The sequence below is a fragment of the Ovis aries genome, chromosome 13 (genome assembly GCF_016772045.2).
Source record: "Ovis aries strain OAR_USU_Benz2616 breed Rambouillet chromosome 13, ARS-UI_Ramb_v3.0, whole genome shotgun sequence".
In the NCBI taxonomy this organism is placed as follows: Eukaryota; Metazoa; Chordata; class Mammalia; order Artiodactyla; family Bovidae; genus Ovis; species Ovis aries.
Window position 1 is genome coordinate 78022875 of NC_056066.1, and position 140072 is coordinate 78162946.

General features: G+C 52.5%; 3 protein-coding genes, 2 long non-coding RNA genes and 2 other non-coding genes across 15 annotated transcripts; 5 read left to right on the forward strand and 2 right to left on the reverse strand.

Annotated features, from left to right (window-relative positions):
* The first annotated feature begins 2605 nt into the window (after nucleotides 1-2605).
* On the forward strand, nucleotides 2606-15564 carry RNF114 (ring finger protein 114). The gene is made up of 6 exons (XM_004014631.5): nucleotides 2606-2762; nucleotides 6385-6535; nucleotides 8266-8372; nucleotides 8689-8803; nucleotides 12302-12409; nucleotides 13773-15564. Exons 1-6 carry the CDS (start codon nucleotides 2617-2619, stop codon nucleotides 13836-13838), a joined length of 693 nt encoding a protein of 230 aa, XP_004014680.1. The 5' UTR covers nucleotides 2606-2616; the 3' UTR covers nucleotides 13839-15564.
* Nucleotides 10754-10885, forward strand: LOC114117645 (small nucleolar RNA SNORA70). The gene has a single exon (XR_003591311.1). It is a non-coding gene; the product is annotated as a small nucleolar RNA SNORA70 (small nucleolar RNA).
* Nucleotides 15565-25539: 9975 nt separating the features above from the next.
* Nucleotides 25540-25621, reverse strand: TRNAS-GCU (transfer RNA serine (anticodon GCU)). Its single transcript has one exon. It is a non-coding gene; the product is annotated as a tRNA-Ser (tRNA).
* A 3914-nt stretch (nucleotides 25622-29535) lies between these two features.
* SNAI1 (snail family transcriptional repressor 1) lies at nucleotides 29536-35647 on the forward strand. The gene is made up of 3 exons (XM_004014881.4): nucleotides 29536-29712; nucleotides 30409-30936; nucleotides 34659-35647. Exons 1-3 carry the CDS (start codon nucleotides 29631-29633, stop codon nucleotides 34841-34843), a joined length of 795 nt encoding a protein of 264 aa, XP_004014930.2. The 5' UTR covers nucleotides 29536-29630; the 3' UTR covers nucleotides 34844-35647.
* Nucleotides 35648-60694: 25047 nt separating this feature from the next.
* Nucleotides 60695-70583, forward strand: LOC114117524 (uncharacterized). The gene is made up of 4 exons (XR_009595983.1): nucleotides 60695-61014; nucleotides 62502-62678; nucleotides 63294-67361; nucleotides 70051-70583. It is a non-coding gene; the product is annotated as an uncharacterized LOC114117524 (long non-coding RNA).
* Nucleotides 70584-83409: 12826 nt separating this feature from the next.
* LOC121816248 (uncharacterized) lies at nucleotides 83410-102519 on the forward strand. 2 transcript variants are annotated; one of them, XR_009595982.1, is made up of 6 exons: nucleotides 83410-83671; nucleotides 83781-95115; nucleotides 95945-96065; nucleotides 98900-99871; nucleotides 100407-100460; nucleotides 102233-102519. It is a non-coding gene; the product is annotated as an uncharacterized LOC121816248 (long non-coding RNA). The 2 variants fall into 2 exon arrangements; XR_006055747.2 differs by lacking the exons at nucleotides 98900-99871; nucleotides 100407-100460; nucleotides 102233-102519 and adding an exon at nucleotides 96530-97420.
* A 5931-nt stretch (nucleotides 102520-108450) lies between these two features.
* On the reverse strand, nucleotides 108451-137465 carry UBE2V1 (ubiquitin conjugating enzyme E2 V1). Of its 8 annotated transcripts, XM_042230265.2 has the most exons (6): nucleotides 137426-137465; nucleotides 132771-132987; nucleotides 130636-130736; nucleotides 119669-119817; nucleotides 111403-111528; nucleotides 108451-110202 (listed from the first exon to the last, which is right to left on the reverse strand). In XM_042230265.2, the coding sequence occupies exons 4-6, from the start codon at nucleotides 119711-119713 to the stop codon at nucleotides 110056-110058; spliced, it is 318 nt and encodes a 105-aa protein (XP_042086199.1). In that variant the 5' UTR covers nucleotides 119714-119817; nucleotides 130636-130736; nucleotides 132771-132987; nucleotides 137426-137465; the 3' UTR covers nucleotides 108451-110055. The 8 variants fall into 8 exon arrangements, with proteins under 8 accessions (XP_042086199.1, XP_042086200.1, XP_004014682.1 ...); XM_042230266.2 differs by lacking the exon at nucleotides 132771-132987; XM_004014633.6 differs by lacking the exon at nucleotides 130636-130736.
* Between the last annotated feature and the right edge of the window lie 2607 nt (nucleotides 137466-140072).

Here is a 140072-nt window from a genome sequence, read left to right on the forward strand (position 1 = left end):
AGGAGACACAGGAGACGCTGGTTCTATGCCTGGGTCAGGAAGATTCCCTGAAGGAGGAAATGGCAACCCACTCCAGTGTTCTTGCCTGGGAAATCCCATGCACAGAGGAGCCTGGTGGGTTACAGTCCATGGGGTCTCAGAGTTGGACGAGACTAAGCACACACACAAAATGCAAATAGTAGAACCTGTCACAGCTTGCTGTGAGGATTCATGTAAAGTGCTTAGAATAATAAGCACCCCTAAGTTCACTATTAATATACTATTATTTCAACCCTGTCCTCTTCTCTTTCACTGTTGTAGCTCAGTCACTCAGTCGTGTCCAGCTCTCTGTGACCCCATGGACTGCAGACACACCAGGCTTCCCTGTCCTTCACTACCTCCCAGAGCTTACTCAAATTCATGTCCATTGAGTCAGTGATGCCATCCAACCATCTCATCCTCGGTCACCCCCTTCTCCTGCCTTCAACCTTTCCCAGAATCAGAGGCTTTTCCAATGAGTCAGCTCTTCACATCAGGTGGCCAAAGTATTGGAGCTTCACCTTCAGCATCAGTCCTTCCACTGAATATTCAGGGTCGATTTCCTTTAGGATTGACTGGTTTGATCTCCTTGCTGTCCAAGGGACTCTCAAGAGTCTTCTCCAGCACCACAGTTCAAAAGCATCAGTTCTCTGGTGCTCAGCCTTCTTTATAGTCCAACTCTCACATCCATACATGACTACTGGAAAAACCATAGCTTTTACTATACAGACCTTTGTCAGCAAAATATGTCTCTGCTTTTTAATACTCTGTCTAGGTTTGTAATAGCTTTTCTTCCAAGGAGTAAGCATCTTTTAAGTTCATGGGCTGCAGTCACTGTCCTCAGTGATCTTGGGGCCCAGCAAAATAAGGTCTGTCACCGTTTCCATATTTCCCCTTTTTGCCATGAAGTGATGGGACCAGATGCCATCATCTTCATTTTTTGAATATGGAGTTTTAAGCCAGCTTTTTCACTCTCCTCTTTCACCTGCATCAGGAGATTCTTTAGTTCCTCTTTGCTTTCTGCCATTAGGGTAGTATCATTTGCACACCTGAGGTTATTGATATTTCTCCCGGCAATATTGATTCCAGCTTGTGCTTCATCCAGCCCAGCATTTCACATGATGTACTCTGCATATGTTAAATAAGCAGAGTAACACTATACAGCCTTGATGTACTCCTTTCCCAATTTTGAACCAGTCCGTTGTCCCATACCCAGCTCTAATTGTACAGGTTTCTCAAGAGGCAGGTAAGGTATGTATGAATTTATGGAAAGTTCATTTCAAGAGCTCAAACTGGAGGTGCTCAGTGGATTTGAAGCCTGAGTCTGGGACTCCCCTTCCCTCACCACCCTCCCTGCTCACAGCACAGTCTGGCGGCAGTTACAAGGCCAAAACAAAAGCTTATAAACACCTACAACACATCTCTGCCACCACAGAAGCACCCCCATTCCTGAAGGGGAGACAGGGCACTTTTGGGCCGGAGAGATGTCAGATGCACAGTGCCTGTCATAGGAACAAGAAAAAGAAATGGTAAAATGGAAGCATTGGCTCTCTTGGGCTGCTGCCTACACACCAAGTTACTGGTTAGTGAAAAGATGGCCCACATGGCTAGTTAAAAATAATCCTCCTGCTGCCAGCAGGTCAAGCAGAATCAATCCAGAGGACTGGGAATGGCCCAAATGAGGCGCAAATTTCCATTCAGTTAACCTGGTTTAGCAAACTGATTTATTTGTCTTGTGCAGACTCCTTACTGTGAGGCCTCTGTGGCCTTACAGGATAGAGTTTAATTGATCATTGACTTTCCTGGGTAAGACAACCGCATAGACCCGTTAGCAAAGCCGGCCTTAAAAAAAAAAAAAAAAAAGTAGCTTCCGTTATAACAGGCTGCATATGAGAGCCAGCTGGGTACAGTGGGAAGTAAAGGAAGATGAGATTCAGAACGTCTGGGTTCTAGGCCTGCTGCTTTCAAGATTGAGGTTTAGTCTCTCTCTCCAAACCCCAGGCTCCCCATCTTCTACAGAGCTAGATGGACCCCGTGGCCAGGAGGCACGTGAAGACAATACTAAGTAATTTTATCACTTCTGCTTTCACTAGGACGTCTCAATGTGGTGATAGCCTGTCTTCAACACCTCTCTAATCACGCTTAATCTCCCTTTTCTACGTCAACAGTATCCGGCACGAATTCATAAGACTCTACAGTATTTGTTCCCCGTGCCTTGTGGAAATAAGTGGTGTTGATTTTCTATTTGTAGCTTGGGAGTGATATCAAATCTCCCTGTAAAATTTGTTTGCTGAAACTCGACTGAAGAGAAAGATTAAAGAATAGTGCATACGTAAATATTAAGCAATGGTACCAACCATTTAAATTTTGGGCAAAAGTGTCTAAAGCACAATCCCTCCTCCCCTCATACCAGTCTCTGGATCCGGGTCTGCCCTTTTCCCTAGCGTCTGAGGGGCCGGGAGGCGTGGCCAGCCCGCTGGCCCCGCCCCAATCCCGGCATACGTTCCATAAGCCCCGCCCCGAGCGGTCCTCCCCGCTCTCGCTCCGCCCCTTCGCCTCTTCCGCGGCCGCTGAGGCGCGGCGCTCCGCGGCGGCAAGATGGCGGCGCAGGCGCAGCCCCAGGCCCGTGATGGTGGTGCGCAGCTGGCAGGACCCGCGGCGGAGGCCGACCCCCTGGGCCGCTTCACGTGTCCCGTGTGCCTGGAGGTGTACGAGAAGCCGGTGCAGGTGCCCTGCGGACACGTGTAAGTGGCGGGCTGGGGCCCGATAGGGGTGGTGGTGGGCAGGGGGGAGGAAAATGGAGCTGAGGAGAGAGGCCCCAGCAGGAAGGGTCTCCGGCGGGAGCGGGAGGCCTGGCCTCGAGGCGCGTCTCCGCGGGGCTCCCGGGGGCCCGTGGACGTCGGCGGGGCGCTCTTCTCTTCCGCCCCGCTTCCTCCCCAGCGTCCGGCTCTTCGGTTGAGCGTCCGCTGTGTCCCGGGCCCCCTCCGACGCGTGATGGCGGAGTGGCGCCCTGCTGGGGGCTTGGTGGAGCCCGAGCCCCGCCGGGTCCCCGCGAACAGGCTGCCCGTGGCCCCTCAGGTATGCCGTGTCCAGTGTCCGGCTCTGCGCGGCAGTTCAGTGTGCTCGGAAGTTGGAGACACGCTCGACTGGACCAAAAGGACAAAGGGGGAGTCCTGAAGGAGACCTGACCCGTCTGCCCTTGACGGGGAGGAGGTCGGGGGCTGGCAGGTAGCGGTGGTCCGCATTCCCGCAGGCGTGCGGGGCGTGTTGCGCTGTGTTTCAAATTCAGAGCCTCCATGCTGTTAGTAGAATGCTTGTGAGGACGAAGGAGCTTGTGTGAGAATGTGCAGTAACAGGCTCTGGGGTGGGCTTTGAGGTTGGCCAGATTTGAATGGAAGCCTTGCTCCATCAGACCCGCAAAACGGCTGAGTGGAAAGAATTGTCGCCTTTTGCCGCTGGGGGTTGGATTTTGCTCTGTGGCCTCCCGCAGCGCTTATCCCGGCGGGCATCGCTTGGGGTTGGTGTTAGGGCCCCTCCGCTGGTCAGGAGGCACAGAAGGCGCCTGCTGGGCGTTCTTGCTCCTGAAGCAGTCCTGTGGGGACAGAGACGTGGCAGCCATTTTGCAGGTGAGGGCACCGAGGCTCCCTCGGGGCTGGCTCACCATTGCCTGTCCTTCCCCGATGGACCGGGTGTCTGTTTGCCTGGCAAGGGCTCCTCAGCCACCCCGACGCTCTTTCCAGCTTCAGGCTGTTCTGCTTGCAGTTCAGTTAGCCTGGAAGTCTTCTTGCCCTTTCAGCCCCTCTCCTGTCACCGCTCCAAATCCTTTCCAGACTTCAAGGCCCAGTTCTAGTAACCTCCCTTGTCAGTCTCCCCATTTCAGTTATCTCCCTGCTTCTCTCCGGGGCACTCCTCCTCCTGCCTTTCAGAGAGCAAAACTTAGGGTTCATGAGGGCAGTGTTTTGCACCTCTTTCTGTCCCAAGTACCCAGTGTAGTGTTTGAGCAACCATCTTCCAATCTTATATTCAACTATCTAAAAATACTTGTATACACACTATGTGCCAGGTTGGCGAACATCCTAAGAAGCAAGGTGATTCTGCCCTCAAAGTTCACAGTCCACTGAATTGATCATTAAATAAGTACTAGCAGTGTTCAGACTCTTGTCAGTCAAACTCATTGTCCACTGGGAAAGTATCACAGAGATAAAGCCCATGTGAGTGGGGGATGGGGGAGTGATCGGGTAAAGGCCGCACAAACTTAAGAAACTGGTGAAGGCACACTTTGTGAGAGTTGAAGTTGCCCCTAGGTAGCTTTCCAGTTGAATTCTCTTCTCTGTGAATCAGCCCTCATTAGGGTTACCTAATTTTGGATTACTTCACTGGATTTAATTTACATTTATAAATAGGCTTATAAATAGGCTTGACCCAGCCCAGGTTACCAACTAAAGAGCAGCAAAATTTGAGGTTTCCTTGAGCCAGGTGGACCTTTCCAAGGTCAGAGGTCAAGGGGCAGTACTGATATGCAAACCTTGGCTCTTGTCTATACTCGCCATACTAGCTCCATGTGTTCATCAGTTCGATGCTGATTCAAAACAGATGGCAGGATCTCTGTGAGGGCCCCCACATCTCCCTTAACTCCCACCCAGTGCATTTTGCTCTGCCTGGTTGCTTTTTGCTAGCTCTTGTGCTTGAAAACAGCATCACTGCAGCTCTAGCCGCACGGGGCATTGGGTTCTTATAAAACTTGTTTCAAGCCCTGACTTTTACATCCCTCTCCACATTAGTGGAACAGCTAGAGGCTGGCAGGTGGCTGGGTGCCCAGGACGACTTGTCTGCGGAGAATTATAAGAGGAAGGGTGGGGCATCTAGAAGACTGAAAAAGGCCCATCAGTAGGAAATGGAAACTGAAAGCCAGACCAACACTGTTCACTGTCTAAGTCCTTTGCGACTCTGCGACCGTATAGACTGTAGCCTGCCAGGCGCCTCATCCATGGGTTTTCCCAGGCAAGAATACTGGAGTGAGTTGCCATTTCCTTCTCTAGGTGATCTTTCCAGCCCAGGGATCTAACTTGTGTCTCCTGGATTGGCAGGCAGATTCTTTACCACTGAGCCACCAGGGAAGCCCGTCCAAGATACAGGGGCCATTTAAAAGCAGGCTTGTTTGTTAGGTGTGACAGGCACAGAGTGGCTTGTGAACATTGATCTCTGAGTCACAGCTATAAAAAGCAGCATTGACATCCAGCGAAAGGACAAAAAGGAGAAAAATGTTAGAGACAGTAAAAAACAAATGTGCAGATTACCTTGGATTACATATCCAGAGCTCTTCCTGGCAGATCTTGCTATCTTGCCTTAGATCTCTGAGGTTGCAAATGCAGCTGGGGTGCTTTCCTGCCTCATTATTCCTTCTTTCTCTGTACCTTATCTCAGCATCACCACCAGTCTAGGCTTCAGATATACAGAAAGTTGGTCATCTTTAACTTCTTTTGTTTTCCAAATTTAGCAAATTGCCAAGTCCTCCTGAATCCATCCCCAAATCATTTCCTGAATTCTTTATTGCCTCAGTCAGGCCCTCATGATCTCTTGCCTTTGGCCATCTATTTGGTTTCTTTTCTCATCTGAAAAAAAAAAAAATTTAAAACTGACAACTCTATTGTCCATGCTAATCCCAGAATTATTTTTCTAAAACTCGATTTTGGTTTGGTTGGTACCTTGCTTTAAGTACCTGGGGCTTATGAGGCAGAGTGGTAAACATGCACAATGCATGTAAAGAAATAGAAGTCTAGGGGCCTGGAATATTCTTCCCCTCCTCTGCCACTGAACTCTTCTAAGCTCTTTCGTGTATGCTGTCTGCAGTCTAACCACTGCTGTCTTTCTCGGGTTACAGCTGGCTGCTCTTAACTGTGTTTCCATAGCGCTTTGCATTCACCTCTGTTGATGGCTGCTCCTGCTTATGGTGCATTTCATACGTGCTAGACACTGTCCTCAGAGTCCACTGTACGTGACCCATCCTCCCTAGATTCTCGAGGCAGGCACTGTGGTCTCCACTTCACAGAAGAGAAGCTGAAGCTCGGGAAAGCCCAGCAGGATCCCTCGGTGGCCAGGGCTAAGGACTGAAGACTGTGCCGTGGCACCTTCTGCCATGTGTCGTGGTAGTTTGCGTTCATTTCTGTCGTTGGACCTGTGTGTCCTTTGCAAGGAACACTGCCTACCTACCGCCACCATTCTTCTTGCCCAGAAGGACTGAATCGAGAGCAGAGATCGAGTAGTTTTTAGTTCATTATCCATTGATGTCATTTTGAAAAGTTGATCCATTTTTGTCGTCTTGTCTCCACGATGCATGACGCCGGTTCTCTGTGTGTCTTGTTCTAGCTTTTGCTCTGCATGCCTGCAGGAGTGTCTGAAGCCGAAGAAGCCTGTCTGTGGCGTGTGTCGCAGCGCTCTGGCGCCTGGCGTCCGAGCCCTGGAGCTCGAGCGGCAGATTGAGAGCACAGAGACTTCCTGCCACGGCTGCCGTAAAAATGTATGTGGGAGTGGGGCGGAGCAGTCGGCCTCTGTAAGATGGGTAACACAGGCTTGCCGCCTTGTTTCGGAACTTAGAGCGTGGCTGAGTGACGAGCAGCACGTGTGCATGCTGGCTGGCCGTGGCCCTGCTGTTGCATTTTGGTAACCTGATTGGTTGTGTGGTTTGTTTTTTTCTTTTAAAGAATTGGTTTAGCATATTACATAGCTTAGCTTTGAAAACCATAGAAATCAGTTATCCCAGTTTTTTTTCTGTAAAAGACCCATTTTTCCCAAAGCAGCATACACAAATTTAGTTAGAATATGACAAAGTGATATTTCTCCATTTTTTAAAGTATAAAATGAAGTCAGTGCCTCAAAGTTACCTGCTGCAGTGAGTTTGAGGGGAAATTTTGTGATGTATTTTACTACAGATGTAAAACTTGTTCAGCTTTTGGCATTTGGCAAGGAGGAATTGTAGTACAAAGGTCAGTATGAGGACATTTGATAATAGCGGTGTCCAGTATTTGAAATGCATCTATGTTCTTTTTTTGTATGACCGTATTAGAGTCAAGAATATTTATTTTAAAATAATTATAACTGCACAGGAGAAATACTATTATTTTCAAAAGTGATATATACAGAATTACTGGGTTTTAAATAATTGTGATTTCATTAATTCCCGACAGCACAAAAATATAAATTAATGTAGGTTTGTTCCCCACTCCAGAGATTACCTTTTTAAAAATACTTCAGTTTAGAAGGCTGCAAAACATTTTCCTGCTCTCTGACACAGGTGTGGGTTTTATATAAACAGATGTAGGATTTTTACAAAATAGGATCCTACTATAATATGTATTTCTACAACTTCTTTGCACTTTTGAAAACTTCTTTCACTCCATGACTTACCGGACACCCTTGCATGTCAGTCTCTTCAGTTTAAACCTTAGTGAGAGCAGGCATGGACTAGGTGTCCCTTTACCCTGCCTCCTTTCAGAGGATTTGGCGCTACAGGTACACAGTGGCTATAGTTCTGAGTAGAGCTAGTTCCCATCCCCTTTAACCTGGAGCTCTTTGACTGGCAGCTTGAAGTCAAGTTCTTTAGCTAGCGATAAGACAGAAGCATCATGATAAGCCAGAGCGCAAGTACTGAAACATATTTTTCCTTCCAGTTTCTTTTGATTTAGAAATTCAAGATATTGAAGTAAAATTTTGTCTTTCTGTCTTGCAAAGACTAGATTTTATTAGGTAGAATTCAGAATCTGATTTTTCTTTTTTTTGGTAATTTCATTGATCACAATCTGGTGACAGAATAGTATTTAACTAGGATTACTGGCCTTTATCCCTTTTATGTAAATCATCACTTGTCTCTGCTGCACTTAGAACATGGTTCTTGGCATGCTGAAAGGAGGCTAATTTTAAGTGCTGGGGTAGAAAACTTTAGACACTTAACTGGGTTTGGAGTGTCTCTGTGAGCAGAGAGCATATCATGAAACAAACCTCTCCAAGAGTGATTTTAAAGTGGAAGCAGATATCCTGGTTTGCTCAAGTAAAACATCCGCCTTGGTACTAATAGAAACCCTGCAGAAAATCAGAGTTTCAGTCCCTTCCGTGGAGCCAGGAGTCTTGTGAGGTTCTTTGCCTCCCCAGGGCAGTATAGGTCTAGTTTACATCTTGCCTTTGCTTTGGCACTGTGTTGGATTGGGTACAAGATCCCAGCTAACTTGTGGGCTTTGATCCTTCCTGCCTAAGTTCTTCCTGTCCAAGATCCGGGCACATGTGGCTACCTGTTCCAAATACCAGAATTACATCATGGAAGGTGTGAAGGCCACCACCAAGGACGCGTCTCGTCAGCCAAGGTAAATGGTTCTGTCACTCTCTCTGGTCGATGTCTGTCTTCATGAGTTTTGGAGAACAGAGGTGTAGTTGTTAGGCTGGCTAAAGCTGGTGTAAGTTTTTGTTTTCGGGTGGTTATGGAGGACTCGCATGTTCGCTTCAAATGCGGGCTAGACTGTTACTTTCAAAACATTTGACCTGACTGAGAAGTGATCACCAGAATCCCTGTCCTAACGCATTTAGTGAACTTTGCTACTTTGGGGAGGGGCCAGTGGTTGAAATTGTGTGGAAAGGTGCCCACAGAGAAGTTTCTTCTTTTTTCCTGCCTTCATCTTCCAGAAGTGTCCCAAACCGGTACACTTTCCCTTGTCCTTACTGTCCTGAGAAGAATTTTGATCAAGAAGGACTTGTGGAACACTGCAAGTTATCCCATAGCACAGACACCAAATCTGTGGTAAGAGAAACTTGAGTTTTTTTGTTTTGTGGGTTTTGTTGTTTAAATTCTTATGGGGGGAAAAGTCAGACTTTACAAAAAGTTACAGGATTAGTTAATGAACTCTAATGTACCCTTCACCTGGACTCACAGATTAAGATTTTACCGTATTCGCTTAACCATGCTCTGTATACATATTTTGTGCTAGCCATTCGAAAGTAGATTACAGATACCGTGATCCTTTGCCCCTAAATACTGCAACACGTATCTCCTAGGAAGAAGTGTACCTTCTTAGAAAACCACATTTTGTGTGTGTTTTAATTTTCACACTCAGGAATTGTCACATCGATACAAGCCAATACCCCATCTGCAGCTCACATTTAAATTTTAACAGTTGAAATGTCCTTCAAGTCAGTTTTCCCCAGCCCACAGATCCTGGATCTGTGTTATATTTGAAGTATATATAAGTCCCTTTAGTCCTCAGTTTTTCTTTCTTTCATGACCTTGACATTTTTTAAAGAGGGTGGGCCGCTTGTTTTGTAGCTTGTCCTTCAATTTGGGTTTGTCTGTTTCTTCATGATTACACACGTGGGTGCTCTGTCCTCTGCGTACACATCAGGGGAGTCAAGTGACCTCTGTTGGCTCCCACTGTTGGTAATGTTAATTTGGATCTCCTGGTGTCTGCCAAGTTTCTGCATGAAGTTACTGTTTTCTGTTTGAATAGCTTCTTCATAGTTGTGGAGAAAGAGAATTTAGATGGAAGTATTAGGAAAGTGCTTATCAGTCTTTGACATTTAATTTAAATATCAAGGCTGACGTGGTTTTCTTTAAAAAAAAAGTTCGAATTTGGTCCATCTCAGCAGTGTTACCCTACCCTCTTAACATGATTGACAGACGGGGTCTTAATACAACTTTCTCTCTAGTTTCATTTCTATTTTCCCGTTTATCTTACACCCCAAAGCCAAGTTTTCAGCTGCTGCTTCAAGATGTTTTAGTTACAGTTCTTAATAACTAATTACTGATTGAAAGAGCAAGTGAGCTTAGACACAGAGACAGACAGCCACCACCACCTGCCCCCACTACCCATTTCCATTTTAGAGTTAGCCAGGTAAACTTACCTATGTTGCTAATTATGAAAACTAAAATGGATGTTAAATCAAATGACAGAGATACTTTCATTCATTTCCTGCCACCATCTTCCCTGCACTCATTTCTGGAAGCCTACAAATGGTACCCACGCTAAGCAGATGAAGCTGGTTCATGCAAAATCAGTACTGGAACCCGGCAGTATCCTGGCACTTAAACCAGTTCTGCCTTCAAGGCATCAGAGGCACCTCTGTGGGCTGCCCATTGGCCTCTGAGTAGTGCTCACTCTGTGTGTGGAAAGTACAAAATGTGTCACCCAGGGACATTTCTAGCTTTTGATCGGAAATATGATTCATGCATGTCCTCCTTTTCTTGTCCCCCTTTTGATGCCAGTGACAGCGCATTCTGCACACTGTAACCGGTGTCGCTGACATTGGTTTCATGTCAGTACCTGTGGATCGGATTCTTGTTTTAATGAGCTGCCAGTTTTCCATTACTGGTCTGTACCATGATTTTAACTGGTCCCTTATTGACAAATGTCAGTGTTACTTCTGACAGTATCTAAAAATCTAAGGACTGGATATTAATTGCTACTAAAACATGGTTGATTGATTGGTGAGATAATAAGTAATATTGTAAAGGAAACGTATTTTTAGGACTGTTCTGAAAGAGTTAAGGGTGAATTGTTTTATCTGATTTTTAAATGCTTCATCTATTGCTGAAGAAAGTGTGCCACACTTAAATCTAGGCATTGGGGATAATGAATAGTTTATTAAATTATTTCCTATAGTTGTGAAGTTTTTCATGGTGCATTTGAAAAGCCTGCCATGGATTTTGAGATACCTTCACCTGTATTTTTTTATGTCTGTGAAGCAAAGTCTTGAACTGACGCCAGTTAAGCAGACTGTGCTCCTTTCTCTGGGGCCTGGCGTGCAGTGACCACAGACAGCATCCTCCCTGATAGTGTGTGCAACCTGTTGCCTGGATGGGTTGCCCTAAGGGACCTTGGAGACAGGCTTTTTCCACGGACATTCCTGTCTGGCCTCATGCTGTTCCCAGTCTAGGCTCCAGACCGGGATGTAGGGTGCCTTTGGAAAGCCCCAGGGCATGGTGGCCTGGGCCCACATTGGCCAAGTCATAATGTCCATCTGCACCAAGCTGCTGAACAAGGAACGTGTGAGTGAAGCCCTCTTCAAGGCCAAGCTCAAGTTCCCCTGGCCACCAGAAGATCCATATCTTCAAGAAGTAGGGATTTGCTAAGTTTAATGCAGATGAATTTGAAAACCTGGGGGCTGAAAAGTAGGCCCATCCCAAATGGCTCTAGGGTCAGCTTCATCCCTAATCAAGGCCCCTGGACAAGGCCTTGTCCCTTCCTTAGTCAAGGCCATCAGTAAATTCTACTTCTGACCAAAAGAAAAAAATTATTCTTACTAAAGTTTTAGATATGGATTAATTTGGTCAAAGGTTAACTATATTCATAATCTTGATAGGTATTGCTAAACTCCTCTGTGGTATCTGATACTACAGCTTAGTTTTCTCCTTTTCCCCCTTCCTTTGTCTTCCTGAAATCCCTCTGATTACTTTGTTTCTTTAAAGCCCCTGCCCCTCCCCATTCTGCCCTCCTGCAGAACTCCATAACGGTCAGTGTTTGAGCCCTGCCCTTCGAAAGTCTCCTCCTCAGACTCTGGTCCTGACTGTGCTCTGCTCCATAGCACCAGCTCTTCCACTCAAGGAGCTGCCCATCATGTCACATTCTTCTCATGTCAACCCCCTCTGTCACCATACCTTCCTTGTAAAGTAAATGGTGACATGCCATCGCCAATCCAGCCCACTTAGGCCTTGGTCTCCCTGTTCCCACTCCTCTCGGCCTCTCTCCAGGAATTTTCCACTCTAGCCACACTGACTGGCTGTTTGCCATGTACTCTTTGTCTTTCCAATACCTCTGACTCTTCAAAGCCGGAATCAGCCTCTTGTGTGAAGGCTTTTCCCCCTGAACCCCTTCATCTGAACGTTTACTTTATAAAAATAGCATGTAAGACTGTGTTTCTTCCTTGGGACATTGCTCACCTGTCATTTCCTTGGTTTTCTTTGTGCTTTTATTATCATTTTGCCCACTGGGTTGGAAGGCTCCGTCTGGGCCCCTCCTGGTCTGACACACTGACACCCTGTTCTCTCCTCAGTAGGGGATTAGAAATGGGTGGTGTCGTGCCTTAAGCCTTTACCCGCCACCCACACCCTGCCCTGCCTGTCCGTCAGGAGATTGATGTCTTCTGGGATGTGGATGTGCCCTTGAGGGTGTGACCAGGTGCTGCGCCGGGAGTCAGGAAAGCTGTCCTGGAGGAAAGGTGGCCAGACACAGTCCCCAGAGGGCTGCGGTCTGCTCAGGCACCAAGTACCTAAGCCATCCCTGACACCATGCTTCTGTGTCGGAAGGTGTGTCCCATATGCGCCTCGATGCCCTGGGGAGACCCCAACTACCGCAGCGCCAACTTCATCGAGCACCTCCAGCGCCGGCACCAGTTCTCCTACGACACCTTTGTGGTGAGTCTGCAGCCTGGGCGCTGATTCCTGGCTGCCCCCTCGCACCCGGCAGGCCACACGGCTCCCTCCCTCCCCTCACCCGAGAACTGCAGGCCCCCGGGGGGTTTGTCACTGATGTGATGTGCTCCCTGAAATGACAGCTCTGTGGCGTTTAAGGAAGGGAACTGGCCAGCCATCGAGACTGAGACAGAGTGAGCTTCCTTTTATGTTTTCCAAGATTTTTATCCACTTTCTTTCATATATGGCTTCTAGCTGTTACAGAACCTGGTTTGGGATCCTTAAGCCCAGAAGCCCATGGGTCCGGCAAGTCATGGAAGTGATTGTCCTGGGGAATTGCAAGCTGGACAGTGTATATGGCTCATCATGCTGCCAGCGGCTCCAGCTAATGGGGGCGGAGCCGGGCACTATGTTGCCAGGTTCCTTCCTGCCCTGATACCAAGGAACTGGAAATGCAGAATTTCATGTGAAGTTCATGGGGTAACAAAGAGTCAGACGCAACTGAACTGAACTGTCCCATATTTATTTCTTAAAGTACTTCAGGTCAAATCAAACACTCTGGGACTTCCCTGGGAGTGCAGTGGCTGAGACTCCATGCTCCCAGTGCAGGGTGTCTGGGTCTGATCCCTGATCAGGAACTAGATTTCTCACGCCACAACTGAATACTCTGTGTGCCGTAATGAAGACCTGGTGCAGCCAAATTTTTTTTCAATTTAAAAATTAAAGAAAAGAGCCAGACGTGGTCATCAAGTTTGCACCCTTCCCCTGGAGCTGAGTGGTTTGAAGGGCACACTGTTGTCTTGGCATTATGGTGGCAGATCCAGCTAGTTGTCTCAGGTAAACCTTTTATTTACATATGTAGGTGTCAGGTTAGGATTTGAGAATAGCATTCCGTCTCAATGCTGTGTTTCAGGACCTAAGATGGAAAGCATGACTCTTACCTGAGTTGTCCTAAAGAGTAATTTACTCTTGTCCTAATGAGAGTATCTGAAATTCAGACTTCAAGATTAGCATCTTTTTGTTAAAGATGAATACAGTTGCCAAGACAGGCCAAAGTAGATAGCTTTGCCTCAGTGAACCAGAGAGGCTGTTTTCACCCCGGGCACTCCAGCTCTGAGTGCCTGGTCTGTGCCAGGCTTCACGCAGGTGCCCACCCGTCTGAGGGTGCCGTGGGCATGTTCACGGCCAGGGTGAGGCAGCTGCAGCCTGGAAATCAAGCAGCTGCCCAGGGTCAGGCAGCTGGCTTTGCAGACTGTGCAGCTGGGCCCTGGCCCTCCTCCCGAGCTCTGCTCAGACGCCCTCCTTCTCCGCCCCACAGTGAGCCCCTCAGCTGCACACGGTTGCTGAGCGTCTGTGTTGTCCGCAGGATTACGACGTGGATGAAGAGGACATGATGAACCAGGTGCTGCAGCGCTCCATCATCGACCAGTGAGCAGGCGCCCGGTGCGCCCGGCCTCAGCTCCGTGTGGAGGATGGAACTCGCCCCCCCGAGTGTGCAGCGGGCCTGGTGTTCGGGCAGGGTCACTCGCACAGGGAGCGGGCCCGCCCTCCCTGGGGGCTCCGCTCACCTGCGTGTCTCCCGTCTGCTCTCGTCTTGCTCCTCAGCCGCCCCGAGGAGCCTCTGTCCCGTCTCCGGAAGGGAGCCCAGCTGCCCCCGTGTCCGTGCATCACGCTCGCACCTCCTGTCCTGTCCCGTGTTGATCTCTCAGGTCCTCCGAGCCAGCCAGGACCTTTTCTGGGTCATGAATAGCGCAGGTGAGACCAGTGTCTCCTCTCCTTGCCCCCGGGCGGTGTGGGCTCTGGCGGTCAGGCGTCTCATGGGTGATGGAGCTGCTCCTGTGCTGTGCGAGTTCCTGTTTGTTGGCTGTTGGCAGCAGCCGCCGGAAGCTGGAGTCGCCTCATGGGAAACGGTTCATGAGTCCCGTGGGAGTAGGTGTCCTGAGCTTGCCGTGGTCTGATCCTGGAAGTTCTGATGAGCGTTGTTTCCCTCCCATTCCTGCACACCCTTAGGATTAACTGGTTCAACTTTAAATGCCTGCATGGTGCCTTCTTAGGGTAAGGTGTAACCACATATTTTTAGTGAAAAGAAGTGTTTCTGACTTAGGAAACTTAAACTCCATTTATTCCTAAGCAAGGAGAAGGGTCAACTTAAGTGAGGTGGGAGGGCCACAGCTTTGGGTTCTGATTTTTTTCAAACCAGTGAGTTATTTTCCAATGATTTATTCATGTTTGCCTCTCTCTTTGGGAACCTGCTTACATTCTTGTCCTCGAAGCACAAAGAGGGGTCCGGGGCCCCAGTGGGTACTAGTTCTTTCATCTCTTATTTGGCAACTTAGATTAACCTGAGGGTTGCTTTCCTATCACAAATTTTTTCCTTATAAAACTGGTTTCAACACATTAATCAGTGTGTGAAGACCTGCCTTCAAGGCGGAGGAGTTAGGGGAAGTCAGCCTCCCCGCCTGCTGTCTCTCTGACGAGACCCGCAGGTCAGGAGGTACAGCACACCTCTGGGAGCAGTTGGTCGTGGAAGCTGTCCGCCGGAAACTTGCTTTGCTAACAGCTCAAGAAGCTTCACGTTCACCCTGTTTCACCAATGTTAACAAATAAGGCCATGGGCTGTCTCATCTGGAGGAGCAGAACCTCTGGTAGACCAGAAGGCTCCCTATTTAGGTTCATTTTTCCCTATTAGACCTCCTGTCTGAATAGGGATATTTTTGTTGGTTAGTGGCTGAAGTTGCAGGTGACCCAGGGCTCTGGGCCTGGACACCGCTGCTTGGGGCCTCACCCTCCCTGCCACTGAGATCGCACGTGCTCAGGAACCGGCAGGGACCGGGCCCTGTGGGGCAAAGTAACTTTCTCTAATGTGCTATCGCTTGGGAGGGCCCGGGTGTTGTTAACAGCTTCTTCACTGTAATTTCTGGAAAAAGTTCGCTCTGATCCCCCTGAATTGAGATCATCTCAGCCTAGGTTTAGAGGGAAATTTAACAAAACCTTCATTTGAGGGAACCTGATGGTGGTCTCACAATGGTACCAAGAAACGAATTTCATTGTATTAAGTGCACTTCATGTATTTCTAATAAGATGACTTTCCAGAAAGTGACGTTTGTTATGTTCTGGCTTTTAAAGTGAAATATAAATAAATCTCATGATTTATCCAACTGGTACCCTGTAATGCCGGTTTTTATTAACCTCAGTTTGCTTGGGGAGCCTCCAGAAGACTGTTGTGCTTTTTAAGGGGAAGTTCTTGTCTGTCATGAGGGAGTCCCATCTGGCTCTGATATCAGCTCTGACCCTTCAACAGCTGGCCTTACTGAGCCTGTCTTCTCTGGAGAACAGACCCACCTCCCTGCCACCCCTGTCCCCACCGTCCTCCACCACAGACACACACGTTTGGGAGCTCCAGTGAGGCAAGAAGTGACCCTGTTCCATGAAACAAGACCTCAGGTGCCTTAGCAACAGCCCTGAAACATCGCAGTAGTGGGTTCCACACGTGGAGGTCTGAGGTCATGGGCCTGTCTCGGTTCTGCACTTGGCCTCCGGCTGTGGGACGTCTGGAAAGTGCTTCCCCTTCTGAGCTAAAGAGGCTTATGTGGGATCCTTCTGCCTGTTCGGCTTCACTGGCGGCTCAGTTAAAGAAGGCACCTGCGGTGCAGGGGACCCGCGTTCCATCCCTGGATCGGGAAGATCCCCTGGAGGAGGGCATGGCAACCCACTCCAGTATTCTTGCCTGGAGAATCCTGTGGATGAGGAGCCTGGTGAGTTATGGTTCACGGGGTTGCAAAGAGATTGCAGGCAGATTCTTCACCACCTGAGCCACCAGGGAAGCCGTCCTTAGGCTAGTGTAGGAAATTCTGTCTTATAAGACGGGCTAGTCTTAGAACACATCTGTTGGCTGCTGGGGTAGGGCAGCCACTCCGTTGTTGGTTAGAATTGGGTGGGCAAGCTCAGTTCTTAAAGGTTGCAAGACTTTAATGATACCTTTTCTGCTTATAAAAATCATCTAAACTGTTTGGTCTCAAGTGATCACCCCTCAAATTATTTACAAAGGAAAAGTCACTAACTTTGGGACTTCCCTGGTGCCCCAGTGGTTAAGACTCCATGCTCCCAAGGCAGGGGGCGCAGGTTCGACCCGTGTTCAGGGAACCAGATCCCACACACCACAACTAAGAGTTTGAATACCGCGACTAAGCGCAGCAAAATAAGTAAAAGTAAATACTGAAAATGAGTAACTTCGCAGTGGAGAAACCTAGCAGACTCTTCCTTTACCAAGGGATCAGAATTAATATCACTGATAATGGGACAAGTCACGGGTGACTTGATGGGACACAGTGGAGAATGCAGCACTTCTGAGAGTCCCGACAGAAAAACATTTAACTAGAGTCTAATTGTAAGGAACAGCTTTCCAAGTGGCACTAGTAAAGAATCCGCCTGCCAATGCAGGAGACCCGGGTTTGATCCCTGGATCAGGAAGATCCCCTGGAGAAGGAAATGGCAACCCACTCCAGTGTTCTTGCTTGGAGAATCCCATGGACAGCAGCCGGGCAGATTACGATCCTTGGGGTCGCAGAGTCAGACACGACTGAGCGCGCACACTCAGACCGTTGTAAGGAAACGTCAGGCAACTCATCCAAACTGGGAGGCAGGCTACGAAACAGCTCCACCTCTTCCAAAATGTCAAGGTCGAAGAACAGAGAGGCTGCAACCAGCTGCAAAGCTGCGTGATCCTGGCTTGGATCCTTGACGTTACGGGGGTTCCTCTAAAGGGTGTTCATGGACCAATTGCTAACAATTGAATAAGGATTGTGGAACAAGGAACAGTATTTTATCAGTGTGAGATTTCCTAATTTTGAGTTACACCACAGTCGCATAAGAGAATGTCCTTGCTCTTAGGAGATAGACGTGGAAGAGTTTAAAGGACGTGATGGGACTTCCCTGGTGGTCCAGGGGTCAAGACTCCTTGCTTCCACTGCATGGGACACAGGTTCAGTCCCTGGTCAGGGAACTAGGATCCTGCATGCCACGAGGAGCAGCCACGCCAAAATGATAAAAGTAAAGGACATGATGTCTCCAAGTTACTCTCAGATGGCTCAGGAAAAAATGGTGTGCCCCTGTGTATAAATACATAAAATGATAAAGAGCAAATATGTACGATGTTAAAAACTGTAATGCGTGCTCAGTTGCTTCAATTGTGTCTGACAGTTTGTGACCTGAGGGACGGTAGCCCGCCAGGCTCCTCTCTCCATGGGATTCTCCAGGCAGGAATACTGGAGAGGGTTGCCATGCCCTCCTCCAGGGGATCTTCCTGACCCAGGGATTGAACCTGCATCTCCAGGATCTCCTGCGTTGCAGGCAGATTCTTAACCACTGAGTCACCAGGGTCCCCTTAAACAAACAACTCTAATGCTTATTGTTTAGAAAATAGCAGAAGACAGGTAAAGCAGAAAAACAGAAAAGTGGAAACCACTCCTCATCCCACCCTGCAGACAATCAGTGATCATTTAGTAATGAAATACATGTCCTTGGGTCATAGTTTTGGTTGAAACTTAAAATGTGAATGCTTTACTTCTTGTCTATATTATAACCTGCATTTTTCACTCCATGATTTATCTCTCAACATCTTTCCTGTCATTGTGGTGGTATTTTTAACGCTTGCCTGACCCTCCTGGTGAGGATGGACCTTACTTTTATTTATCAATGAGTATTTAGGTTTCCAGTTTGACTGTTAACCTAAAACAATAACACAATCGGTTGTTGTTGATTTTAACTAGTAAAATGAGTTTATTCAGGAACAGCAAAGAATTTCAACTCGAGACATGCACAGGTGGCAAACTCAATGCGAGTCCAGTAAAATAAAGGAGAGGAAACTCTTACAGAGGAGAAGGGGAAGTTGGGAGAGGCTGTTGTAAACACAAAGGCCCTTGGAGGGAACTGGGATTTTGAAGGACAGTGCCTTCTCATTGGCTGCATGGTGACAGTCTCTCAGTGGCCAAGCTGTTGACGAGTAAGGAGGAAATCTTTCTTATTACTGTTGGCGGTAGTAAAATAGTGTCCCTTCCTACCGCAGATGCGAGGGACATCTGTCAGGGTCTGTGTTGACTTCTAGTGGTCTATGTGTGAAAGCTCCCCTTTCTGGCCTCCCAACTCCATTTTAGTGAGGTTTGGCCAACTCATGTGAAGAGCCAACTCATTGGGGAAAACCTCAATGCTGGGAAAGATTGAAGGCAAAAGGAGAAGAGGGCGGCAGAGGAGAAGATGGTTAGACGGCATCACTGACTCAATGGACATAAACTTGAGCAAACCCCAGGAGATAGCGCAGGATAGAGAAGCCTGGTGTGCTGCAGTCCATGAAGCTGCAAAGAGACTAATCATTCAGATTTAGCAACTGAACAACAATAACCCTTTATTAATTTTCACAACTATGTTATGGGCCGTGCTACAGTGAACATCCTTCCAAATACATCTTTGCCCACCCATCTAAGTGCTTTATATACAGGACTTCCCCGGCCGGCCAGTGGCTAAGAATCCACCTGTTGATGCAGGGGGACACGGGTTGGATGCCTCGTCAGGGAACTCAGATCCCGCATGCCGTGGAGCAGCTAAACCTTCACACCGAAACGAGAGAGTTCAGGGGCCACAACGAAAAGATCTTGTGTGCAGCAAAGATTCCTCGAGCTGCAACTAAGACCCGATGCAGCCAAGTTAATTTCTTTTTAATTCAAAGCTTTGCATGAAGCAGGACACCAAAGCCAGTGCTCTGGGACACCCTATCCTGAGGGATAGGGTGAGGAGGGAAGTTGGGGTGGTTTCAGGATGAGAGGACACGTGTGTACCAGTGACCAATTCATGTTGATGTATGGCAAAAATCATCACAATATTGTCAAGTAATCCTTCAATTAAAACATTAATTTTAAAATAATGGTTTTAATTCCCTTATAAAAAATTCAAAACATCTTAAGTATTTTATAGAGAGAGGTGCTGTGTCAAATGAGAAGTTGAGAGAGGCAGAAATACAGAGAAAGACTAGGAGAGACTGAGACAGAGTCCAGGGAGACAGACAGAAGCGTACACGAGGTGAGACAGAAAAATAGAGAGAGACACCCAGAGAGAGAGTGAAAGAGAGATGGAGAGAGACAAGGAGAAAGCGCAAGGTCGAGGGATAGCCTGAGAGAGAGAAGGTGGCTGCTGTCGGGGGAGATGGAGCAGACGCCCTGACGTTCTGGCCACAGGAATCCAGGCAGAGAGTGACTAAGCGACTTTGAGGAACACACCCTAGAGATACAATTGTAGACGAGGTCAGTGCCCTTTGTGCAAGGATTTTCCTGGGACTATTGTTCCCGGTAAGCAGAAGATGAGAAGTCAGTCACCAGTGGGGGACTGGTTAGGGACTGTGCTCTGAGTGCTGCAGCGCCAGCCGCTAAGCAGGGCTGCCAGATTTAGCAAATAGAAATGCGAGCCCTTTGTGCTTGTGTATGCTCATGCTCAGCTGCGTCTGACTCTTGGCAGCCCCATGGACTCTAGCCCACCAGGCTCCTCTGTCCATGAGATTTCCCAGGCAAGAATACTCAAGTGGGTAGTCATTCCCTTCTCCAGGGGATCGTCCCAACCCGGGGATCAAACCCAGCTCTTCTGCGTCTCCTCCGTTGCAGGTACATATTACCACTGAGCTATGGGGGAAGCCCTAAAATACTAGAGGGCCAGTTAATTTTGTATTTCAGATAAAGAAGTCTGTCCCGTGCAGTCTGATACTAAAAGTTTATTGTGGTTTTGTGAGATTCTTTTTTTTCGCACTTAGGACTTTTTATTTTGATTGGGGTAAAGCTGATTACCAGTGTTGTGGTAGTTGCAGATGAACATTGAAGGGACTCGGACTCGGCCATACATGTACGTGTATCCATTCTCCCCGAGACCCTCCTCCCATCCAGCCTGCCATTTAACGTTGAGCAGAGTTCCGTCTGGTATACAGTAGGTCCTTGTAATTTATCCATTTTGATTATAGCAGTGTGTGCATAACCATCCTAGGCCCCCTAAATTCTGGTTTCAGTGGATATCTGCATTTTGTTTGGCAACCCTATGTCTAGAATCAATGAGAACAGCAAGGTGAAGTCGAAACAGAGGGTGTGTGTGTCTGTGTACACGTGCCTTCAGGGAGGGCTTCTGAGACGGCTTGTTCAGGTTTTAGCTCCCGGTCTACGTGGTGGTTGTAGTTCTAAAGGGATCTATTCAGGATTATACAATCACAGGTGGTAGGGCTAGGCAGGACCCTAGCTTTGTGCTCTGCAGAGATGTGTGTACATGTCTTTAAAGTGTTAACATATTAAATACATTAAAAACACAACAGTTTTGTTTTTTTTTTTTAAGTATTTATTTGCACTGGGTCTTAGTTGCAACACGCAGGATTGTCAATCTTCACGGCAGCACAAAACTTAGTTGCAGTGTGAGGGATCTGGTTCCCTGACCAGGGGTGGAACCTGGGCATTGAAGCTACTGGACCACTGGGGAAGTCCCCAGACCATAGTTTTCTAAACTCTCATTTGGACATTTGTAATTTTAAAAAAAGACTGGCAATCTCAAGAACTGCCAGGGCCACCTGTGGGGAAGTTATTTACAGAATGGGAATACCACATGCAAAGCTGCTGAGGCTGGAGCGTGCCTGCTCTGGCCCACGGTGGCTGGAGCCACCTGGGGGAGTGGGCCCAAGGGGCCTGGGCTCTCGCATCCTGGAGCACTCAGCTGCCCCCGGGCTTCTTAGTCACGGTGGTCAGCAGTCTCTGCTGCTGGGAATGTCTCCTCACTTCCCTCTCTCACCTGCCCATCCCTGTGATCTCAGTGTGGTGTCCCTTGGGGTCTCACTCCTCTGACGCAGCCGGGTCCCTCAAACTGCCAGATTCCTCCCTCACCTGTGGGCTCCATGGGCACAGGAGCTTGTTTGTGTCTGGCTGGTTTATTATAAAATCCTAACCCACTAAGCCAGGGACATTTCATTGCTTGCTCACTGTAACTTGAGCATGTTGGCATGTCACCTCTCTGAGCCTCGGTTTCTTTATCTGTAAAATGGGGTTGATAATCTTGACTGTTTTACAGAAAAGGATGAGATGGTTAGATAGCCTCACAGACTCAGTGGACATGAATTCTAGCAAACTCCAGGAGATAGTGGAGGACAGAGGAGCCTGGTGGGCTACAGTCTATGGGGTCACAAAGAATCAGACATGACTTAGTGACCTGAACAACAACAACCTCGCCTAGCACTCAGGGCTTGCTGGGGCGTCCAGATGGGCCAGTGTGGCAGCAGTGGCAAAGGGCGATGACAGGAGCATTTCTGAGGTGACGGATGAGCTGGGAACGGCTCTAGGAAGAGCCAACAAAGGGCATTCCGGGCAGAGGGAACAGCAAAGGCCAAGGCCTGCAGTGGGACAGAACCTGCGTGAAGAGGGAGCAGGAAGAGGCTGGAGCAGGTGAGCAGTGGAGAGAGAGGGGGAGATGAGCCCCAGGCAAGGTAGCATCTTGTGACAGCCTTTGACCTAAGGACATGGTTGTTCTCACTTTCCCCTCCTTGGCAGTATCTCCCAGCATCTCCAGAGATGCACAAAGTTCTTCAGGTGGGCGCAGGTGGGGAGAGAGGAGGCCCTGGGGCTTTTCCTGGAAACAGGTTCAGCCTTCTGCCCAGAAGTGGAGATAATGGCACTATCAGCAGTCTGAGGGGCGAGGCTGCCAAAGCAAATTAGGGCTCCAGATACTCTGTGAGATAATGCCTGGCCACCCCTGTGGCAAATGCACGGAGATTAGCCAGGCAAGAAGCGCACTGCACTTTCGCGAGATCCCAGGGACCCGTGTCGGGTCTGGAGCATCAGTGGACCTCCAGGTATGATGCTGGCCCAGCAGGTGTAGAGACGTCTACCTTCAGGGCCCCACCCAGTCCCCACACATCCGCCTGCCACCCTCAAGGCTTTGGACGACTGCCTTCTAACCACGGAAATCACCTCTTTCTGGTTGCCCAGGAACATCCCAGAGCTTCCGCAGTCCTGGGCAAGCAGGGCCGGCTGGTCACCCGACTTACTATCCTCATTCACTAGATGAAGAAACCAGGTCTCAGCGGCAGACAGTTAAATTTTGCCTGGGTTGTGTGGTTGGATTTTTTTCATGAAAAAGTATTTTGTTTGAAATGGTGACATGCATCTGAAATAGACGTTGAATCTACAGCCACACCACCCTGAATCTGCCTGATCTTGTCTGAAATAAAACATTCATACCGCTCAGAAATGGTTTGGAGGGATTGGTCCAGTGGTTAAGACTCCATGCTTCCAACACAGGGGGTCGAAGGTTCAATCCCTAATCAGGAAACTAAGAGTCCACATGTCTCATAGCATGGCCAAAAAATAAATAACAATAAGAATGATAAAATAATTTTTAAAAAACCAAAACAGTTTGGAGAAAAAGAAGTCTCCTTCCTACCCCTGTCTGCTTTCCACCTCAGAAGTAACCAGATTCTTGGGTCTAATTGTACAGTCTGGGCCTACATGTAGGCTGCACAACAGGCAGCCTATGAGATATTCTGATCACCTGAATGTTTTGTTTTCACTTAAAAGGTTATATCGGTTCATTCATTCATTCAGCTAATATTAATTGAGCACCTACTGTAAACCAGGCTTAGGTCACAGCAGTGAACCAAACAGATACTTCCTGCCTGGGTAGAGCTTCCTTTCTTCAAATTGATAAAATGTTTGTCTATACAAGCTGTTCGTGGACCTCCCTGGGTGTCCAGTGGTTTCTTTTCTTTTCTTTTTTTTTTTTTTAAAGCTATTTGTAGCACAAGGGCCATAGAGAAATAAACCACAGGTTGAATCTGGCCTGGGGGCTCTTGTTTGCCAACCTCTGATCTGAAGGATAATCAGCAAAACAAATAAAATAACACGGTGTCAGATATGTGTGGAGTACTGGGGTGGGTGGGTGGGTAAGGAGTGTGAGACTGGTGGAGGGTAGAGGGGGTGGCACGGTGCCAGAGGAGACGGCCATGAGGTGAGGTGAGCCGGGTGGCCGTCTCCGGGGGAGATACTCCACAGAAAGGGAGCATCTCGTGCCAAGTGGCTGAGGCTGGCGGGGTCTGCTGTGGCTGCAGCCTCATCCTGGAAGTGAGCTCAGAGGGGCCACAAGGGGCCACAAGGGGCCCAGTTCCACACAGCCTCATGGTATCATGAGCATTTTGGCTTTTTCTATGAGAGAGATGGGAGCCTGGGAGGCTCTATATACTCTTAGACAGGATTTGAGATTTTGCCAGCTGCAAAGTATTCCATTGATTGGACTGATGTATTTAACAGATCATCTGTGATGGACAACTTTTGCTACCCTATTAAAAATTAATGAGGTTAATACTTGCAAGTGATTTAAACATTTTTTAAGACACAGGAAAGGGCATGTAACAGACCATCTTCTCCTGCTCCTGCCTGGTTGCCACCCAGATCCCCTCCTCAGAGATAATCCCGGAGACCAGTTTCCAGTCCTCCTGCCAAAGGCTGTTTCTGTGTTTCTAAGAAATACTCACATATTTCTCCCTCTTTTATGCAAATGCCATCACATTGTTCATGCTGTTCTGCACCTGGCTTTTTATCACTTCATGTCTTGATACGATTCCACTCCATTACATCTAGAGTTTTCTCCTTTCTGACAGATGGCTAATCTGTCTGCATTGTAATGTATTAACTGTTCCCCAAGAGTGTCAAATACCACTTGGGGATGCTAACGGGACACCTACGCGGGTGAAGCACAGAACTTGGCACACAGCAGATGCTCAGCAAATGGGAACAAAAAATGCTCATCCATCTTGGAGTCCCCAGCTCTGGGCCACACCCAACAGACTTGGACCCAGAAACTTCCCTTGAAACCCTTTCGCATTCTGAGATGGTGACTTTTGATTCTCAGAGGGACTTCTGAGTCAGGCCCAGGGCTGAATCACTGTGTCCAGGCAGGTGGGAGACACTCAAGAGGTTTTGTTTCTTGAAATCAAGGGTAAGGGTGGAGGTTGAGCCTTGATTCATTCGTTGAACTTTTCGTGGGTAATATCTTCTTCCCGGCAGAGATGAACTCTCTGATTGATCCACTCAGTGGTTAATGATCTAATCAACAGGGTCAGCTAGCCTAATATACAACGAGTTTTTATTGATTAAGAAGTTCATCACATCAGTGACAGAGATGCAGTTCAGGACAGTGAGAAAAGGAAAAGAATACAGGCTGTTAAAACTGCTCCACCCCAATCACGTAAATGCAAATTGTAACTAGGAGATCTCACTTTCCCTTATCAGATGGGGAAAGATTGAAAAAAAAAGCTGACAACACCCTGCCTCTACCAGGTTTTGAAAAGGGCCCCTAGCTCCCTGCTGGTGGAAGTACAATTTAGTTTAACCTTGTTAGAGGACATTTGGACAAATGTATCAACAACTTTTTTTTTGCCATGTCAAATGACTTGCAGGATCTCAGTTTCCTGACCAGGAATTGAACCCAGACCCTCAGGGCAATGAGAGCAAAGAGTCCTAACCACTGCCAAGGAATTCCCTCAATATTTTTTATGAGATATCTTTGCACTTCAGGTCAAAGATGTGTGTACAAGACATTCACTGAAATTGCCCCCTTGTTTGTAGTAGCAAAAAATTATATTCTAATCTAAATGCCTATCACAAGTCCCCTTGTAAGATAAATTGTGTGATTATGATATAATCCATACAATGAAAGAGTCTGCAGCCCTACAAGGGGTTACCGGAGCTACGTGTAAAGATATGGAACAACTTTCAAGACACGCAGTATAGTTAGTTACTTGAGAGGTAAAAGCAAGTAGGCTAAAGTATAGGCTCCCCTTGGTGTTATATAAAATGAGGCGTACATATTAACATCCACAAATATATATACCTCCTTGTCTCTATACAGACTATCTCTGGAAGGTCATACAAGACGCTGGTAAAAATAATTGCCTTTGCTGAGGGAAATGGATTCTTCAGGCAAGAATACTCGTGTGGGTTGCCAGAGGATCTTCCTGATGGAATCCGTGTCTCCTGCATTGGCAGAAGAGGTTCCCCCCTCCCCCCCTTAAAAACCACAAGCACCACTTGGAAAGCCCCAGCTAAAGGCAGGGCATGGAAGCCACAAGCCGACGAGGATGGGATTCGAACCCACGCGTGCAGAGCACAATGGATTAGCAGTCCATCGCCTTAACCACTCGGCCACCTCGTCCTGGCTCTAAGAAGTGTTCCCAAACTGCTCTTCAAAGCAGCTGGACCAGTTTTCATCCCCATCCACGGCACGCGCGTCCAGCCCCACATGACAGCCAGCAGAGGGCGCCACAGGGCCGCGGCCCCGGGCGCAGGGCGCGGGGTGGGGCGAGGGGGCAGAGCCGGTCCGTTTCCGGGAGGACCTGACGCCGCAGCATCTTAAGTATAGTCCTGGACCGCATCCCCGGGAGCTGACCTGGAGCCCCTGGGCCTCGCCTCGCCCAAAGCTCCCTCGCACGTCGCCGTCTCTGGGAGGGAGGGGTGTGTGGGCGAACCGGCAGGATAAAGCGCCCGGACAGTTCCGTCGGAAGGGAAGGGACTGCCAGACGGAGAAAGGCCCCGCCACCGGCGCCTTACACCTCCTCCAGGGCGCGGGTGTCCGTCCGCAGCGAAAGGGAGAGCAGGAGGCCCAGGCAACTGCATTCGAGGACCAGCCGCCTCCGGCCACTACCCATCCGGCATCGCAGGGAGACAGGACGCTGACCTTGTACAGATGAGGAAACTGAGGCTCAGAGAGGCTGAGTGACTTGCACAGGGTGACTAGGAGAAGGTCCAGCCAGTAATCATTCACCAAACACTTGTTTGAGCCCCTACTAAGTGCTTTGAAGAAAATTGAATGGGGTAAATGGAATAAAAGGGCTTCGCCGGTGACTCTGTGGTCAAGAATCCGCCTGCCAGTGCAGGAGACACAGGCTCCATCCCTGGGTGGGGAAGATCCCCTGGAGGAGGAAACGGCAACCCACTCTACCTGGGAAATCCCATGGACAGAGGAGCCTGGCGGACTACTCCATGGGGTCGCAGAGAATCCGACATGACTGAGCATGCAGGCAATGGAATAAAAAAGATGTGTTGTAAGGCAGGATCCTACTTTGGCTAGGATCTTCAGAGATGCTTCCCTTCAGGTGACTTAAAATATGTGTTAAATATATCATTCTTAGCAAGAGTGTCTAAATTGCCCATTGTACAGTTTCAAGACTAATAACATCTTTCTGTGCTTAAAATAGGACATTATCTGGGATGGATTTGGAAATTGGTGTTGACATCCATATGTATAAAATAGATAACCAATAATGAGAACCAAGGAACTCTATTCAATGCTCTGTGGTGACCTGAGTGGGAAGGAAATCCAAGAAAGAGGGATATCTGTGTTTCTGGCTGATTACTTTGCTCTTACATGGTAAAGCAACTCCAATTAAAAAATGTCTTAACCCCGTCAAAAAAAAAAAAAAATCCCAAAACATTATCAAAACCTCTCTCGAAGCACCTCCGCCCCCAACTAACCACCCTCCAGAATTTTGCAGTAAATATTTCCTTGCTTTTCTTTATAGTTTTACCACCTCCATATACATTCCTGGACAATAAAGGGTTTCATTTACCTGCTTTTGAACCTGTGTAAATCCAACTAACTGTATTTGAGTTGGTTCTTTTTGCTTAACACAATGTTTTTAGATTTATCCCAGTTGTTGCATGGAGTTTTTGTTTTCCTCACTGTATAGTATCCCATTATAGGACTGTAATTTACTAATTACAGTTTATTAATCCTTTCTACTGTTGATAAACATTTGGGTTGTTTCCAGTTTGTTTGTTTGTTTCCTATTATGAACGAGGGTGCAAGAAATATTCTCATTTCTTCTGGGTTTAGAGCTGGGCAGCAGTTCTCAACCTTGGCTGCTCACTAGAATCACCTGAGGAGTTTTCAAAAATGCTACTACCAAAGGGTCTCACCCAGAGTAATTGAATCAGAAGGGCTGCAAGGGTGGGGCCCAGGCTTTGGTGTTCCCTGAGGGGATCTGCCGCCAGGGCTAAGAACCGCTGGGATGCAGCAGGCCCGGGAGTAGAATGCTAGGAGAGTCACCTGTTCTTCGCTGATGCTAAACTTTCCCAAAGTGGCTCATACCCAGGACACTCTCCCTGCATGGAACCAAAGTCCTCCTGCTCTCCCATCCTCAACACTTGCTATGACCAAATTTTAACTTTTTATCTTTCTGATGGGCGTGAAATAGTATCTCATTGTGGTTTTAATTTGCATTTCTCTCCTTACTCATGAGGCTGAACAGTTGCGAAGTTCCTGCTGAAACAAAGACAGAAAGAGACTCTCTGGTAAAGATCCTGCGGAAGAGAGATCTCAGGGGGTCAGGGAAGTTGAGCGGCAGGTGCCAAGGGCTGGGATGTGGAGGAACAGAAAGAGGGCGGTGGATCTTTGTGCAGGGGGAGGGGCAGAGCGGCTCAAGATAAGTGCAGCAGAGGTCAGGTCAGCAGGTGGAGGGCAGTGGTGAAGAATTCGGCTTCTGCTCTGCGTGAGATAGGGACACAGGAGGTTTGAAGCAGAGGGACACGGCGTTACTCCTTCCTCTGGATGTAGGTGGAAAATCACGATGGGAAGTAAACAGACGTACAGGAGGCCGTATTCTTTGTAGTGACTGTGTGTGGCCTGTCTCCCCCGCCTCCCCCTCTCCCCAGCTAGAACAGGGAAAGGTTGATTGTTTTGTTCACAGCATCTAAGGATCCAGACAATTGTCCCTGCTCTCATGCAGGGTGGTGAGTGGAGGGACTTAACAGGTTTCCACAGGTGGAAACAAGTTGAAGAGACCTTCGGATTTAGGCCTGTGCCCCATCCCCAGTCCAGGACAGGAGTGGCTCTCACAGTCAGTGGGCTCAGAGGAGAGCTGGGGGTGAAGTCAGTCCCTCCCCTGGGCCCAGCCCACAGCTGAATCAGTCAGTGAACCCCTGGTGGAGCCTAGCCTTAGGTCCTTTAGACACAGTTTCAATGACCCCAGACGAGTGAGGCAACTACCTGAGCTCCGCCCTTCCCCACTTCTTTCTCCCACCTGCCCAGAGTAATCTTTCTCAACCAAACTCCAAACAGGTCCCTCCTCGGCTCTCCAGGGCCCCTGGAGCAAAGTCCAGACTCCTCCAGGCCCTGACCCTGCCGCCCTGCCCACCCCACCCCCATCCTGAGAGAGGCTCTCAATGACTCTGAGATGGTTACTGCCTCTAACCTCAGGCCTTTCCCCTCGGCATTTTCTTCACTTCCTCTGGGAAGTTGCCCCGACCCTTGGTCAAGTGACCCGCCTCTTGACTGTCACAGTGCCCTGTGGTCCCCACCCCACCCCCCCCCAACCCATCGAAATGCACTTCCCTCTGCATTGGAATTGCCTGTTGACTTCGCCTGTCTCCCCCACGTGACTGGGAGAGCGGCCCTTCAGCAGAGACCCCGAGTGTTTTGTTCAGGGTTGTATCCCCCCCAGCGCCGGGAGTGGTGCCTGGTTCGTTAGTGGGCACACAGTCAGTATGTGCGTTTTTCTAGCTGATGCCCGTTTGCTTTGCAAAAAAAAAAAAAAAAAGGGCCGTGGCATGGCACACTGTCAGCAGCCACGTGGAGGGATCCATTGCTTCTCTCCGCCCCCGAACTGTGTGCTGCCCCTGGTCAATCCCACGCTCTCTGCGGGGCACTCTACGGGCGAAGGCACCCCCCGCCCCGTGAGGTGGCGGTCTCCGAAAGTCAGGTGCCCAGAGCCGTGGCGCGTGGCGCCAGGGGGCGCCAGAGGCGGGAGAGCCTGCCGCGCCGAGCCGGCCCGGGCGCCCGAGTCCTGAAGAGGGGTCCCGCCTCGTCCAGGGGTTCCCAGCGCCCCGCCCCCGGCAGCCCGCCGCCAGGCGCCCATGCACGCGCCCGAGGCCCGGCGTCCGCGCGGCCCCGCCCGGCTTCCAGCGCCACGCGGCGCGAGCCCCGCCAGCCCCCAGCGCACCTGCTCGGGGCGGGGCCGCTGGCGAAGGCGCGTCTCGATTGGCGCGGAGGTGACAAAGGGGCGTGACTGGGACGGGCCACGCCCACCCGCGACTGGCGTACTTAAGGGAATCGGCGGCCCGTCTCCACTCACAGCGCAGCTGCACGGCGTCGTGGGTGGAGAGCTTTGCGATCCCGGCGCGACCGGGGAGACCCCCCCCCCCCACCACCCGCTGCTTCGGCCACCATGCCGCGCTCTTTCCTCGTCAGGAAGTCTGCGGGCTCCCGCCGGAGACCCAATTACAGTGAGCTGCACGACTCTTCTCCAGGTGAGGGGACCGGACCCCTGGGGAGTTCGGGGGAGGCAAGCGAAGGCTGCATGGGGAGAGCATTGGAGGAGCAGGGGGCTTGGGGACGAAGTCGAGGGGCGAGAGTCGAGTCAAAGAATAGAGCCTGGGTGCGGATAAGCTCGGGTCAGGTGGGTCCGGGAGATGTGGAGAGGGTTTTTGGAGGGCGGTGGTCTTGGGCTGAGGAAACGGAAACTTAGCAGCCGCAGAGAAGAGGGGCGCCCCTCCCAAAAGTGAGAAGAGGAGCCTTCTATCTGGACAGACGCCGGGCCGAGGGCTCCGAAAGAGTCCAGGGGATTTGGGGGAGGGTGTGGGAGAAGAAATGTGTATGGAAGGGGGCCTGGGACAGGGGTGTGGTGCCTTGGCAGCTGAGGAGACGAGGGGCCAGGATGCTGGGGTCTGGCCTCAAGCTGGGTACTTGGGTACCTCAGGAGGATGGAGATGTGGAAATGACCCCCTTGAGTCGGAGCTAGGGAAGGGGGATTCTTCCCGGAAGAGGGAGAACCAGGTGACCTGGGTGAAGAGGGGCTCAGACTGCCGGTCCTAGTAGTGAATCTGGTATTCATCTGATAAGCCCTGAGTGCTAGCCCCGTTCAGCTCCTGGCCCACATCAGGCTGATGTCTGCTGGCTGACTGAGCTCACGCCTGACCTTGCCCTCTTCTCTGTCCCCTGCTCAGAGCTCACTTTCCAGCAGCCCTACGACCAGGCCCACCTGCTGGCAGCCATCCCGCCGCCCGAGGTCCTCAATCCCACCGCCTCCTTGCCGACACTCATCTGGGACTCTCTCTTGGCGCCCCAAGCCCAGCCCATCAGCTGGGCTTCTCTCCTGCCCCAGGAGATCCCCAAGGCTGGCGAGCTGACCTCCCTGTCCGACGAGGACAGCGGGAAAGGCTCCCAGCCCCCCAGCCCACCCTCGCCGGCTCCTTCGTCCTTCTCGTCCACTTCAGCCTCCTCCTTGGAGGCTGAGGGCTATGCTGCCTTCCCAGGCTTGGGCCAGCTGCCCAAGCAGCTGACCGGGCTCTCCGTGGCCAAGGACCCCCAGTCTCGCAAAGCCTTCAACTGCAAATACTGCAACAAGGAGTACGTCAGCCTGGGTGCCCTCAAGATGCACATCCGGAGCCACACGCTGCCCTGCGTCTGTAGCACCTGCGGGAAGGCCTTCTCCAGGCCCTGGCTGCTGCAGGGCCACGTCCGGACCCACACCGGTGAGTCCCACCTCACCCCCAGCCCCCATTCTCTCTGCCTTCGCTGCCAGCGCTTGTAAGATGGGCTTTGCTGTTACTTTCAGATTGTGGGAACCGAGGCCCCCGCCGTCTCCTGACACCTAGCTCGAGAGTTCCGGGAGGCCTGGCTCTGAAGTTTGGCAGAAACATGCCATCATTCATCAGCTAAGCACTCGGGCTGAGTAGATAACTTTTACATGTCCCTCAGCAGGCTCAGTTCCTCTCAGCCAAATGGGTTGGAGCTGGATATGGGAAAGGTATAAACAACACCTTGCTGTTGGGGCCAGGTGTGAAGGGGCCCACCCTGCTCCACCCTCCCCTAGCCCACCCCTACTCCCACCCTAGTCAGACAGGATGTTGTCAGCCTGCCCACCTGCCTCCGCTCTGGATCCTGCTTTGGGATCCTCCCCAGACTTTGGGCTGGCATTTCACCTCCCTTAGCCTCTGTATCCTCATCTGTGAAATAAGCGTAAAAACACCTTGTGAGGTTTTTGTGCCGGTTAAATGAGACACCTGGGACAGACAGAACCTGGGAAAATGCTTTGAGACACGACCAGCAGGCACAAAAATCGTCCTTGGTATTTGTTCTGCTCTCAAGCCGTGTGTCTTTGAGTATGGGATTTAACTCTCTGAGCCTCTCTGATTATAACTTAATCATACCGAGTGGGTTATGGTAGTATTGTAGAGGGTGCAGTCTAGATTCAGTGGCTGCTTCGTCACTTGATAATGACTTGTTATAGTATCATGATGGTTCTCAGACCTGCTTTCCCCACCCCCACTCACTGCTGAACAGATAAACTTAATCCCATCATGCAGGCCCAGGAACTCCTTTGCTGGCAGAAAACGCAATTAGGTCTTGGCATTTCAAAAACTGTAATGCTAAATGTGTAGAAACTTGTGAGATGGAACCCGTCCTAGCCTTTAGCTTTCCGGAAGTGCAGAAAAGGTAACCACTCCACCTTTTCAGAGGGTGAATGGGGGAGGCCTCTCTGCTTGGGGCTGCTCTTCAGAGAGAGGATTCAAGGGTCATGACTGTTGGTTTTGGGGGTCAGCCTGGCCAGCTTGGAGACTCAGTTCTGGCATTTCCTGGCCCAGGGGCTGACCTCTAAGCTGTGAGGGTCAGTGAGGTGGTGTGTGAAGCCTGGCATTTTGCAGGCATTATTGATGTCATTCCTCCTGGAGGGGGCGGGAGGGAGGGGGCACGGGTGGAGGCAGGCAACCTCCAGAGCTTGCAGCCCGTGTCTGCAATTTCTTCCTTGGTACACAAAAGCCCTGATTTTAACATGTAAAGGTCCAATTGCCTGGCCTATGTGGCTGCCCAGCGACGGGGGTCTCTATTTGGGGGCAGCGGAAGCCCTGCAATGCTCCCCTCAGCCCCCCAGCTTCTCTCCCCACCCGTTCGGGCATTATTTTCATGTAAAGGCACGGCCCAGACACACAAAGCCTGTTGAAATGCACCAGCGCCATCCTCCTCGCCTCCCATTGTGCGTCTTAATGGTGCGCCGGGAGGCGGGGGCTGGGGGCTGGAGCAGGTGCGCGGGGCAGCGGTGCCCAGCACCTGTTCCGGGCCGCAGCTGCCGGCCTGCAGCGTGTCAGGCCCCTTTAATCCAGGGAGTATCGCATGTACACTGCCCCCCTCGGCGGCCTTTGTCCCCGCCGGCCTGGTGCCCATTTCACACTCCAGGAGCACCAGAGAGACGTGGCCGGGCCAGGGTGGGGGAGTGGGTCTGTGCAGGGTGGAGGCCTGCCGGGCCTCCTGCTTCTGCACACAGACCTCCACCCATCCCATCCCATCCCATCCCATCCAGCCGGCCCCTTTGTCCAGGTTTGTGTCTAATCACACGTAACATAAAGATAACGTTCGCTGAGCGCCGTAGGCTGGAAGGCACGCGCTCCAGACCTCTCTCGTCACCTGTGTCGCAGCAGTCAGTCCAGCAGCCGCCCTGAGAGCGGGACTGTCCTCACCCCGTCTCAGCGGTGAGCAAACGGACGCGCAGAGAAGGCCGCCACTTGCCCAAGTCCCAGCTTTACAGGCCGGAGTCAGGGCTCCTGCACCTCACCTGAGGGGGGCAAGGGGAAGCAGGGAACCCAGGCACCGCATCCGCTTTTCCCGGTCTGCAGAGCCCAGGGCCTGAGTTTTCAGAGTATGGTGTGAATGAGGAAGAACTTGCAGGACGCAGTCATCAGAGCCTTCGGGCCTTCTATGCAGAGGCACTCCAGTCATGGCAGAGCAGGTCACACAGGCGTCCCTTCCCCAGTCCTCTGGCCCCGGCCCCGTCCTGCTGGTGCCTCGGCTCCTGGCCCCAGGAGACTGAGCCCGTGACCGAGGCTCCCCTGTGGGCTGCAGGCACCTGGCTCCTGGACCCCACCCACCCAGCACTGCGCAGTGCCCCCAGGCACCCAGGAGGGCTGCTGGCATTCATTTATTTCCAGCACCAGGATTTAACTAGGCGGCCTTGGCCTAGGGACACGGGGGAATGGGAGGAGAAGAGAATGTCTTTTCTGGGAAAAGAATATTCAGTATTATAGAACAGTGCCTGGGTGGAGTTAGAGGCTTGATTAGTATTTATTTAATGAGTTACTCTTCTGGCTTTATTTGGGAAACGCAGCCCCAAGGAAAAGCGAAGCAGCATTTGCTGGAAGGTTTCTGGAATGTGAGTTACAGTCTCTTGATTGGAGCAGGAATTATGAAAAGCTGGTGAATGGTGTTGTCTGGTGGTGACTGAGCAGTCAGGCTCTTCTGAGACCTTTTCTTTTTTATTATTTAAAAAAGATTTGTTGTCCAAGTACTTAAAGCTCCTACTGTGTATCCAGCCCTGAGTGCAAGGCTCTTCCCAATACAGCCTGGGCGCCCAGGTGGCATGAGGGCCTCAGGTGGGATTCTTTTTTAAAAAGTCACAAGGTGAAAAGATTTCTGTAGCCTCTTGGGGGTTCTAGGCCTTGGGTTGGAAGCTTGGAATGGATTCGGGGTGGGGAGGTTCCTGCCTTTGTGGGACTCTCTGACGGGGGGGGGGACAGACAGACACTTTCTTGAGTGTGATCCCAGTGATGGGGAAGCAGTGAAAAGGAGTGACCTGGGGAGGAGGGGAGGGGGCGCTTTTAGGGTGACTCTTAAGCTAAGCTTTGTCCCCGCAGGAAAGCAATACAGGGATAATAAGAAACACCCAGTTCAGCCTCCTTAACTAAGAGGCAGTCTCTGTAGTGGTTAAAACCAAGGGTGCTGGAGTCGGGCTGCTTGGTTCTTGCTGAGACCCTGCATATTCCCTGTGCCTCAGTTTCTCCATCCCTAAACTCAGGACGAAGGTGGGGTTCAATGAGATAGTGGGAAGTGCTTCCACCGTCCCTGGCACAAAGCGTTCGGCAAACACGGCGGCCGTCACTGCCGCGTCATTGTTGAGCACTTCTGCCGGCAGGGCAGGAAAAGTATTTGATTCAGCCTTCTCTCAATTACCAACCCCTGTGCGTGGGGGCTGAACGGCTCCATTGTACGGATGAGCAAATGGAGGCTCAGAGAAGCCACACGGTGGGAAGCGGTAGTGCTCCCTGCCGAATCCAGGCCCCTGGTTTCTCTGGGTCACGGGAGCCCTTCAAGGTTGGGGTGAGCCGGGTGGCAGAGGCTGGGGGTGGCTGGGGATGTCAGCAGACGTCAGCTGTTCTCCTGAGTGACTGCACCTCCACCAACCCCTCCTGTCATCTCTCCCCAGGTGAGAAGCCCTTCTCGTGCCCCCACTGCAGCCGCGCCTTTGCCGACCGCTCCAACCTTCGGGCCCACCTCCAGACCCACTCGGATGTCAAGAAATACCAGTGCAAGACATGCTCCAGAACCTTCTCCCGAATGTCCCTGCTCCACAAGCACCAAGAGTCGGGCTGCTCAGGGGGGCCGCGCTGACTCTCAAGGCTCCTTCCGCCCCTCTGGGCCCTCCCTGCAGCCCGGGGTGGCCTCCCCCAGCTCCAGAAGGAAGTACCTGCCTCCTGGTCACTGCCACAGCATCCCCTCCTGAGCTCCACCGTCCAGGTGGACCCTGGGGACCATTTCCTGGTCTTCTGGATGCCCTGCCAGGCTTGGGGGGGTGGGGTGGGGGGCTTGCCGCAGGGACCCTCCTGGCAGCCGCTGCTCCCAGCATCCGTGGAGCTGGCCTTTCTGCGCGGCTCTGTGACTCCAGAGCTGTTCCGGTGCAGCTGCTTGAAGCTCGGGGACAAGAGCCGGCAGACTGAGAAGTTCCTGCCCTGCTCAGGGGCCCCCGGCCTGCCCCCAAGGGAACCCCAGGCCGCCCCTCCAGGAGGTGCGCCTCACTATGCAAGCGGCCACCCCCAGGTGCCCCGCGGCAGTGCCCCCTGATGCCAGGACTGCGTCTGGACCCCAGGATGCCCCCGGGCCCAGGCAGCTATTTCAGCCTCCTGTGTGCCATGGTGGCACCTGTTTCACGGGCAATTTAACGATGTCTCCAAAGGGACTGTGAATAATTGCCTTCTCTTGTCGGGGGCCTGAGTGGGGCACTCCGGCCCCACCACTGTGTCTCCCAGAACTATTTTCGGGGCCCAACAGGTGGGCCCGGGAGGAAGATGTTTACAATTTTTTTAAGGTACACTGGTATTTATATCGCAAGCGACATTTTGTACTAAGGAAACATTTTGTATAGTTATATGTACGGTTTATTGATATTCAATAAAGTGGTTAATTTATATATAAAAAGTCCACCTGGTTTTATCGCCAGAGGGGTATTTTCAGTGGCCTTCAGGGAGGAAGGATGGGGCAGGGAGCTCAAGTGCTCCCAATGGCCCGCAGTCTTCGCTTTGGCCCTCTGGGTTTGCCGGGAGACCTTGTTTGTGCAGGTGGGTTTTCCTCGGAGCGTGGATGTCCTGTCCGATGCGGAGGTCGGGAAACACCTGTGGGCCGGTGGGCGGGAGAGCTGTGCACGCAGGTTCCTTATCCTCTCTGTGGCCCTCCTGTTCTCAAGCCGACCAGGCTCACGGGGAAGGAAGCTGGCTCCCAGGTCTTATCAAGCAGGCCTGCTGTGGGGCCTTCCCCAGCCCGGCAGGTCTTCTGGAGAGGGCGCGGCTGCTGCTCCAGATGAGAGTGGAATGCGGTGAGCCAGGAGGGACAGAGGATGTCCTTCCTGTTTCCAAGGGCTCCGGGCCCCGCTCCGGCCTCCCTGGCAGGCCCACACCTCCGTCTGACTGCTGGGTACCAAATGGCCTTTGATGCGAGGAAATTGACTGGCTGGAGCCGGGAGGGTGAGAAGCCGGGCCAAAGGGTAGGGGTCATTCTACTTCCTGCTCGAGGACAGGACGGGAAGGCAGTCAGCACTGCGTCCCGGGACTGAGATAATTCACTCCCCACTGGCTGGCATGGTGACCTCACCTCTGGGGCCCTCCTGGGGCCGGGAGAAAATGAGTGTCCTTTTTGAGCACAAAAGGTGCTGAAGGTGCCAGTTTCCTGCGGGGAGCTGAGCGGGGCGGGCGTCACAGGCGCCCCGGAGCCCCAGAGCCAGGCCGGGGGTGGGGGAGCTTCGTGTTCCAAAGGAGAGATGATTCTTTCTTCTAAACAGGAAATGGTGACCCGCAGGCCGGGAGCAGCCCTTAATGACTTGCAGCTTTCCTCCCCAAAGAAAAAAAAGTTCTCTAACAATCGCCAAATTGTAGCTGGCCTCCCTGAAGGGAAGTCAGGGAGTTGGGGGTGGGTGAGGGGTGGGCATCAGTGTGCTGAGGGCCTACTGTGTCCCAGGTCCCTGGGGGGCATCCACCTACCCACAGTAGGTGCTGACATGTGGGGGATGAAGAATCGTTCTCACACACTCCCCGAGGGGTGGGCCTCATGGGAACCCCCAGCCAGCATTCAACCAGGGTGTACCAGACTCCCTTTATCCCAGGAGTCAAGAACCAGGCTCGCACCCCCTTGGCTCGCAGGCCCTGGAGCAAAGCTCTCCCCATCTCAGACCCCTGGACACTCTAGTTTCTGCCTCTGAAATAGGGTGATGATAGTGCCTTCCTCCCCCGAGAGAAAAGGACGTCCATGCAGTCGGTTTGGGTGAGACCCGCGTGTTCGAGGCCCCGGGGTTACAGCCCTGAACAGATAGACAGTCCTTGGGCTCAGGGAACTCATGTTTTAGTGGGGGAGACAGAAAACAAACAAGTGACTAAATAAACAAGCTGCTTGCCTACAGTGACAGGCCAAGATGGAATTAAAGAGAGCATGTGCTTCGGAGCGATGGGGTGGGGCGCCCTCTGATAAGGCCCGGAGAGCCGGAGCCCAGAGCCCGTTCCAGTGGAGCTGTAGGAGGCGAGGGCTCCAGCCTCGGGAGCCAGCAGCAAGTGCAGAGGCTCTGAGGCTGGAATGAGCTTGTCCTCCTGCCGAGAGGGGCTGGGGGGATCCTGTGGGGTTGATGAGACCATCCATGTCCTGCAGCGCTTGTGTGGGTGGCAAGGAGGAATCAGACTCTGGTTGAGCCCCAGGGCAGGCACAGAGCCTTTTAAGCAGACGAGCCATGAGGCCTGCTTTTCTTTGACTCTGATCCCTCCCATCCTGGTGGAGAATGGAGTTAGCCAAGTCAGAAGAGGAAAAGAAACAAGAGCTGGGAGCCAGGGAAAGGCCCAAGGCAAGAGGGATGATGCTGAGCCGGCCCAGAGGGGTGGAGGCCTCGGGGAAGGTTGGGTTGAAGAATGAGCCTCTAGGCCTGTGCCAGGCATACCTGAGTGCTGGTGGGTGCGAGTTCCTAGGGGTTTTTTAAAAAGATGTTGGACTGGGTGGCGGGAGTGGGGATCAAACGGTTGACAGTTCTTCTGTCCTGATGTGGACCCGCCCCACTCAACCACATTTAGCTAAGGGAAAAAAATGACATGCAGAGCATGCTCCTTTTTGTGGGAAGAAGGGTGGAATTGAGCATGGTCTTCATTCTTGTTTGCATTTGCCTACAGAAAGTCTGGGAGGATTTATAATAAAGCAATCAAAGCCTAGGTCTCTAGCGGGGTGTAGGGGCGAAATGGGGCGGATAGAGACTATTAGGAGAGAGAAGGGAGACAGGTGTTTTAGATTTCTTTGAAACTCTTTATTTTGAAATAATTTCAACCTGACAGAAAAGTTGCAAGGAAAGTACAATACACTGGAATCTTTCCATCAGATTCTTCAGAATAACATCTTATCAAGTTTGCATTTTCTCTCTCTGTCTACACAGGTACACATTCCCACTTTTATTTTTTTTTAACCATTTGAGAGGAAGCAGTAGAAACGATGCCGTTTTGCCACTATGTAAGTGGGTATTTCTTAAGGACAGGAACATTCTTTCCTATGACCACAGTTTAATGATTAAAATTGGGAAACTCAGCATTGGTGCAATGCTCTTATTCAATCCACAGTCACAATCAAGCTTCCCCAACTGTGCTAGCGATGTTCTCCGCAGCATTTTCCTGGGTGGGGGTGGGGAGCGACCCAGATCACGCGTTAAGTTTCCTTGTCTTGTCTCTTCAGTCTCTTTCTTCCGGAACAGCTCCTTCCTTGGTCTTTTGTGACTGACATTTTTGAAGAGTTCAAGCCAGGTCTTTTCATGAAATGTCCCCCAGTTTGGACTTTTCTGATGCTTCCCCGTGGTTAAAATCTGGGCTGTGCGCTGTGGGCAGAACCACAGTGGTAGGGCCATGCCCTTCCCAGGGCAAGTTATCACGCGGCACATGACGTCAGCCTGTCCCATTCCTGGTGACGTCACCTTAGACCACTTGGTTAAGGTGGATAAAGTTCCTCTTTCTCCCTTTTTATATTTAATCTGTATCTTGCGGGAAGACATTCCAGGACCACGTGAATATCCTGTTACTTCTCAAGCTTCCTCCCACGAGGTTTAGCCCTCGATGGTGATTTCTGCCTAAATCAATTATTACTATGGTGGTTGCCAAATGGCGATTTTTCTAGCTCCATCATTCCTTCCATTTTTACTGGTTGGCTTTCTACTGTAGGGAAGAACTGCCCTCCTCTGGGCAGCAGCTCAGAGCTGTGGGTTGGGAGAGCTTGGGTGGGGAACAGAAGGGGCTGGCCAGGCCCTTAGATCCTCCCCTGGGTTTTTCTTTAAAACAAGTCCAGGAAATAAACTGGCTGTAAAGCCGAACTCCGTGCGAGTGTCCAGGCAGGCAGGTCTGGGGCCAGGGCCACCTCTGGGCACATCTGGGCCCCATTAGTGGTCCGGTGGCTTTCTTATGGATGTCCTTTAAGCTGGGATGGGGGCGTGCTCTGGCGAACAGAGATCTGGGTCCTTGCCCTTTTTTGCTTTCAAATGGTCAATTGCACAAATGTTATGGGGATTTATTCTTTCATTAAAAAAAAAATGAAAAGAGTAGATATGAGGCTCAAGGGATGTGTGATCCACACACCCCACCCCGATGCCCTTACTGTCTCCATTGTGATTCTGTGAAGCGCCTAGTTGACATCTTTCTAGGTTAAACAAATAAGCACATATATTCACATGCACATATGGCTCCAATCTCACTCACAGGAAAAGCCAAAGCCCTTGCCTCGGCCCACAAGGGGGGACTGCACCTCCTAGACCCTCCCCTCCCCCAGTCCCCCTCCTTCTAGCCATGAGGGACCCTCTGCCACCCCAGGGCCTTTGCACTTGCTATTCCTCTGCCAGGAAGACTCAGCCCCCAGAGAAGCCACACAGCTGGTCGCCCCGCCCCGCCCCGCCCCTCTCACATTCCGTGCTTTTATTTTTCTCCGTAGCACTTGTCGCCATCGCACTCACCCAAATATTTCACTCGTCACTGCTCTCTTTTGAGTGTCTTCCCCACCAGAATATCAGCTCCGTGCAAGTGGAAACGGTGTCTGCTTTGTTCATTGTCCAGTCTCTCTCACAGGAGGAGCACAGCCAGTGAAACCTTGCTGAGTGAGTGATGAACATGTGTGTGTCCCTAGGAAATACATCATTGCCACCATCCTTATGGGGCACTTCTATGACCCTGTGCTGAGTACCTTGCATAGACTGACTCCTTAAACCTTCACAACAGACTTGAGGAAAAGGAAACCAAGACCCAGAGAAGTTAAGTAACTTGCCCAAGGTCACACAGCAAGCAGATGGCAGAGCTGGGATTGACATCCTGATTCTTTTTCTTCTTAAAACAATTTTTTTTTTAGTATTGGTTTTATGTGTTTGTTTATTCTGCTGCGCTGGGTCTTGGTTGTGGCACACAGGATCTCCCACCTTTGTTGCGGCATGCAGAACCTCAGTTGCGGCCTGCGGGATGTTCAGTTGCTGTGTGTTAGGTCCAGTTCCCTGACCGAGGATCGAACCATGCCCCCTGCACGGGGAGCTCGGAGTCTTACTCATTGGACCGCCAGGGAAATCCCAAATGCTGAGTTCTTTTATCATCGTGGTCATTTCGTTCCTTCTCCCTTCGGGTGGGTGCAATTAAAACTTTTTAAATGGAAGTGGAACATAATCTGGGTGTCTACTTACTACACTGGCCTGTCTAGACTGCCTCAAATAGATGGTCTCATTCTGTGCTTTAACCAGTCTTCTGTTAATAGAAACCTCAACATCCATCTCCAGCCAGGTAGATAGCCAAAGGTGTGTGTAGATGAGGGCGTGGGTTAGGACCAGGAAAAGAGAGTTCAGTCTCCATACGGCCCTGTGAGGTGAGGTATGCTGTGTGGTCCCTGAGGACTAGGAAAATTTCCAGACTCCATGAGGGCAGGACCACCCACTTGGCCAGAGGTTATTTTCGCAACCTCCTTCAGTACCCTGGGCCTGAGACCCACTCTTTGTGCCCACAGTTGGGTGATATACTAGTTTCCTGTGGCTACCGTACAGTTCCCAGGTGGCTCAGTGGTAAAGAATCACCCTGCCAGTGCAGGAGACACAGGAGAGGTGGGTTCGATCCCTGGATGGGGAAGATCCCCTGGAGGAGGAAATGGCAACCCACTCCAATATTCTTGCCCGGGAAAGCCCATGGACAGAGGAGCCTGGTGGGCTGCAGGGCCCATGGGGTGGCAGAGTCGGACACACTTGAGTGACTGAGCTTGCACGGCTGCCATAAAAAATTACCACAAATTGGGTGGTTTAAAAAGAGCAGAAATTCGGGACTTCCTTGGTGGTCCAGTGGTTAAGACTGCACTTCCTGGCTGGGAAATTAAGATCCCACATACTGTGTGGGATGCCCTGGGCCCAAGGGGAACCCAGAAGTTTATTCTGCCACAGTTCTAGAGGCTAGAAGTCCAAAGTCAAGTGTCACCTGGGTCATGCTACCTCCAAACGCTCTTGCCATTTAATCACTAAGTCGTGTCTGACTCTTTTGCGACCCCACGGACGATAGCCCACAGGACTCCTCTGGCAGTGGAATTTCCCAGGGAAGAATACTGGAGTGGGTTGCCATTTCCTCCTTCAGGGGATCTTCCCAACCCAGGAATCAAGCCCAGGTCTTCTGCACTGACAGGCGGGTTCTTTATCACTGAGCCACCAGGGAATCCCAAAGGCTCTAGAGGGAGTATGCTCTTCCTCGCCTCTTCCAGCGTCGAGAGGGAGGCTCCTGGTAACCCTGGCACTCCTTGGCTCCGTGCATGGCTGTGACCTCTGCCTCCTTCTTCACGTGCACTTCTCTGCCTTTATTCCTTCGAGGGTGTGCCGCTCCCCTTCCTCTGAGGGCATTAGTCACTGGAGGTAAAGCCAACCTAACCCCGTACAACATCATCTTAGTTTCATTACATCCACTTAATAAAGAAGTGAAAGTGAAAGTGTTAGTCACTCAGTTGTGTTCGATTCTGCGACCCCAGACTGTAGCCTGGCAGGCTCATCTGTCCGTGGGATTTCCCAGGCAACAGTACTGGAGTGGGTTGCCACTCCCTTCTCCAGGGACCGAACCTGGGTCTCCTGCATTGCAGGCAGAGTCTTTACTATCTGAGCCACGAGGAGAGTCTTATTTCCAAATAAGGTCATAGTTATAGGTCTGGAGGGGTGGGGTGGGACTTAAACATCTCTCTCTCTCTCTCTCTCTTTTTTTTTTTTTTTGGTGGAGAGGGGACACAGTTTAACTCCTGACAGGTGATTACAGCCAAGGGTGTGGCCAGTTTTTCTCAGGGCCTGGAATGGATCTGGGAACTTTTTATTATTCAACCAACGAACTCGGAGGGAGAGCTGGAAAACTGGCGTGGAGGAACGGGACCCTAGGGAGGAGATCTGGGGAGCTGGATTTTTGTCTCTGTGGTTCTTGGAAAATAGAAGTCTTTAGACAAAAACTCCGCTCTCCCTTGGTCTCAGAAGTATGAGAGGGGCTAGGAGCCAGGAGGGAGGGGTCTGCTGGGATTAGGGCCAGGGCCAGGTAGGGAGTTTGGGGCTTATCCTGAGGGTATGGGAGGGTTTGAGCAGGGGAGAAGCCTGAGTGGATATATTCTCTGGGAAGATTCCATGGGGAGTTGTGTAGGAGCAAACCACTGGAGAGGGTGTAGATGAGGCCGAGGAACCGGTGCAATGGGGAGACACTTGGGATGGGGAGGGGCCAGGACAGGCCTTGTCTAGACTTTTCAGCAACTGAGGGAAATAAGACTCAGCGAGGCGAAGAGCAACCAATCAGGCAAATAATAACAACAACGGTGATAATAACACCAGTAAACATCTCATGACGGTTCACTGTCTGTTTTGCACAGGTTACCTGGTTTCATCTGCACAACCCTAGGCCATACAGGTATAAGGTTCTAAAGCCAGACTGCCTGGGTTCGCACGTCTCCCCCATGGCCTCCCTGCTGTCTGACCTGGAGCATATTGCTCAACCTCTCTGTGTCATCTTTCCTCATTTGAAGAACAGCCCCTCCTTCTGGGAGCTGTTGAACAGATTAAATGAATGAATACTTATAAATTGCTTGGCCTGGGGCCTGGCATAGAGGAAGGCCTCTGTAAACACTGGCTATTATTATGCCCATTTTACAGATAGAGCAACTGAGGCTCCAAAAGAGTATTTTCCAAAGGTCACATTGAGGATCATCCTAATGATGCTGGCTCTTCTGTGTCTCCTAGTCCTTATTGAAGTCTGAGGCCTGACTCCCAGGGTCTGGCATCCTGTGTCACCTGGAGTGGCCAGGAGGCAGGGTCCAGCGGAGCACAAGACCTTCTGTGAAATCTTGTGTCCCCTACCCCGCTGTGGGACAACCTGCAAGGGCCTCAGGTGAGCCACAAGGGAAGTGGTGAGGGCAACAGGTGCTGTCAAATCTGACTCTATTTAGTTGGTGCTATTGGAGAAGGCAATGGCACACCACTCCAGTACTTTTGCCTGGAAAATCCCATGGACAGAGGAGCCTGGTGGGCTGCAGTCCATGGGGTCGCTAAGATTCGGACACGACTGAGCGACCTCACTTTCACATTTCACTTTCATGCATTGGAGAAGGAAATGGCAACCCACTCCAGTGTTCTTGCCTGGAGAATCCCAGGGACGGGGGAGCCTGCTGAGCTGCCGTCTATGGGGTCGCATAGAGTTGGACACGACTGAAGTGACTTAGCAGCAGCAGCAGCAGCAGCAGCAGCAGCAGCTGGTGCTATGGCCTTAAATGGGCTTCCCAGGTGGCCCAGTGGTAAAGAACCTGCCTGCCAATGCAGGAGACATCGGTTCAACCTCTGGGTCAGGAAGATCCCCCAGAAGAGGAAATGGCAACCCACTCCTGTATTCTTGCCTGGAAAACCCCTGGACAGACAAACCTGGTGGGCTACTGTACGTGGGGTTGCAAAGAGTTACCACAACGGCTGAGCACACACACACGCACATGGCCTGAAATAAACATTTTAGTGGTGCTGAAAAGGTAACAGCGAGGAGAAAGGAGCGCCATGTATCACTTAAGGGGGGTGCTTGGGGCGGGAATCCCCCAAGGAAACCCATTTTTACCTTGGGGAAATGACCTGGGGCTGGGCAGGGGGTTTCCTAAGAAGCTCAGTCCTTGCCCTGTGGGTCTGAGTGCCATTGAGGCCTCACTCTGTGATCCTAGATGAGTCCTTGCCCTTCCGAGCTCTCCCTTTTTACGTCAGCAAAACGTGCTCAACTCTTGGCCCAATCATAAAATAGAAAGGACAGGAACACACTTCACCTGCACTTTGCAGAAGAGGGGGACACCGCAAACAACCCCAGTGCCCAGCACAAGGGGCCCGTGTGGCATCCTGAGAACTCTGCAGCTGCTTTATAAATGTCCAGGCAACCTTTAAAATACACTTTGTGCAGGTGGGGCTTCCTGAGCGGCTCAGAAGGTAAAGAATCTGCTTGAAAGGCAGGAGACCTGGGTTCTATCCCTGGGTCGGGAAGATCCCCTGGAGACGGGAACGGCTTACCCACTCCAGAATTCTTGCCTGGAGAATCCCATAGGGTCATGAAGAGTCGGATGTGACTGAACAATTAGCACTTTGTGTAGGTAGCGTGTGGACTGAGAAAGACAAATGTCTGATGTTTGACAAGCACTTTAAATATTTCTTGAATGATGAGGTGAATAAATGCATGGGTGGTTAGTTCTCACGAACTGTTGATAGGAAGGAGAGAAAGCAAAGAAAAAGAAGGATCTGTAAGACATGCACCCATGACCCAGAGTGATCATCTCTGCAGGCAGGTTGAGATGCTAGAGAAGAGGAGGGCATTTTATTTCACATAATTTTTAACCTTTTCCACTGCAGTGTTATCGTTGTTTCCCTGGTGAGCATCTCTCTTTTTTTCAGTAATTATTTATTTGGTTGTGCTGGATCTTAGCTGCGGCATGTGGGGTCTAGAACCCTGACCAGGGATCGAACCAGGCTTCCTGAATTGAAAACGTGGAGTCTTAGCCACTGGACCACTAGGGAAGACCCCTGATTTACGATCAATCAATCAATCAAAATTTTCACAAATAAACTAGATGTTCGCAAGTTGATTTGAAAAGGAGCCGATGCATAAAAATGTTCCTTCATCTTTTTCCGTCTTTGCCTTCATAGAGAAGGACGGATGTGCTCTAGGGGTCAAAGGCGGTTCTCTGAGGATGGCAGGTTTGCTGGGGTTTCAATTCCCTTCTTCATAGATCTCAGAATTTTCTATAATGAGCATGTGTTTTTCTTTCTGAACAGAAACACACACACCCACACACAGAAGAACGGCATTCAAGAGTTGGCGATGTCCCCGGGGTGAAGGAAGTCACGCTTGGTGATCCCGTCCACCTTGTCACTTACTTGAGGGCTGCAGGGTGATGCTAAGTGCCATCACCCATCCCGGGCACTGCCCGTGGGCTGAACGTATCCTGTGTCCATGCGCAGCCCGTCCTCCAGCTCCAGTGGGGCCGTTGTTCCCCGAAAGCGTGGATGGTTACCCTGCATGGCTGTTTACCGGCTGTGAGTTGGTCAATCCTTTGAGAGAGGCGGAACCTGGGCTCAGGAAGTGCAAGGGGCTTTCCCAAAGACATACAGCTGTGAGATCACTGGCGGCACCAGGATTTTCTTTTTGCCACGACTTTATAGAGATGCAACTCACTTACCATGCAATCCATCCACTAAGGGGGACAATTCAGTGGTTTTCAGTACATGCACTAAATTGCGCAACTAAACCCACCCTCTAATTCCAGAACATTTCATTACCTGAAAAAGAGACAGCCACTCCCCATTTCCCCTCCCCTGGCCGCTGGCGACCACTGATCTGTTCTCTGTCTCTATGGCCTATTCCCGACACACACAGATGGCCCATACAAATCAGCATGTGTCCTTTCATGCCTGGCTTTTTTCACGTAGCAGACCGTTCCTGAGGCTGATCCGTGCTGTATTGTGTCAGTATTTCATTCTTTTCATGGCCCAGTAATGTTCCACTCGATGGCCATGAGTCCGAGCAAGCTCCGGGAGTTGGTGATGGACAGGGAAGCCTGGCGTGCTGCAGTCCGTGGGGTCGCAGAGTCGGACACGACTGAATGACTGAATAGAACTGAAGATTCCACTGATGGATATACCGCATATTGTTTATCCATTCATCTGCTGGATGGATATGGGTTGTCTCCACTCTGGGGCTCTAACGAAGAGGGCTGCTGTGAACATTCCCGAGCAGGTCTTGCATGGACCACAGCAATCTATGGGAGAGTTCAAGCCGTACCACATCCTCGCCAGCATTTTGTTATTACTGGTTTCTGTTTGTTATTTTGGCTTCCCCAGTGGCTCAGTGGTAAAGAATCTGCCTGCAATGCAGAAGTTACGGGAGATGCGGGTTCGATCCCTGGGTGGGGAAGATCCCCTGGAGGAGGGCATGGCAACCCACTCCAGTATTCTTGCTTGGAGAATCCCACGGACAGAGGAGCTTCTCAGGCTACAGTCCACGGGGTTGCAAAGAGTCAGACATGACTGAAATGACTGAGCACACCTGCATTTGTTATTTTTGCCACTTTAGTGCATAAATGTGTGTATGTATGTAACTGATACGAAACCGATATATAATAAACTGCCAAAGATAAAGTATACCTTTTGACAAATTAATCTCTTGGGAAGTAAGGAGGTTTGGGGTCATGTTGTAATTCTGCTTAGGCACCAGGATTTGAACTGAGGTCAGCCCTGCCCCAAGGCCAGGGTGATTTCTGCTGGTGGGGCCCACCACCTCGGGGCGCAGAGGCTGCAGTGTCCAGTGGGCCTCAGCTCTGACTCTGCCATCTGGGTCTCTTCTCTCAGCAGAGGACAGGTCTGCAGAAGGTCTGGAGCTCCAGGCACCAGCCCCTGCGACTGGAACTCGGTTCTGCCTGCACGGAGCACCTACTGTGCGCCAGGCCTGGTCCCAGGTGCTCCTGCTGCAGGAGCAAACAGAGAGGCTGCTGTGTATTCTCAGGGAGCTGACAGTTAAGGGAGGGGAGTGAAAGGGTGCAGGGCGCCATGAGTGGGTGCCAGCTTAGAGGTGTGGGGGTATTTAGGGAGGCGTCCCAAGATGGCAGAGAAGAGGAGTGAGCCGGGCAAAGAGAACTTGAGTGGGACGAGGAAGTTGCAGTGGAAGGAACTGCCAGTGCAAAGGCCCTGGGGTCAGAACGTGCTTGCTATGTTCATGATGTGGTTCAGTGTGGCTGGAAGGGAGAGAGACGGGAGAGGGCATGGGAGAGGCGGGCAGGGACCGACCCTGCAGGGCATTGTGGGCCAGGTGTTTGGATCTTATCCTAAGCCATGGGAAGCTGCCAGGGGATTTTATGCGGAGGAGAGACTTCCCCTTGGCTGTGTGTGGGAAATAGACTGAGGGGACTGAAAGGAAGCAGGAGACAAGAGGAGGCACCTGCAGGCAGCCGCTTCCGCCTGGAGAGTCAGCTGAGGAAGACCCGGTGGGAGGTGCGTTTATGCGTGGGCTGGCCGGGTCGTAGAGCAACAGAAGGAGGGGACAAGGCAGAGGTCGTAGAGCAACAGAAGGAGGGGACAAGGCAGAGGAAGGATTCTGGCACGACTGGCTGGAAAAGAGGGCTGGTGGAAAGAAGATGGAGGAATTCTTTAGAACTCTTTTCTCGGTGGCGCCTCCCCCAGCCTTCTCTGCAGGAGCCCGCCCCCTGACCTGCCCCACCTCCGTGTTCCTCCAGCCCGAGGCCTGACCTGGATGGCTCCCACGAGCAACCAAGTGGACAGCCCCCTGCACGCTATGGACCTTCCCACCCAGCCCTGCAACTCCCTCCCTGGGGTCCCTCCCCTGGCCTCAGTGAGTTTCCCCCACCAGCCACCAGCTCTGAGAGGGCAGGACTAGCAGCCAGTTCGGGGCCCAGCATGCAGCAGGCTCTCAGTCAATAGGTGGTGAATTAGTTAAAGGAGGCTGTGGATGACCTTGGTGCAGAGTATGGTACTAGGGAGCCACAGAGGAGTTTGGAGGAAGGGAGGGTGAGTTCTCACTCTCCCCCTCCTCACCCAGGCCTGTGGAAGGGCAGAGGCTCTGCGGGATCTTCACCGAGGTGGAGCAACCGGTTCTAAAGCCCTTCTGTGAAGGTTATCACAACAGCCCTTGGGAGACACCAAGGCTCTTCCTATCACATCCCTACTACACGGATAAGGAGACTTGAGTCCCAGAGGGAGGAGGCATTTGCCAAAGTTGCCCCTGGGGTGATAATGGCCGAGCAAGCATTTGAACCCAGACCTGTCTGACTATATAGGTCCTTATTTAATCTTCTTTGTCCTCAGAAAGCTTTTTCAGGGGCTTTCCTCGTGGCCCAGTGGTAAAGAAACCGCTTGCCAATGCGGGAGACACATGTTCAATCCATAGTCCAGGAAGATCCCACACGGCAACTGAGCCCGTGAGCCACAACTACTGAGCCTGTGCTCCAGAGCCCGGGAACTGCACCTGCGGAAGCCCGTGGGCCCTAGAGCCCGTGCTTTGCACCAGGAGAAGCCACCACAATGAGAAGCTCCCACGGCAACGAAGACCCAGCACAGCCAAAAATAATAAATAAATAAAATTATAAAAAGTTTTTTTAGAAAAATAAAAATGTAAAAGTTAGCAAAAAAGAAAAAAATGGGGCTCAATGGGGTGGGAAAGAATTCCTCTAGGTAGAGAGGCCCTTCTAGAACATTCCAAGCATTAATACTGACATGTGTTAGCACCTGTGTTTGGTGGCCTTCCAGGCCTCAGGAAGAGACCCGAGGGCTGGATTATAAGCAGGACTGCTGCAGACATGGACAAGCCTTTGCGTGGGCGTCTGTGTTAATTTCTCTTGGGCGAATGTATAGGAGTGTAATTGTGGACTGAACAATGAACATTGGCTTAACTTTCTAAGAAACTGTCAAACCATTTTCCAAAGCAGCTGCACCAATTTGCCTTCTGACCAGCGGTGTACGAGGGTTCCTGCTCCTCCACGTCCTCACCAACACTTGACGAGGCCAGTCTTTTAGATTTTAGCCATTCTGCGGTTTACTGGTTTCTCATCGTGGCTTTAGATTGCACTGAACCTCTTTCCACACACTTATTCACAATCCACAGATCTTGATTAGTGACGATGTACAATAGTCAAATCTTTTGTCTGTTTTAGAACTGGTTTCTTTTCTTATCGCATCTTGACAGCTCTTTATATATTTTGGATTCAAATTCTCTTTCAGACACATTTGGCAGATAGACTGAAGAAAGAGTTGTAACATATGCTGAGAACACTGGCTGGCAGTTCTGTTGCTATCCTTTCATCCCTGTGGCTTAATGTGCAAGTGTTAGGATTCGAACTTCAGCTCTGCCACTGCCTGCCTGTTTGACCTTGGGCACGGGACTTCTGTCTGTGTCCCAGTCTCTCCATCTGTAACGTGGTTCATACAAGGGTTGAAAACTCTAAAGCGGGTAAGGTACTCGGCATGGGTTAAAGGCTGGAAAAAAATTAGGTTATTATTATTACTATTATTTCAAGCAAAGTCCAACAAGTTCGATGGAATATCATGTTTTCGATTTGTTGTGGCTGCTGGAGCTAAGGGAGCCGGTCTGGGTCTGAACAAGCGTGGCAATGGGGTGACCCTGCACCAGCATCACCTTGTCCCCTCTCATGGGTCCTCTTTCTTCATCCTCACAGCAGCTCTGAGTACTTAGAGATACTCAGCACGTCTGACCGAGAAGGAGCTGAGACCAGGGTCCCTCATGGCCTCACCCGACTCCCGTGGACCGACATCAGAGGTTGGCCATGAGATCAGTTCTGGGAGAGTTATGTCTCCATTGTGGCCGACTGGGGGCCAAAAGGGGTGACACGTTGGGACTCAGAATGTTGTGAGAGTGGGGACTTCCCTGGCAGTCCTGTGGCTAAGACCCCCAATGCCGAGGGTGCGGGTTTAATCCCTGATAGGGGGAGCCAAGACCCTAAATTCCTGCAGCCAAAAAACCAAAACAGAAGCAGTATTGTAACAAATTCAAAAGGCTTCAAAAACGGTCCATATTTTGAAAAAAATCTTAGAAAAAATATTAGTGAGAATGGGGATGGAGTGGAAGTTGATCAAAGGTGAGACCGAACATTGTTTACAATAAGTAAAATAAGGGACTTTCCTATTGGTTCAGTGGTTAAGATTCTGAGCTTCCGTTGCACGGGGCGTGGGTTGAATCCCTGGTTGGGAACTAAAATCCTACATGCTCCATGGCGCCCCAGGTAAATAAATAAAATTTAAAATCCAGAATACAGAATAGAGAAAACGATAGCTGTGTCCCTCTGGTGTAGTGAAGATGAGAATTATTTTAAGAAACTCCTGTGTCACGCACTCACACACAAGCAAAAGCGTACAACGGCCCTGTTTGTCCTAAAGAACCAAGTACTTTTCTTTCAGTTATTTTCAGTCACTCTTGCCTGCCTTGCCAGCATGTGAACGTGTTGTCACCGTCACACCTCACCAGGGGTATGAGCAAGATTTGTGTTTCACTCTACTGGTTGCTTCTAAAAGTCATCATCAAACATCCGCAAAAGCCTGCAGGGCAGTTGAGTGAATATCTTCTTGTGGGCTCTGTTGATTGAAAGTCTTTTACTCACTTGAAATATACATATATATTTACTATAAAGGAGTAAAACAGGGCTCAGTTATATTAATTATTGTGAATATGGCCAACTGTATTAGAAAAGTTCAAAGAAACATAAATGAAGCATATAAAACTGATGGTTAATACAAAATCCAAATACAATTGGATGGAGCGTCATTTTTTTTCTTCAGCAAATGATTCTAAATAATTAAACGACAGTAACAGAGCAGTCACATTAATTCTAATACTTGTACTATTATGTGGTTTGCTAGCTCTGATAACAAATCATAAAATTCATAATAAGAATTTAACCTTTGAGAATGTAATGTATTTCAGTTATTTCATTTCCTCTTTCAGGAGTCTTTTAGGAAAAAAAATCTTATCGGGGCATATTTAGAAAATGAGGGAAGATTTAGGGAAAATGAGGAACCACAAGGCCCTTTGTCCTCACCAATCAAACTTCAAAACCGTGGACATCCTGTGAGAGCTTTAGGTACATACTTTCCATACTATTTCCTGCCTTCAGGCTACAACGCCATACGAGCAACGTGCTGGAGTTATTGCTATTCGAGCAACTGCTTCAGTAGCTGAAAAGGAAGGATGTTTTAAATTTGCCCAAATCATGAATCCTGGGTAAAATCTCCATCTTGAGAACATATTAGTAAAAAATGTGTCTGGGAATTCATGGCCATGGACCCAGCAAGCCACTGTCCTGCCCATGCGTCTGCTGAGAGAGGCCATCTCTGCAGCGTGGTACCCTGTGGGAAGGGGTCCCTGGGCAGCTGATGGCAGAGAGAATTTGATCTTCCCAATTCGCTCAAAGTTTAAAATGGACTACTAGTCACTGTGATAATAAAACGGATAGAGGCATCCCTGGAGGCTCAGGGGTAAAGAATCCGCTTGCCAGTGCAGAAGACCTGGGTTCCATCCCTGATCTGGGAGGATCCCACACGCCGCAGAGCAGCTAAGCCCGTGTTCCACGACCACTGAACCTGATCTAGAGCCCGGGATCCACAACTTCTGAAGGCAGCGCTCAGCAACAAGAGAAGCCACGGAAACCAGACTCACCTCAGCTGGGGAAGGGCCCGAGCAGCAGCGAAGACCCAGCACAGCCACAAATACTTACATAAATAAAATTTAAAAACCAATGCATAAAATATGGACTGACAATTTTAAATCTTCTGATAGGATTTTACATTCCCCCTCCTCTTTCAGATGCATTCCATGGTGGTGATACTCAGCTTCCAGAAAACAGAGATTTGTAACTATTAGAAATTTTCGCATTGAGCCAAAATGTATATACAGGGTTAGGAAGGGACAGCATGCAGCTGGTATGACTGATGGGGCAGAAAGGTGGCCCAGGGACAGAGAGCGAAAGGGGGGTGGCAGAAGATGTGGCATGCGTGGGGATCTGAGCAGGGCTGGGAGATAGAGCACAGAGTGGGCACGAAGACCCGACAGGGTTGGGAAGGCCGGCTCAGGAGGGGATGGGGCTCCCGGAAGTAACCGCTGGCGCAGAGACAGAGACGAATGGCAGGGTGGGGTTGGATAAAGGCCAAAGGTGGGTGGCAAGAAGACCGGGGTGAACGTAAATCTGGGAGATAAAGTGCATCAAGATAATGTGTGGATCTGGAGACGGACTGGCAAGGAAGTAAGATGAAGGGCTTAACTGAAAAAACTAGGGCTGGAAAGCGGGGCTCCGAAGAACGGGACTAGGAGACGTGGGGCACGGTGTGTGTGATAAATGGGGGGAAAGGATTAAAGAGCGAGATGGAGGGAGTGAGAGCCAGGAGGAGAAAGGGGGCGCAGAAGGCTGGAGCGGGGAGGGGAGAAAGGAAACAAGATGATGAGAGACGCTCGAGAGTGAGAACACAGGAGAAAGAGATGGGAACCTAAGAGAGGGGACATGGAGGGAGACGAGCTGAGACAACGTGTCCCTCAAGAGGGACGGATGGAGAGGAGATGCAGACAGAGGCAAAGAGGGAGAAGGGGGAAGGGAAGACAGAGAGGGCGCTGGGCTTTTAGCCCCTTTCCTGGGAAACCATGGGAAAGCCTGTCTGCAGAGAGGACAGACAGAAGCGGGGACAGATGACATCAGAGCCAGAGGAGAGCAGAAAAGAGGGGGCAGCGGCCAGACAGGGACCAGACGGGGAGAGAAAGACCCTTCAAAACTGCTGAGAGGCACCGGGAGGCTGGGAGGTGCTGTGGAGGGAGGAGCAGGGCGACTCAGGAACGGTGTTCTGTTAATGCCAGTTGCTCAGATACAAGCGCAAGTGCGGGGATCATCGCAGCAGCGACTCGGGCACACTGGGGAGATGGGGTCACCGTGCCTGCCGTGTCACCCACAGGGACCCACAGCCAAGCTGGGGGGCACGCTGGCCTGGATCCCAGAAGCCAGGACATCGGCAGGCAGGAGGGTCTTGCTGCACGGAGGAGGGGTGACAAAGGCCAGGGAGGTGAAGGCGGCCACCAGCTGCGTCTCCTCTGAGCACAAGTGCGTGTGAGGGTGGGATGGAGGAGGGGCCCTTCTGCAGGTGGGTGTGTGACGGTGATGACACGGAGACACAGGCTTGACTCCGGCTCACGCTGGCCCAAACCTTGGCCACAGCTGGAAGTAAAACGCCAATCATGGGGCGTAGCTATGGGACCCCAGGTGTACCGGGCAGGAAAGATGAGCGTGGGAGCTGATGGATGTGGTGGTGGTGGGGGGGGACACTGCCTAATAAATGGGGGAGCAGAGGGAGTAACCCCTTGTGGTCCAAGCTGGCAAGGGTCTCCTGAGTGATGGATTGACACGCAGAAATCTGGGAGAGGTTGGAGAGGAGCCGGGTGACAGGGGCGACTCTCGGAGGGCTGGGGCTGAATTCCTAAGTGATGGGAGTAAAAACCAAACCCGGTACATTTTTGAGCAAAGAGACCGAAGAATGCCTAGGGGAAGCCTGGGGAGAAGCCCGGGGGGAGCTCCGGCCCGCACAGGAGCGGACGGGATACCAGCACAGAGGAGGCTGGTACCGTTGCGGGCAGAACAGCTGCCTCTTGGTTCCCAGATGCTTGGAGAGGAGAGAAGCTAGGTGAGACAGACATGGTTTGAGGGGTCAGGATAGGGGGACCTCCTCACTCAAGGACCTCACTCTCCTCAGATACAGACATGATTGAGAAACCCCATCCTCCCAGGACACCCGACATGCCTCTGACAACAGAAATGGAGGGTGGTGGTGGCGGCGGCGGTGTGTGTGTGTGCCCTGGAAACAAACATGGATATAAACCACGCTGGCAGACAGAGATTCACTGACCACGTGTTCTGCCCTGTCTTCTGACCCTGTGAGCACCTGGCGCTGGCGGCTCAGACAAGCTCGTCCAGACTCTGTCCTCCTGAGACCACCTAGGTGTGTGTGACTGATGCACCTTCACACGGAGAGGAGCCCCTGGAGGACTCCCACCACCACCGGGGGCCGGGTGCCCCCTGTTCTGAAAGCTTCCTCCCTCTGTTCCTCCTCTATTGCCCTGACCAGTCCCAGCCCTAAAAGATGGGTATTAAGACCTGGCTGGTCCCACGTCACATCAATGGACCACATCATTACGAGTGTAAGGGACCCTAGTTAAATCCCACCGTGGCCACCAACCTGCTGGGGGACCTGAGGGGGGGCCTCTTAACCTCTCTGAGACTCAATTTCCTCAGCTAGAAAAGAATTACATAAATTCCTGGACTGGCCAGAGAGGTTGGAAGGAATGGGAAAAAAATAATGCATGAGACACCTCTAGTAAATGATCAAAAAAAAAAACCCCAAAAAACGCTGGCTAAGCATGCTCCTGCCTCAGGGCCTTTGCACATGCTGTTTCTCCTGCCTGGAATACCCTTCTATTAGCTAATGGAAGTCCGCATGACTCCAACCTTCAAAGAGACCTCCCCTGACCATCCTATTATGAGCCATTTCATGCATTCCCCACCCCCCTCACAGAGCCCTCCCCACCACCTTCACTCCCAGGCCCCCTTCCTGCTTGATTTCTCCTCGCAGCACTCCCCATCTGACACTTTATTTTAGGTGTTTATTTGCCAATGTCTGGCTCCCCTACTGGAATTTCAGCCACGGGAGGGTAGGGCGTTTTGTGTTTTGTTCACTGCCTTATCCCCGTCTCTGTAACAGTACCTGGAACATAGTAGGTGCTCCACAGAGAAGCCTCGAGCAGTGGACAGGTTCTTTAAAAAGACCCCACACCCGTCTGTGTGACCCTGGTCAGTTTCTTTCAGCTCCCGGGGCTTGGTTTCCCCCCTTGCAAACGAGGCTCAGAGAAGCCTTTCCACCTAGAGTTTGCTAGGAGGGTCTCAGGGGATGGGCGGGTTCTGAAGCTCTCTCGGTCCTGTGAGCAGGGCTCCATCAATTCCGGCTGGGTTTTTTTTTTTGTTGTTGTTGTTGTTTTTTTAATGGATGTTTATGAATGTGGAATTCTCGAGGCTGCGTCCCGGGAAGGGGGCCCTTTCTGCAAGGAGCCGGCCAGGCCTCCGTGGCGCAGCCCCGCCCGCGGGCCGCCGGGCGCCCCTCCAGGCCGCGGCCCCCTCCCCCGCCGGCCCCCAGCGAGACGAATGCAGCACACGGCGGCCTTTATGGGGCCCGCAGACAGCGCGTCGCCAGGCTAACCCTGCGTGGAAAATTCGGAGGTGGAAGGCAAGGCGCCTTAATGAGGGGGCCGCCAGCAGCGGCGGCGGCGAGGGGGCGGTGGGGGCTGCGGGCCGGGCCGGAAACGTGAGCCGGGCTCCGCGGGCGCCCTCCGCCCCCGCGCATTCCCCGGGCCCCCCGGGACCGCGCCGCCCGTGGTCGTGGCGGCCAGCAGGTGGAGGGAGCCCGGGGCTCTGCGCTTTCCGCCCCGCTGGCCCTCCCGTCCCGGCGCCTTGCTGCTCTGTGCCTCGACTTCCCCGTCTGTAAAGTGGGCCCTGCCGTCTTGTGCGCACTGGGCGGGGGATGGGGGGGGCGGTTGGGGGAGGAGAGGATTAAATGGGTTGATAGATGCAAGGGTGTCCAGCCCATGGGAAGCCCTGGACAGAGCTAGTAATTTATGGGTACTATTAACTTTATGATTTCATCGGCCACAAGTTGCGGCTGAGGTATTCAGGAGGGGCTGCACATTTTGGATCTAGGGGGCTGTTCTCCAACCGCCTGCGGTGAGACCGGAGCCAGGCTTGGAGTCAGGGCCGTCCCTGAAGAAGAGGCCGTCAGCTTAAGGATACGGGCCCGGGACCTGGAGTCTGACACAGCTGAGCGCCACGCCGAAGCTTGAGTCAGCTGAGGTGTTGCTGTAAGCCTCAGTCTTCCCGTTTGTCAAATGGGCACGGGGCAGGCACTGGACCAGAGGCTGGGCAAGAGCAGGGAGCAGGACCACCGCCACCCCAACCCCCAGCCTACGGACTCCTGGGCTTCCACTCCCCTGGAGGTGACAAGGGATTCCCTTGAAAGAGGGAGATGAATAGTCACACAGGTGCTCCTGTAATTAGCACCCTGGGCCCTTAGGGTGAAAGGAGGGGGTGGGGAGGAAGAGAAGCAGGCAACGGGGGTGCTGCAGGGAGGGCAAGCTCCTGAAGGCCCAGTTTCAGACTGGGACTCAAAGGAGGCAGGAGCAGAGCTCAGAGCAGCCAGATGGCGGCGGCCTGTCACCTGCTCCTCCCTCCACCTGGACACCTCCACGGCTCTCAGCCCACTTCATCCAGCCTCTGCTCAAAGGTCACCTCCTTAGCCAGGCCTTCCCAGACCACCGTCTAAACACACCCCCTCACCAGCACTTTCTCCTGCCCCTGGCCCTGATTTGCGTCTTGCTATTGCGTTATACATCTTTTGGCTCGTGTGTTTCTTCTCTTGAGCGTTCCACCTCCCCGTGAGCCGGAAGAGAATGGGGATTTTGTTCACAGTTGTAGCCTCTGCTCCCAGACTGGCACACAGTAGGTGCTCAATAAATGAGGTCAGTTCAGTTCAGTCACTCAGTCGTGTCTGACTCTTTGCAACCCCATGTGCTGCAGCACGCCAGGCCTCCCTGTCTATCACCAACTCCCGGAGATTGCTCAGACTCATGGCCATCGAATCGGTGATGCCATCCAACCATCTCATCCTCTGTTATCCCCTTCTCCTCCACAGTAGGTAGGTGCTCAATGAATGGGGAATGAATGAACGGACGGACAGACCCAGGAAGTGGAGGACAAAGAAAGCCTCCCCTTTGTTTCCAGTGGCTCTTTCTGGCTTGTAGGGGACAGGTTTCCTGAGCTGCAGGCAGGCAGAGGGTCAGGTGAACAGAGGGACCGGAGGCAGAGAGCTCCAGGGCCCACCGGCTGTTCCCGCCGCCGGGGCCCTGCAGAGGGAAGCTGGTTTTCAACTTGCAGCAGCAGCCCCCGCGGCAGTGGGGCGGGCTGGGAGCTGGGAGCCCGCTTTGCTGTCATTGCCACTGGTGAGAAATCTCACACGTTGTAAAGGCAGCTAGGCTCCCTTCTGGCTAGGGCAGCCGGCTGGATCCGCCCTGGGCCGGCCGGATGTTTCCCAGGGTCCCCAGGCTGGCGGGTGTATCTGGTGGGGCCTCCGAGACCCTGGGAGGAAGAGGTTCCTGGCGGTGGGGCATGGACCCTGCGTTTCCAACAAACAGGATAACGTAGAGCTCCAGGTGAGCCTGCCGGCTCGGGGTTCAAATCCCAGCTCAGCCGTTTGGAGCTGGGGGAGCCTGGGCAAGATGCCCATGCTCACTGTAGTCCTTACCATAACAAGGTACAATAATAATAAAAATGTGAAATAATATAGTACCTGGACCTGGTTCAGGGGCTCCTGCCTGTTTTCATGCCATGGACCCGGTTTATGTTTCTAAATTTAGATTTCAATTTATAAATTAAAGTGTACCGGATGAAAAGGAAACCAGTTATATTGAACTAGTCAAATGTTTGATACAGTGACAGCCGTACTTCTTTGCTAACGAATTTAATGATAAGATGGGGCCTAATAACTAGGGTAATTTTGAAGTTGAAAAGAGGATAAAGACTATTTCTACAACACTGGAGAGGGATATGGAACTGTTTGTGATTTCTGAGCGACAAAGCCACGGTCCTGCTGAGGTTCGTCTCCCAAGTCCGCCTGTACGGGCAGGAAATGCCACGTTGCAGTTGGCTAATAAAGATGCACCTTTCTGGACTTCCCTGGTGGTCCAGCGGTAAACAGTCTGCCTGCCAGTGCAGGGGACACGGGTTTCATCCCTGGCCCAGGAAGATCCCACAGGCCACAGAGCCACTAAGCCCGTGCACCACAGCTCCTGAAGCCCGTGCACCTAGGGCTGGAGCTCTGCAGCAGGAGAAGGCACCGCCGTGAGAAGTCCGAGCCCCGCGACGGAGAAACGAAGACGCAGCGCGGCCAAATAAATAATTAAAAGGAAGAAAAAAGATGTGCCCTTCTTTCCCCGTCCTATTTCTTGGGTCCCTGAGTTCCACTGTGGGCCTCTGGAGGTAGTGGTGAGTGATGAGGTCTGCTGGCGATGGTCCAGGTAGCCAGGAGCCCAGGTGAGTCTGGTGGGGACAGACTCAGGTATTCTAGAGAAGGAACTGGATACAGAGTCCCTGGAGTCTGGGTCCAAATTCAGCAGCTTCTAGGAGGGAAGATGGGGCGGGGCAGTAAATGTCCGAATCCCAGCGCAGGGGTCTGGGCCCTCCTAACCCCTCCAAGGTTAGGGAGATGCTGGAGAGGAGGGGGAAGGGGGCTGTGAAACAGGAGAGGGGCCATTCTGTGCCTTGGGGCCTCTCTGGGACCTGTGTCTGTGTAAGTCACTGATTTGCGTTGGTGTCATCGGGGTTAGGGCAGGGGTGTGTGTGTGTGTATTTCTGTGGAAGACAGTTGGGAGGGTACTGGTGTGTGTGTGTGTCAGCGGGTGGGGAGTGTAGAGTGACGGCACGTGTGAGTCTGCGTGTGGCTTTGTCGGTGGGTGCGTTGGGGGGTCAATCCTGGGAGTGGACTGCATGTGCGTCTCTTTGCTGGGGGACCCTGTAGGAGCTGGAGGTCTCTGGAGTGTTCGGGTTGGGGATCTTTGCGGTCAGTTGGTGTGTGAGAACGTGGGTGCCTTGGGAGGCGGATGGAGGGATGGATTGTGTGTGTGAGCACACATCAGGGCTGGCGGGGGGCGTCCGGTGTGTGTCTGTGTGAGCGTGTGTGGCCCTGTCACCGCCGGCTCCAGGCCCGGCCACATAAACTTCGCACCCCTGCGGGCGGGCGCTGGCGGCCCCGCAGTGGCTGCGCCAGGCAATGGAAAGCAGATGGGCCGGGATGCAGGCCATATGGGGCGGGGGGCGGGGGCGCATTCTTCCCTCCCAGAGCCGCCAGGAAGCCCCCTGCCTGCTGGCCCCCCATCAGGGCGGGAGCTGAACTGACACAGTAACAAATGTCCCGCAGCCAGCGTGGAGCCGAGGGAGGCGGGGGAGGGTGAGTGTGTGTGCGCGCGTGCATGTGTGTGTGAGAGAGAGGGAGCTTGTGTGTGAGCTGGGGAGTGACCCAGGAGATGCTGGCTCTGGGGGAGGCTGCCGTGAGAAGCTGAAGCAGAGCCCAGCGCTGTACAACCTTGGGTACCATACACAGCCGCTTGGTGCCTCCGTTTTCCCAGGGGGAAAGTTTTCATAGCAGGGTGGCCATTGAGGATGGGAAGTTTGGACCTACCCTGTGTCTCACGTCAGGGTAGGACCCCGACTGCAGCAAGTTAAGCAGATACCAATGTAATAGCAGCTAGACTTGATGGAGAGCAGGACACTGGAAAACGGCAAGGAGCTGGGCTCTGGAACCAGACTGGCTTGGGTCCGAATCCCCGCTCTGTCTTTGCCTGGCTGTGTGGCCGTGGGCCAGCCACGTCCCGCCGGGACCTCAGTTTCTCTTTTGTAAAGTGGAGATAATGATAACAGTAACAACAGCAGCAGACGCAGCACCTCTTTTGCCCAAAAGATTCATCTGGGCAAGGTGCTTACCGCAGCAGCCAGGCTTGGAGACAGCTTTTCACTAAGTTCCGGTTGTGAGCATCAGCTTGAGAGCCTCAGCAGGCCGGGGGTGAATCTCCTGGGCTTCGGGCCATTTTGCAAGCGAGACCCAGAGAACCAAGGCACTCAGCTCACCTTGGCAGGAGGGGGGGGGGCGTCACACAAGAGTTAAGGGGCGGAGCTGGGTTCAAACCAGGCCACCTTTCAAGGGGGCCCGGCTCCCCCAAGCCCTGTCCTGTCCCCAGTGGCAGGAGCCAGCCTCGCCTCCAGGTCCTGCCTGGCCTCAGGCAGCGCCAGGTCCACACTCTGGCTCCCCCCTCCCTTTTGTGTGACCTTGGGCAAGTGCCTGAACCTCTCAGAACTTCAGAGGATGATCCCTGCCCCCAGGTTCAGAGATGAGCAAATGGACGGACCGTTCTCAAGGCAGGTGCCCTGGAAGTCATCCCTGTGTTCTCCTGGAGGCTGAGATGGGTGAGGGGCAGCGGTGGCTGGGGAGGGCTCGGGAGCTGAGGCTGCCTCTGGGTAGCCTTGACCCAATTTGTTCACCTCCCCAAAGGGATATTTTTCCAAGGAGGTTGTCAGGAAGCTTAACAGGATCAACATGTGTTAAGCCCTCCTTTTCTTTTTTTAAATGTTATTTATTTTAAAAAAATTTTAAATTTTTAAATTGGAGGATAATTACAATATTGTGTTGGTTTCTGCCATACATCAGTGTGAGCCATCCATAGGAAGTCCTCCTTTTCTTGAATGTTAATCCCTTACGGGCTAAATCAGCACCCACCCAGCTTCCCTGATCCTGGGTCCAGGGATTTGGGGTGGGGCCAATGCTTCGCCTAGGGGTAGGGCATGTGACCCAGCACTGACCAATCAGAGCACTGCATCCTCTCAGCAAATGAGAGGCAGGCCTGGGATTTTAGCTGGAAGCAAAAAAAAAAAAAAAAAAAAAAGGCAGGGCTTTCTATCGGGGTGGCTGGTTGACTGGAAGCTTGGAGCGGTGGAGTTCATCTTGCTTCTATGAGTAGAGAATTTGAATGAGAGTGGAGCTAGGAAAAATGAAGGAAAAAACAAGTGCTGAGGATGAAAACGGAATACCTAGATGCTGCTGTGCCTGGCACTATTATCGTTCCCGCTTTGTGGGTAAGAAATTGAGGCCAAAGCCAGGGTCACACAGCCAGGCAGGGGCAGGACAGGGATTTGAACCCAGGCCGACTGGCGCCCGCGGCCGTGCCCTGAACCCCTAGACGCCACGGAGCCCTTTGGTGTCAGTCCCTCCCCCTCGCCGGAATTCTCTCACCCAGCCTCGTTTTTTGAACTCAGCTATTTCTGATCATCCCGAGGGAGAATGTTTCCTGCCTCTGGCAGAAAAATCAGGGGCGAAATGAGAGCCCTGTGGTCTGGCCCTAAACTCAGTTTGGGCAAGCTTGGCCAGATGAGAATTCTTCCCTTCTCTCGTTTTCCTTTCCTTTTTCTCCTTCATTCTTCCTTCCTTCCTACTTTCCCTTTTCTTTTTTCCTTTTCCTTCTTTCCTTCCTTCCTCCCACCCCTCCCTCCTGTCTGAGATAAAACTGTTTACTCCAGCCCGCTTCTCACCTCTGCCTGAGTGAGCTCTGTCAGCCCTGCTCCAGGCCTGGTTGGCTGCATCAGGCCCCAGTACAGCAGCCATCAGCAGCCCTTATTCAGACGTGGACCCCAGGACCTCGTGGATGCAGGTGTGTTTCCACGTGGGGTGGGGGGCAGTGCGGGTGGCGATGAACACCCGGTGGAGATTTGGATGCAGGTAATTCATAGGACACTTCCCGAGGGTGCCCTTGGAGGCCCTTGAAGATCAAGGTTGAAAGTTACAGGAGAGGGGCGGGGGCTAGGGAGCTACTGCCTCTGAACTGGAGTGGACTGAGGCTGCGCCCTGAAGGAGAGGCCCTCGTAGTCCTTTGACTGTTTGGATTTAAGCGAAGTCACTTGGTCGTGTCCGACTCTTTGCAACCCCATGGACTGTAGCCTACCAGGCTCCTCCATCTGTGGGATTTTCCAGGCAAGAATACTGGAGTGGGTTGCCATTTCCTTCTCCAGGAGATCTTCCGGAGCCAGGGATTGAACCCAGGTCTTCCACGTTGTAGGCAGAGGCTTTACCGTCTGAGCCACCAGGGAAGTCTGTTTGGATTCAAGTTCCACCTCAATTGATTTTTCACTCTGGGGGCAGCTGCCACAATCTCTTTGAGGCTTGGTTTACTCATCTGAGAAAAGGGAGATTCGAAAGAAAAAAGACTCAGTGTGCACTGAGCTGTTAATGTCTACAAGGCTCTCAGCTTAGCACTCTGCATGGAGAAGTGCATTAAATCCTCCCAACCCCAGCAGGCAAGTACTGCTATCCTTGCTAATTTTTCAGAAAATGAAACGGAGGCTCAGAGTGGTCAAGTGCCTTGCTCGAGGTCACACAGCTGGTGGGTGGCAGAGCTGGGGCTTAGACCCGGGTATCTGGCTCCAGACCCCCGTGCGCTCATCAGTCCTGTATCAAGCTTCAGCCTCGTTTGTGTGGTTCACTCTTGTGCCCCTGTTGCCTGGCATGTGGTCTCACTGAACATTTGTTGAGTGAATAAATGATCACCCATTGAAGGGCGCTGACCCACTGAAAGGTGCTCTGTAACGGCCATTCTCCCTCAATGCGGGTGACGTTAAAGCAGTGCTAATCCTAGTTGTGAGCCTTGGTTCTCTCGACCTGCTTTGAGTAACAGGGATAGTTAACAGTCCTCCACTTAGGGTTATCACCAGGGTCCTGTGAGATAACCCTGGGACACTGATCCCCACAGCATGAGCCGGTTTGAGCAGCACCAGGGTCCTCTGAGATAACCCTGGGACACTGATCCCCACAGCATGAGCCGGTTTGAGCAGCTTCCTAGTCTCTCTCTCTGGCCACCCCACGCCGCATGTGGGACCTTGATTCCCTGACCAGCCATCGAGCATGGACCCCCTGCCCTGGAAGGTAGAGTCACAACTGCTAGACCAGCAGGGAAGTCCCTCTGGTCTCTTCTTCACTCTCGTTTCCTGGTGTGACCCTGTCTGCCTCATGGGCCACAGGGGGCTCTAGCTAGTGCCAAGCACACAGTAGGTACTCAGAAGAGGAGCACAGATAGATCTGAGCGCTTGCTGTGTTGCTGGGCTTTTTAAACACTCATCATCTGACCCTCCTTTTCCCCCACAGCCAACCCCCAAAATGGGGCCCAGCACCTGGCCCCTCTGTTTGCTGAATGCTTGAATGAAATGCCCAGCTCGCTGGCTGCGTTGGCAGAGTGTGTCTGGAGCAAGCCCCGCCCGCCGCCCACGGTCTGCCCGCTCAGAGCCAAGCCTGGGTTTCCACATCTGCTGGTGCTGCCAGGAGGTGAGCGGGCCTTTGGGGAGGCAGTTCCCGGCCGTGGAGCTGGGGATCTGTGGGAAGCCTGCCAGGGGAAAGAATTTCCTTCATGGAGTTAAGCTGGGGGTGAGTAATTCCTCGGCCCGCGGCAGTGGCGGGGAGGGCGGGCGTGGGGCCGTGGGACTCACCAGCTCCAGCCCAGCCTGGAGCTCTGCCAGCTGTGGCCCTCTGGCTCCAGGCTCTGTCCCCAGCGTGGAGAAAAGGGTCCTGGGGGGGCCACCGTCAGCATGGATGAGTCCCTTTGCCTCTCTGAGCCTCGGTTTCCTCATCGGTAGTGAGGCAGGGCAGCTGTCCCAGCCTGGTGCGGTTATTCTGAGATTCAGGCTGGGATGTGTTTTATCATCCTTGGAGGATGGGGGCTGTCTAGGGGTGCAGATGGCCTGCCTCAGGAGCGACAGCCCTGAGGGCCTTGGGTGAATCACTTTGTTCTGCAAGCCCTGACTTCCCCCCATGGTCTGGGCCTGGGACAGGAGCTCGAATGTTCTCAGAGGCAGGAACTTCTGAGCCATCAGTGAGACAACTGCAACCATAGTAATAATGCCTGTGCATTTCAATCACTGCTTCACCTGTTTATTCTTTCAGCTGATATACTTTAGCTCCGTTCGTTCGTTCAGTGAACATTGGAAAATACATTTCGTACCAGGCTAAGGTGGCCAGATGCGGCACAAACAAAACAAGATCCATGACAGCTACCAAAGACCCGGGACGCCCAAGTGAATTTGAATTCCAGATAAGCAACAAGTCATTTTTTTAGTGTAAGTATATCCCACGCAGTATCTATCAGGATAAATATATCCCATGCAGTATCTATCAGGGTAAGTATATCCCATGCAGTATTTATCAGGGTAAGTATATCCCATGTGCTATCTATCAGGGTAAGTATATCCCATGTGCTGTCTATCAGGGTAGGTGTATCCCACGTGCTATCAGGGTAAGTGTACCCCGTGCAGCCACACGGCAGGCCCTGTGTGAGGTATTTTGCTCACATGCCCCATTTCTTTCTCACACCGCCCTGTGAGGTGAGAGCTATCATTCATGTTGACCCACGAGGAATTGGCGGGTCAGAGAACTGTGTCCACCTGCCTGTCCTGTGGACATCCTGACTGAGGGCCGGGACTCAAGTCCTGGGGCTGGGGGGGCCTTCAGTAGAGCCCCACTGACTCGCTCACCCCCTACTCACTTCCTGGAGAGCAGTTTCAGGAACACAAGACCAGGTTGGTAACTGCATAGCACTTTCTCCCTGCCTCAGATGTCACCTGTTGGTGGAAATCCCTGTGGGTTGCCCAGGGCTGGAGGCCGTCATGGCCAGGATGTGGCTGGGGAGCTGGAAGGGCTGCACCCCCAAATTGGGTGGGCAGAATGGGTGTCAAGAGGGAGGGAGACAGATAGGGCCATAGCCCCTAGTCAGCAAGCAGGGACTCGTGGACTCCCCAGGTGAGGCCTGAACCAAGATGGACCCCTGGAGTCAACCCTGTCCCCAGCGCATGCTCTTGGGAAGTCTTAGCCCCTTTTTGGGCTGAACCCCATCTACTCTCAAAGAGGCATTCATTCATTCCCCCACTCATTCACTAATTTGTACTTCTGCAGATATTTCTTGAACACCTACTCTGTGTCAGGCACTGTTCTAGGCATGGGGCATGAGGGGATACACCAGAAAACAAGAGACGCCAAAAGCCTTGCTCTCATGGAGCTGATGGTTTCACAGGGGAGATAGACAGCAGACACATAAAAACACAATTTCAAGTTGGAAAAGTGCTAGGACGAAGATAAAGCAGGCGAAAGTGACTGAAGGTGACTGCTGGGGACTCCTTGGGACAGAGAAGTCCAGGAGGACCTCCCTGAGGAGGTGACAGTTGAGAAGAGACAGGGATAATGAGAAGCAGCTGGTCCGAGACAGTTACGGGGAAAGGGCTCCTGGCAAAGCCATCAGCAAGTGCAGAGGTCCTGAGAACAGAGCATGCCAGGTGACTGAGAGAACGTGTTGCTAGAATGCAGTGAACCAGAGGGGGCCTGGTGGGGCTGAGAGAACGGGGATGAATCATGTGGGACTGAGCAGGCCGCAGTTAGAGATCTGCTTGGCTCCCTGAGTCACCTCTTCCAAGGAGCCTTCTCTGATGACCTTGGCCAAACAAGCCCTCATTTCCTTCTTTCTCATAGCACTCTGCTCTGTGGCATCAGAGTCTCTATGTATCGGGTGAACAGGGATGCACTGTCTTTCTTTGAGCGTAACTGCAATGTCAGCTGGGTAGCGTTACCTACTGGCTACCACGTGGCATGGAAAATATGGCCACAGGACCCGAGCGTGGGTGCCGTTGATGGATGGCAGGGTACACAGGCCCTAGGGTGTGTGGACTGTAGTTTTGACGTGATTTAAGCTTCACAAACCAACTCTGGAACCCAAGCCCTGAGTACAATGAGATTCTCTTGAAATAAGTTACTAATCCTGGCTAACTTTCACTGGATGCTTACTGTATGCCAGGCACTGGGCTAAGCACGTTGTGTGAGTGGTAACAGACACATAAAATTGACCGTTTTAACCTTTGAAAGTGTGCAGTTCAGTGGCATTTAGGGCATTCACGGTGTTGTGCAATCATTACCACCATCTAGTTCCAGAACATTTCCATCACTCCAGGAGGAAACTCGGGACCCATGAAACAGTCACTCCCCATTCCCCCCTCCCTCTAGTCTCTGGAAACCACTAACCTACTTTCCATCTCTGTGGACTTGCCTTCTCTGTGTATTTCGCACGAATGTCTCATACGATCTGTCGTCTTTTGTGCCGGGCCCCTTTCATGCGTTCATTCATGTCGTAGCATCAGTACTTCATTGCTTTTTACTGCTGAATAGTACTCTATTGTGCGGATATACAGGGCTTCCCTGGAGGCTCAGTGATAAAGAAGCCACCTGCCAATGCAGGAGACACACGTTCAACCCCTTGGTTGGGAAGATGCCCTGGAGAAGGAAATGACTACACACTCCAGAATTCTTGCCTGGAGAATCCAACGGACAGAGGAGCCTGGCGGGTTACTAAATCATGTCTCAGTCAGACACAACTTAGCGACTAAGCGACAAATGGATATACCACGTTTTGTTTATTCACTCATCAGCTGATGGACATTTGTTCCTACGTTTTGGTCTGTTGTGACTAGTGTTACTATGAGCATTTGTGTACAAGTTTCCATTTGAACATCTGTTCTCAGTTCTTTCGAGTATATACCTAAGAGTGGAATTGCTGGGTCATGCGGTAATTCCATGTTTAATTTATTGAGGAACCGTCAGCTCAGCAGTTTTTAAAACATCCATGACCTTGGGAAATCCTCACAACAAGCTAATGAGGGAGGCTGTGCCTTGCCCCCATTCTGCACAGGAGGAAACTGAGGCTCAGAACGTGGAATTCATGAGTCAACTTCACACTGATGAGAACTGATGAAACTGGGAGAGAGAAGGAGAGGGAGGCCAGGGCTGTCTCTGGTCCATCTACAGAGGAAGCTGAGGAAAGCAGTTAAAGGCGGCATTTCTCTGTCGGACTTGCTAGAATGTCAGTCCCCCTTGGTTCTTCCTGGCTGTGTGTCTTAGGGCAAGCTGACTCACCTCTCTGGGCCTCTGTTTCTCCATTCAGGGGTGTTTAGGGCAGAAATTCCCTCAGATGGTAGCTATAAGGATGGGAGAAGCCTACCCCTGCTGTTATCATTAGGAATGTTGTGATGCTCATGGCTTTTCAGACACAAGGAGAATAGATTTCTCCACACCTGAGATCTCATGCTCTTGGTTTGAGTGAGGCTGGGGGGTGCAGAAGGGAGTCGGGGACCCCCAGAATCTCCTCTCCAGAGAGGCTCAGGGGGCAATGGGCCCCGAGGCTGGAAGGGCTGGGCCCAGGGCTGGAAGCGGCGTCCACCTTCAAGTCCCACGTCCGCGGTGACGCTGGATGTTTCGGATGGGAAAAGAGCACGCAGTTTTCCAGAAATGCTTGGACGCCACCTCATCAGAAGAGAACGCAGCCTGGGTCCATTACGTCCCCAGAACCACGCTGCATTTTAGGCCAGAAATAATAACTCGGTTTGTTATGTGGATGCCAGCGAATAAAAAAATCTAACCTGGACATGTAACTCTAACGGGATGGAAGGGGTGACAGAGATTTCACAGATGAGCTTTCAATGCGGGCTTGGGGCTGGGGGTCCCTGAACCTCTTGGTTGAACTCAGCATAGACTCAGGCTGGCAAACTCGGGCAACCACGGGAACGTTTGCTAAGCACTTGCTGTATGCATCGCCTCAGTCCACCGGAAAAACGACCCCGAGAGGCAGTTCTGTTATACGACTTTCTGTGCAGATGGAGAAGCTGAAGCCCAGAGAGGTGGAGACACCAGCCCCAGGCTGAACGGCGAAGAGGCTAAGCTGAGGCTTGAGGGCAGATAGCCAGGAACCGGATGGAGCCTGCCCTCTGACCCACCACCGCCTTCCTCGGGGAAGGCTGGGAAAAAATGTTTCGTGTTCTGCAAAACTAAGTGACCGTGTCCGGCTGAGGTCACTGGCTGGCGGGTGGGAGGTTGTTGATGAGGAAATGGGGAGGGGGGCAAAGGCACCCCAGGAAGCACCCAGTGTCCCTTTTGCTGGTACTTTACTTCCTGGACGCTGGGCCTGGCTGTTTCTTGGTGAGTGAGTGTGGACTGAGGGGTTAGCGAGAGAGGGGAGACCCCGGTTCTGGGGCTAGGGGGCTGTTGGGATTCAAGGTCAGGCCTGCAGCCCAGGGTCCCTCCTGCTTGGGAGGTACCCAGGGAAGTGTGTGGTCTGTCTACGCTCCACCCAGCCTCTGCCCTGTACTTGCCAGCTGGGCACCACGGCTGCCAGCACTGTGTCCCCAGGGTGCCAGTTCCGCTTTGTGACTGTGGCGGGTATCGCACGCAGCGTCTCTGCAGCTCAGTCTCCTCCCCTGGAAAGTGGGGATAACCCCCCCGACCCTGACAAGCTTCGGGGAGGGTTACATGGTTGGGGCCGACGCCGCCGCCGCCAGAAGGAGTCCACGTAGAGTGTCTGCCCGGCCCAGGGGAGGACTCCCCCGGCCAGAGCACGGCCGGCCGGGCGTCAGGCGGGAGGGTCCCTGGTGTCGGCCAAGGCTGGCTCCTGCCCGGCCGCCTGCCCGGACGGACGTTGGGGGAGGGAGGCCCCATCCCGCCAGACTCCTGAGTCACCGTTTCCCGGCGCTGCCAGCACCGCGGGCCGGGGGGAGGGGGAGGAGGGGGGGGGTGACCGAGAGCTAAGATCCCAGTTGTGGATTTCTCGGGGTGGGACCGAGAGAAAACCCTCTGTCAGGAGCAAGTCAGATACAAGGGCGTCCTGGGGTGTCAGGGCGAGATCCTCCTACTTCCCTGGTTTACAGGCAGCAAACTCATCCCCAAATTTCCTAAGCCCCGCCCCCCATATGCGCACATACTATACGCGCCTTCATGAACTTCTTACTGTTTTTCTTCTTTTTTTTTAAATTAACTAATTAATGTTGTTTTTGGCTGTGCTGGGTCCTCCTTGCCGTTCAGGCTTTTCTCTTGGTGAAGCACACGGGCTTCTCGTTGCCGCAGGCTCCAGGGCGTGCGGGCTTCAGTAGTTGCGCCCCCCCCCCCCCCCCCCCGCCCCCGGCTCTGGAGCCCAGACTCAGCAGTTGTGTCTCAGGGGCTTAGCTGCTCCACGGCACGTGGGACCTTCCTGGACCAGGGATCGAACCTGTGTCTCCTGCACTGGCAGGTGGCTTCTTTACCCCTGAGCCCCCCCCCCCCCCACCCCCACCCCGCTGCCCAGGGAAGCCCTTCTTTCTGTCTCTTGAATTTGTAGAGTCAAGAGACTGAGACTCAGGGTTCCAGCCTCAGGGACTTTGCACTTTGTTCTTTCCTCTGCTTCCAACACTCCAAGGGACTGGCTCAACCCCTGGTCAGGGAACTAGGATCTTGTATGCCGTGTGGTGCAGCCAAAAAAAAGCCATAGAGTGGGCCGTGGCAAGGGTCAGGAAGGAAGAATCAGGTACACTCGGAGGGAGCCAGGATGCCGGAGGGCGTGGCCTCCATGTTGGTGGGTGGGGAAGAAAGGTCTCTTTCAGCAAGTGGTGCCACAGAGTTTGAAGGAAGTTAGGCTGGGGCCATGTGAGTATCTGGGGAAAGAGTTTTAGGCTGCGGGACCGGTAGGTGCAAAGGCCCTGAGGCAGGACATGGTTGGCAGCACCAGGGAGCAGCAAGGAGGCCAGTGTAGCTGGAGCAGAACAGGATGAGGGGAGGAGGTCAGTCAGGGGCCAGGGTGGGCAGGTAAGCAGGCCATGGCAAGGATTTGGCTTTTGCTCTGAGTGAGGGGGGAGCCCCAGGAGGGTCCTGAGCAGAAAGGGCAGCAGAAGTGGGGTGACATGGTCAGATTCCAGGTAGATTTAGGGGGAGAGCTGGCCTGTCTCCAAGACACATTAGGGAGAAGGCTAGGGAGAGAGGGGTGTCCGGAAAATGCTTGGGTTGGGATCAGACAGGCAGGCAGGGTCCCCCTACGTCCCCTCTGTCCTGATTTGAGGTCCAAGCGTTGGACCAGGACCCCGCCCCACAAGGAAATCCGGGCTTTCAGGGTCAGGCTTGAATCTGTGTTGGGTAGCAGGCAGCTTCTCACTGGTTAGCCTTTCTCCAGGCAGGGGGATGACCCTAATTCTCCTTACCTTCTCTTTCATGATCAGGAGGCTAACCAGGGCCTTGGTCGGGCCTGGGAGGTGGCTTGGTGGAGGGGGCCTTTCAGAGCCTTGCAGGGGGGAGAGGTGATGCAGAAACCACAAGTGCGGGACAGAAGTGGCCTGGAGCCAGCTCAGCACCCACCCCCACCCCAGACACACACAGAGACTTCGTGTCTCATCGCTCTGGCCCTGGCTCCCCCCACCCCCAACACGATCAGGACCATGGGATCCTGTCCAGAGCCTCGGCCAGTGAGTCAGCAGGAATCACCCCAGACGGGAGCCAGTGCCCTGGTGCCCAGACCAGAAACCACACCTGACCTGTCCAGCTGGGCAGGAACAGGGACCAAGTGGGCGGAAGAACCCCCCGGGCAGGATAGCTGGGGGGAGATGGTGAGCTAAGACCCCCAGACCCAACGCAGCTCTCGGCCGCCTGCCCCCGAGAGTTCCCAGCAGGGTCTAAGTGATCGTTTGAGCAGGGGTTTTGGCTGTTCTGTCCGGTGCCACTGAGGCCGTGAGGGTCAGCTGGCCTCTGCTGCCTTGTGTTGGGTTGTCGTGGTGCATCCTGTCCCTGTCACTGCACTGTTTCTGTTCCACTGTGTGTTGCAATCTGTTCCAGGGCCCTCCATTCCTCTGTGTTCTTATTGTTTGCTTAGTCAGGCAACAGATGTATATTGGGCACGTACTATGTGTATGGGTGTGAGAACTGGACTACAAAGAAAGCTGAGCGCCGAAGAATTGATGCTTTTGAACCGTGGTGTTGGAGAAGACTCTTGAGAGCCCCTTGGACTGCAAGGAGATCCAACCAGTCCATCCTAAAGGAGATCAGTCCTGGGTGTTGGTTGAAAGGACTGATGTTGAGGCTGAAACTCCAGTACTTTGGCCACCTGATGCGAAGAGCTGACTCATTTGAAAAGACCCTGATGCTGGGAAAGATTGAGGGCAGGAGGAGAAGGGGACAACAGAGGATGATATGGTTGGATGGCATCACCGACTTGATGGACATGGGTTTCGGTGGACTCCAGGAGTTGGTGATGGACAGGGAGGCCTGGCTGGCGTGCTGCGGTTCACAGGGTCACAAAGAGTTGGACACGACTGAGCGACTGAACTGAACTGAGCTGAGCTACGTGCCAGGCAGTGTTCTAGGTGCTTGAGTTACAACTTTGAATAAAGCAAGATCCTGCCTGAAGGAGTTCATTAAGAGACTTGTTATTTGTTCGCTAAGCTGTGTCCGACTCTTTGCGACCCCATGGACTGTAGCCCGCCAGGCCCTTCTTGTCTGTGAGATTTCCCAAGCAAGAATACTGGAATGGACTGTTGTTTCCTTCTCCAGGGGATCTTCCCAACCCAGGGATCAGACCTGAAATCCTGCATTGGCAGGTAGATTCGTTACCACTGAGCCACCAGGGAAGCCCGTATAATACGGTACTGATTTTAGGCAAGAATACTGGAGCGGGTTGCCGTTTCCTTTTCCAGGGGATCTTCCTGACCCCGGGATCGAACCCACATGTCCTGCACTGGCGGGCGGCTTCTCGGTCGCTGAGCCTGGGGACAAACGAAAGAGCAGCATCAGGTTGTGGTGAGAGGAGTGGAGAGAAGTGGGAGACCAGTGACATCATCGTAGACCAGAGCTGAGCGGGGAGCGGCTGCCTCAGCAGTGGGCTGGAGCGTGGGCCTCACAGAGAGGGTGCCGTCTGAGCAGAGACCCGAAGGGGCTGAGGGAGGGGGGGCCCCTAGCTATCTGAGGGTCAGGAAGAGGATTCCAGCTGGAGGGAACAGCAAGTGCAAAGGCCCCGAGGCAGGACCGTGGCCAATGTGTTTTGGAAACAGCCAGGAGGCCAGTGTGGCTAGAGCAGATAACCAAGGGAATGTTAGGAGAGATGGGGTGGGAGAACAAGTCTTCTGTGCATTTCAAGCAATTCAGGGATTTCCAAGAATATTTTTGCTTTCTCCAACAGATTTATAGCAGCAAACCCCCACTGTCGGAGATGCATCTGCCGGTATTCTGGGCCAAGCCTTTGCTGTTTGGGGCCTTATCCTGCCAAATGGTCTTCCTGCTGCCTCCCCAGCTGGGCCAGCTGTAACAGGGCCTGGGACCGGCTCATCCCTCCCTTCACTGCTTCCTTCCCTCCCTCATGTATCCATTCATTCCACCAGCATTTACTGAGCTGGAATAGTGAGGAGCGAGACAGATGCTCTCCCCACCCCGAGATGCTCAGAAGTCCTGACAGAGGATCCCAGAAAAAGCTGCAAGCACAGGCTGCCTGTGAAGAGGGAAGTAACACCCACTCTAACCATAGCAGTGAGTGCCTGGGGCCCATCCGTTTTCTGAGCCTTTACAGAAATCAGCTCATTCATTTTTATGGAAACTCTGATTGTCCCCATTTCACAGCTGGGGAAGTCAGGCGCAGGGGCATAAGGAGCAGGATGGGCAGAACCAGGCTTTGTCCTTGGGTACTAGGTTCTAGCCCTGCCCTCCCAAGGCATCCCACTGGTCATCAGGTGTAGGGAGAGGGGCCTTATTGTCCAGTTCATCCTGCTGTTAGTGTGAAAGAAAATGTTTAATTAATAAGATGTTGCAGGCACAGCCTGGGTATCCACTGTGAGAGGAGGAGAGGGCAGGGATGGCTGTGGGGTGATGTCACATGGGCAGGCTGGGGGCCATCCGGAGAGGCTTCCTGGTAGAGGCCGATGCCAGGCAGGGGGGAACAGGAGCGACAGAGCTCCTCGTGGTGCTGGCGGAAGCCTGGATCCACTGGGGTGCCCCGAATAGCAGGTGCCTGTGTGAGCGCGTGGGGTGTGTGTCCGGGTGTGGTGGTGTGTGGTTCTCTCTGTGCATCCGTCTCGTGTGCCTCCCTTGGGGCTGTTAGTGCTTCTGTCGTCGCTGGTGCCCGTGTGAGTGCGTGTCTGTGATGTGAGCACCCGGGGGGTGTGTCTGGTGTGGTGGTGTGTGTTTCTTCCTGGGCGTCTGTCTCGTGTGCCTTCCTTGGGGCTGTTGGTGCTTCTGTCGTTGCTGGTGCCTGTGCCGTGTGCGTGCGTGTGTTGTGTGTCTGGGACTCTGTGATTGCTCACATGCAGGGTCACGTATGTCACACGTCTGTTGCGGGTCAGGGGTCAGGTGTGTACTGAGTGTTGTATGGCTGCTCTGTACCTAACGGGGGAGGGGTGATGAGTGCTCCTGTGGTTGTGATATGATCTGTGAAAGTGTCTGGGTTCCTGTGGGTGCGGGGCCGTGGGCAGGACCCTGCCTGCAGACGCACCCCAGAGCATCTGCCGTGTTCCTGCATCACAGCAGACAGGCAGGGTGGGATGAGTCTGACCCCCAGGGCAGGAGGCTGAGGACCCTTCCCCGAGCCCACTCCTCCATGTCCCCCAGATAGCCCCAGAGCCACAGGAGGAGGCCTCGGCCCCAGAGTAGCTCACCTACCCTCTCCAGGCTTCACAGTGCCCGCATGGGGTCAGAGGCCCCCATGGAAGGTGTAGAGTCAGGGGGCAGCAGGCTTTCATAGGAAGCGGGGGTGCTGGAGCAGCTGGGGGGCTCATGGGGAGCATGAGCAAGGCAGACCAGGGTTAGTGCCCGTGCCTGGTGGGGGCCGTTACATGCACCGAGCTCACGCCAGAGCACCGGATGGGACAGTATGCTCTCACATGCGCACAGATGGCACACACATGTACAGAGGGACAAGTGAGCGCTCCAGGGTAGACACCCGGGGACAGACAGACACACGTATGTAGGGACAGATGCGAGTGCAGTGACGCAAAGACACGTGAGTGCACCGGCAGGCGCGTACACGCGCAGAGGGTGGGCGACAGGGCTCGACGGGGACTTGGCGGCGGGCAGGAAAGGAGGCCCCGTGCCCTGGGAATCGGGAAGTCTGGGTTTTGACGGAAATCTGGGCTGAGGAATTGTCGTTGTTTCAAACCCTACGGGAATCGAAACAACTCTTCTGTCCCTCTGTGGGTCTGACTTGATCCGAGGGCCCCCAGTGTTTGATCTCTGTCTGTCGGCTGAGGCCAGAGGGGAGCTTGCTGTGTGTCCAAGAGAAGTTCCAGGCCCCTCTGTGTTCAGTTCTCCAGGGCCGGGCCTCGGGGGGGACACATGTGGTGGAGGCCTGGGACTGCCCGGGGAGAGCCAGACCAGGACAGGGGAGGCACTGTCCTGCCTGCAAAAGTCATTTCTCACCCCCACTTCCACCCCACCCGTCTCCTGGCGTCTGTCAGGACCTTAATGGATAAAACATCCTGCCAGCGCTCAGGCCCTGCCCTCTATCCTGAGACCAGTGCCAGCTGCGGGCCAGTGGCTCTGGGCACCCGTGAGTGGAGGGGCTGGTGTCAGAGTTGGTCTACCAAGTCCCAGAATGTGGCAGCACTCAGCAGGCCAGGGGCATTATGGAAGGCTTCCTGGAGGAGGTGGTGGGGCTGGAAACTGCTGGTCTGGGAGTCAGACACCTGGGCTCAAACTAGACCCCTTAAGATCAGTGACTGTCATCTTGGTCAAATCTGTGTTCCCAGCTCGCACTCCAGAGCCTGGTACACAGTAGGCACTCAATAAATTTTTGTGAAATGAAAGGACAGAAAACAGTAGCTTTAGAGAGCATCTTCCCTATGTAAGAGCTGTGAACAACCCTAAGCTATGCTATGTCAGCTGCTCAGTTGTGTCTGACTTTTTGCAACCCTGTGGACTGTAGCCTGCCAGACTCCTCTGTCTATGAAAATCTCCAGGCAAGAATACTGGAGTGGGGTGCCATTTCCTTCTCCAGGGGATCTTCCCAACTGAGGGGTCAAACTCGGGTCTCCTGCATTTCAGGTGGATTCTTTATTGTCTGAGCCGTCAAGGAAGTCCGAACAATGCTATGAGGTCCATTTTATTATTTTCTCCCATTATATATATGAGGAATCAGGCACAGAGAGGTTAAATCCTTTGCTCAAGATCACACAGCTGACAAGTGACAACTCTGCGTTCAAACCCAGGCATTTCTGCAAAGCCTGGTGTGCATCACTCTCGAGGGATTCAGTGTCCACCTCTCTCATGGGACTGAGGCCACAAAAGCGGAGCTTGTCTGTTTAATCCCTGCTCATGCATTTTGCCCTGGCACATAGTAGGTGCTCAACAAATATTTGTGGACCAAATGACAAGATCCCTGTTTCTCTGAGTCCTCAGACAAGTCACTTCTCTTTGAGCCCCAGTTTCCTCATCTGCGGGACAGGGCAGTTTAGATGCTGGGAATCCGGGTTTTCCCAGAGCCCTGTCTGGATGGTAAAAACTGCCCTGCAGCCTCTCCAACCCTGGACCCCAGGGGTGACCAGGCTGGTGGCCGCAGATTTGGCAACTCCCCCCAGCAGGCAGGTGCAGGAGCTGGCTCTCTGGGCCTGACCCGGGGCTGAGAACCTTCCAGCTCCGAGCAGGATAGGACCTGAGCTCATATGTCTGGCTGCCTAACAGGTCTGAGTCTCCACTGGGTTAAGCAATGCCCCACCCCACCCCCAAGGAAGGAGATTGGAGCCCTGTTAATTGGAACAGCTGCTGAGTGCAGGGTCCATCCTCTGAAACCTGGCCACTGGTCCCAAGAGGTGGGGCAGGGCTGTGCCCATTTTACAGATGGGGAAACTGAGCTTCCCAGAGGGCCAGCTGCTCACCCAAGAATCCAGAGCCCAGATCCTCCTGTTCCAGGCCCTGTCCCCTGCCTAACACTTCAAAGGAGGGAAAAGCATGAGAAGGCTCCCCCCAGAGCAGGAGGGGGTCTGATGCCCCCGCAGACAGCAGGGAGGGCAGGCTCCATGCTCTTTAAAGGCCCCTGGTCTTTTGTGACCCAGGAGCAGCTCAGCCTAATGTTCAGATGAGAAAACTGAGGCCCACCTTGCCCTGTGCAGTGAGCACTGCTCTTCCCTCCTCGTCACCCAGGTCCCCCCATCCCTCAGACATCCTCCCCCGTTTCCTCCCCAGTTGGATGCTCCTCCTCTTCCAGGTTTCAGTCCAAACCTCCCCTCCTCAGAGCGCCCTGCAGCTGACCTCACCCTGAAGCCCCTTTCATTTGTCACCCTTATCATGTCTGAATCATTGGGTTGGTTTCTTCCCTAGCTTGTTAATTCTGTCTTCTCAGTGGAAGATCATCCCCCGAGAGCTGGCGTCTGTCTCATTCTGCTCCATCTCCAGACCCAGCCGAGGGCCTGACAAATCCATATCTGCTGAACAAGTGTTTTTCAATGAATTTGGACTTGGCTAAATGCCTGGTAGGTTTTCAGCCAAGGCTGTAGAGACATTCGATGGTCCAAGGAGGGACGAGTTAGAACAGGGAAAGCACACACACCGGGGCTCTGGTCTTGCGTGCTGGGTGAGCTTGGGCAAACGCCCTGCCCTCTCTGAGTCTGGATGGCCATTGTCCCAGCTGGAATAAAGGACGATCAGAAACTGCCCCTTGGCTGGCTGGGAAGCCTCGTAAACTGTGAAAATTGGAACTGGCCTGCCCTCAGCAGGCGCCCACATGCTCCCCGCCCCGGCACCCTGAGGTTCCCCAGCTGCCTGGGGTCAGTGGAGAGGCAGCCTGCCAGAGTGCGTGTGTGCTCAGAAGGAAGGAAAACGTGAATTGGCTGCTGTCTCCTCAGGCCGGGGCACAGGTCCGCCCGCCCCAGGTCACAGAGCTCAGACGCGGAGCCGGCAGGGTGGGGAGCAGGCACCCCGGGGCCTCCAAAACCATCCGTGGTCGTGGGTGTTGGGGGCACTTGCAGGGCCTGAGGGTGACGGAGCGGGAGCAGGTGCGGGAGCAGGTGTCCACTCTCGGCATCGCTGGGGGTGGGGGCGGGCAGTGCCCCCACGGCTGCCCAGAACCGGCCTGGCTGGTCGGACACCTGTCCTCTGATGCTTTTGTTGGGAGCCATCACAGACATGAGCCAGGCTGGGGGTGGGGTGGGGGCATGGAGAGGAGGGAGGTGGGGCCTGAGGGTTGCATAAGAAGGGGCTGGGGGAGGGGGGCCCGGCGGAGCACCCCAGCCCTGCTCCTTCAGGCTGGGACGCCCACAAGTCGAGTCAGTCCTCTGAGCCTCTGTTTCCTTATCCATAACGTGGGGCTGAAACTCCTCTGTGCACAGCGTCTGTGCTTCAAAGTCTCCCAGGCACATGTGAGGGGTGGGGGGCAGGGGGCCCTGAGGAATGCTCTGGGGCCTCAGGCTGCCCACCCCCTAACAGAGTTTATCTTTATTCTTTCACTGAAAAAAAGGTTCCTGGGCACCTACTGTGTGCCAGAGCCATGCTGGGGACATAGGAGTGGGTGGGACCCATGAGGACCCTGTCCAGGGGGAGAAGATGGCAGAATACCCACAGGCGAAAAGAATGAGCCAGAAAATTGCAGGGTCCTCCCTGACAGTCCAGTGGTTAAGGCTCTGAGCGTCCACTGAAGGGGGCACGGGTTCGATCCCTGGTCAGGGAACTGAGATTCCCTGCAAGCCGCATGCTGGGGCCCAAAACCCCTTCAGACGGTGACACAGGCAACGAAGAATTAAAGGAAGGCGGTGTCAGAGGGTGACGAGGTGGGGGCTGCTTTAGGTGGGGCTCGGGGAGGCCTCTCTGAGGAGGTGACTGGGCGCAGGGGTGGCTTGGAGGAGGAGCAGCTCCAGAAGGGCTGGTGGGCTTCAGCTGGCCGGCCCTACTGCGGGGCAAAGGGCCTGAGATGCGGCGAGAGCTCAGAGCTGCTTAGCCTTTGCAGAGGAGCTGCCGGGAGGCCCCTGTGTTGAGGGGATCTGGCCTGAGGGGACCCTCCCGCCCTGTTCCCAGGGGTCGAGGCCAAGGGGCAGGGCAGGGGCCAAGCTGGAGGAAGTGGGGCCAGGACCCCCGGCGGGTAGCCTCTCGGGGGACTGCCAATATCCAGAGTGCCGGTGACAAGACCCAGTCCCAGGCGGCAGGAGGTGGGGGCCTGGGCCTCCATAAACAGCCACGGCTCGTAAAGCTGATCAAAGCTGCGGGGCCTGTCCTAGCCCGGGCGACTTCCTGTAGGGCCCGGAGCCGCCCAGCTTGTGGGAAGCAGCCTCTCTGGCTTGCTCGAGGGTCTCTGTGTGGTGGAGGACGGGTCCCCGAGCTGGTCTGGCCTCATTGTCCCCACTCTCCTCATCTGCGGGGCTCAGCGGAACCTCTGGGCAGCCTGTTTCATTCTGCATCTTTGACAAGAGCTCAGCCCCTGGAACGGAGGATCTGGGAGTCCGAGCCCCAGTCCTGCCACTGTGTGACCTCGGGCAGTGAACCCCCCGCCCCCGCCCCTGACAATTCAGTCCTCAGCTTTCAAATGGGGTTAATGGTAATATCTGGGCTTCCCGGGTGGCACAGTGGTAAAGAATCTGTCTGCAATGCAGGAGGCTCAAGAGACACGGGTTCAGTCCCTGGGTTAGGAAGATCCCCTGGAGAAGGGAACAGCCTCCCACTCCAGGACTCTTGCCTAGAGAATTCCATGGACAGAGGAGCCTGGCGGGCTATAGTCCATGGAGTCGCAGAGTCAGACACGACTGAGCAACTGAGCACGCACACACACAATGATATTAGCTGCTTCAACATCCTAGAGCCCGAAGTTTAATGATGTAATTTATAATGATAGTTTCTTGTTCATCCAGAGATGACGGTAACGATCCTCAGGCACCCCAGTGGAGCAGCCATATCCCAGGGAGCAGGTTGGACTGAGGTTTGTGGGGCAGAAAGTGAGGGTCTGAGCCCCTCCACCGCTCCTCCTGCGTGGGTCTGGGCAAGGGGAGGCCCCAGAGGCGAGGATTCCCAGCTTGTCTGGGCCACACCCCACATCCCCGAGAGAAGCAGCACTTCCCAGGTCTCGGGCGGGGCCTCCTGAGGCCTAGCCTGGCTCTGGAATCCCAGGCGTCTCACCAGCTCTCGCTGAGGCTCTGTTTCCTCAGCAGACAAAGAGGGATGAAAATCCCCTGGAGGATGAAAACAGACCCAGGATTCTGCCATGTCTCCCCAGCTCCCCTCCTGGTCCAGCCCGGTCCCCGCCTGCCGGGATTATCACAGTGACCTCATCCGAGGCTCCCTGCATCCCACATCATCCCCGTGTATTCCCTTTCATCCCCCGGAATCCCTCCCGCATCCCCCTACCGTCAACCCTCTGCCAGAGAACCTGGGTCAGACCACATCCTTCCTCTGCTTAGAACCCTCTGGGGCCCCCACTCGGCACAGAAAGCACCCCCACCCCATGCAGCCCACAGGCCCAGCCTGGCCTCCCTCACCCTCCCCTTCATTCTCGTCCAGTCTCAGCACATAAAACCACTGAAGCCCGTGCTCAGACTGCCCTTATCAGCTTCTAACACGCTGTATAAAATACCGATTTATGTTGTCTGTCTGCCCCATGAGCATGTCAGCTCCATGCGGGCAGCGTTTTTTTTTTTTCCTTTTCTGTTTTGCTCCCAGTTATATCCCCTGTTCCTAAAAACAAACGGTTAAAAAGTGTTTGTGGAATGCGTGAATGGATCCTTGTTCAGCTCTGGGAGGCAGGCGCTATTGTTATTTCGATTTTATGAAGGAGGAAAGTGAAATTGAGCAAGGCAGGAAGTGGGTGAGTTGCCCAAGATCTCAGACAGCTGGAGTCAGGGTGATAATAATAATAATAACCCAGCTAAGACATATTGAGCTCCTTCTACGTGCCAGGCACTGGGATCCTGGAATAGAAGAAAGTGAAAGCCAGGCACAAGGGAAGTGCTTTATGTGGGATGACCCTTGGAATTCTCAATGGGACTCTATGTAGTAGGGATGGTTAAACCCACTTTACAGATGAGGAAATCGAGGCTCAGAGGGATTAATTAGCAGGTCTCTAACAACAGTAGAGACAATAACCCCAGTTTACCAAGCTTTGCTCTGGGCACTGACTTCATATCCGGGATCCTTCACCTGTACCACGCCTTCTATTATACTTTACCACAAAGAAACCCGCTTCTGAGAAATGCGGTGATTTGGCACTGGTTGTAAGACGGGATGAGAGTTTGAGCCCATTGCCCGGGTTCTTCTGTCCCAGGACATGCCTGGCACTGGCAGGTGGAGACGCCCAAACACAGAAACCCATTACGCGTTCAGTGCCTCAGAGCCTCTCTGCCACCTTAGTTTCCCTAAGTCTCTTTAGGGTCTGTGGGCTCCCTTTCTGTTCTTAGTTGGGACTCTGATTTTCTCTAGGGAGGGGCTGGAGACGTGGTAGCAACTCTGCTGTGTGACCCAAGGCAAGTGGCTGTGCCTCTCTGAGCTGCCAGCCTCGACTGACTCCATGGAGGCTCTGGGCTGGGAAGGAGTGAGGACTCATCTTCCAAGGCCGGGCAGCTGGGAGCACCTGTTACCAGGAGGAGCTAACAGCCACCTTCACCCCTGCGCCAGGCCTGTTCCCTTGCCATGTGGCCCCGTTAGAGCTCTGCAAGCCCCCAAGGGGTGGGTGCAGCCCTGACCGCCTGGCCCATCCGCCACTATTCTGACAGCCTTAAAAAAATGGTTTGTTAATCCATTTATATTTTCGGCCACCCTGGGTCTCTGCTGATGCGTGGCTTTCCGTTCGGCGAGCAGGGGCTGCTCTCCAGCTTCAGCGCTTGGGCTTCTCATTTCGGTGGCTCCTCGGCTTTCGACCCCGGGTTCTAGGGAGCAGGGGCTGAGCACCTGTGGTTCCTAGGCATAGGCAGGGGGAATCTTCACGGAGCACGGATCAAGCCTGTGTCCCCTGCCTTGGCAGGCGGATTCTTAACCCCTGGACCACCAGAGATGTCCCTGGCTGTCTTTTCTCACTGAGAAAGAGAAGTAAATAATCAGGTCACACGCTCCAGCCACCCCTCGACCCCCGCCAGCCAGCATCCCTATCTTTCTTGAACCTGCTTCTTTCTACCTTCTCCCGTGGCCTGAAATCAGCAACAGCGCCCCGCCACCCCCCGCCACCCACTGTGATTCAGGGCTCTGCCTCTTGTGCAGATTGGGTACCGATTGGGAAGTGAGGTGCAGACAGGTACCCTGCTGTGGTTCCCGGGCCCAAGGAAGCCAGGGCATCTTTCGCAGAGGGCTGCAGGGATCTTTCCGAAGGCCTCCCCGTCATACCCTCGCCTGTGGTGACGATGGCTCAGCGGGTGGGGCCCTCTCTGTGCGCCCGTTCCTCTGTCTTACAGGAGGAGGAGCTCGACGTCAGTGGGCCACAGCCACCTGCCTGGGGTCACATAGCCCGGAGGTGGCAGAGCTGTGACTACAGAGCGGGAGCCTGAGGCCCCAAGAGGGGAAGGACCTTGCCCAAGGTCACACAGGCCCTGTTAGGGTCTAGATTCCCCACTGAGGCTGAGCCAGAGCTGTTGGAGACGCTGAAATCCCAGGCTAAGATTTCCCACGGCCCTGGGATGGGGGTGGGGGGACTGCCTGGCATTTCCTGTTTGGGCAGGACCTGAGTGGGGAGACTTCCCGTGGCCCTCCCTGCTCTCAGGAAATAATCCGGACCAAGGGGCCTGGCCCCTGTCTTCCCCAGGATGCAGTGAGGGGCAGAGGCTGGGAGCTGGGCTCCTGCGTTCTAGGCTTTCTCTCTCTCATTGTCTGTGTGTCCCATTCCTGTCTGTCCCCCCCACCCCATCACTCCACCCCCGAGTCTCTGCATCGTTGGGAGTCCCCATCATTATTATCCAATGAACAGATTCAGCGAAAGTCCCAGGCCCTCAGGAGTCCCAAGGCCATGACCCTGGAGGATCACTTCCCCCTTCTGAGCCTCAGTTTCCTCCTGTGTTAAATGGAGTCATTGTGGGGATAGAATCAGAAATGCTACCTCAGCACTTTGGGAACTCCGCTGCCCGGAGGGAGGGCATCATCAAGATCCTGACACTGACTTGGCATGCGGTTTCCCAGGCGGAGAGCTGAGGTCGAGGAGGTCAGGAGACCCACGCGAGGACACAGCCGGCCAAGGCCGCTCCACTGCCCTTTCCCGGGAGGAAGTACGCAGGGGCGAGAAGGCACCCACAGTGTTAGATGCTCTGAGTCCAAGCCTTGGGCCTGTCATTGCCTGCCTCTGTGGCTTCGGGCAGGCCACCCAGCCCCGCTGAGGCTGTTTTCTCTTTGGCAAAATGGGAGGAACGAACCTGGTGGTGGGACTTAATGGGCTAATGAAGCATGGAAGCTGCCAATGGTGGAGCCTGACACCCAGCAGGCCTTTGATCCACAAAGCCTACTTCTGGAGAGGGGGCTGTGCCAGGGCATCTTGGCCCCGTCTGTGGGGCAGGGTGGGCTCCTAGATGGGAAGAGTCGAGAATGCAGCTGGGCTTGCCGGGGCAGTGAGGACTCTGAGAGAAGGACCTGGGTCCTCTGCATCTGAGCCCTGCTTGCTGCTGCCCCTGCTCTCTGTTCCCAACCTGGCTGGGCCTCTGCTGATTTGCTCCCCACGCTCACCGGTGCTGCCCTCCGGCCACAGGCCGCCCCCCCCCCCCCCCCCCGCCTTCTGCTCCTCCCTCCGCCAGCTCACTGCAGCCTCAGTTTTTTGCACCTTCAGGTCTCTCTCCCTGGATCACCTTTTCCTGGTGTTTTTCCACCAGTAGACGTTTTATTTTTAGGTTCTATCATTAGAATCTAAAACCGGACCTTGAATATTTTAGGCATTTAATAAATATTAGGTCCGCGAATAAATGACTGGATTTCGATTTTTGATCTCATACAAGAGTCTTTGTGTTTTAATAGGCCCATTCGACCCGTTTACATTTATTGTTTACAGGGCTATGTTTGTGTCATCCTGAACTTCGCTTTCTGTTGACTGAATGATTGCGTGAATGAGCAGAGAAAACTCTAGGTTGCTGGGGTGGGCTGAAACTGGGGCTTCTCCAAACTGCCCTGGGCCATCCAGGGTAGAATGGACATGGAACTGACCCCGGGTGCCTCACTCTTGCAATTATTTATTCCGCTGCCCGTGGCCGCCAGACAAGGGTTTATCTTCCGTCTCTCCCAGGCTTCCCTCCTCTCTTCCCTTCACCTCCGCCCAGGACGGCCCAGGGTTTCGGTTCTGGGTTCTGGAGCCAGATCTGTGTGCCCAGCTCAGGTCCCCCATTCACAGGGGGCATGGCCTTGGCCTACCTTCCTGAGTCTTCCTTTCCCCACTTGTAAAGTAGGGGTCCCGGTATCAGCTTCCCACGGTGACGGTTGTTGGAAGGATTAAATGGAAGAACGTGGGTCAAAGGGCTCAGCACAGCGCCTGGCTTACTATAGGCACTCAGCATGCCCAAGACTTTATTATTTTGTGGCTGTGCCTCAGTTTCCTTCCATTGTGAATGAGGTGGCCTATCATTCCCTTCTAAGCACTCAGGGTCCTGCCTCCACGTCCAGAGCTGGAGGGCTGTTCCGTCTACCCTCTCGTCTGTCTCCCCCAGCCCACAGAGAAGGTCATCTTCCAGGACTTGAGGGGGTCCCCGGAGGCCTGACCCATCCCCAGGATCTGTGGAGAGGAGATAACGCAAGCTATAAAGAGCAGTTCACTCCTTCCCCGTGGCCGCACCAGCATCATCCCATCACACAGATGAGGAACCTGAGACTCACTGGCTCACTGGATCCCCAGAAGTGCTCTGAGCACCCACGGTGCTCACAGCCTAGTGGGAAAAACAGGGAGAATACAACTCATGGTGACCTAAATGGGAAGGAAATCCAGGGGAGAAGGGATACACTCCACGCGTGGCTGGCTCACTTCGCTGTACAGCAGAGACTGACCCAACATTGTTAAGCAACTATACCACAAAAAAAAAAAAAAGAAAACTAGATCAAGTGCCTGCCCAGCTCTCTAAAAGGCTCCCAGAGGGCATTCCGACACCCCTGTCTGTTGTTGGCGGGGGGGACTGTTCCCTATCCACAAAAGGAGAAAGCCAGGCCAGAGAGGGCCATCCTGTGCAGAGCCGCCAGCTTCCCAGGGTGGTGCAGGCTTCCTGCCTTTGCTGGGCTGCTGCCTCTGCTGGGAAGGGAATAGTCTTCCTCATGGGGATCCGGCTCCGTGTTCAGGGCGTCACTTCCTCAGGGACCCTTCCGGCCTGGGAGGGCAGGTCCGCACCCCAGGGCTTCCTCTTGTTTAGCGTGCGTGCCTCTCACTCCCACGGCTCTCCCGGCCCAGCGAGTAGTGGCGGTGCTTCCCCGGGGGACTCTCCCAACCCCTGGGGGTCCAGCCACCTGCAGCAGGTGTGTGGCCGCTCCCCCAGCTGCCGTGTTTGCAGGATGCCCGCGTGGATGACCGGCATCCTCTCTTGAACTTCAGCTCTGCGAGGACGGGCATCTTTGCCTGTTCCCTTCACCAGTGGGTCCCGGTCGCCTGGCACATAGTAGGTGCTCAACAACTATCTGTGGAGAGAAGACAGGAAGGAAGGAGAGAAGGGAGGGCGGGAGGGAGCGGCTGCAGTTCGTTTACCCAGCTTTCATCTGTTTGTTCAGCAAGTACTTATGGAGCCCACTGTATGCAGGGCCGGCAGCACAGGTTCCTGCCCTCAGGGCGCAGACCCTCTGGTCAAGAGCAATTGTGACGTCAACTGGTAAAGGGGAGGAAAGATGAAGCCAGAGACGGGCTGCCGGGAGGAGGGGTCAGCCGACCAGGCAGGGGTAGGCCCGGGGCTCCCAGCCCCACCCCGCTCTCCCCCCGGCTGCCAGATGCTGGGCTGTCGTAACTGCGGGCAGCTCGGGTTGCCAAACACCACCACAGCTGCGTCACTGAGAGCCTGGGGGGCCCAGAGGCTGGGGGGTGGGGGCAGCCCCCTTACCCAGGCTGGTTTCGGCCCCCAGGTCAGCCAGGGCTGGGTCAAAGTTCAGCCCGGCATCCACGCTTAGTCACTCTCCGCAGTGGGGCTGCCTGGCTACTTGCTGCTGTGGTTTGTTTTCAGCTTTTGCACCAGGAGATCAGGAATCCGCATCTCTGCCTCCAAGAGAGAAATGAAGCACGCCGGGGCCGGGAGACCTCAGGGCCTCCCCCACGCCCTCCCTCCAAAGGGGCCTTCATCCTGAGCTTGGCCTTCAGGACCCTGTGTGTGACGTCACAGTGTGACCTTGCCGACCTCTGTGTGTCCCTGGGCAGGTCACTTAACCTCTCTGTAAGGTGGGGGTGATAAGAGTCCCTGCCTTGGAGGCCTGGTGGGAATAAATGAGCTATCTATCTGTGTGAGGCTCCCATGAGGGCCTGGCACACAGTAGGCGCCAAGTAAGCGCCGGCTGTGGTCCTTACTGTCCCTGAGCCTCCAGAAGAGGGGACAGAGCGCCGTTGCTGGTGTGAGGGTCACTCGGGGTGAGGCCAGCGGCCACGTCAGCGGCTGACTGTGGTGTGGTGGCGCTCAGGTGTTCTGGTTCATTCTGTTCCCCTTCCTGTTGGGTTCGCCCTTCCCACCAGCTCTGAAAACCCGGAGTCACCCTGCCCCCAGCCCCAGGCCTGGAGACTGAAGGATGGGTCTGTGGAGCGAATGAAGGGGGCTCAGTTTCCTCAGCTGTACAGTGGGTCTTGCAGGCCCAAGGAATGAGCAAGTGCCTGAGGACAGTGGGCGCTTTGGGAACCCGTCTGTATTTCCTCCCTTCCCAGCTGTGCTCCTCTCCCCCTCCCCTGGGTGGGGGGCGGCCCGGACCCCACCCACCCCAGAACAGGCGTTCTGCCCACAGATCTGGGCTCCCCACGGACTCATTCGTTCATTCATACCTTCACCCTGTCAGTAATTTTTTTTTAAATTTTTTGGCCGCACTCCATAGGATGTGGGATTTTAACTCCCCGACCAGGAGCTCCCCTGCATGGGAAACACCGAGTCTCAGCTACTCGACCACCAGGGAAGTCCCTCAACAACTTTTTTGAGCACCTACTAAACTCCAGTCTGCAGGGATATGGAAACGAAGAAAACAGGCAAAAATCTCTGTAGATATTCTGTTAGTAGAGACAGCCATCAGAGATAGTGTGAGTCAAGCTAAGATTCTCAGGGGCCCAGGTTGTTGGGGGTGGGTGGACAGGGGAGGCCCTGCCTGCCTCAGTCTGGGCACTTGGGGAAGGCTGTGCGTTCAGACCAGAGGATGTAGCCAGGTGAAGAGTGGGTGGGGGTGTCCTAGGCGCCAGGGCTGGCCCCTGCAGCAGGTGGGGGAGTGGGCGGGGCAGTTGGGGGACCCACCTCTGGCTTGGCCTGGATGGGGGCAGGGAGAGAGAGGGCAGGGGGGAGCTGGAAAAGGCCTGACCCAACTTAGGTTTTACCGTTGCTCCAGCCACTGCGTGGAGCCGGGACTGGGGGACCACGGTGGCTGGAGGCAGGCAGACGGGAGGGGAGCCTGGAGTCCTGTCCACCCATCAGAGAACAGGAGGGAGGTCAAGTAACCCCGGAGATAGGCTCAGGATGTGGCAGCTGTGGATTTCTCCCTTCTTCTGGGGAACTGGATCAGGCATCAGCATCACCTCCAGCATCACCTCCAACATCATCCTCCAGCATCACCTCCAGCATCACCACCATCACCTCCAGCATCACCACCATCACCTCCAGCATCACCTCCAGCATCACCTCCAACATCATCCTCCAACATCACCTCCAGCATCACCTCCAAATTCATCCTCCAGCATCACCTCCAGCATCACCACCATCACCTCCAGCATCACCACCAGCATCATCACCATCACCTCCAACATCACCACCAAGACAACACTTGGGCAGTGGCTGTCGGCCATTGCACTGCTCACTCCTGTCTGGCCAGGCACTTCCGAGATGGGACCTCCTTGCAGTTCCACATGGCGTGACGTCCCAGGAGGGTGTTCATAGCACATTTAGCACCAGCCCAAGATTGAAATCAGAGAAGGCAACGGCACCCAACTCCAGTACTCTTGCTTGAAAAATCCCATGGATGGAGGAGCCTGGTAGGCTGCAGTTCATGGGGTCGCTGAGGGTTGGACACGACTGAGCGACTTCACTTTCACGCATTGGAGAAGGAAATGGCAACCCACTCCAGTGTGGAGATTCCCAGGGACAGGGGAGCCTGGTGGGCTGCCATCTATGGGGTCACACAGAATCGGACACGACTGAAGTGACTTAGCAGCAGCAGCAGCAAGATGGAGATAAGCCCAGTGGTACATCACCTGTCACCCGTCAAGACCACCAGATCCATCCAGAAAGCAGAGGGAGGGGCCGGATGGTGAAGGATTTTGGAGCACAGACCTGGGAGCCCGCCTGCCTGAGTCTGAGTCCTACCTCTGCCAAGCACAGCTGTGTGCCACTGGGGAGGCGCCTTGACACTCCAGGCCTCAGTTTCCCCATCTACAAAATGGAGATTAGAACCTCCTGATAGGATCGCTTCACCTTTCTGATGCATTCATTAATCCATGTAAAGCATCTGGAACCATGCCCAGCACACAGTAAATCCTTTGGAAACCTTTGCTGCCGTTATTATTATTGTGAACATTATGGTTATTATTCCTCGGCAAAGTGAAAGTCACTCAGTCGTGTCCAACTCTTTGCGACCCCATGGACTGTAGCCCGCCAGGCTCCTCTGTCCATGGAATTCTCCAGGCAATAATACTGGAGTGGGTTGCCATGCCCTCCTTCAGGGGATCTTCCTGACCCAGGGGTTGAACCCAGGTCTCCCGCATTGCAGACAGATTCTTTGCTGTCTAGTGGTGGAAATATGGGTTCATCCTAGGGAGAAAAGGCAGGCCCAAATGTAAAGCGGGCTGCCAGTTGGAGGAAAAGGCAAGAAGACCAACTCGATTGTGTGCGTAGCTGCTCGCAGCCTCTCAGGAGATCTGAGACACTGCAAACACTGGATTTGGTGCAGGGAGTGTGGACTCGCGGGCAGTGGAGAGCCACCCTGACTTTTCACTCTATGCTTTTACACCCTCTGTGCTGAGTTCCGTGTGTGTGTGTTTCCTCTGTGCGCTTGCATGTATATTCAAAACCAAACATGCCAGAAAGCAATTCCGTGCGAGGTTCCCTCCGGGAAGGCCCCGGAGCTTCCCACCCCCACCCTCTCCACCCACCCCCCCGTCCTGGCCTGTGTGTGTGGCCCAGTCTCGCCTGGTTTTCAGAGCTCTAGGCCTTGGAGCAGGTCCGAACTGGGGTGCCCTGCAAGAAATGGGGCTCCTCAGAGACCCCCAGAGCGGCCTTGGCTCCTGGTGGTGCGGGGTGTGGGGGCTGGAGGGGGTGGTCCCAACCCGCTGATGAGAACTCCAAACGCTCCCAGCCCCAGGGCTGCTAATCGCTTCCAGATTGGCCAGGTCAGGGCCAGGGCCCCCGCCGCCCGGCTCCATAAACAGCCCGTCGCTCCAGATGGCGGCTGGCTCCAGCCTGGCGAGCAGGTTCACGGGGGACTGGGGGGCCGCAGCAGGTGGAGGACCCCCACCCGCCTTGTCCGGCAGGGAGGCCCCGCCCGCCCGCCTGCCCCGCTGCCGCCATCCCGGCTGCCTAGAGGCAGCACGCCGGGCCAGGAGTGGGAGTTCAACCCATTCCTCAGAGGAGAGAAACCGAGGCCCTGAAGGGGCCAGGGACGGGCCCAGCTTGGTGGTGGACAGAGACATGAGGATCTGGGGCTGGGGCTCCTGGGTCTGCTCGGCTCTGTGAGTCCAATGCACTGTGGGGCTGCAGTAAAGACCCAAGTGAGGAAACGGGGAAGAAGAGAGGGAAGGGGGAGGCATTCTGGCCCCCTGGGTTCAAATTCTGACTCTGACTTTTAGTCCCCGAAGGAACCAATTATTTCTGCTTTCCGAGCCTCAGTTTTTTCATCTGTGAAATGGGGATGGCCAGGGTGCTGACCTTGGCAATTGCTGGAACGGGGACGTGGCTCTTGGGGGCCGCGGGGCAGTATGAGCCGTGTACGTTGCAGGCACTCCGTTCTGTCTCTCTCTCGCCCTGAGCCTCCTTCCAGTCCTGCTTCTCCCCCACCACACCCCCGCCAGAGAGCACGGGGGCCTCCTCCAGGAAGCCACCCTGACTTCGACTCAGACCTCTCGCTTTGTGTTGGGTGCTGTGCCCTTCCTGTGGCCCTCCCCAGCTCCGTGGCATGCCTGGCACCTGTGCTATTTGCCCTCCTGGCAGGTGAGGAAATCGAGGGTCAGGAGGTACCTGTGCTGTTTCCCCGGCCCTTGCCCCTTCAGGTGGAGAGACGGGGGCACAGTGAGGGGCTCACCGCCAGGAAAAGGCAGAACTGGGTGTTCTGGAGGCTTCGCCGGGCCCAAAGTCAGGAAGCCTGGCCGCATCCTGCCACCTGTTGGCACAGGAGCCGAGGACCCAGGCCTGCAGGCCCCAGGAGGGTCCTGGGTCATGCTCCCCAAAGAAAGGGGTATGTGGGGAGCCCTGGCCTGATGGTCTACCCCACTGCCGCCTGGAGCCCAGGCTGGCCCCAGTGTCCCTCGGGGGGCTGGGCAAGAGCCTTGCCTGCTGAGCAGGGACACAGCTCCTAGTGGGCCGAGCCCCCACAGTTTTCCCAGTCTTGATCCTGGTATCCATCAGAGAACACCCCGAGTATAACTTTGAATTAGTGACAGAGGAGGCAAAAGATCTATCACATAGAAGCCAGGCCAGGCACAATTCTCCGCAGTTAACTTAGGGTAACTTCTTTTTTCATTTAATTTTTTGCCTGTACCACACAGCATGTGGGATCTTAGTTCCCCGCCCAGGGGGAACTGCAATGGAAGCATAGAAGCCTAAGTCCTGGGCTGCCGGGAATCGCCCAGGGTAACTTCTTTAACAATCTGGGGGAGGCACTCTTATAATTTCCGTTTTACAGAGAAGGCTCAGAGAGGTGGAGTACCTTGCCCAAGCGCACACAGCTAGACCTGGGCTTCGCACCCTGGTCTTTTAGGGCCAACACACACGCTCTCTACCACCGTTGCCCCTCCCAGGGCAGCAGGGAGCCCAAAATGAGCTCAGTGGGCACCAGGCACATAGTAGGTACTTTCCCCCGCCCCGCCCCCCCCCCACCCCCCCCATCACCTGATGCCTGGATTCACATTTCGGCCCAGCCTGGAGGTCAGCAGCCTGTTCTGCCTCGTGCTGGAGGAATGTTCGCGGTGGCCGCGGCCCGGGTCCGAGAAGAAAGGCGGCCTTGTGGGCGAAAGGTGAGCTGCTGGGTGGGCGCGGGGCTGTTTACCCAGAGCTGGGCGTGTGGCTCGGGGTGGCGCCGCTGTCAGCCGCGCCGGCTGCCCCGGGCCTGTGCTGGCCTCCAGATGTGAGCTGGCTCCAGCCGGCCGGGGCCCCCCCACCCCGTGCACAGAGGGGCTTTATCAAAAGCGGCTGTGAGGAGGCCCGGGAGGCCGCCTGGCTCCAGCCTGCTGGCTCCACGCCCCAGGCCTGCAGAAGCCGGGCGAGTGGGCTGGGGCCGCGGTGCCCAGGGCTGCCTCTGCCCTCCTGCCAGCTCCTCTGCTGTGTGCGGGGCCTCCGGGGGCCCAGACGGAGAGTTACAGCCCCCTTGTTCCAGGAAACTGAAGCTCCGGGAGCAGTCTGGAGGGGTGACAATGCAAGAAGATGTCTTTTAATTTTCTGCATCCCTAGGGCGAGAGGTAACCGACAGAAAACAAAGCACAAAACTCAGTTCAAGTCAAAGGGTGCTAAGGGAGTAGCGAATGAAGACGCTCGTGGGAAGGATAAATTGCAGGTTCAGGATGGCGGTTCCTGTGAGCCAGGAAGAACACTCTGTCACTGGGTGCCAGTTCTCTCCATATTTTCTTTCTTGGGTTGGGTGGTAGGGATGCTATTCTTTATATTTTCTTTGTTGGCCTGAACTGTTTTGTATTCATAAATAATAATAACTGAAGGGGAAAAAAAAGGAAAAGAAAAAGCCAAGTCTTCTTCCTGTTTCTGACCCTCAGCCTGTCACTGTTAAGAGTGTCTTCTGGTACTTTCCAGGGATTGTCTGGGAATCCACAAACAAATCCACATCTCTCTTCTTTCCTATTTTGTTTTTGTTTTACAAATAGTATCAAGGGCTTCCCAGGTGGCTCAGTGGTAAAGAATCTGCCTGCTGCTGCAGGAGACATAAGAGATCTCTGGGTCAGGGAGATCCCCTGGAGGACCACCTGGCAACCCATTCCAATATTCTTGCCTGGAAAATTCCATAGATGGAGGAGCCTGGTAGGCTACAGTCCATGGGGTTGCAAAGAGTCAGACACGACTAGGCATACACTCATGACATACGCTGCAGCACTGAGCTGTTTTCACTTAACGATACTATTCTGGGAACCTCCCTGTGGCCTTGTTCTTTTTTACAGCTGTGTAGTATTCCCCCCAAGGCAATGGCACCCCACTCCAGTGCTCTTGTCTGGAAAATCCCATGGATGGAGGAGCATGGTAAGCTGCAGTCCATGGGGTCGCTAAGAGTCAGACACGACTGAGCGACTTCATTTTCACTTTTCATTTTCATGCATTGGAGAAGGAAATGGCAACCCACTCCAGTGTCATTGCTTGGAGAATCCCAGGGATGGGGGAGCCTGGTGGCCTGCAGTCTATGGGGTCACACACAGTCGGACACGACTGAAGTGACTTGGCAGCAGCAGCAGCAGCAGTATTCCCCCCCAGGGAAGGCACTTTGGCTTACTCTCCAAGAGGTAGACCCCAACTCCATACATGTCTTCTGGGACTTAGGCAAGTCTTTTCTTTCGTTTTTTTTCAGGCAAGTATTTTCTAGATGATGAGCTCTTAGAAGAATCCTAGAGGAGTCCTATTTTCTCTTCTGAGAGTCATGCTCATCTGCCCTCCCTGAAGACTGTTTCCTTGAGTCTGCCCACCAGCAATGGTGCTGACTAGGAACCCGAGACTCGGAGCCAGTCAGCTTTTCTGTGGGGGGAGCAGGGAATGGCTTCACAAGGAGTCTCTGGTAAAAAACCAAGCCAAAACCTCCCTTTCTGGGTTTTGTTTCTCTTCGAATACAAAAGTGAAACACATTCTTTTCAGAAACCTTAGCAAATAAAGAAAATTTAAGGGGAACAAAATTAGAAAAATAAAGCCTGCCTCCACTCAACCCCCGCCCCCATCCTCACGCAGCCAGCCACCAGGGGGCTAGATATAGACCAGGGTTGAGCTGGCTTCCTCTCCATCCCCACGCCTGACTTGTGTGACCTCAGGCAAGTCACTCAGCCCCTCTGGGCCTTGTGTCCTCATCTGTAACTGGGGCTCCCAAGGGTGCCAGTCTTGAAAATCAAATGAGATCACAAGGGTAAACACAAAACGCTTTGTAAGCGGAGGTTGTGGCAAGTTTCCAGGACTTTTTGGGATCTTAGTTCTCTGACCAGGGATCGAACCCATGTTCCCTGCAGCGGAAGGGCAGAGTCCTAACCACTGGACCACCAGGGAAGTCCCTGCTCCATTGGGCCCACAGCCCAGAGACACCCAGGATGGACATGTCCAGACCCAGCTCCATGCCCACCCACACGGATCCCACAGCTCCGTGCTCCCTGCTCCTGCTTCCAGCTAGACCCAGATCCGACGGCTGCTCCCCAACACCCACCAGCAGACCCCTCCTCACAGGTGTCCTCACTCCCTGCCTCACTCCCTGACCATCTCCGCTCACAGGCCAACGGGGCCATCTGCCCAGCAGCCGCCCCCCAACCCTGAGGCACCCGCGGCCGCGTCTGGGGACGTTTTGGCTGCCACAGCTGGCAGCGGGTGGTGGCCAGGGGTGCAGCCAAACGGCCCTCCCACTCCCAGGATGGCTCGTGGCGCAGAACAGTCCGACCCCAACATTTAACAGCTGAGGATGGAGACCTTGTGTGAGCTCCAAGTCGTGTCTGTTCGCGCTCACCTTCCACGGCTCGCTCCCAGCTCAAACGGAGAACAGCCAAAGTCCTCACTGTGGCCGGCGAGAGGCCCCGAGGGGCTCCGTGACCACCCCGCCCTCCTGCCTTCCAGCCCTCCGCTGCAGCCGCAACCAGCTCCTCCCTCTTCCTTGGACCTTAAGGTGACCTCACACCACAGGCCTTCCTCTGCTTTTCCCAGACATTTAACAATCCCTCCTCCCCTCCCAACTCTCTGTCAAATGTCACCTCCTCCAGGAGGCCACCCACCCTGATCTGCCTATTCAATATCTGCCACCGCCTGAACCTTCCTGCCTTCTTTCTCCCTGGCACTGGGTCCTGATACCTTACTGATTTGTCTGTGTCTGTTGCTCTGCCTAAAACACAGGCTCCACAAGGGACAGACAGGGCTGGCTTCTTTACCACTGAGCCTGTAACACAGCCCCCATCAACACAGTAGCTGGTCAATAAAGGCTAGTGGATTGACCAGTGGGCTCAGCCTCACACCAAGAAGGCTGAGAACTGGAGAACTGATGCTTTTGAACTGTGGTGTTGGAGAAGACTCTTGAGAGTCCCTTGGACTGCAAGGAGATCCAGCCAGTCAGTCTTAAAGGAAATCAACCCTGAATCTTTATTGGAAGGACGGATGCTGAAGCTGAAACTCCAATTCTTTGGCCACCTGATGTGAAAAGCTGACTCATTGGAGAAGACCCTGATGCTGGGAAAGACTGAAGGCAGGAGGAGAAGGGGACGGCAGAGGACGAGATGGTTGGATGGCATCACTGACTCAATGGACATGAGTTTGAGTAAGCTCCAGGAGATGGTGAAGGACAGGGAAGCCTGGCGTGTTGCAGTTCATGGAGTCACAGAGTCAGATACGACTTAGCAACTGAACAATGACAACTCACCCTCCCAAGTTTGTGGTGTCTGGGCAGCGGCTGTGAACAGAAGAGCTGGAGGCTGACAGTTTGCCCCTGGAGTGGAGACCCAGAAGGAAATCCCTGAAGCCAGGGGCTGGAGTCTTCCATATCCCAGCCTCCCTGGTTGCTGGTCCCCTCACCAGGGATAGCAGCGAAGATGGAGGGGACCCCAAAGGCAACTCCCCAACCATTCCAGCATTTATGGGGCACCAACTGTATGCTCCACTTTAGACTAGGCAATGTAGAGGTTGTACCGCAGTGAATTCGCAGCCACAGGCTGTCACTTAATCATCTCACTGTCCCAGGGTAGGCAGGGTGACACTGGTCATCCATGTATTCAAACAGTATGAAGCACCTACTGTGTACCACTGACTGTGCTGACTGCACCTACCTGCCAAGAAAGATAAGTCCCAGAGAGTGGATGCGGAGAAAGTCAGTGCATTTTTCTATCAAGGCTTTCAATGATCATTGCTTGTTTACGGAAAGCATTCTTTTTTGTAAATAAATAGACTTGGAGAATTCCCAAGTTCAAAAAATACAACCCTATCATCTTCGGATGCCGGGAGGAAGTATAGGGGGCCTTGGGAGCCCCAAGGGGGCGCCTCTGGGATCAAGGAGACTCCCAGGAGAGGCTGAGTCCTAAGCTCAGGCCCCAGGTCTTGTGGGCAGGGACTCAGAACGGGGAGGAGGGTCACTTCCCAGGCCTACCCCAAGGCTCCTCCTCTGGCTGTGGGTGTCCCGAGTCCTAGTTTGCTGGTGGAGTTTACTAGAGCATCTCTTCTGTGATTAGCTGTTTCTGTCTCTCCCCAGCCCAGCCCTGCCCTGTCTGGTCCGCTGCTCTGTCCCCACGGCCTGGGGCACACAGTAGGCACTTGCAGTGAGCTGAATGGTGTCCCTTCCCCAATTCGCATCCACCGGAAGCTCAGAATGTGGCCTTATTTGGAAATGGGATGTTTGCAGATGGCATTAGTCAGGGATTGTAAGATGAGATCACACTGGACTGGGGGGAGCTCTAAAGTCAACAGCTGGTGTCCTTATGAGTAAAGGACACAGACACACAGAGGCCACGTGAAGAGGGAGGCAGCGACTGCAGGGCAGTGTCAAGGGGCCAGGCAGCACCGGGAGCCCCCAGGGGCTGGAACTGCCGGGGAGGATTCTTTCCTGGAGCCTTCATAGGGGAAAAGGCCCTGCTGACACCTTGATTTAAGAATTCTCCAGAACTGTAGGAGGATGAATTTCTCTCTTTTTCTTTTTTAAATATGTATTTACTTATGGCTGCACTGGGTCTTCCCGCTGCACGCAGGCTTTCCCTAGTTGCAGGGAACTGGGGCTATGCTTTGTTGCGGAGTGCAGACTTCAGAAGTTGTGGCATGCGGGCTGAGTGGCCCTGTGGCACGTGGAATCTTCCTGGATCGGGGATTGAACCTGTGTCCTCTGCATCAGCAGGTGGATTCTAATCCACGGCACCACCGGGGAAATCCAAGAATAAATTCTTGTTTCAAGCCCCCGGATTTGTAGCAGTCTGTTATGACAGCCACAGAAAATACACACAGATTCCTCCTCGCATGGATGATCACGTGGACAGAGGAAGGAGCCAGGAGCCGCTCAGCTTCAGCAGGTGGTCCGGACCAGTCATGTAGAGCCCCGTGACTCTGTGACTGGGTTTGCAGTCTGGGGTCCCTGCTTGGATTCTGGGGGTAGGGGGTGCTGGAAGTGGGTCTAGCCAGCGTGGAGGTGGCTGTGAGGAGCTGTTGAAGTTGGTTGGCTGAGCTGACAAGGAAATCAGGTTCTGCAGGCATCACTCCCTCCCAGCCCCCGAAACTCATGTCCACTCCTCACTTGGACGCCTGGGGCTAAGGTTCTGGGGACCTCACCCTCCACGACACAGATGCCTTTCAGACACGCTGCAGCCAGCACGCCTCCCCACATCCTGGACACTCCACCGTGTGTCCACCCAAGAGACTCGCGGCAACTTCCGTTACAGCCCAGAGCCCAGGACGCGGGGAGAGAAGTTCTCCACCTTTCTGCCCTTAGTCCCTCTCACGTGGCCTCTGGAAGTCGGGAGATGGCGGGATGCAAGGGAAGAGCCTAGAACCTGACTCTGCATTGAGTGATGGGATGGGTGAGTGCTTGTCCCGCCCTGAGCCTCAGTTTCCCCATCTGTAACCGGGGGAACACTGTCAGCTTCCCGGAAACTGCCGTGGACAGTGGATGAGATGAAGTCAGCCTGGGCGGCCAGGGCACCTGCCCCTAGGTGTCCGATGAGAGGAGGGGGCCTGTGGTCCAGCTCTCCCAGAGTGTGACTGTCCCTCTGATCCTTTCAGAGCCCAGCCCCCTGCCCCGTGGGCCTGTCCAGTGACCTCACAAGGCCACCCCACCCCTCAGGAGCTCCATGTCTCCAAAAGGACCAGGGCTTGGATTTCATGCCCATAAAATGCCTGAAATCAAAGCAGAGCTCACAACATGGAAGGTTTTGAAGTCAGCTCAGGACAGGGGGCATGAAATGCCCAGGGATTTGGCCCTTCTCTTGGGATCTACCATAAAGCAGGGTCTATGGCCTGGGAAGAAGGGTGGTAGCTGGGCAAAAGGGGCACCTGGCATTTTAGCAGCGATCTGAACTCCAACGAAGGCTTAGTCATCCTAAGTTTTAGAGAAGACAACTGGGAAAACTCAGCCGAAAAGATCCCTTCGCTTGATGTTCGAGGCAGTGAGGGACCCCATGGTGGAAGGGTGGGGACTTAGGTTCCGAAGTGACAGTTCTGATCCCTGCTCTGACAATTACTGTGTGACACTGGACAAGTTGCTTAACCTCTCTGTACCTCAATTGCTTCATCTGCCAAATAAGGGATGAAAACTGATCCCTCCTTCAACCGGTTGGGTGAGGGAGATCCGAGGGGCTTTATGTGACGTGTGGCCCCACCCCTGGGGCATGTTATTATTGTTTTTCCTAGTGACACAAACATTCTCGTCTCCGGACTTCAGGATCTGCTGAGCCAGCCCCTTCACAGATATGATCTCACTGAATCTTCCCTTGGAGGTGTGCTCCCCCCGCCACAGCTGCTGCTCAGAGAGGTAAGGACACTTGCCTGGGGGCACACAGCTGGCGCGATGTGATGTAAACCCTAGTCCTGGCTGCAGAGCCCATACTCTTAACCATTTCTCTTTGGGAAACAGGATAAGCTAAAGGAAAGAGAGACCCCACCACCCCGAGTGTCCACACAGGCTAGAGCAGAGTTTCTCTGAGCTGGGGACCACCACGGACGCTGTGGACTGGCTCACTGTCTGGGGTGGGGAAAGACTGTCCTGGGCACAGTAGGATGGTAGGATGGCCTCTACCCATCAGACGCCAGTCGCACCCCCTCCCCCACCAGTTGTGACAATCCTAATGTCTCCAGATGTTGCCGAGGGTTCAGGGACAGGGCTGCCCTGGTCCGAGAACTGGCTGGAGTGAGCATGTTAACATAATGGCATGTTTCCTTCTGGATTCTTCCCCTGCATTCACACCCACACACACGACATTCTTGCCTGCTCCTCAGATTCCAGGACCCCGGCACTCGTCTCGAGAGCCCCCCTCCGGGGTCAGGACTGTAGCAGCTGCAACTGATTTGCGGTCCGGCCACAGAGCAGAGATGCTCAGACCCCCATTGGAGCCCCCGGCAGCCAGCTGTGTGTCTCGGGTCACCGACACCCCTCTGAGCCCCAGGGTGCGGCCCACGCCCTCCTCCCACCCGAGGGCTGTGTTGGCCTTCGGGAACTCGGGATGTCCCCGGCATCCGGTCAGGGCCTCCGCTTTTGTGACTCATCTGAACAGAGCTGTGGTGGGTGCAGAGACCCCCACACACGGCCCTTGCAGATTCAGTCCGGCCTGGAGGGCTGGGGTCTGCCTCCCTGGGCCTGGCTCACACCAGGGTCCCTGCTCTGCTGGGACTGAGGGTCTCATGTCTATAATTATGCAGGAAGCACAGGTCTTGGGTATAAATGTCCCAGGACATCAGCCTGCCGGTCTTGGGCTGGGAGTGAGGAGGGAGGGGTAAGACCACCCCCTGGGGCTGGGTTTGTGGGGGAGCGTTGGGGGTGGGGGACTCAGGGCTCTGAGACACGGCCTGTGGTCAGGCTGGGGGCACTGAGGTTCTGGGGCCAGAAATCCGCCCGAGTCACCCAGCATCGCTAGCCTCTCCCGCCACCTCGGGGGCCTTTGGGAAGGATGGGGGGAGTGGGGACACCAGGAAGTGCAGTGACTCGTGGATCCCCTCAGACGATCACTTAGACCTCAACTTCTCCTTCCATTAAATGAGATCGATAAGGTGTCCCTGCCTCTTAGGGCTGTGGGTGGTATTTCCATAAATGTGCCCAGCATGCAGAAAACTGGAGTCAAACCTTGACTGTTACTCTTTTCTATTTAATTAAAAAAAAGATTTATCTGCTTATTTTGCCCGTGTTGCGTGGGCTTTCCTTCAGCTGTGGCAAATGGCGGGGCTGCGCAGCTCCGCAGCTGTGGTCCCGGGCCCTAGAACACAGCTCCATAGTCATGCACGGGCCAGGTTGCCCTCCGCCTGTGGGATCTTCTCGGATCAGGGATTGAACCTGCGTCTCTTGCATCGGCAGGTGGATTCTTTACCACTGAGTCGTGTCTACTATTCTTAATCCCGAGGCCATCCCTCTTTTTCCCGCCTGGGGGGCACAGAGGGAAAACTCTGGACCCTGACCCTGCCAGGTTCAGATCCCAGCTCACGTGGCTCACCCCAAGCTAGTGACTTAATCTCCCAGAGCCTCATTGTCCCCATCTGTCAAATGGGGGCCCCAACCACACGGGAGGATGGGTGGGAAGGATATGAGTTCGGGGGTGTGAGCTCAGGCACTGTGAGTTATTCAGTCCATGCCGAGTCACTGGACCTGGCCAGCAGGTTGAGTAGCTGATCATCTCCCTGGTGGAGGGGGGCAGTGGTTGGGGGCAGGCAGTTAAGGCAGTGTGACGGGTTCGAGGCCACTCTAGTCAGAGCTGAATCTCACTGAGTGGCTCAGAGCCGCATGACCTGGGGCCTCGGGTTTATCCTGTTACCATCAGAAGACCCCAGGGCCATGCAGCAGAGGGCTGAGTGAAACCTGGGGTCCAGTCCCGGGTCTGCTCTGAGCCTCACATGAGGCTGTGCCCCCAAGAGGCAAAGGATGTCCTCGCCCAGGTGGGCCCCATGTGCAGGATGGGGACCTCTTCCCGCTTTGAAAGCCGCGGTCGGGCTGCAGAGACTTCCCCATCTCTGTCTGTCCTTGTTGACCCCCCATCTGCCCCGGGGAGCTCAGAAGCTGGCCCTAAACTCCACTTCAGGGCGCCCCCCACCTTGCCCCGGCTGCCCTGACTCGGATGCACCGCGGTATAACTCTCACACCTGCCCGTGGACGCCCCCCACCAACTGGCTGCACCTGAGCCTTCCCTGGAGGCAGGAAAAGGCCATTTCCTGGGCGCGGCCCAGGCCTGGGGGCACCCCTGGCTCCTCCCCTCCCAAACCCCACATCCACCCCTGGAGCGTTCCCGCAGGCCCCTGTTGTCTGAACATTCCACATCTCAGTGAACCTAAAAGGGCAGGGAAAATAGTGAGAGGCGGAAGATGGGACGAGGCGCCCCTTCCCCGATCAGCAGCACGTTGTCCGTGCCTGCCCACTGCCCGCTTGCTCTCGGGGGCGCCTGGGAGGCTCCCTCCTCTCCTCGCCACCTCCCCACCGGGGGGTCTGCTTCGGGCTCCTCTCTGGCCTCCTGTTCCACCCTTGCCCCCAGGCCTGCAGGGACTCCGTGAACGCCTGGGTCCCGCCGCTCCTCCTCCGCACAGCTCCTGCCTGCCTCAGAGGAGAGGGGGCTCTTGCCATGGTCTGGGGCTCAACCCCCCCCCTTCCCCTCACCCACTCTCTTCCAGCCACACTGACCTCCTGGCGGTTTCTCCAATCAAGAAGGCATGCTCCAGCCTCAGGGCCTTTGCACCGGCTGTTTCCGCCACCATAATGACTCTTCTCCCAGGTGCCTACAAGCCTTGCCCCCGTGCCTTTCTCAGGCCTGTATTTGAATGCCATCTTCTTGAATTTCAGGCTTTCCCTGACTGACTCCTGTCACCAGCACCCCTCTTCTTCCTCCGTGTCCTTCATGGAATTTATCACCAGCCACTACGCTGCGTAATTGAGTGCTCACTTGCTTATTGCTCCGCCTTCACCACACGCAGAAGGCCAGTTTCGTGAGGGCAGGTGTTTCTGCCTAGTCTATTCCCTGCTGTGGCCCCGGCCCTAGGGCAGAGCCTGGCACACCATGCTGTGCTGTGCTCAGCCGCTCAGCCGTGTCCGACTCTGCGACCCCATCGACCCCGCAGGCCTCCTCTGTCCACAGGATTTTACAGACAAGACTACTGGAGTGGGTTGTCATTCCCTTCTCCAGGGGATCATCCCAGCTCAGGGATCAAACTCAAACATCTCTTACGGCTCCTGTATTGGCAGCAGGTTTCTTTTTTTTAACCACTAGAGCCACCTGGGAAGCCCAGCTGACACTCAGTAAGTGTGAAAAGTGAGAGTCGCTCAGTCGTGTCCGGCTCTTTGCGACCCCACGGGCTATATAGTCCATGGAATTCTCCAGGCCAGAATATTGGAGTGAGTAGCCTTTCCCTTCTCCAGGGGATCTTCCCAACCCAGGGATCGAACCCAGGTCTCCCCCATTGCAGGCGGTGAGCCACCAGGGAAGCCCGACACTCAGTGGGTGCTTATTACACACTTGCTGAATGAATGACCCTGCAAGAGTGGATGCTGCCACGCCCCTGGGTGAAGTGGGAAGCTCCAGGGAGCCCTATGGTTCACAATCGCCCTGTGAACTGTCGCGCACCGTGTTCCCTGGAATCCACGGCTGGGTAGGCGTGTTCTCAGTGGGGGTTTGTGGGAAAGGGGTGGCTGAGGGTCCTAAGTGTTTGCAGTCAGATTCCCAGAGCTGGGAGTTTTTCAGGGGCAGGGGACACGGGGGCTCCTGGGTCTGGCTTCAGGCCTCTGACCACAGTGTCAAGTTTGTGGAGTGAGTGGGTCAGGAAGCTGCAGTGAGAACAGTGCGGCCGGAAGTGGCCGTCTTCTGGCCTGAATTATCTGGGAAGAAAAATAATCATGTTCCCAAGAACCCATGGCCTGGGCGCCGGGAGCCAGTGCTGGGGCTGAGGGTGGGGGTGGGGCTGGTCTGGGCAGGTGGGCCCCGCTGGAGGCTCAGAAGGTCGAATCCTCAGCTCAGGGTGACCCGAGGGAACTAGGGTGCAGACTGGGCCGGTGCAGAGGCCTCCAGACTGTGAGTGTCTGGGGCGTGGCAGCACGGTACGGCCTCTCGGGAGGGGAGACCACTGCTGTAGGCTGGAGCTGCCTGAGCCTCACCTCCTACCAGGCCTGTTCATACCTCTCCCCCAGGTCCTGTTGGGGGCAATGGGCCAACACAGGGGACCGCTATGCAACAAGCCACAGGTAAAACCTGACAGCCCTCCTTGGGATGGTCCCAGGGCCAGACCCGGGGCAGACGATGGTGATTGATAGTAACAGTGATAATAATAGCTCATATTGTGTTTCAGCCACTTTCTTGCACTGTCCCGTTTAACCCTCACGTCGCCCCATGAGGTGACCACACTCACTCACTCTTCCCACCACAGCAGTCCTCAAGGGCCTGAGAGGGCTGCCTTCATCCCACTGCTCGCTCCTACCACAAATAGCCTCGCATACTCGTGTCCAGCTGCACTGACTTCCTTGCTGTTCCTCAGTCCCGCCAAGCTCACGCCTGCCTCAGGACCTTTGCACCTGCTATTCCCGCAACTAATTCTTTCTCCGATGAGCTCTCAGCTCAGATGTCATTCCTCAGAGGTCGTCTCTGACCACCCGTGTGAAGCAGTTCCCACTCTGTCTCCTTTCTACCACGTCAGCTCACTGTACTGTTCTTTTTTTTTTTTTCTAAAAAATTATCTATTTTCGGCTGTGCTGGGTCTTGGCTGCTGTGTGCGGGCTCTCTAATTGCAGCAAGCAGAGGCTACTCTCTAGTGCGGGGCGTAGGCTTCTCGTCGCAGGGCACAAGCTCTAGGGCGCGGGCTCAATGGCCGTGGCGCACGGGCTCCATTGCTCCACGGCCAGCGGGCTCTTCCCACACCAGGGATCCAACCCGTGTGCCCTGCACTGGCAGGTGGGTTCTCAACCACCGGCCCACCACCTCACTGTCCTGTTCTTACAGCCCTGATTCCGTTGTGAAATTATCTTGTTGATTCATCATTTCTGTACCCTCTGTCTCCCATGCCTGGAATGACGGCAGAGACTTTTCTGTCCATTTCTGCATTCCCAGTGCCTGGCACAAAGGAGACCTTAGGAGACCTTCTGACAGACAGACAGACAGACAGGCAGACAGATGTCCATTCTCTGTGTGCTGCTCATGACTGCATGGGCCAACTGGCCATCCTTCAAGAAAGATGGTATTTCATCTAGGCTGGACCCCAGCCCAGGGCAAAGGTGGGGTGGGGGCTTCTGTAGCCCCCAGATCACTGCCTTCCTCTGGGGACAGGCCTGATGTTCCCAGAACCTCCTGCCAAAACTCGACCCAGGGAAATCAGATATCAGCTCATTTCCCTCTCCACCCCTGACTCCTGGACAAGCCACATGGACTCTGGACAGTTTCTAGGCCACAGAAAAGGGGGCTCAAGCCAGATTGGGAGAAGACATCTGGGACTGTACAAGGCCTTTTCAGCCAGAGATAGGCCTGGACAATTCCCAGCCAGGCTGAATATGAGGCCAGAGTATGTAGGGAGAGACTTGGGACCAAGGTGCTGAAACCAGGGCAGAAGCAACTGAATTCGGGCAAATCCTGGGTCTATTCTTCCACTCACTCATCAAGCGTCGCCTCCCCGGTGCCCAGCACGGGGCGTGGTGCAGCACATCCATGTGCCCACTGATCCATTGGTGCAGAGTGCCCATTATGTGCCAGGCACTAACAGTTGCTACCAGGGCCACGTGGCACGCCTCTTCCTGCCCCAGGGCCCTTGCTCCGTGGTTCTCTTCACTCAGAACTGTCCACCCTGCCGAGTTCTGGGCATGCAATTTCTTCCACACATTTGAAGACGTTACCTCTGCAGAAAGGCCCTCCCTGCCCAGGGTGACCTTCCCATCTTGTTCTCTTGCTGGGATATTTCAGGTATGTGCTTAATACTTTGAAATGACATTGTAAATTCACCCTGTCTGTTTTGTCTCCTCTATTCCAAAAGGGAAGTCACTCAGTCATGTCCGACTCTTTGCGACCCCATGGACTGTAGCTCACCAGGCTCCTCTGTTCGTGGGATTCTCCAGGCAAGAATACTGGAGAGGGTTGCCATTTCCTTCTCCAGGGGATCTTCCCAACCCAGGGATCAAACCCAGGTCTCTTGCATTGCAGGCAGATGCTTTAACCTCTGAGCCACCAGGGGCAGCAATTTTAGTTTGCTTTGTTCTGTGCTGTGACTCTGGTATAGAGGTCTGCACACAGAAAGAGCTCAATAAATGTTTGTTGAATAAATGAATGAACAAACCAGTGAGTGAAAGCTCAGGGAAAGGGTTTGGCTCCTAACCCAGAGGGAGGAGGTGATCTGTAACCTGAGGCCTGAGGGAGGGGGAGAGGGTGGGCTAGTGAAGACAAGGGGAGAAGGGTTTTGTCTTAAAATGCTTTTCTCCAAGGGAGGGTTAAAAGGTAGCTCAGAGGTGGTAAGGTGATTAAAATGTTAAAAGTCTTTAATCTATTGACACCATGAAAGTTGAAATATTTTACTAAATCTTGATGTCTGGCTTCTGTCTCAAAAAACGTAAAGATATGGCCATCCTGAGCTCTCATTCCAGAGGCAAGAAGGTCAGTTTCCCAGCTTGTAACATCAGCCCCTTGAAGCCTTTGGGTTTGTGACCCCTGAAGCCAGAGGCCGCCTTGGCATCGCTGCAGGACCCCACCGCAAACACCCGGGCTGGGCGACCTTGGGGACGCCTTCTGAGTCCTAGGGTCGTCCTCAGTAAAAGTGAGCTGGTAGCGCAGGTGCGCTGGTCCTCCAGGTGTCGGGTTGGGAGTGGATGCGCGCCAAACGCACACGCCCAGATGCCTGCGAGGCCGCTGAGAAGTGGTCCTTCCTGCCCCGTCCTCCGGGCGTATGTCTGCAGCGCGCGAGCGCCCTCTGCTGGCTCGAGCGGGGACGCAGCCCTGAGCCTCAACCTGGAGCCCTGGGGCCTGCAGACCTGGAGAGTTTGTCTCTGGTGCAACAGGGTGATTTCACAGTAGCTTGAAGGGTTTGCCGTGTGCTGAGGACCGTGAAAATCTCATGGGCGCATAAAATGTTACATAATGCTTAGCACAGTCCTGTGAAGGGAGCCCAAGGGCTCTGCCCAGAGCCACACAGCCATAGGTGTACTGGGGTTGGCGTCCATGACTCCAGGTCATGTGCTGAGATCCAGGGAGAGAGAGGTGACATGCAAGCCTCTCTGCTCACCCACCCGCGTCTTCACCAGCTTTACCTGGAGCCGCCAAACTCCTTACTGGGCTGGTCCCTCTGTTCGCCCTGCCAGTTAGCCCATAGTCCCTCCGTCACGCCGCGAGTTCTCGGCAGAGCCGCCAGGACCCTGCCCTCGTCACTGCCCTGGGCCTGGAGAGGAAGGCGAGGCCCCGCTCTGGAGAAGGATTCCTGAGATCGCAGAAACCTTCTCAGTGTGTCCCAGGACAGCTTTCAGCGCTGGAGGCAGGGATGTGGATGAGCCAGGTGAGCACCGACCTGCATGGTGCCCGTTCCAGAGAGGGAAGGAGGAATCAGTAACCGAATAAATCAGTTCGTTAGGTATGAATACTTGCCAGGAGCAAAACAGCATCGGCTAATAAGGACAGCCAGCCCAGAGTGGCTGCTCTAGAGGGGCCGGGGCTCTCTCGGGGGTGGGGGGGCGTACCTGTGCTGCCTGTGGTGGGAGCCCACCCCTGGACACGAGGAAGCAAGTCCTGGGCCTGGGCACCAGACGGGCGTGAGTTGCCACGTTTCGCCTGGGGGTGACGGGTGGAGAGCCCAGGGAGGTGGCCCTTGGGGTAGGAGGGGGAGGGCATGAGAACTGGCTTGGGGAAGCGAGAGGTTTCTGAAGCGCCAAACTAGTGCGCTGGCCGGCTGCTGCAGCGTCTCTGCTTCTCGAAGACCCCGGGGCGTGGTGGGTCAGAGCACAGAACGCAGGCCAGCGTCACCCAGCCCCGCTCTGCGCGGTGTCAGGAGGCCACCGAGCTGGCCACCTGCCTGTCTTCCACCCTACTCGCCCACCGGACCCTGAAGTGGACAGGCCTCGAGGAGGGACCAAAAACGTGTCCCGCCAACCACCCAGAAGGGCTTCTGACCTGAGCTCTTTGCATCCCAAGGGTGGTGCCTGGTGAGGGCGGCCACCCATAGCTGCCCCTGCCAAGCCACAAAAGAGCCATCTGTTTATGCTTCAGATGACCGTCTCAGACGTCGAGGATGCCTGTGTGTGAGGCACTCCTACAAATCAGGAGGCAAAAGGAACAGAGATGACGTAATTGAGAGGGATAAAGGGCTTCTCAGCTAGAGAAAAGATACTCAGCGCATCACATGAGAAAGTGCACAGGGAGCCATGAGCTAGCACGATTCAGCTCAGAGATGGGCGGGCAGGACTTGTGAGCGCAGATAAAGGGAAGGGAACGCAAAGAACCACCTTGCGTTGTTGGTGGGAGGGCGAGTTTGCTACTTCTTTGTTTGGAGGCAGTTTGAAAATGACAGGATTAAAACGGCCCATGTCCTTGGCCGGAGAAGTCTGTTTCTGGGCATTCTCTTGGCGTGGGTGCGCCCCGGTGCGCTGAGGCTGCTGGGCTGGGGCGGAACGTCAGGGATGACCTCGGGGTCTCCATGAGGCCCTGGTCCCTGTGGGTGGCACACGGTGTACTGGGCGCTCAGCAGCTGTCCAGGGCCCTTGAGAGGTCCTGTGGGTGAAAGACATGTCTGGGGGAAGAGCGGAGTGGAGGCCACACGCCCAGTTATGCTAACTGGAAAAAAACAAACAAAACAGGGCGATGGGGAGCCGGTCACGGCTTGCGCGTGCGTGCTCGACCTCGGAAGGATGTGCAGCGCTCCGGGCCTCGCCTTGAGGGGCGGGGTCAGGAGAGGGAGGGAACCTCACCTTCCGTTCTGCCCCCTGCTACTGTTTGAAGCACTGTCCAGGTTCCTGCAGTCTCTCTTTGGTGAACATCAAAGTGGGGCCTCCAGCTCAGATTTCTCATCACTAGAGTAAGGGGCAGGTCAATTTTTTTTTTAGCAAGGGAGCTGATGTGGTCTCTGTCCTTCACTGCTGGGGTGGCTGCCACCTCTGTGCTTATCACAACTGAGATACTCTGTGCGTGCTGTGCCAAGTCGCTTCAGTTGTGTCCGACTCTGTGGCCCCGTGGACTGTAGCCCAACAGGCTCCTCTGGCCATGGGATTCTCCGGGCAATGATACTGGCGTAGGTTGCCATGCTCTCCTCCAGGGGATCTTTCCGACCCAGGGATCAGACCCAAGTCTCTAACGTCTCCTGCATTGGTAGGCAGGTTCTTTACCACTAGCACCACCTGGCAAGTTCAAAGTACATACATTGGCCAGGCATTGAACCTGTGTCTCCCTCGTGGGAGGCAAGAATTCTACTACTGAACCACCAATGCCTTGTAGACAAGACTCTTTACTCGTCAAACCTAAAATGTTCACTTTTTAACATCTTAACATTTCTGGAACTGGGACATTCCTTACAATCAGTGGCATCTTTATAATTGGCAGCATTTTTTTTATTGGTAGTGCATAAAATAATGGTCCATCTCACAGAGCAGGATCTCAGACTCAATGAAATGTGGGTCTGTTTCTTGGGGCCCCTGCGGCCACCCCGTTACTCGGCACCTTCCACCTGGGCCACAGGGCTCCTGCCCATGCTCTGAGGACCCACCACATGCCCCTGGGTAGAGCTTCCAGGACTGCAGGCCTCCCAGGGGTCAAAGGCCACCTAGATGACAATCTGGGGAGGAGAAGGTCCAGCTGGTGATGGAGCTTTACGTCCTGAGGCCTCAACTGTGGCCAGCCAGCTGCGATGGTGCCCCTGTTCTATACAAGGATGAAAAAAATGCGTCTGGCACACTAATGTTGGGAGATCTCACATAAAAATCTGTATCAGAAAGATTACACCTAAAATTAACATAATACTGTAAGTGAACTATACTTTAATTAAAAAAAAATCTGGCATTCACTGAGCCCACATTCCCAGCACGTCAGGCACACACCGGAACCCCGAAGACACAGCCAGTGCCTTCCAGTGCCTTCCAGTGCCAGGGCCAACAACTGCGAGGCTGGTGCTGAGTGCTAAGTCCTCCCTTCTTTCAAGGCTGCCTGCAGCCACAGGTAACTTCATGGAGCCCCCAGGAGGAGGCCCCAGGGGGTATGTACAGTTGTCACCCCCATAGCCCACAGCCACATGTGGCCCATACCACCCACCCTAGCATCTTCCTTCTCTCAAATGGAAAGAAGAGATGCTCTCACAAGCTGCCCTTCCTTAGAACGTTCTCTGCTCGAATCCTTGACGTCAAGACCAGAGTCCTTCACAGAGTTCTGTGGAGCAGGAGCAGGCCAGGGAAGGGAAGAGGACTGAGTGTCCACTTGCCACGGGGGTGAGGGGCTGGGAAGGGCAAGAGGCCCAGCGGGACTGGCTGGCCGCCAGCCAGAGGAGCGGGCCCTCGGCAGGGCCGGGGCTGACCTGATGCCACCCATGTTGCTGCTTCACAGCCGGAGGCAGCAGGGCGCCGGTACCCCTCACCCACCCCCACCCAGGGGCCCCAGAGCTATCTCAGCAGAGAAGCAGCTCAAGGGTGCTGCCCTCCCCACAAGGTTGTGGACAGAGGTCACGGGGCAGCGGAGACCCCTCGCTGGTTTGCTGGTCAGTCAGGGGGGTGCTTCCCTCCCCAGCACCATCAGGCCTGCAGGTCCACATCGTGAACAGTGACAGCGGAGGGACCTTCTCTCATGGGCAACCTGGCAGGGACTGGGGGTCGAGGGCCACCCCACTGAAGTGCTCTCTGCACCTCAAAAGAGCGCTTCCTCTCCGCCCCATGTGTAGGCCGTAAGCTTGAGACCACCTGTGAACGCACTGGCCGAGATAAGGGGCAAATCGCCCGACTGTGGGACGTATCCACAGACCAGCCTGGGGGCTGTGCCAGGAGGCTCCAGGTGAGTCCCGAGGCTCTAGGCCCAGTTCCCCGTAGCCACCAAGCAGGTACCAGGTGCGGAGTCTCCGCTTTCCTGTCTGGAGGTCCCCGCACTCGTAGACTTGGCCCTGGGGGTGTCCTGGCAGCGTTCTGAAGCTCCCCTCCTCTTTCTCCCTTGTGAGCTGACTGAGGGTGAGGAGCCCGCAGATGTCCCTGGCCCGACCCCCTTTCAGGGGAGCTTGAGGCAGCAGCTCACTCCAGAGGACGGGCTCACGAGGACCTTTAGCAGAAAGTCTGGCAGCCCTTTCTGGAAGGTGGCCCGCTGTGAACCACCCGACTCCCTCCAAGCAGTCACTGACGTCCGCTCTGGCCCCAAGGGACAATCTGGCTCCTGGCACAGACACCCGGGTGGTGCCTGCTGGTGGTCGGGACCGTGGCAGGGGGTGCAAATTCTGAGTCAAGATGGCCACGGACACGTCCTCGCCCTCACACAGTGGATGGCAGACACACTCTCCATCCGAGCAAAATTCTTGTTTCAAATGCTAGAAACACATGGGAGAATCTTTTCCATCCAACAGACAACTAAATCCAGCTACTAGGTACTAATAGTTGTTACTAGCAGAGACTTAATAGCTTGAGTTTCACAAAGCAACATTTTAAATCTAAGGGAAAACCCTACCCCTCCTTTGCTGGTTTTTTAAGACAGGGGTTGGCAAACTATGGTCCATGGGCCAGGTCTGGTCCACCGCCCAGCTCTGTTTGGCCCCTCAAATGACGAATGATCTATACGGAGGAGCGTCTGCAACTGATCTGGTAACAGGGATGCTAACTTTGAATCCCAATTACGTTACCCCATAAAAAAAAGCATTCCATTCTTCTCAGTGTACCTGTTACCATTACAAAAAACTGTACTCAATTATGATATTTTGAATTTCATCCAAAAGTTGTGGAAATTTTGTTTTCTCGTTAAATAAACACACACATAATTTCTTTGATTTTGCCTCTTGGCCAATAAAGCTTAAACAGTTGGGGATTCTCTGGCTGAAGAATGGTTAGGATTCTGCCCTCACTGCTGAGGGCCTGGGTACAACCCAAGATCTCACAAGCCAGATGGAAAAAAAAAGCCTAAATGTTTACTAATTTGAACCCACTGTAGAAAAAGTTCCCCAACCCCTGCTTTTGGAAGTCAAATTGAACACCAAAGCATCTAAGACATTCAATTCTAATCCTGAATAAATTATATGCTGAGGAAGAAGAGCACAGCTTCTTAAATATTAACGCACACTTCTTTTTATTATATTAAAATCAGGCAATGGTCTGACAATAAAAAGACTGCTTATGGAATACTGTTATGTTAAACTTTACTTACAGGATGTTAAACCCTTAGAACTAAGGTTTCCTCCAGAAAAAGATTAATGGAAACATCAATTGCTTTTCAGACTTGATAGTTGCTGCTTCAAAAGGTGGTTTTACACAGACACTGAAAAAAAAAAAAAAAACCCTTGGAGCACAATGAATTGATTTTATTTCGGTAGGCATCCACATCTCAGCATTTAGTGGTCCTGAACAGAAAAGTGGAAAAATGCAGCGATTCGCCAGGAATTTCGGGGGTCTGCCGTGCACACCGAGGTCTTTCGTGACCCCTGCTGAGGGCCGGGAGAAGCAGCAGCACCCAAACCAAAGTATGCACCGGATTCAAGGCTCTTTTCGCTCCAGTTGTCAGCTTCCGAACCAGACCCGAGTGGACTCAAAGGATGGCCCAGTGAGAGCCCTGTGTAAAGCTTCTTCCATGTTAGAAAGCCAAAGCCTCTACAGGAAAAGGACAATTCATTCCGAGGGGTCGTGTGTGCTTCCAAGTGGCCTTCCTCCAAGTTTAACCACCAAGGAGGCCGCGAGCTGGCAGGCCTGAGTAACCCTGGTGACTGTTCTTTTCACCTTATCGAAACCTGAGCTAAAGAAACGCATCAGCTGACGATGACAGCAGAGGGTGGCAAGGCTGAGAACCCAATATTCGTTTCCCAGGCTGGTGGAGAGTAAATTGTGGTTCCAAGACTAAATGAGGGGAGGTCAGAGACTCTTTCCAACCTTACCTGATGGCTTCCGGCCAAAGCAAGGAAGCGTCATGGGAAGTGTTGGGTGTTGGTGGTGCAGAAAGGGACTTGAGGAGGAGGAAGGAAAAAGCAGCACCCCTCGATTTAGGTGGGGGGAGAAGATACGGGGAAAGCCCTGAATTCCTCACCAAAGGCCAATTTCAGAGGGGAGCAGAGGGGTTACAATCTATGCCTCGGCCAAGGGCGGCAGTGGAGGGTGGGGGGGGGGGGGAGGAGGATTGATGGCTTGGAAGAGGGGCGTCACTTAAGACTTAGAGAGAGACCAGGGATGCGGACAGAGCAGCCCACACGCCAGCAGTGTCCCCCAGGCTGTGACCTGAAACCTTCACGCCTACTCTAACAAGCCACGCCTAGCTGGAGGGCTGTTGCAGGGAGTGGGGAGGGGGGAAGGCAGAGACCCCAGGCCGTGGAATCAGCAGCAAGGTGGCTGTGTGATGTGTCTTTTCACAGTTGAGTTAGACGTGCCCCACCGGTTAGGATGGGAATCAATTTAAATATCACTTTCTTGATCCCAGAAGTTCAACTATGTGGACAGTGGTTACACTTGACAGGATGATTTGTTATAGCACAACTTATATATTTCAAATGGACAAAAAATTAGTATCATTTACAGTATCTTAAGATAAACTGCCTTTGAATGGGAGCTTTCTTTCCAGTACTTTGAGGTCTACAAGACGAATCTAGAAAATTTACTACTGTGGAAAATGAAGACTGCTTAAATCGAATGGGGGCAGGGGAGGACCTGTGGTTTTTCTTTTTGATTAATTGCTGTAACACTGTCCTTCAGGCGGCTGAGGAAGTTTCATATTTTCTTTAGACATCATTAGGCGCCGAAGCTCTTGCAGGACAACTTTGATGCTATACGAATTCTGCCATTTTGCTAGCACTGATATGGCTCTTGGGTCCACCTATAGAAAGGCAAAGATAAAACAAATTACTGTCAGGCTCTCAAACAAAAGGAAAGCTGTGTGCTGGAGCTAAGCTACAGCAGAAAAGTGAGTGAGAAGCATTTTTCAGGTGGAACATGCTGGTCACCCAGCAGGACTGACACGCGGAATGCCCACGGGGTTCCCTCCCTCCCGCTGGTCTGCTTTGCCCTTGTTTGGGAACCCTCATGGCCTGGAAGGAGGGAATTAAGGGCAAGTAAAAGCCGCCTTTACAGATGAGGCACCAACGCCTGGTGAGGCTCAGCTGGCTGTGAAACGACGGCCCCGCCTGCTGGGCGAGCTGCGGCCACCGCCCAGGGCCTGTCCTCCCCACTCTGTGCCCAGGTGGCGGGCGATGCTCAGGGCCTGTGCTACCCACTCTGTGCCCAGGTGGCGAGCGATGCTCAGGGCCTCTCCTCCCCACTGTGCCCAGGTGGCAGGTGATGTTCAGGGCCTGTCCTGCCCACTCTGCACCCAGGTGGTGGCCACCGCTCAGGGCAGTAGGGAGAGTGAGGCAACAGCAGACCAGAGCCTGTCCGAGCCACCCCCCTCAAGTCAGTGCAGTGCCCCCCTGGAGAAACGCCTCCAAGCAGGAACTTCTCCTGGGTTTAGGACATCAGGTGGGCCTCAGAGGCTCGAGCGCCTTTGGCGCGCGGCACGGGGCCGTCGGCTGCCCCTGCTCTGCTTTTACAGCGTTTACTGTGGTGTCACCACCAGCACCTGCTTACGGCAGATGAGACTGGTCTCCATTCACGGCAGTGAAAACAGTGGCAAAAATAAGAAAGCAAGGCCATTACAAGGAGAAAGTATTATATGTCCATGGTGCAGAAATAAGGCCCGTGGGGAGAAGCGTGGCGTTGGGGCGGTCTTTTCCCTCTCTGCCTCCATTTCCTTGCCTCTACCTCTTGGGGGTGTAGCAGGAAGGCTGAAGGAGCGCTCCTCTCAAAGTGACCGGCACAGGCTGAGTGATAACAGCCCAGAGCCAACGCCATACAAGTTGTGCTGAAACACAACTGGGAAACAGGCCCTCCCTCCAAAACAGCACGTGTGTGTCCTGCGGTACATGTCATCATCCAGTAACCAAGGAACAAATGCAATCAGGCCCCAAGTGCCCCTGACATTCGAGCACAAAGAATCTGGGGGACCCCCAGGGGACAAGGAGGGGCAGCAGAAACAACTTACCACTCCATTAGAACTATTAACTCCATTCATATTAATTTTTGTTACAAATCTTACAAAGGGGGGTGCTTCTGGGTATTTAGGTCCACATTCTATTTTAAGGCTGTATATTCGGTTTTCATAAATTGTCTGGAAAAAAAATAGAAGGCATAGCCATGTCAGGCAATTACAAAGAATTAAAAAACTGCACAACTTCTGAAACCCCATTTATTCCCCATGCAGAGCTGGTGTGTCTGCTGCCACCATTCAGAGTCTACTCGCTGTTTGCTAAGTTAGTCGTAATCAGTCCCTGCACCAGCGCCTATGCATCCTGGCTTTGGGGGAATATAAAGAAGCCAGGAAATTTAAGCCAGTGTCACTGAAGTCTTAGGGTGGCATCATTAGGCCCAATCAGATGGACTTGGCTTTTCTGTTCATTTGTCTACACTCTGGAAAATGACGTGTAAGAGGCATCCTTCATTCTGGGAAGTCACACTGATGTCTACTCATGCTGGGATCATCAGCCAAGGCACTAGATACCATCATGTACAGAGTAAAGAACAAGCAACTCTAGAGGACTTTGAACTCAAGCACAAGATCAGGGTGGGCACAGACACAGGGTTGCCTTCCACTCCTCACCACCGGGGCCGCGCTCTGGGAAGGGATCTCAGCCACAGGCACTCCGTCCCTGCTGCCTTTAGGACCACCCGGCATCGAGGAGGTGTGTGGGGGGAGGGGGCCGAGGACGCCAGACCTGCCCAGGAGAAACGGTCCTTCTCCGAGCGCCAACCGAGCCTCCACTAAGAAACACCGAGTCCCGCCTCATGCCCGGGGATGGCTCCCTTGTCACTTCTGCCCGGTGAGCAGTGGAGTGCGCCGCCTTCTCCAGGCGGTTCCTTCTGCCTAAAGTGCTGAACCCCCACTCGGACCACCTCATAGCCTTCGAGACCCAGTTCAAGCAGCATGTTAATCAGAAGGCTGTGCACGGTTTTCTCACGTGAAGCTGCGTTATCATCATCTGCGTATCTGAAGACCACACCAAACCGCGGCTGACACCTCCCGGTCAGACTGGCCCCCTTTGCAGGGAGACCGGCCTCCTCCGGGGCCCTCACCCGCGCCCTGTGCCCTCTGCACCCCGTGCTGCACAAGAAACGGCCGTGTGAACAGTGACATCTAGCGGCCTTTGGGGGGAGCACATTAAGAAGGATGATTAAAAGGCTTGAAAACATTCCGTCTAAAATAGTGGCCTGTCCCTAGCTTAAAAACTGGAACATATATTTTAAGATCCAGAATGCATAATAGTCCCATACCACATCCACTTCACAGGGACCCCAAGCTGTAACAAAAGCTCAACTCAGGATTTCCCCCCACCTGCCTTCTTCCCTGGTAAGCAGGAGCACCATCCGGCAGTTAGAGCAAACTGGCAGCCAGCCATGACTCCCTTTTCCCTCACTCCTCATCCCAGGCATCAGAAGGGATGCACACTCACCCAACCTTCCTCTACTGTGCGCCTCCTCCAGATGACCCCAGGCCTCTGCCTTCTCTCGCGCCCCTAGCACCTGCTCCCCAGACAGCCCTGGAAACTGTGCCTGTGGCCTCACCCCTCCAGTGGCTTCCTGGAGACCCGAGAAAGGGGGGCCCGGTTCCTGGACTGGACCCCATGCGGCCCTGCCCTCCTCTCCGTTGCTTCTCCTTCCTCATCCCGCCCCTCCGGCCTCCTCGTCACACTCTTCAGACACACTGAGTCCTCTCCTTGGGGTGCTCATACCAGCTGCTGCTCTGAGCCTCGCAGCTCAGCTCCCATGCATCTTCCCCTCAGAGTTCTCGGGACCCCTCATTTGAAGACTGACGCCCAGTCACCCGCCAGACACCCCTCACTAATCTCGGAACAAGGCGGGCAGGGGCCTCAACCGAACTGGTACTCATCTGTTTATTGAATGAATGAACATTGCAACTTTTCTGTAAATCTGGAAGTAGTATACAATGAATGTTTGCTTATTTATCTATTTATATTGCAATACAGTTGACAGTATTAGTTCCTGGTATACAACAGTGACTCAGTATTTTTGCAGATGATACTCCATTTAAAGTTATTATAAACTATTGGCTACATCCCCTGTGCTAATCAATATACTCTTGTAGCTATTTATTTTCATTCATGGTAGTGTCTCTCTCAATCCCCCATCCCTCTTTGCCCCTCCTCCCTTCTCTCCCCCTACTGGTAACACCAGTCTGTTCTCTGTATCTGTCTATTTCTGTTCTACATTCATTTATTTTTTAGATTCCAGGTAAAAGTGGTAACATACAGTATTTGCCTCTAACTTATTTCACTAAGCATAACCCCCCCTGGGTCCATCCACATAGATGGAAATGGCAAAACTTCAATCTTTTAAAAGTGTTTTTAAGACATATGAGACATGAGAAAGTGAAAAAGGTACTGGCTGCAAAAATATGCAAAGCACAGCACAAAATCTCAATTAGCATAAAGAAGATGACGTCAGGAGCACTGGTCAACCACTGCTCAGCTCGGATGCTAGTTACATGGCAGGTGCGCTCAGCGTGCAAGGGGCACGTGCTGTCAGAATAAAGGCTGGGCCTCTCAACGGGAGACGGGGTGCAGCCCGAGAGGACCCCCATGACAGAGGCCACGGACAGGCAGCAATGTACAGGAGGCGTGGGAGAAGACACGTCAAACCACTGCTCACGGTCAATCTGGGGATGATTAACCCCAGATTTCTGCTAGGGGATTTGAAAATCAGGGAAAAGTTTGGGAAAAAAGACACCACACTAGGTATTTTAACAAAGAATTTAATATAGGAAATCGGTTAAACCTATTACTGGACTGAAGAAAGTTTTGAAAGAGGAACCTGAACAAACACAGAGGTAATGACCGCAGGGAGCAGATACTACCTTTGTGTTAGTTTAGGATTATTGCCTTTTGCCCCCATGAAGGCTGGGGGACAAAGGAAGAAAGCTGTAGCTGATCAGATCCAGAGGCTCTGAGGAAGAGGGTTCCAGAGCTGAACCCAGGTCTCTGAGGAGGGGCTGCTGTGAGGCTGATGCTGGGGGTGCCCCCAAAAGTTGGAGGAACCCCCAAAAGCTGGAGGCCGGGACCCAGTGCTGAGGCCAGGATGAAGGGCAATCACCAGAGTGGCGCAGACAGAGCAGAGGCAAGCAGGAAGGAACAAGGCTTCCTCTCTGCCTCTCAGGCTCTCTGCTGCATCCTCCCCTGGCGCCCGACAGGAAGCCGGCTGACAGAGGAAACATGCAGCTCACAGATGCCAGCGCCAGGATCCAGAGCTGAGCAGGGACGGTGGGCTTGGAGCTCACTACCCAGCACCTGCCCGGCCCACTCCGGACCAGGCAAGACAGACTTCCTCTGCACAAAAACTCTGTTCCTGTCAGTCAGGGCATCTACACGAGCCACAGGCCCTCGGGCGGCAGCGCTAATTGTTCGTTTCTTGACTTCAATCACAGTGCCACCTGAATGCCGCGCAGCTGAAGGCAATCACAGTGCCACCTGAATACCGTGCAGCTGAAGACTTAAGTTGCTGAGCCGACTGCACAATCGCAATAAAAAATAAAAAGGCAAAAGGAGGCCCTCTTTCCTTCCCCTTTGCTTTCTGTTCCCATCAGGGTCACTCTGGCCCGAGGCCCCGTCTTGGCAGTGAGAGCTGTCTCTGGGCTAAGCCCCTGGCCTTTCGGGGCTCCTCCAACCAGCTCTGTGGGCCCCACAGGGACCAACAGCAGAGGGTGCCTGTCTTCCAAGTGATAGGTTTCAGTGGTCCTAGCGTCCCCTGACTCAGCCTTCCAGACCCAGGCCGTAGTTATTTTTTAGTGTTATCTGTGTTCCCCTGCTGCTGCTGCTAAGTCGCTTCAGTTGTGTCCGACCCTGTGCGACCCCACAGATGGCGGCCCACCAGGTTCCCCGTCCCTGGGATTCTCCAGGCAAGAACACTGGAGTGGGTTGCCATTTCCTTCTCCAATGCATGAAAGTGAAAAGTGAAAGTGAAGTCGCTCAGTGGTGTCCAACTCCTAGCGACCCCATGGACTGCAGCCCACCAGGCTCCTCCGCCCATGGATTTTCTAGGCAAGAATACTGGAGTGGGCTGCCATTGCCTTCTCCGTGTATTCCCCTAGTAGGCTTTTTTTCAGCCCAACACCTATTTGATCAACTTTCTATATTAAATTATCTCTGTTGAAATAATACTTAGCACGGTTTCTCTTTTCCTGACTGACACAAAGAATTAAATGGTACAAAGTGAACTGCTTAATCTGTATTGTCTGAAAACCTTTATGAGAATACACTCATGTACCAGACATGTAACCGAAAGCTTTTAAGAAGGAGACAGGTATACTGATATGGAAAGATGTCCACCGTCTGTTAAGGTAAAAAAAAAAAAAAAGCTGCAAAACATTAAGCACAGCAAGGTCTCATTTTTATTAAAATGGTTATGTATTTAGGTTTGCGTACCCACAGTAAATGCCAGGAGAAACACACCACACGCCACGTGACCAGTGTTTATTCTGTGGAGTGCGTAATGAAGCGGGGAATGGATCACTTCACACACTCCTGTAATTCTGTTTGTTCCTAAGTGTGCACAGAATACTTTTAGATAAGTATGTGTATAAACACACAGCTAGGCTCTAACCCAGCCATAAAAGCATCATCATGGAGAACTCCAGAGGTGTGACAGTGCTGTTCAGCCAGGGCGACCCCCGTCCCTGTCCCGCCCCCGAAGTGGCGGGAAGCAGGCTGCACCTGGAGGCCTTTACAACTGCTGCAGCCCCGGGGGTGCTGCTCAACACCTGCCTAGTGACAGGACAGCTCCAAAGCTAACAGCCACCCAGCCCAAGATGCCAGCAGTGCCAAGGCTGAGAAACTCTGCTCCAGAACCCGGCTGCCATTACCACCCCACGGCCAAAGCACAGATCCTCTATATGGAATGCTGTGGACAGACATGTTTGCCGAATTTTGCAAGGGCACTTGGACAGGAAGCTTTGCTTTTAGGTTTGGAAAATTTGCTTTACAAAAAGAAAAAATATATATACACATCTATTTTCAAATAGCTAACATACTCATATGATTAAAGCACACTCAAAGAGTACAAAAAGGTATTAGGAATAAGTCTCCCTGCCCGCAGCCCTAGCGAGTGATTCCTTTTGAAGAACACAACCACCGACATCAGCTTCTTCTATGTTTTCCGAAGTGTTCTCAGCACACAGAAGCACAAGCGTGTCCACCTCCTCCTCCGCCCTCATCCAGCCCGACCCCAAGTGACAGCACGTTCTGCATACTGCCTTTGTACCTTTTTCCCACTTAAGTATCACGGAGATCACTCCATTTCAGCACACATAAATCTGTCTCATTCCTTTGAAAAGCTAAACAGTACATTCTATGGTCTACTGAAAGACACTGAGGTGGTATCCAGTATTTTGCTAGTACTGAAAATAATGCACAAGGTAATTTTGTACATACAGGATTGGGGGCAGCACATTCAAGAGGAGAGGGGCAGATTCCTAGTAGAACTGCTGCATCATTTTGGCACACGCTTTTTAAATACTAGTGGAGGATTCTGTTGAGTAACACAGCAAAAATACAACAGGGAGAGGAGCTCCTCAGGCTCTATTTAGAAGCTTTAATAATGAGGCTGGCTCTTCAGTTGCACAGCATATACCTTATATGTTAACCACAAAATAGACTGGTCACAGGAAGCACCTAGAAGCAGGCAGTTCCTTTTATGTCTTTGCTTTTAACCTTAGGGAACAGAAACTGTAAGAGTAAAAAGGCCCAATACTAAGAACTGGTAAAGATGGAGGGAAACGCATACCCCGTGCACTCCTGGCAGGAGGGTAAAATGGTGCAGCTACTCTGGGAGACAGTTCGGCAGTTGCTTGAAATGCTAAACAAAGTTGTCATATGATCTAACAATTCCACTCCTATGTATACACTTAAGAGAAGTGAAAACATCTGTCCCCATAAAAGCCTATACACAAATATTCATAGCAGTATTATTCCTAGTAGGAAAAAGTGAAAAAAATTCAAATGTCCATCAATTAATGGATAAACAAAACTTGGTATATCCACTAAAAAAGAATATTATTCAGCCATAAAAAGGAAAAAACTACTGGTAAGTGGTATAACATGGATGAACCTGGAAAACACCATGATACGTAAAAGCCAGTCATTAAGGCCACATATTGATCCCAGTCACATGAAACGCCAGAATCGGCAAACTCATAGACAGAAAATCAGATTGTCAAGGGCGAGGAACGCGAGGGTAGAGGGCAGAACGGGAGTGCCTGCCGATGGGCATGGCGTTTCTCTCTTGGGTAGTGAACATGCCCTCAAGTTAACGACAGCTGCACAATGCTGAACATGATTTAAAAAACCCACTGAACTGAACACTTTAAAAGTATATTCTATGGAAGCGAATTCTCCATTGTGAATTATGTCTCAATTAAAAACAAAAAAAAAGATGTGAAGGGTATACGGGAAGTACCTTGCAGACTGCAGCTGCTCACTAACAGCTTCCTTTGGAAAGGTCAGTTGAAATTCAGGGTAATCTACAGTGTCTCAGATGGAGCAGGATATCTTTAACAGAGCTGAGTGCTCATTTTATCTGTTCACGTGTTCGTGTAAGTATATAACTCAGTGGTACCACTGAGCGTATTCACTCAACACACTCAATCATGGAATAATTTAGTGTATTCACTGTGGCACACTGGTTCATCCTTACCACGTTAAAGTCTGAAAATCGGTCTGTTGATTAACAAATCTATTGAACAACTACCTCATTCTGAGTCATTTCTAGGTGTTCCGGAGAGTAAAGAGGAGGGAAGAATAGTTTTCATCTTCAAAAAACCTAAACCATTCTTAAGAAGAGAAGAAACGCAGTGAAGGAAACCATCACTATACAAAGGGCTTGCAGAGACAGCAAGAGATGATCTGTGTGAAGACAAAAAAGCCTTCTGCATCAGGTTTTCCCTAGTACTTAGGAGATTCAGAAAATCCTGATTTTCACAGATTAAAAAAAAAACAGATCAAAAAATGAGTAAAAGCAGACTGCACATTTTTCAACCACCCTCACCCCCCGTAAACAAAACTACAGGGTCAAAAAAAAAAAGACTCAGAAAAGTAAGTGGCAAAGCCAGTCATTCACCCTGAGCATCAATCTAAGATGAACAACAGATTGTCCTGCAGTGAGCGGGCCCCACACTCTTTCCTTCTCAGCCAGGGCCACATCCACCTGTCTTTCTACCTCCCAGAACTAGTGCAGAGCCTTGCACGAGATGAACAGAATGACTGACTATCCTCAAGCACAAGCAGACACAGGAAAGGGCCTGCTACGCTTAAAATCTCCTACAGCTCGTCTGAAACGAGTGTCACATTACTGGAATCTATCTCTTTACTCCCACATCAAATTATTACTTAACACTAGAAAACTTTATAATGGGAACAGCTGAAAACTCAAAATGTAAATAGGAAGGAAACAATACAGGCTACTAGTTAGGAATACAAGCTCTGGGTGAGACCCGGTTTGGGAATTATCAGCTAAGTAACTGTGCAGACTTCTCCAAGTTGGCTTCTGTACAGTGGAATGCAACTACCCAACAAGAGCGTCCTAACAGCGGGCTCTTGGGAGAATTAAATGATGTTTCTGGGGAGTTGACTACATGCCATAAAAAAAGGTTAGCTGGCATTACGAAGACTGGGAACTCTTGCTAATTACGCAGCTTAAGAGAGGTCACATTCCTCGTCCCCACTGTCTCTGTCTTCTTTGCAAAGGTCTCTGGGCTCAACAGTGCCTGGAACAGACCAGAGCAGACCACGCAGGCAATGACCCTTTGCTGAGTGGCCCAACGAACCGGGACACAGACACGTGACAGGACTGGGACACGATGAATAAAACCCACAACCCAGAAGACTTTCCACAGCCCATCTAGACCCTGCCTTCAGGAATGCCGGCTCTATCTGGAGCCTTGTTATTTGTAAGGCCAAGAATCTGTTCTAAACTACACCTAAAGGTACAATTACCTCAAACCTCACTGTTTGCATTGTCATGTAAATCACACTATGAGTCTGAACAGGTTTTTGCTTACCATTTAGAGGGATTAAACAGCATCAGAGGAGGTTCAAATATATAAACTGAAACTGGTCAGAAAAGAATAGCCACATTTCAGAAAATACACCATTGGTGAGCTTTTCCCGTGACAAGGCTAACAGTTTTTAAAAGGAGGCACAGTGAATGTAAGACATTGACATTTATAGCCGTAGCTCGACGCTTACTCTTGGAGGCCCAATTATCATCCCTGTCCATCTTGTAAGTGTCATGTCTTCGTCATCTTCTAGACCCCAGCTAACTGTGCCATCTCCTACTCCTTTCTGGCCTTCTTCGAGTTCTTCCAACAGTCGGAAATTGCGAGGGACTTTTACTCCTAAAATAAATGGAAAGAGATTCAAGATACTAGCAACTCCAGGGGAACTTGCAAGCCTAGAGCTGGTCGCTCATCACCACTACCTGGCGGTAGAGATGCTCACATGCAGGACCTGCGGGAGCCGCTGCGCCTCGAGCTTGCCTCGAGCTTGCCGCTTACGGAGCTCTCGGTGCTGACGGCACAAGAGGGGGGCACGGGGTTCCTTACCGGTGCAGTGACGACTAAACCATGGCTCGGTGACGGAACCTAGAAAGCGCCCCGCCCCCGCCCCTGGAGCGCTGACAGACTTCACAAAGGCTGTACGAGTCCAAACGTTCATTTGGGCCCCTGAGTTTGACATGAAAACCATAAATAAATGTTGATACAAGCGCCTTGGAAGAACAGAGGCTATTTCTTTTGTTTTACTCTTGTTCTACATCTCTAAGGGTGTGCTCCTTTGCTGGAATGACTCTTAAAACTACCTTAGAGGGAACAGCTGCCCTACTCCGGGCCCGTAACAACAGTGTCCCCTTCATCAACTTAAGAGTCAAGTGAAGGCAACGGATGAAAATTTTCAAATATTTAAGTCACAGTTTCTCTCTCATGAAAAAGCTAAAGGAGGGTAGCCAGTTCTCTGCTTTACCTGTTTCTAGAATCCCCCAAGCCTGGGCAAGCAGCTCAGGGAAGCAGGCACACAGGCACCTGTCCAGGTTCACACCACTGGGCCCAAGTTCAGGCTGAGGCGCGCACTGCTGCAGGGTGTCTTCCAGAACAGAGCCTAGGTGCTGGGGCCAGGTGGGCGTGCTCCTCTCCCAACCAGGCCTGCCCACCTGCCCCCCACCTCCCCTGGGACTCAGACTATTTCCTTTGGGAAAAACTCGGGATCCAGGCAAGTTACTAGCTTTCTTTACTGAGCCCCCAAGGCCAGACTCTCACAGCCAAGCAGCACTTCACGGATGATTGTGAAGAAAGACCCACTTGGAAGGACTCAAAGCTGTGGGAGGTGTTTCCAGTATATTTTAGTATTTTCCAAAGTGCAGAACCCACTACTATTAATTCGACTGGAATAAATATCTGAGGACATCAGATACTTTTCCAGGCACCAGGAAATAAGCTGTGAACAACACAAAAATGCCTGCCCTCACGGAGCTTACATTCTAGAAGGAAATACATGCAAATTGTTAATATGACAGATGGTGGTGTTCTGGAGCAGAGAGTACTGATGGGAGAAGTTACAATTTTAAATAGGGAGTAGGATTTATTGATAGCTGAAAGGAGAGTCTTCCAGGCAGGGGAAAAGGTCCTGAAGCACAACCTTGCCCAGAGTGTCAAAGAACAGCAAAGATACCAGTTTAGCTAAAACCAAGTCAGTGAGATGGAAGATTAGTAGGAAATCAGGGGCTTCAACTGTGAAAAAAAAACACTGGAGTTGTGAGCAGAGGAGTGACAGGATCCAGCCTGCTTTTAACAGGATCCCTCTGGCTGCTGTATGAAGAACACAGAGAAGGGAGCTAGGGCAGGAGCAGGAGGCTCTGGCAATAATTCCAGCAGAAGCTCGCAGGGGATGGCAGTGAAGGTGGTGAGAAGCTTTGCTATTTCAGAGGCCTGAGTGGTGAGATGTGCTGTCAGGCTGCCTGCGAAGTGTGACAGGAAGAAGAGTCCATGGCCCCCCAGCTTTTTGAAGATGGTACATGAGTGAACACTTCACTGTACAGTCATGCATTTATTTTTGAGAATAGCCTATTTAGGGCACGTAACATTATACTAATTTTTCACTTATGATAATGATAAAATTTTCCTTTTAAGAACATAAGCAAAAGAGTCAGCTGACTGAAGAAAAATATTAAACAGCACAGATGGTACTTGAAACTTAACAGAAAAGTCCTGAAAGCATTCTTGAATGGTCCATTTGGAAAACACTAGCATTTTTCACCCACAGACTAGCCAACTGGATTATTCAGCTACAGTGAATAATTAAGTCTCCTCCAGCACACACAAAACTAAGGGAGGTTTTTGATATTATAAGCAAGAAGCCAGACAATAGAATGCCTCTTGTTTAGAAAGAGTGAAATCGTTAACAATCCTAATTTGGCTCAGGGAGAAAACTCACTGCGAGTTGCCACCGCTATTACACTGGCTGGTATATAACCCTCTCCAATAAAAACGAATATTCCAACAGCACGGAGTTGCACTGACAGGGAGACTGATGAATATCTGAGGTAGCTGTTCACAGATGGGGTGATGGGCTGACTTGTGTCCCCTCAAATTCATACACTGAGCCCTAGCTCCTGGCATCTCAGAATGTGCCCATGTCTGCAAACAGCCTTCCAGAAGGTGATTAAGTGGAAATGAGGCCATGAGGGTGGGCCCTCCTTCAGTCTGCCTGGTGTCCTTCTAAGAGGAAGCCCAGGTGCCCAACAGGCACGCACACCTGTACGGGGTAAAGACCACACGAGGACCCAGTGAGAAAGCGACCACCTGGAAGCCAAGGAAGTCGAACCTGCTGACACCCTGATCTTGGACTTCCAGCCTCCAGAATTCTGAATTTCCATTATTTTAGCAACGCAGTCTGTGGCACTCTGTTCTGGCAGCCCTCGCAAACTAACACAGATGCTAAGTGACATCTTAAGAAATTTGGAAAGGAAACTAAGATAGTGACAGGGGTTATCTCTGGGTGCAAGAATTATGGGTGACTCCAACCCCCTTTCTATATTTTATGATTAAAAAAAACCCAAAACCACGATTGTGGTATTTGATCAAGAAAACACTTAGGAACCATGTCAACCAAAGCGCATTTGCGATCTGCTTTGCTCGCACGCCTCCCCCAGGTGAGTCACATGGGTCACGCTCCCTCACCTTCTCCAAGCCTTTAGTTACAGGGCACCTGACTGAAGTGAGGACTGAGGATTTCCTGAGAGGGGGAGTCTCACCTAATGGTATTCCCTAAGAGACTAACTCTAAGTGGACTGTGTTTCTTAGTGTTACCAAAACCTGTTCAAGTACAATGATCAACAGCAAAGTCCAGTAGTTCCCATGGCTAAGCCCTTCATCACTGAATGAAGTTATACATGTGATCTCTATTTCAACTTACTCTCTTTGGCAAGATAAAAAATGGGCGGTTTTTTTTTGGTGGGGGGGAGCTGTGCCAGTTTGCAGGACCATAGAGACTGGAGCCAAGGAACGTCCCAGAAAGCACCAGGTCTTAACCACTGGAGCGGGAAGAAATTCCAGAAAAACTGTGCTATTTTTTGGTGTCAGATCTTTAAAGTCAGGTTGGATTAATTACTTTAGGTGTAACTGTTCCTCGTATAAACTTTAGCAAAGAATATCCTTATGGCTGTAAATGTTCCCTCTTCATCTAACAACCAGGTCTAATTAGGAAATCCTTTTTGTAAAACAAATTTTTTTGCTACACCACTCGGCATGTGGGATCCTAGTTCCCAACCAGGGACTGAACCTGAGCCCCCTGCGGGGGAAGCAGAGTCTTGACTGCTGGACCACCAAGGAGGGCCCCCTGATTAGGAAATCTTCATCCAAATATCACAAGCTCGTTGCTATTAGTTTCGAAGCAGGTAGTGAATTCAAGTTATATCTTTCTGATGCTTCATTTTTTTTTTAACGGGTTAAGTAGGGAAAAATATTATATCAGTAAAGAATCTTGTACTTCCAAGTACCTCCACTGGAGCAGACATTCAATTACTTAAAGCGTGCGAAGTCCACATACACAACTGAACAACAACAAAAAATGAGGCAGTTAAATTTATTTTAGGTTAGCATTTGGAACAGTAACTGAGCACCACAGAGGACAAAGTCAGCTTTTGTTGCTTCCAGACTGACATTATAGGATGATTCAGTTTGAGTCAATTATGAAACAGGCATTAAAACAGCTTAATAAATGACAAACTTTGGATTGGCCAGTATCTACCAGGCAGTCTAGAAATAGTCCAAGCAGGAGTTGGAATATACATATAAATATCAGAATAACTGTAATATATACTGATTAATTACAGTAAGCATTTATTCTATTTGAATTGCAGTTCTCAACTTTTTTGGTCTCAAGACCCTTTTATACTCTTAAAAATTACTGAAGATTTCAAAGAGCCGTTGTTTATGCGGGTTCTAGCTACTGTTATTTATCAAATTAGAGAATTAAACTGAGAAATTGTAAAAATATTTAACTCACTTAATAACTAACCACAACAAACCACTATGTGTTAAGATAAACAACGGACAACTATATTTTCCAAAGAGTAAAAATAAACTGGTTAGAAGAGTGGTATGGCTTTGCAACTTTCTTTAAAATGTCTGGCTCAAAACAATAGGAGTGTGGAGAACCGGAGAACACATGTCCCGTCTGAAGGGCACAGCCACTCCTTTGCTCTGGCCAAGCATCTGTGGTTCGCATTCTGTTTATGAGCTGCCATTCTGCAACATCTGAGGTCACCTAATTGTTCTCAAAAATCCCTTTGAGCCTTAACACCCAAGGTGTACCTCAGAGGATATTTTAACCCTCTAAGGGTAAGAATACGTAAAGACTGATAAAGGATGTATCTGGCATTGGGCAGTTATGTACTCAGTTAACCTTTATTTAGCTAAATCTTGAAGAATTTAAGTCCACAAAGTGGACAGCTTTTTAAGAGGGCTGTTACTTCTTAATCTTCCTTAAGCCATAAACGTATTTTCACTCGAAAACTGACTAAAAGCCTGGGGAAGAACAGCCAGCAGAAACCAGGAACTGAGAACACACACAAAGTATGCAGAGATTCACTCAGCTGCTTCTCATCTAAAGAGAAGCGGCTGATGAGTGCCTGGTTAGCTGGTATACTGAACTCCATAAGGCGGGAGAAGGGGATGACACAAGATGAGGTGGCTGGATGGCATCACTGACTCAATGGACGTGAGTCTGAGTGAACTCTGGGAGCTGGTGATGGACAGGGAGGCCTGGCGTGCTGCAGTTCATGGGGTCGCAAAGAGTTGGACATGAGTGAGCGACTGAACTGAACTGATCTAGTAAAGAACCATCTAGGGTTCCATGTTCTATGCGTCTAAAACTGAGCTCACTCCATGTTCACAAGCAAAATCCTCACATTTAGGACAGCAATTTTGAAAGTTGGCGAGGCTTTTTAACTGTTTCTCAACACTCCCCTACCCATAAACTGGTCAGTAATATATATGTACACACACTTTTCAGTACAATGATGACCAAACACTCACCCTATGCTAGACCTTACAAGGGCTATGAATGAAAGACAAAACAGGGGCCTCCCAATCAGAGCATGAAGTCTCACTACGGACACAAGACACACACACATGAAGTCCAATAAAACAAAGCTATTAGAACATACAAGAGAAATATAATCACAAGACAACGTTTCTTTAACCTTTGAGAAGGTCACAGACCCCTCGGAATATGACGAAGCCTAAAGAAGTGGGGCTGTGTTTCTAAGAGGGACTAGACTTTATCCTGAAGGTAATTAGTGGGGAGCTACAACAGGCTCTGAGCAGGGCAAGAGATAAGGCAAATCTCCGCGGTAATGTTCAGGATGTGCTGAAGGATTAGAGGTCAGGTTAGGATGTGTTACTCTGAACATCTCAGGATACAAAGGCAGAAGCATCTGCTTGGAGCAAATATTGGGACAACAGAACAGGTCATCAAACGACTTACAGGCTGAGGTAGGTGGGATGTTAAGAGATTTAAGGTAGCACATATTAATTTGTATGACTGTGGTGGTGGTTCTGATTTTTATAAAGAGATATTAAAACACTGGCCTTTACATGGTAGGCTTTAGATGAATATTTGTTGACAATTAAAAAAAAACTGAGTGAAAAATAAAAAGGTATGTACAATCCATTTTATAAAAGATAAACACAAAATCAACCCATGCATCCCTACATGTCTCCCCGACCCAGGGGTCGAGCCCATGTCTCCTGCGTCTCCTGCAGTGAAGGCGGGTTCTTTTCCTCGGGGCCGTCGGGGAAGCCCCTTACACGTGTATACTCACATAAATTATCTTTCGATGCCATGGAAGTGAAAAAAATGAAAGTGTTAGTCGCTCAGTCTTGTCCGACTCTTTGTGAACCCATGGACTGTAGCCTGCCAAGCTCCTCCATCCGTGGAATTCTCCAGGCAAGCATACTGGAGTAAGTTGCCACTTCCTACTCCACGGAATCTTCCCGCCCCAGGGATCGAGCCTGGGTCTCCGGCAATGGGGGCAGGTTCTTTACCCCCTGAGCCACCGAGGAAGCCGTGGAAGCAGAATCACAAGCGGAAGGGTATCTGGTTACCACTCTATTCTGAAAAGGCTGCTCAGAGTCATGGCGAAGTGGCCTCCCACAAGCAAGAATCAGAACCTAACTTCAGAGAAAACTCTACAATCTCTCAGCAGAGGACTAAGAGCACGGACCTAAGCTCAGGTCCACACTCTGCCACTTACTAGCAATCTAGTTGAGGGACCGTGCAAGTTACCTTGAACCTCAGCACAACAGGGGTGCCGATACTCCTTGCTTCTGCGGGAGGTGAGGAAGAATCAATGCGCTGAAACCTATAAAGCACTTGGTGTTATACCAGGCGCAGAGCCTGAGTCCCCTCCGCCGGCACACCATCACAGTGTAAAAACCCTCACTTGATCCCATATCCCCTTCTAGCTACTAGCGCATTGTTGTTTTTAGCAAAAAACCCTCAAGAGGGCTGTCTTGACTCCTTGTCTGCAGTTTTTCACCTGACCTGCACCTACTCCACTCAAGGTTCTCTAGCGAGTCACTCACCCAAACTGCTCCCCAGGGCGCGAGGCCCCTAGCCAAGCCCTGTGGCGGACGCTCAGTCCCCACCTCCCGATCTGGAGCGCCGGCAGCGCCCCCCCCCCGCTGGTCCTGTGACTCCTCCCTAAGCCTCGGGCTCTCTGCAACCTCACGCACAGAGGAGCCTCATCGCCCTGACCTCCTGCCACTGGCTGCCCGGCCTCAGTGCACAGCTCACTGATCGCTGTTTTTCTGTCTACTTGACTCCCCAAGTGATCTTACCCAGATCAAGGATGCTAATAACTCTCCAATAAGAGGTGGCAAGAATACACAGAAGAACTGTACAAAAAAGATCTTCACAACCCAGATAATTACGATGGTGTGATCACTCACCTAGAGCCAGACATCCTGGAATGTGAGGTCAAGTGGGCCTTAGGTAGCATCACTACAAAGAAAGCTAGTGGCGGTGACAGAATTCCAGCTGAGCTATTTCAAATCCTGAAAGATGATGGTGTGAAAGTGCTACACTCAATGTGCCAGCAAATATGGAAAACTCAGCAGTGGCCTCAGGACTGGAAAAGGTAAGTTTTCATTCCTTTGTTTATAGTCCTAAACAAAGGCAATGCCAAAGAACGTGCGGACTACCGCACAATTGCACTCATCTCTCAAGCTAGTAAAAGTAATGCTCAAAATTCTCCAAGCCAGGCTTCAGTAATACGTGAACTGTGAACTTCCAGATGTTCAAGCTGGTTTTAGAAAAGGCAGAGGAACCAGAGATCAAATTGCCAACATCCGCTGGATCATGGACAAAGCAAGAGAGTTCCAGAAAAACATCTATTTCTGCTTTCTTGACTATGCCAAAGCCTTTGACTGTGAGGATTACAATAAACTGTGGAAAATTCTGAAAGAGATAGGAATACCAGACCACCTAACCTGCCTCTTGAGAAACCTATATGCAGGTCAGGAAGCAACAGTTAGAACTGGACATGGAACAACAGACTGGTTCCAAATAGGAAAAGGAGTACGTCAAGGCTGTATATTGTCACCCTGCTTATTTAACTTATATGCAGAGTACATCATGAGAAACGCTGGGCTGGAGGAAGCACAAGCTGGAATCAAGATTGCTGGGAGAAATATCAATAACCTCAGATATGCAGAAGACACCACCCTTATGGCAGAAAGTGAAGAACTAAAGAGCCTCTTGATGAAAGTGAAAGAGGAGAGTGAAAAAGTTTGCTTAAAGCTCAACATTCAGAAAACTAAGATCATGGCATCCGGTCCCATCACTTCATGGCAGACAGATGGGGAAACAGTGTCAGACTTTATTTTTCTGGGCTCCGAAATCACTGCAGATGGTGATTGCAGCCATGAAATTAAAAGACGCTTACTCCTTGGAAGCAAAGTTATGACCAAGCTAGACAGCGTATCAAAGGCAGAGGAGACATTACTTTGCCAACAAAAGTCCATCTAGTCAAGGCTATGGTTTTTCCAGTAGTCACGTATGGATGTGAGAGTTGGACTATAAAGAAAGCTGGGTGCCGAAGAATTGATGCTTTTGTACTGTGGTGTTGGAGAGGACTCTTGAGAGTCCCTTGGACTGCAAGGAGATCCAACCAGTCCATCCTAAAGGAGATCAGTCCTAGGTGTTCACTGGAAGGACTGATGTTGAAGCTGAAACTCCAATCCTTTGGCCACCTGATGCGAAGAGCTGATTCATTGGAAAAGACCCTAATGCTGGGAAAGACTGAGGGCAGGAGGAGAAGGGGATGACAGAGGATGAGATGGTTGGATGGCATCACTGACTCAATGGACAGGGGTTTGGATGTTCTCCGGGAGTTGGTGATGGACAGGGACACCTGGCATGCTGCGGTTGATGGGGTCACAAAGAGTCGGACACGACTGAGCGACTGAACTGAATTTATATTTCGCATTAACTGCCTGCTAGCCATCTCCATTTAGATGCCTAACAGGCCTCTCCAACTTGATTCCAAACAAAACTCCCTTGCACTCCCCAAAAAACAAAAACTACCCACCCCTCAATCTCAGTGTATGGCACAGATTTCCCAGACTAGAGACCCTGGAGTTACGGTAAGAAATCTTTCCCTTGTAACCCCATATTTAACCCATTTCCAAATATATCCCCAGCACGACTGTCTTCACCATCCGGACCGCAAGCACCGCAGCACACGCCGCCTCAGCCCCCCGGTTTCTGTCTACTGGCCATTCTCTACAGCAAGCTCTTTAAAGGTAACTCAGACGCCACAGCTGCCCCTTCCACCTAGCCCCAAACTCCTGAGCTCACCCACAGAGCCCCGCTGACTTCCCTAACACCATTTCCTGCCTCCCTCCCCTTGCTCCTCGCCCTCCTCCAGCCACACCAGCCTCCCTGAGCTTTCTGAACAGGCCATCTGATGTTGCTTTGCACTGGACGCTTGCTCACCCCAGAATTCTCTGCCCCAGAGCTGGGCATGGTGGCGGGCTCCCTTTTTCTTCATCTAAAGTCTACCTTCCCATTCCCTTATCATGCTTTATTTTTCTTCACAGCACCATTACCACTCGACATTTAAATGTACAGTATTCATTTCCACGTCATTAGTTGTTTACTGTCTGTCTCTCCCATCTGAACGTAAATTCCCTGAGAGTAAAACTTCTGTTTTGTTCCCTACTGAATTTCCAATGCGTCAGAGTGCTCTGCCAAAGGATGTACTCAAATGCCTGCTGAATGACTGAATGGGTAGCTGGGTGTTAGCTACGGATTTTGTCTGAGAATGAATAATGTTCATGTCACAAAATTCTAACTCTGGTTTATTTTTGAAAACATGGCAGGGAAATATTCACAGCACTATTAAAAGGGAATCTAACATTATAAAGATTATCCAAGGGACTAATATGGATTTTAAGTCACCCAGGAAAGTTATACGTTAAATTTTGAATGTGAGGATATGAAGAAGAAACAGCACTCTTCAGCGAGGAGCTGGGCAGTCTGTAGCGGGCCTCTGAGAGCCGCCTGCCCCCACCCCATGGTCCTTCACACAACGACTGTGCTGCACCTTTTCTTTTTCTTTAAATTTCATCTTCTTTCCTTTTCATTGTCTGACTCACTCTCACAGCTTCTCAAGCTAAGAGCCGTGACTCACTCCACTCCCCCTCCCCAGGATCCGGTGCGCTCCCTGGTATGCAATGGTGCTCAATTAATGCTTCCTGACTCAAGAAAAGGCAGCACCTCTTCCTCTCCTATCATAGCCTCTAATATGGTATGCTGTGGCCAAAACACTGAATACTGATACTATGTAAGTGAGATACCAAAGGTTCTTTATTTTGAGGTAATTAAGATTCGATAAGTAGTTTTATTTTTTAATGAAGTGTGATCAAGACTTTTAGAGAACCCCCTTTTTTTTTAAAAAAGGGAAAACTGTTTCTCTCCCCAGACCACACAAGTTAAGGATTCTTTACAAATTGAACTTTGCTTCATTAAATATATATGAAAGCATGTTACTGATATTTCAAACCATTTAGAAACTGCTTACAAAGTTAATACACCAATATTTTCTACAAAACAAGAGCATTTAGCTCTGAATGGCCTGACAACACCCTTCTTCTAGAACCTCAGGGGCAACTCCAGGGATAAAAATCCAAATACTTGTTAGAGATCCTACAGACCCTGTGAGTGTATCAGTCACAGGGGGACTTCATCCCATCCCAATGAGAGAGAATAGGTTCAAAATCACGATACGTTACTTTAAACAAAAGACTTCCGTGAATATACTAAAAATTAAATCCATATATGTCAAAACCCAGAAGTATTAACAGGTTAGAAAAACTCAGGAACACTAACATATTTTCTTCCTCTGGCACTCAATCTACTGAATTAACCTAAATTTTAAGATTCCTAAAATTTCTAAAATCTCCTAAAAGGCAGCTGAAAAAACAGCTTCAAGAGACAATACCTTTACAAGAGTATGTAAAAATGGACTCTTGTTAATCTTAATAAACTGTAACTATTCAAAGGTTAACTATGAAAATGTTAAGATAACTTTATCAAGGTGCTAAAATAACACAGCAATCCAAGATTTATAAAAAGAAAACATTTGTTACTGTTACTTCAGAATTCTTCTTTCCAGAAGGATTTTTCCTGGATCTGTGTCAGTATTAACAGTCAGCCAGTTATTCTCTTGGCTAAATATAAACTGGAAAGTCAGCAGCTGCAGGATATCACGAAGAAAAGATGACAAGCAGGTTAGAAAAGCATGAATAATTGACTGGGTTTTACATCACGTCCTAGTAAAACATTTAGCGCAGTAACGTGAAACACAGTAACATATTAAAATATTTCTGGTAAAAAAAGAATTTTGAAGCCCTTTAAAACAAGTGGCAGGTATCTCAGCAGGTCAACCCTGGAAAACCCTGGCCTGGCTTGGGTCTTGATTTAAAATGGCAGCGCCTCACAGGTCTCTCTGGAAAGAAAGCCACCAGCTGAAACTGACTTGGGTGCCCATTCAGGGAAGACAGTGAACTGAGCTAGGAGTTTGGTGGTGCTGCCATCTGGGAAAATAAGGATACCTGGAAGGTGAAGCACCTGGATTAAATGTTCCTGACATAAAGTGAGGGGGCAGGTAACTTTTATTTCTGAGCAACCAGCATGTGAAGTCTGGGTGCCTACTTAGGACCTGTCCCAAGGAGGATGTTTCTTCTCTCCTTCTCTATAGCAATGATTCTCCCAAGTATGGTCCCCAAACCCACAGCCTTCACATCACCTGCGAACCCACTAGAAGTGTGAATTCTCAGGCCAGACACCAGAACGCTACGCTACAGCACAGAATTATCCGACCAAAAACTGAGGGTAGAGCCCAGCAGCCTAACAAGCCCTCCAGGTGACTCTAAAATGTTCCAGTTTGAGAATCGAAGAAGGCGATGGCACCCCACTCCAGCACTCTTGCTTGGAAAATCCCAGGGACAGAGGAGCCTGGTGGGCTGCAGTCCATGGGGTCGCTAGGAGTTGGACACGACTGAGCGACTTCACTTTCACTTTTCACTTTCATGCACTGGAGAAGGAAATGGCAACCCACTCCAGTGTGATTGCCTGGAGAATCCCAGGAACAGGGGAGCCTGGTGGGCTGCCGTCTATGGGGTCACAGAGTCGGACACGACTGAAGCCACTTAGCAGCATCTAGGGGAAGAAACATCCCCCCTTTTATCATCCTTTAGAGTCCAGGCGATGTGACAACAAATAGCTGGTGACAAAATGCAAGGCCCCATGTCTCTCTGCTGGGGTGATGAAGGCCAGAAACTGCATTTCCTCTGAAAGGGGTGAAGACAAAGAATAACGTGGTGTCTCAGGACACTAGGGAAGGAGAGGACAGAGCAAATGCTATTCTAAAGTCCCTCTGGAAGTACCAACTCATCAGGGCAAGAGCTTTCCTTTTTGAAAGGTTGAACAGGCATTTTCGCTTCTATCCTTCTGGATTAGTTCACTGTGACACGCAGTGTCTGTTGAGCACCTGCTATTTGCTAGGGACCACACAAGTGCTAGGGACACAGCAAAGAGCAAGGCAGAATCCTGTCCTACTGGAGAGGCCCAGAAAATATGCTTAGAAAAAAACACTCTCAAACAAACAAAAACACCCCGAGAAACCTTCAGACAAGGTTAAGCAAGGTTTAGAAGAGAACAGAACAGAGCTGTGATGCATGAGAAGACCAGGCTGAAAAGGGTGGGAAGGACGGCTTTTCTGGAGAGCTGAGACCTGGAGGAGGAGAAGCAAGCAGTCAGTCACATGCAGGCCAAGCTTCCCAAAGCGGAAGGGCAGGAGCAGAGGTGCCGTATCACGTGAGGTCATAGCAGGCAAGGCCAAGACCATGGCGGGCCCTAAGGGCCATGGGAGAGAGACGGATTTTATTCTAAGCGCAGCACGAAGGGCTTTCTGCTGGGAGTGGCAGTTTCTGTTTTCTCGTCTGTGAGAAGTCATTCTACTTCCTCTATAGAGAATGGATTGGAAAAAGGCATGACTGCAAGCAGGAGGCCTTTGCTGTCTTCTAGGCGAAAGGAAGGTGGTTCTGGTAGGAACCACTGTCTTGGTGGCAGTAATGCCGAGAGAGGGGAGGAGGATCTGGCCTCTATTCTGGGGTTACACCTATGGATTTGCACAGGGTGAAAGCGACAATGAAGAAAGAACCCTACTCGGTGTTATTATTACCACCCACGAAGGAACCAATCTGCCAAGGCAGGAATGTCAACAGACCTGCCAACGGCTGAAGGAACTTGAGATGCCCAGCTGGAGAACAGGCAACGGGGGCTGGAAAAACGCTGCCATCGCCAAACCGCATGCCCTGGAGCAGAGCTGTCCCAGTTCTGCACCCCGGATCCCCCGCCCTGGCTCTGGGCTTCAGGCAAGTCATTTCTCTTCTCTGGGCCTCAGTTTCCTCATCTTCACAATAGATACCTGCTTCAAAGGGTTACTGTCAGAAACAAGATGATGTATTTAATATAGCGTCTAGCACACAGTTAGCCCTAGAAGTGCCATTTAAAAAGAAATCTGAAAGGCCTGCATGTAACTGAGGACCAGGACTGACGACATCACGGAGCCCCAACGAGTGTGAGTTACTGAGTGTGAAGTATAAGCAAGAGCAAGCAGTGGCCTTCACTCTCATCAGACAGCACACAACCCAGAATGGGATAAGTGGTCAGGGATGCTATGAAGAGTTTCTGCTACAGGTGGCACTAACTTCTCATTAAAGCCCATTCTCACCAAGATTAAACACGCCAAGACCAAGGAAGAGCACACTGGCAAATCCACGCCTTTCCATTTCCTTCCGAAGGTGCTGGAGTAAGCTGGGGAAGGAACCGGAGTCAAAACCCCTGGCTCTAATCTTGAGTGTCACCACGCCTCGGCCAGCCACCAATCTCCCTCGGGAATGCTATGGGGCCAACACCTCCCCTGGAGAGCACACGAGTTGTGGAGAGTTGAATGAGATGATATAACAGGTAAGCTGAAGCATGAGGAAACCTCTAAAACACTGTATGCAATGTGAAAGAAATAGTTTTAACATCTCTCCATCACCCAATGTGCTGCTCTGTACTTCCCTGGGGACTTTCAGAATTAGAGACTTGAGTGAGGGCGAGAGAAAGAGAATACAGTTGGGGGAAGAGGGTGGTTTTAAAGTTCCTGTGAAGGGGGAAATCATGGCCATCACACCCTGGCAGTCCCTAAGAGGAACCATAGGTTGTTCTGGCCCAACACAGCGTTTCCTTCCATCACTGGGGCAGACTGGTACTTCTTCAGCTGAGCACCAAGTGATGTTCTCTTGAAAGCAGAGTCCCTGTTGTACAAAAGGCACCTACCTACAACCGGCATAAGAAGATGCTCACACAGTGAGACACACGGGAAGGAGACAAGCTAAGAGATTACAGGTTCTCATCTGCCAGCTCCAGCTTTCTGGGGAACACTCTTGAACGGAACGCAAGACCGTAAGCTCCACCGCCCATGTGGTGACATGTTCATAAGAGGGCTGTGTGCATGAGGCCGCTCCAAAACATGTGGGTTTAAAATGTAACGGGCTTACTCTCCTGGCACTATGCTTTTGGTTAACGTCAGGGTAGCCTGTGGGATGCTGGGTCAGAGGAAAGACCTGGCCGCCAAGGGTTACTCTTTGAGGCCCTGCAATCTTGGTCAAGGCAGGAGGAAGTAACCTGTCCTAACACAAGCATCCTGAGGACTCGGGTGGGGTTTTCACAGTTCCACCCTCTAAGATCTATGCGGAAATCACACACTGCAGAAGCAAAAGAGGCAGAAAGGTGCTGTCACCAAGCGCTGAAAGCAGTGGCCACGGAAAATGGAGCTCAGCCCTCACAGGAACTCGGAGGCTTCACAGCTGTTTCCTGGGACCCAGGGGCCCAGACTCATCAAGAGGCTTGTTCTAAAGCTGCCTCCGGAAGGCCTCGGGGCCCCTGACCACACCTGAAGGACTTCTCAGGGTTAGAAAGCAGAGGGGCCTGTGCACTTGTTTCAGTCTAACCCAGCAGCCTGCCCCAAGTCATAGCAATACAATCTTTCTGCTTCCCACTTCAGCGCTCTACACTCCTCTTACTGCCTGGGAGGAGAGGTCAGATCCTGCCATTCTTCTCTTTTTAAGACCCTCATTCATTCACTCACCAAATATTTACTGAATGCCTACTTCAGACCAGGTGCTTGTTCAATGGCTTCCTTTCACACTGAATAAAATCCAAAGCCCTCTCTCTCTAACCTATCTCTTTAACAAGCCTCCCTTACACACTGAAGTCTTCGGTTCTTTCAATCTGCTAAGCAGATTCCTGTCACAAGGCCATTCCACTCACTGTCCCCCAACTCCGGCCTGTGACACACACCGCCAGCTCCTTCCATCATCTGCTTGAGTCCAAATACCTACTCTTGGAGAAGCCTTCCCTGACCACCTCTCCGGACAGCACCATATCACACAACTTCCTTCACAGCGTTTACTGCTATCTGAAATCTTAATTATGTATTCCTTTAATGGGCTTCTCCTTGACTAGATTAGAAGCTCTTTGAGGACACGGGTTATGTCCACCCTGTTCACTCTCCATAAAGGGGCACAGTAAATTCTTAACAAATATCTGTTGAACGCACAGACAAAGGAGTTCTCGGAAGTCCAGTTCCAGGGCATCTCAAAACCTGTTCCCTGTTACCTAAACCATGCCAAGTGCTCTTGTATGCCACTAGACAGCAGCTGACGATGTTTTATCTGATGACCACAGCATTTAGGAAGCACTCTTCAACTGGGAGGATCTCAAGAAGTTAGAATTAAGTAGCTGTTAAACCGGATTATAGATAGCCAATCTCCAGTCACTGCCAAGGAGCTGAGCGGCAATACCACCGTAAGGACGGCGGCTATGGGCACAGCCGTGTGAACAGCCTCCCCGGTCCACAGCAACCTGGCCGGGTGTTACTCCGCTGAGAGGAGCCTCATGGCAGTCTGGCCTGACTCAGCCCCTCTTCTGAGAATGTCCGTCGCAGTCTCTTGGTAAATGAATTGACTCAGCACTGTTCCAACTGAATCCAAATCCAGGAAAGGGAGGTGTGGTTTCCTCTATCCTTCAGGAAGACCCCATGGCTTTCAGTGTAAAAGACAGCTTGTGGTAGGTGACTCCGGGCAGACCCCCGATGTCCAACTCCTTCCATGCCCATCTAACAACCAGACAAAGACGGCCCCTCAGGACACTAGAGGAGTCACATGCGGGGAAGACAGACTCCCTCACCCTGCTCACTTCTGGTCACCAACCTTTCCTACCAGTGCTGCTGTGGCCTTATACAGCTGGAGGATTCCAGTGCCCAGCCCGGTGGTCCTGTTTGTTCTCCCCCTCAGAGGCCGCCCACGGTCACCTCATTTGGGAGGACTTCTTTGGCCAATTTCACTGCCAGACACCTCAGGGGACACCCTGCTCGCCAAAAGGGAGACACTCCGTCACTCCCAAATCCTGCACTTCCAGAATCTGACTCTCTTGCCTCACTGGCCCCTCTGGGGGACCTTCCCCAATCATCACCCTGTCTCCTCCAGAAGGTCACCTGAGTCCATCCCCTGCTCCCCAGCTGTGAATGTTCACTCTGAAACAGATTCCTTTAGGACTTGACCCTCTGGAGCATCTTAGGGGAGTACAGAGCAAGGAATGCAAAATAAATGCTGCTTCCCTTTACCTACCAGAGTCTGGAAGAACTCCCCCTGGCCCAGAGTGCAGCCCCCTCAATCCCTCTTGCATCTCGACTTTCTTCTCCAGTTCCCATTTCATTTATTCCTCTCCCCATGACCATCCAACCATTGGGGAACTTCTGACCTGAACCCCCATATGTTACCAATACCTGAAAGAGTGGGAGAGAGACAGTCTCCATATGAGACACTCCTAAGGTATGTGTCCCTCACCCAAATAAAAGAGATGTTTCTTCTCAAAGAAGAACATCTCTGAAACCTGATTTCCAGTCTCACTCACTGCATGGGGCTTCCCTCAGTCGACCCTTCCCCTAACACACACCTCCAGAGCTCCCAACTCATCTGTTCTTCACCCAGGATCGCAAGCTTCCACTGACCGCCCTACTCAGAGCTCGCCTCCTAAAACCTAACATCTATCTCCTCAAATAGGGGCCTGGTAATGATGGGGCCATTGCACTTTCAGCTGCTCCAACCAAATCCCTCTGGAATCTGAGAAATCCCTCTCCCCTTCTCACGTATCCTGTGGAGATGCCCTTAATCCCAGCTCCCCCACCGCAAAAGCTGCCATCCCAAGACGCCCCCTTTCTAATCAGCGTAAAAATTTTCTCAGTTAACCCAATCCCCTAAACTTACACGGATCATGCCCTTAAACAACGGGGCATCCTATCACTCACCCCTCAGGATCCCGTTTCCTTCCCTCATTCTTCCTCAGGGGCTTCTCTGAAGTCAGGGCCAAACGGACATCCCCAAGGCTCCTCCCCCCGCTCAGACACCCAGCATCCAATAAAGGACTTCCATCTCTTTAGGGGCGCCTCCTTGTCCTCTAGGGGACCCCCCGATCTCGTCTAAGGAGCCGGCAGCCCCCGACTCCTCCGGAGTGGCCCTGGGTTCCCCCTCGCCCGCTCCGGCCGTTCTGCAGCGCCGCAGGGCCGGGCCCTTCCTCTCCGCAGGGCCCTCACGCCGCCCGGGGGAGCCTCGGCCTCACCGCGCCGCCCACAGGCCCCTCAGGCCCCCGCCCGTGCTTCCGGCCACCGCCTGCTCCTCCTCCCCGCTCAGGCCGCCCGCGTCGCCGCCGCGGGGCCGAGCGGACAGCGGCCCTGCAGAGGCCCTGGCCCCGCAGCAGGGGCCTCTGCGGGTCTCCGGCCCCCGGCCCAAGCCCATGCCCCCTCGGCCGGCTGGGCCCGGCGCCCCCGCTCACCCGAGCCCGTGGTGGCTGCCATCTTGCGTCGCTGTCGCTCAAAGGCCGGCCCCTTCTTCACCCCCCACCGTCCCCGGGCTTTTCTGCGCAGGCGCGTGCGCAGGCGCGGACGCCTCTCTGACGCCTGCTCCGCGGGCCGCTCGACCCGTTGCATGGAAGGTTTTTTTTCCCCTGCCCTTTTAGAGCGAGGAAACATTTGCGTGCGTGAGGGCCCAGCAACCTGCAAGGCCCTCCAGACTCTGGTGCGAGGCAGGTATTGAGGTGCTTGGTGAGGCAAGGGTGATCAGACTGGGAAGGGTGTGATTAAAAGACAAGAAAGCTTTAAAAGAGCGCCTGTTGTCATAATCTATAATACAATGTAATCTGAAGAAAAAATAAACAACCCACCAAAACCCCAAAACCTGAATCACTATGCTGTACACCTGAAACTAACACCATATTGTAAGTTAACTATACTTCAATAAAAATAAGCAAATAGATGCAAATTTATAATATTGTTTAAAAGCACTTATCTTGCCCTGGGCTTTTTCCTCTGTGAGGTTTGGGTTAAAGTGAAAAATGAGGGCGAGAGGGGTTAAGATATTTATATAAACTCAGCCCTTAAGTAATTGAGTCAGAATTTGAACCCAGGCCATATGTCTTGCTTCCCAGATCAATGCTTCCAGGTCAGAAGGGGCTTGAAGCAGGGCGGTTAAAGGATTCCGGGGCATATATATATATATGGCAGTGAAAACATTCACTAATTCACTCAAATATTTACTAAGCATCTACTATGTGCCAGACACTTTCATAGGTGCTGTGGATGGATATACATCCCTGAAGAAGCAAGCTCCTGCTCTCATGGGCTTACATTTTAGTTGGAGGCAGGAAGAAAGTAAACAAATAGGGAAGAACCTAACTATAATAGGATAGGAAATAAACCAAGGGAGGAGTGGTCAGGCCTCTTATGGAAGTCACATTTCAACAGACACCTGAACGATGGGAAGCAGATGGTGGGAGTGACATGTGCAAAGGCCCAGGAAACATATATTGGCAAATGTTAAATTCAAGAAGTTGACTCCTCTAGCATAAGTGGTCTGAGAAACCCTTATGTGGACGTAAAGACTGAGGCTGGAAGAGAGGAAAGGTTTGCTTCATGGTGGCACAGCTACACACTGGCAGAGAAAGGACCAGAACTTTCAGTACAAAGGAACAAGGAAGCTGGACACCTGCACCCAAGTCACCTGGTTCTGACAGCAGTGCCTCCTAAGCATCTCTCTACCCCATCCACGTCTAGGCTCCCCTTGTCTCCCACGTGGAGGATCCCAGCAGCCTCCATTCTTGCCCCCCTGTTCCATTCTCCTTATGACAGCCTGAGTCTGCCCAGTTGCTCAATCGTGTCTGATGGTAGCCCGCCAGGCTCCTCTGTCCATGGAATTCTCCAGGAGAGAATATTGGAGTGGACAGCCATCCCCTTCTCCAGGGGATCTTCCCCACCCAGGGGATGGGTTGCTATTTCTTTCTCCAGGAGATCTTCCTGACCCAGGGATGGAATCCAGATCTCCCACATTGTGGGAAGACTCTTTACTGTCTGAGCCACCAGGGAAGCCCCTTCCCACTACTGGTCACATGCAGTCATCTTGACATTATACCCTGTATCAAGTGATTCAAATTTACCTTGAAGGGCACACAAAATATTTGCCCTGGACTTTCTTTCAGTCACTGTACAATGTTAAATAACAGATGGGAAGCATTTGGGTTCCTAAAGTGGACTCATCTCTGGAGTGAAATGTTCTGGGTTCGAGTTCGCCACTCACTTGGCTGTGTGACTTGAGGCAAGAGACTTGAACCTCTCCTGGCATCAATTTCCCCTTCTGAAAAGGGTGATAAGGATACCAATCTCATGGGATTGCTATGGAGATAAAATGCGCTGATAAACGCTTGGGCACCCAAAGAGGAGGGGACATCTACCAAGCTGTCAAATCCAGCTTTTAATCCGCACAGCTCAATGACACGACAGCTCCTAGGAATAGCCTCATTTTAGAGATGAGGAAACAGACGCAGAGCTAACAGGTGGAGGAATTAGGGTTAGAACAAAAGCCCCTTATTCATGATGCGCATGTGTGTTTACCCGCATAGATTCCTTGGTTCCCGTGGGGAATGTCTGTCAAGCGAAACTGACCATAAAGAGAATTTCTGCACAGTCCGCCTGGCAGGACTAAGTGAAGGGCGACAGCCCGGGGCATGCTGGTTGTTGTAGTCCAGCGGCGCGGCGGAGCCTATTGGGAGTTGTAGTCCTCCGCGTGCTAAAGCGCTCTCGGAGTCACAGCCAGTCCCCAGAGCCGCATCGCTCTTGCGCCTGCGCCCCAGCCTCTCCTTGCGTTTGAGCTGGTAGCTTCAGCTGATTCCGTTGGGAGTCCCGTTTTATCGGATGCGTGGGAAGGTGAAAATGGGTAATACAGCTAAAGAATTTAGAAAACAGCTTGACACAGTGGAAGGGCTACAGAAGGATTGGCTGTCAGTATTTATTTCCTCGATGACCTTTGCAAAGTTGGCGGTTATCTCCACATTTGTCAGACTTGGAAACTGAGATTCGGTGGAGTAAGATGGCTTCCCCAGGTCAGGCAACAAGAGAAGTAAAATCAGGTTTGGAATCCAGTTCTTTTAA

Bases quoted from the DNA above. Each gene is read 5' to 3' on its own strand.
- RNF114 (XM_004014631.5), top strand. From the start codon at position 2,617: ATGGCGGCGCAGGCGCAGCCCCAGGCCCGTGATGGTGGTGCGCAGCTG. The intron at 6,536-8,265 runs GTATGTGGGAGT...TTCCTGCCTAAG, and splicing joins GCCACGGCTGCCGTAAAAAT to TTCTTCCTGTCCAAGATCCG. The intron at 8,373-8,688 runs GTAAATGGTTCT...TTCATCTTCCAG, and splicing joins GACGCGTCTCGTCAGCCAAG to AAGTGTCCCAAACCGGTACA.
- SNAI1 (XM_004014881.4), top strand. From the start codon at position 29,631: ATGCCGCGCTCTTTCCTCGTCAGGAAGTCTGCGGGCTCCCGCCGGAGA. The intron at 29,713-30,408 runs GTGAGGGGACCG...TCCCCTGCTCAG, and splicing joins GCTGCACGACTCTTCTCCAG to AGCTCACTTTCCAGCAGCCC. The intron at 30,937-34,658 runs GTGAGTCCCACC...ATCTCTCCCCAG, and splicing joins CCACGTCCGGACCCACACCG to GTGAGAAGCCCTTCTCGTGC.
- UBE2V1 (XM_004014633.6), bottom strand. From the start codon at position 132,927: ATGACTTGCCTGAAGCCCAGAGCCAGGGCGGGGGATCCGGGGTGCAGA. The intron at 111,529-119,668 runs GTAAGCGTCGAG...TTTTTTTTCCAG, and splicing joins TGATAATTGGGCCTCCAAGA to ACAATTTATGAAAACCGAAT. The intron at 110,203-111,402 runs GTAAGTTGTTTC...GCCTTTCTATAG, and splicing joins TTAATAGTTCTAATGGAGTG to GTGGACCCAAGAGCCATATC.